This window comes from Lepisosteus oculatus, unplaced genomic scaffold (genome assembly GCF_040954835.1).
Source record: "Lepisosteus oculatus isolate fLepOcu1 unplaced genomic scaffold, fLepOcu1.hap2 HAP2_SCAFFOLD_60, whole genome shotgun sequence".
Classification (NCBI taxonomy): Eukaryota; Metazoa; Chordata; class Actinopteri; order Semionotiformes; family Lepisosteidae; genus Lepisosteus; species Lepisosteus oculatus.
Genome location: NW_027168149.1, coordinates 294,073 through 402,505, shown reverse-complemented (window position 1 = coordinate 402,505; position 108,433 = coordinate 294,073). Strand labels below are relative to the sequence as shown.

Below are 108,433 nucleotides of genomic sequence, written 5' to 3'. Positions count from 1 at the left end.
AAGGATTGCAGATGCAAGCTAGGAACCCCCCTGGGTGTAATGTTAAACTGACCATTTGTCCAGAACATCGTAAACTGGCCAAATACCATGAACCCCCCTCTTTACCATCAGACCGAGTGACGTCAGAAACGGAGAAGAAAACACTATATAACCCAAAAGTTTGTAACAGTACGGGGAACAATACTTCGGTTTTGTTGTTTCTTGCGGGAAACAAGACTTCGGCTTTATTGTTCCTTGCATGCAATAAACTCATCTGTTTTACTTCATCTCGGGATCAAGAACCTTATTTCTTCTGTTACAACAAATTTGGCGTAGTCGGCGGATGCTCCAGAAGGCGCAGAACTTCCCATCGGCAGGAGAGATGGTCAGCGCGCACATAACTAAGAGGTAAGGACTCCTCTTTTATTTAAAAGTCCTGACTCTCTCTGACCGATTGGGAAATCTCTGCTCCCTGCGAGAATCGCCCGAGATGACGGAGTAAACGTGAGTTTCTGAATTCCTCTGGCCCGGGGAAGACACCGGTGTATGTAATGGGTTGTTTGCTGTAAGCCCAGAATTTGGTCTGGCAGGGGTTCCGCGGTATTGTGTACAGGCGTTCGAAGCTGGTATATGCCTTAATTGCGCGTGGAGTTTTTGAACGGGTTTTGGACCCTTACCGTGAAGTTCAGGACTGGTGTGGGCCTTAATTGCGCCCGGAGTTCTGAAGGTCAGAACTGGTTTGGGCCTTAATTGCGCCCGGAGTTCTGAGGCTCAGGATCGGTGTGGGCCTTAATTGCGCCCGGAGTTCTGTGGCTCGGGATCGGTGTGGGCCTTAATTGCGCCCGGGGTTCTGGAGTGGTGCATTAAATGCACGTATAATCCAGGATTGGTGTGGGCCTTAATTGCGCCCGGGGTCCTGAGATTAGCTACGCCTTGATTGTGCACAGATTGGCGTGGCGTGGTTTTTTTGTTTTAAAGGAAACAGGAGTAGAAGAGATATATATATATATGTATGTATGTTTTTGGTGTTTTCCTTGTTTGTGAAATACATATACACACGCACGACACTAACATAAACACACCTCATAATAAAAGAGCAAAGCATTAAGTAGCAGGATTTAAAGGACGTTGAGACCCGAGAATCGCCCTGATTGAGCTCAGTGCGTAAGTCCACCCCGGGGCAAAAGCAGCGATGCTGGCGTTCTGGGGATGGTGAATTACTGATCAAGAAAGGGGGTTTTCGAGGTCTCGTTTCTTACCTGTGAACAGTGCGGTGTAAGCCCTCTCTAAAGTCTCGGAGAGGCATTTAGATCTGGAGGTAACAGACGCCCTTAGCTGAATGAGTGCAGTAATGCACAGGTTTTTCCAAGTGAAAACATCCCCCTACTGAATGAGCTGTTACCTCACACACGACAAAAGTAAATCTTAAAGAAACCAAACGTGTGCTAATTGGGTGTTTGAGAAAGTGGTGGAAGTATCTGATTACATATCGGAAAAGTGTAAATTGACTGAAAGGGAAGAGAAATATAGGAAGAAGCTGAGTCTGTCAGAAGGAGTTTGGGGCGAAGATGCCTGTAAAAAAGCGTATGAACATTGGAACAAAAACAAAGATTTAGCTGCAGCCCTGGTGATCGGCCGACACCTGAGGTGGCAGATTAGCATGAAGGAGAAATCAGAATGGGATAAAAAAGAGAAGGAGTTCACAGAAAAAATAAAAGCGTTAAATGAGAGGAAAGATAATTTATTTGCGGCAAAAGAGGTACTAGAAAAAAAGCTAAAAGAGGGAGTACAGGAGAATGAGAAACTAAAGAAGGAATTAACTCCTGGTCACGCTGCACTGGTTAATGTGCTACAGCCGGCGACTAAGTTATATCCTGCTCTCCCACAGGGGAACAAACAGGCAGGAAACGAAAATAATTGGGATCAATTCCCACAGTGGCCATATGGAGATGGGGGGTCGGATTGGGATAACACTTGGTATGAGTGTGATAAAGACGGATCAGAGTCTCCCCTGTTAGAGGGAGGGCGCCCGTAGGTCTGTACTCTCACTCGAAGTAGGAAAGGACTTGATGTAGCAGGGGCTGGCGCCGTTGATGACAGCGCCACTCTAGCTCCGTCTCGCACCCCGCCGAGGGGGTCCGTTCTCGCACCTACCTTCCCTGAATCCCCAATACGATCAAATCCAAAACCGGAGGATATTGACCGGTGGGCTAGAGAAGTACCGCACACAAAATTAGGGATGCAGCGAACCTGGAGTGCGCTTCAGGAATTAAAAGATACTTATGGTATCTCCCCCCTGACTGCCGCTATGATCCTCAGAAGGACAGGGGAAAAGCGTGTCGGAGAACTTAAACAATTGTGTGAGGATAACGGCAGGGGAGGGCGATGGGAATGGGTTTGGCGATGGCTTAAACAAAATTATCCACCAAAGACAGATTGGAAAAAGATATCTGCGCGTCAGCAAAAAGAAAGCGAGGATGTGGCTGACTTCACTGACCGCTTCGTCACACTCTGGCTGGAATGCTCAGGACTAAGTGACGAAGATGATGTGAATAGCGACGCCTCTGCTGTGATTAAACAAATTTATTTGGGCGGTCTTAAGCCTGATATAGCCAAAGCCCTTCAGTTAAAAGAGCCCGAAATAGGGCAAGATACGACTAAACAATTTGAGGAAATAGTTAAAATGGCACGGCAAATCGAGAGAAATATGTATGCTAAGGTGCGGGCAATACAAACAGGGTGGACACCCCCCATACTGAAGGGTGGAGCTGGCCCTGACACCCGACTAAATCCAAAAGGCGAAATTACAACTCGGTGCCATTATTGTAAAAATTTCGGACATTGGCAAAAGAATTGCAAAAAGCGATTAGCCAGTGAGGGCAGGATTGGAAGATACCGAGATCCCCCTTTCAATCCCTCAAATCGAGAGGGGCAAAAAAACCTGTTGTCACAATTACAGGATTTGAGCGAAGCAGACAAACGCGCTATCAGGGAGCTTTTAAACTAGGACTCCCCCTAGTGGCCTCCCTACGCCTATCTCAGGAACTGAGTGAAAAAGAGCTCAAATTACAATGCACGATTAATGGGATTCAAATGTCACTTTTATGGGACACTGGGGCTCAATTATCGTGTTTATCTGAACAGTCAGCCAAACGGTGTGGTGTCATGTTCACAGGGAGGGAGCTGGAGGCCACTGGTGTAGGGGGTAATCGAATAACACTCAGAGAAACTCAAAAACTCAAGATTAGACTAGGAGATGGGGAGGTAACATTTAATGCTGTCATGTGGGTAGGATCTACCCCAGATCTGTTGGGATGGGATGCTCTGAAATACCTACAAGGGGTTACATTAACCATACATGAGGAGAGGGTGGAGGTAAACATCTGGTCCCTCCAAAAAGACGAACTAAAAGGGCATTCAATTTGGACTATGGATAAGGACGAATGCGGGCTTCTGGATATGGAACCCGCCACATTTACTGGGAAATCCCCGCCATACACAAAGCCATATAAAATCAACAAAGAGGCGGAGGAAGGGGTTCGACCAGTAATACAAAAACTATTGACTCAAGGCATTGTACGAAAAACACACAGTACAAGCAACAGTCCAATATGGCCCGTAAAGAAAGCCAGCGGAGCATGGCGATTCACAGTTGATTACTCAAAAGCTAATCAACACATCAACCGTCTCACCCCCTTGGTAGCAGACCCCTCTGCTATTTTTCAACTACTGACCCCTGAGCACCAGGTGTTTTCAGTAATTGACATGGCTAATGGGTTCTGGTCTGTTCCTCTACACCCAGAGTTACAAGATTGGTTCGCTTTTGTTGTAGATGGAGAACAATATACTTGGACCAGGTTACCACAGGGGTTTCATAACAGCCCCACCGTGTATCACATGGCACTTCGGAGGCATCTCCGGGAGCTGCCTCAAGTGTCCTCCGTCGTTATCCAATATGTGGATGATATTTTAATCGCGTCTCCTGACGAGGAAACCCACAAGAAGGACCTCCAAATTATTCTCAACCAACTGGTTAAAAAAGGACACAAGGCTAGTTATAGCAAAGCACAGTTATGCCTAGACACCGTAATTTACTTGGGACAAAAGATTAGTCAGGGAAAAAGGGAATTGACAGAAGATCGGGCCTAGGCAATCCGAACACACCCTAGTCCCAATACGGTGAGAGAGCTCCGATCATCTCTGTGCAATTTCAATAGAAATTGGGTTGATGCTTTTTCTGAAAGGGCCAAACCACTTACAGACCTATTAAAGGGGGGAGGGAGGTCCCTTGATCCTATTGCTTGGAGTCCTGAAGCTGAACATGCTTTTAATGATTTAAAACAAGCTCTGTTACAGGCTCCTGCATTGGGGTTTCCTCAGACAGATCAACCATTCTACCTCTACGTAAGTGAAAAGAATGGATTTTGGACAGCTGTACTAACACAGGAACATGGGGGTAGGTACCGCCCGGTAGGGTATTACTCTGGATCCTTGGACGAGGTAGCCAGGGGCTGGGGTCCATGTCTACGAGCCGTTCAGGCCGTCTGTCTAGCAGTACAGGCAGTCAATAACATAGTACTAGATCAACAACTGATTGTTCGATGCCCACATGCGGTACACACCCTCATGTCCCTGAATCGGGTCAGTCAGGTTAATGCGATACGATGGAGCAAGTGGCAGGTCTTGTTAGAGGCTCCAAATATTACCATTGAACGTGAAGGAGCTCTAAATCCAGCCACATTGTTACCTGACCCATCAGAAGCCTACATGTTAGAACACAGCTGTGATGTTTGGGCAATGGGAGAAGATGAGGGCATCAAAATAGCCGAGCAACCACTAAGGAATGAAGACCTCATCCTCTTCACTGATGGAACTTAATTCACAAATTCTAGTGGGGAGAGGAAAGCGGGTTGGGCTGTGACTACAGAACATGATATCCAATGTGGGGGAAGATTTGAGGTACCCACGTCAGCACAGTGAGCTGAACTGAAAGCTTTGGTGGAAGCCTGTAAATTAGCAAAAGGCAAGACCACCATAATATACACAGACTCACGATACGCATTTGGAGTATGCCATGACTTTGGAAGGTTATGGAGTAATAGGGATTTTTTAACCTCTGCTGGCACTCCGGTAAAGAATGCAGATCTGGTGTCTGAGCTGCTTGCGGCTCTCCAACTCCCAAAGCAGGTAGCTGTAGTCAAATGTAAGGGCCACAGCAGAGAGGACACTCCCGAGGCCAGGGGCAATAAGCTGGCAGACTGGACAGCACATCAAGCTGCCCTGGGGCAATGGGAGGAGTGGGCTATAGAAAAACCTCTTCAGATTATTTCAGTTTGCACAGTGAACATACAGGCACTCCGGACGGAACAGCTCAGCGAGCTCCAGGCCCAGGCCCTAAGGATTGAGAAATGGACCTGGATGGAACGCAATGTGGGGCTGCAGAAGGATGGGACCTGGAGGTGCCAGCGTACAGGCAGACCCGCCTGTCCCAAGCAACTAATGCCCTACCTGGCACAGCAAATACACTCCACAGGGCACCCAGGTGTTAGCCAAATGACTCGACACTTTGCTCAGAGCTGGGTGGGCACAGGCGTTGTACCACAGGCGTGAAACCCTTCGCAGCTGATGTGGTACAACGCTGTGGCGAGTGCCAAAAAGCCTCTGGAGCACCGCCGGTTCGGGCTCCTAATCTTCGACGTCCTGCACCCGAGGGGCCCTTTAGACACTGGCAAATAGACTATTGTTCACTGCCACCCTGTAAAGGGAAAACAGGTCTCCTAGTGATGGTGGACCAGTTTTCTAGATGGGTGGAGGCTGTCCCTGTCAAACGAGAGACTGCGCAGACAACTGCCAAATATCTCGTGACAGAAGTAATTCCCCGATGGGGACTCCCGTGTCGCATAGACTCAGACCAGGGCACACATTTTACTGGAAAAGTGTGTCAGGTGGTGGCAGACCTACTAGGGATCAAATGGGACCTGCATTGCCCTCATCACCCGCAGTCCTCCGGCATGGTGGAACGGGTGAACCGGACTTTGAAAGCTAAATTGACAAAGTACCACCTGGGAGGGATCCCCTGGGTGGATGCATTGCCCGCCGTACTGTGCAGCATCCGGGCTGGGACAAATCGAATAGTGGGGCTGAGCCCGTTTGAGGTGATCACGGGGCGTCCCATGAGACTGAGTGACTCTCCAGGACATGACAGAGTAGGCTTGAGTATACTAACTGATTCTCTGTTACAGTATTGCAAGTTGCTGACAGAGGCCACCCAAGGAGCCCGCGAGCAGGTCCTGGAGGCGTGGGGACCACCACCTGAAGGAGGGCACGACCTCATCCCAGGAGAGTGGGTGTGGATCAGGAAATTTCCTTCACAGGTTCTCCAGCCCAGGTGGGACGGACCCTACCAGATCCTGTTGACAACTGAGTCTGCGGTTCGAGTGGAAGGAAAAGATCGCTGGATCCACGCGTCACACTGCCGACGAGCCTCATCCCCATTTACAGACTCAGAATGAAATCATTTCTGTCAATAACGATAATTGTTGCTGTAGGACTATGTTCCGCAGGGATTAATGATCATCTCTCCCACAAAGGAGAACATGGAATTAATTCCTTTTTAGGCGTCTCCTATCTGACAGCTAAGAAAACCAACCAAAGTGCCTGCTGGGTGTGTGCCGCATTACCCAAATATGTACAGGAAGGACTTCCTATGGGGGCCATTCCTTGGCGTCTCGAGGAAGTCATAGGCATGATCATTTGGAGGGATAATTTAGGAGATTTTATATGACAAACTATGGGGGTTGCCATAACACGACTTTAACCTGCACAACATTACAATATCTACAGGAGCGAGGCTTAGAGCCCACGAGTTTCACAGGCTCTTACGCTCCTAAATATAACAGAAGCCATACACCACCATACCTGACTCTAAATAAGGAACGTGAGGGAAACATATGTTTTCAGCACACTAATGGTCTGCACTTGGTTGGATGGAGTCGTTGCAACCTTACCATCGCTGCAAATATATCCACCTCTACCTTCCAAATTCCAGGATGGGATCGGCACACCCCACAATTTGGTATAAGCTTCTTATTTTCAGAGGCATGGGGAGCGCCAAACGGAACATATTTCAGTTGTGGAAAACGAGCCTACCCATGGTTGCCAGCCCAGTGGTCTGGCTCATGTTATTTAGGATATGTGGTTCCTCATATCCGTGTTCAAACCCACAGCCCCTTCGGACCTAACCACAGACCACAAAGAAAATTGGCTGATTGGAAATATTATTTAGGTATAATATTTCCACAAGCCGGCATGAACTTTCTGAGTCGAGAGTTAATTCAAATGGCCTCGACTTTAGAAGAATTAGCAAATTCTATCTCATCTAGTCTGAAGGCTGTTAATGATGAGATGGTAGCCCTCAGAACGACTGCATAATTTCTAGAAGTGGGGGACTCACTCGCGCTCTCCCCTGATGTGCTTGGTCCAAAATCAGATACGGGAGGGTTAGGACACCACGAGCTGCGTGGCTGCGGAAGGATCCCGGTTCGACAGGAGTGGACGCCGCTGCTGGTTCTCGCTGGCTTTTAGTTAGGGGTCCGGAGAAGCATCTCAAGCTAGTTCCACTACTCCTTCCGGACGTTCATTCCCTTTTCAAAGTCAGTCGTTTTGCTGTAGTCTGCGTTCTTTAGGCTGATTATCGAGGTTAGCCTTTATTTGGTCATGGGGGGCCTCGGTACTGTATGCTGAGTCTAAAGACAGTTTCACCCGTTTTCTGATTGCTCGGTTCTGTACCAGTGCAGACATGTCAAACAGTGAATGGCTGTACCTCTATTGTATCCGTGCTCAATGAATGAAATCGGTAACAAATGAATATATGTCTAGTTATACGAAAAACGAGTGGTTTATCGACTCATCTTCATTTGCAGATTTAGAGGCAGCTTCGATATTCGTTTTACAGACGGGTTTTTTTTTTTGAATATGGGTCACACACATGCCACAGCAACAAAACATCTCTAGAGATGAGGCTATAGATCACCTTTCCATCCTGCAGGTTTTCCTCCCAAAGCCTACGGCACCAACGGCGACCCCTGCTGGCCGGGAGAGCAAAAGCTTACAGCACCTGGTATTCCCAGGCAGTCTCCCACCCAAGTACTAACCAGGCCCGACGCTGCTTAGCTTCCGAGATCAGACGAGATCGGGCGTGTTCAGGGTGGTGTGGCCGTAAGCGAAAGCCCTGGCGCCTGACTCGCTACTTGAAGCTGTGTGTGGCAGGGCTTCCGTGCCCCCCGAGCGGGACTGAAGGATCGTTCGTGTGCAACTCTTTGGAAAGGAGCTGCTTTCCAAATCGCATTGCGTGCCTGGATGTTGGCGAATGCGCTCCCTTGTGTTGGCTCGTCCCGCACTGGAGGAGGACAAACAATCTGCACGGAGGAGCACCAGGCAAGTCTTCACCAGACAAAAACCTCCAGTGCACAGCACTCTGGAAACATTTCGGGGCTTTCGCGTGTTTATTTCAGCACGTAAAGCGCACCGGTCCAACACGTCGGCCGGGCGCGCGGCGCCTCCGCCCTCTTGTGGCCTTGCGGCGTCAGAGCAAGAGGCTCCTTCTCGCTGCCCTTCCGCTGTGTTGCAGGGCCCCGAGAGGGAACCCGGAGCGCGCACTTTGTGGGGGGCGGGGGACCGCGTTCTCGCTCTGCCCCCGGTCTCTTGCGCGAGTACTAAATCTCACGGACAGGGGGGCCTCGTCATTGATTGTTACAGGTGAGACGGGGATTAGGAGGAGACCCCGACTGATGGGTAAAGGGGAGCACTAACACCAGAGGGACACCCCCGGCGTCTCTTTTTGAGAGACGCCCTGGGGTTTCCTAATGGCCAAGGAGGGTCGGGACCTCGGTTTGACCTCTGTTTGTGCAGCAGAGTGTCGCCATCAGGAGGCTGGGGCGTAAGAGAGCCACACAGCCCGCAGGGTGAGCGCTCCCTACTGGTCCCAGTCACACCTCTTGCAGGAGCAGCAGCAACCGGAGCTTTTCCGGGGTGGAATCTCCTATCCGGGTGCCGGACATGCTCACACCTGCTGGGCTGCCCCGGGGGTGAGCCCAGTCGAGAGTCGCAGGGCCAGATCTAGTCACCGGGGAGAAACGATACAAGTGAAGGATTGCTCGGCTCTCGGCACTTGAAAAGACCGACAAATGTCTCGTTCCCGCCGGAGCTGAATGTACCCGCATGTGTGGTGTCGTCTTCTTCCCCCGCCCCGCTGTGTTTGCTGTATTGTCTCTGAAGCCGGCCCCCCCGAGACGAGACGGGCTGTTCCTGTGCCCCAATTAACACTTTACAGGTGCCATTCCCCGGCATTGTGGCCATTGTCGGTGCTCACACGCGATAAGATAAGGCGGAGGAGAGCGGGGCATGCCCAGCGGCAGACATTCAAGGAGGGGGTAGGGCGAGGTGAGGTGAGGTGCGACACGCCGGAGCCCCGATGCAGCTAATGCGGAGCACTTGTTGGACTGGCATCGAAAGGACGTGTGCGCACGGAGCGAGCTTTCCCTGCGGCGGAGCGCGGGAACTTTCTCCCCCCCTCCCGCTGCAGGAGTTGTGTGCACTGCAGCGGTGCCGAGAGAAAAGCACAGAAGGCAGCAGGCTCTGGAGAGCAGGTAAGAGACGGAGCCTTGTGGGCAGGCGAGCAGGCCCGTTTTTTGGAAATTGCTGAAAAGGTTTGTTCGGTGTGTGGCAGGCGCACGTCGCGAGCTTGCGTGGCGATCTGCCGGTCTGGAGTTATGCAAATGAGGCCGAATTGCATCCCGGGACATGCTGCGAATGCGCAACGGCGACTGCAGATGTGTAGGAAACGGCGCGCTCGTTTTCTCGTTTTGCCCACACTTTTGAGTGTTAGTGTGGCGTGTGAGTGTGTGAAAGAGTGGGCCCAGCAGGAGGCGGTGGCGTGCGGGGCGAGGAGGTGGCCTAGGCTGCGCGATTTGTGCTGTGGGTGCGGGCCGCTTGCAGGGGCCTGTTTAACTCATACTTACCTGGCAGGGGAGATACCTTGATCAAGAAGGAGGTTCACCCAGGGCGAGGCTCGGCCATTGCACTCCGGCTGTGCTGACCCCTGCGAATTCCCCAAATGTGGGAATCTCGACTGCATAATTTCTGGTAGTGGGGGACTGCGTTCGCGCTCTCCCCTGATGTGCTTGGTCCAAAATCAGATACGGGAGGGTTAGGACACCACGAGCTGCGTGGCTGCGGAAGGATCCCGGTTCGACAGGAGTGGACGCCGCTGCTGGTTCTCGCTGGCTTTTAGTTAGGGGTCCGGAGAAGCATCTCAAGCTAGTTCCACTACTCCTTCCGGACGTTCATTCCCTTTTCAAAGTCAGTCGTTTTGCTGTAGTCTGCGTTCTTTAGGCTGATTATCGAGGTTAGCCTTTATTTGGTCATGGGGGGCCTCGGTACTGTATGCTGAGTCTAAAGACAGTTTCACCCGTTTTCTGATTGCTCGGTTCTGTACCAGTGCAGACATGTCAAACAGTGAATGGCTGTACCTCTACTGTATCCATGCTCAATGAATGAAATCGGTAACAAATGAATATATGTCTAGTTATACGAAAAACGAGTGGTTTATCGACTCATCTTCATTTGCAGATTTAGAGGCAGCTTCGATATTCGTTTTACAGACGGGTTTTTTTTTTTGAATATGGGTCACACACATGCCACAGCAACAAAACATCTCTAGAGATGAGGCTATAGATCACCTTTCCATCCTGCAGGTTTTCCTCCCAAAGCCTACGGCACCAACGGCGACCCCTGCTGGCCGGGAGAGCAAAAGCTTACAGCACCTGGTATTCCCAGGCTGTCTCCCATCCAAGTACTAACCAGGCCCGACGCTGCTGTAGGGAAAACCGGTTCAGGGACGCCAAATATGTAATCATAGTGGCTCTCTGAAGGCACCAGTTCTGTAGGGTTTGGGCATTTACTGAGACAATTATTAATTGTAGCAGTAAATCACAAAGTTGATTCTTTTGATGGCTTTAGAATCCAACCATGCGACATAACTCAAACAACGCGCACACACAGGTACTAATACACGAGGATACATTTATTAATACATAGAATATGCATGTAAACCTAACAGATCTTATCGAGAGGGTTATCAGAATACAAAAGGTATATATTCAATCAGTTACAAAGTGTTACACATATCAAGAGGACATACGTTCAGTATATCATTCATTTAGACCGTTTCGTAAAGTGAACTTGGTTACAACTTCTACATTAGATACTCAAAACAAGTACATAACTCTTAGGAATTAAATTGATATCAACTGGTTGGGATAACAATTGAATTCTCGAGCTGTAATGCATTGAAGTTGAATACTCATCCAATCTTTGGGGATTCAGATCTCCTGCGGGCACAAAGAAACAGTCTAAATGAATGATATACTGAACGTATGTCCTCTTGATATGTGTAACACTTTGTAACTGATTGAATATATACCTTTTGTATTCTGATAACCCTCTCGATAAGATCTGTTAGGTTTACATGCATATTCTATGTATTAATAAATGTATCCTCGTGTATTAGTACCTGTGTGTGCGCGTTGTTTGAGTTATGTCGCATGGTTGGATTCTAAAGCCATCAAAAGAATCAACTTTGTGATTTACTGCTACAATTAATAATTGTCTCAGTAAATGCCCAAACCCTACAGAACTGGTGCCTTCAGAGAGCCACTATGATTACATATTTGGCGTCCCTGAACCGGTTTTCCCTACATTATTTGGCGTCCCTGGCACGGGCGTGGCAAGACTGAAATGAGTCAACCAAGCGGAATAATTCAATATAAAACGCCGCGGGTTTCATACACGACAATACAGTGTGCTGAAAGCCGAAAGAAAAAAAGTTCCCCTTGCTCTTTAAGCAGTGCTTGATTGTTTTCTGATCTTTTGCGATCTACCGGGTTGATTGCATACTTGATCTTGTGGTTTTCTGTGGTAAAACTGTGATTTCGTACATAAAAGTAATACTCTTTAAGTTTAACGATGGTTGCTAAAAGGTCTGAATTCGAGTCGCTATTAAGCACTCTCTCTAGCAGCGACAGGTCTGACCACGATCTCTTCCATATCTCCGTCAGCGGAGAAGCTAGGATAAATCTCCATTCTCTGAGAGAGCTAGCGAAGGACATAGAGAGATTTGACCCGGCAGTGTCAGAGAATAATATCGAGAGTTATATTCAGGACCTCAGGTATAACCTGCAGTACCTGCCAAACGCCACAGAACAGGAGAAAGTGTTTCTGGTCAGGAAAACTACCAGCAGAGCTGTACATGAGTGGATGGCTAGGCAGATGAAAGAAGTCTGTAATGACTTTGAGCAGCTATGTCAAGCACTTATCGAAGAATACAGTGCGTTTATTGACCCGACTGCTGCGATAGCCGCCGCTCTTAACATTAAGCACGAGAGAGCAGAGTCCCCTCGCGAATATTACGAGAGACTTAGACGAACTTATTTTGCAGGGCGAAATGATGAGGGTTGCGAAGAGAACACACATTTCAAGGGTTTATTCATTGCGAATCTCCACCCGTCAGTCAGAAAGATGATCTTAATGCATACAGATGCACAGACCATGAAAATGACTGATATTAAGAGATTCGTGCAGAAAGCCTGGGAGTATGATGTCCAAAGTCACTCTGAGCAAAAAGCTGTTAAAGCGACTGTGTTCGCCGTCAGAGCCAGCAGGGTTAATTCCCTCCTGCTCGAAGGAGCACAGGCTCCTGAGCTGGCTAAGCCCTGTTCCAAAGCTGGCACACAGGACCGCACCCAGCGTCCTAAGTGCCATGAGAACACCGGGGGAGGGAAAGGGCTAGAAAAAGCTGAACAAAAGGATTCAGTAGCCGCCCGCCTGGCCAGGCTTGAACAAGCTTTATTAGGACAGGGACAACCGCTCCCCAAGGCTGCCGGAAGCGTGAATGAGCTGATACTCTCCACTGGAGGAGGCGGAGACCCGCCCCCTCTCCCTCCCTCAGTCTATCTGATTGAGCGGAAGGGTTCCTGCCTGGATGAGGTCAGCCACTCCCAAGTGAGTGCTGACTCCACCCCTGAAGTCACAGAGCAGGCAGTAAAACACAGAGGAAAAGCAGGAAGCTTTTACCTCAAGGCTGCCATGGGAGATGTCTTACACAGTGAGACACTGATTGACACTGAGGTTGAGAGGTGTTTGATGTCACACGGCAAGCTCAAACGGGTAGAAAAAGAAAAGGGCATGCGACTCAGAGAGGAACCTTTGGTGGATCACCAGAAAGGCAAGGTGTGGAAACAGGTCAAGGCTCCTAAGCCTTCTGTACAGAAGGAAAGGGGGGCCAAGAGGCAGACTGTGCTCACACAGTGCCCACCGAACACAGAAGCCCATGCGGAGATTCCTTCTGTTCCCTCTGGACAAGAAATAAAAATATTTTCTTGTTCCCCGAATATACAGGGAAGTCGTGCCCCAGCCAAGGTCCCAACAGCCTCCATGCCACAGGAGCGGTGCTCCGAGCAGCCGCCTGATCCACCAGGTAAAGCACACACCTTTTACATCCCTAAAGAGGAGCTGATCTCCCCACCTGGCGATGAAAAGGAGCTTTCCCTGTGCACCCTGGCACCCAAGAGGGGTCAGGACCACCACCCCGCAGTGGTGGAAGGGATCCAGATGGCAGGAGAGCAGGTTGGTGATGTAGCCCTCGCCCTTAGCCCTGAGAGGTCCTCTATTAGTGAGGATCTGCTTGAGCAGCTGTCACAGGGCCACCGCCAGGTGCCCCTGGTGCAACATTCACAGGTTAGACAGGAGGTCCAGCTGGACGCTGAGACTACTGCGCTGTGGACACACCTGATCCCAGATGCTGATTCCCTCTGCTGTGACCCAGGGAACCTGCAGTCAGGTAACATTATTTCTCACAACTACCAGGTAGTGAGTGAGACTGACCTGATTGTTCCTGCCTCAACGGCAGGGTTGCCTACACACCCAGTCCCCCAGAAGGGACAGGGAATGAAAGCCGAGCCGGTTTTCTCACAGCCACCAGCTCAGTCTGTCAGTCTGAGTCTGACCAACAGTGGTTCAGCCAGACTGGAGCTGGATTGTCAAGCCACCCACCTGCCAGTGCAGAACATCGCAAAGAGGGGTGTCAGAATCCCCGCCTGCACTGACATGGGCCTGGTGAGTGATAGTAAGTTCAAAGACAGTGAACTAGCTATCCCACTGCTGGGGCAGCTCCCTGAACCCCTAGCGAGGGAAGGGGGGAGCGAGCAGGTGTCCTACACCTACCCCCAGCGAACGATTGTAAACATGCCGATAGAGGGATTCCTCAATCAGGAGGTGTGCAGGGTGGACCTGAACAGTGAGAATAGGGTAACAATCCCAGATCACTCAGGTGCTCCAGATGACCACTCAGCCGAGGGTCAGGCATGCTCCACCGCTGCACCGCCCCCTGCAGGGTTCCTAGAGCACAGGCATGAACAAATCGAAAAAGCAAATGCCCTGGAAAAGGAGGAGCAGCATCAGCAGCTGCGTCAGATCTCCACAGATTTCCAGGATGTTGGTGCCCAAGATGCCACATGGCATACTGAGAAAGACACCATGTACACGCTGCGCCAGCTTAGAAAGGCAACAGTCACTCAGAAGGAGATGACTGGGATCAGCCACCCGAAAAGACTTTTGGGAGGACTGATTGCTGCCGCCACTGTTGCACGTTTGCTATTTCTGGTAGGTTTGTGTGCTACTGGCACTCTCACCCCGACTGCCCCAAGAAGGCAGGTGTCAGAAATGCCAGAGGGTAGTGACAGACTGTATCAACAGCAGCAAAAGTTGGAAAGCTTAGGGGAAACCCTACAGGCAACTTCCTATGCAACAGGGTTAAACCTTATTCCCCAACCAGTGGACATGATTGTTGGTGTTATACAGTGGGTTTATGCTTGTGTGCAACAGGCCAGAATGTTGACACAAGACCTGTTAAGGGAGCTTAGTGCCACTGTAGCCAGTCTAGCCATGGCACAATTCCCAACCCACTTGATTCCACTCTTCTCAGTAGAGGAGTATGTGACATTAACCCCATTGCTCATAGCTCACCCAGAAGGCAATCCAAGATTGAATTCGGTTCCAAATCTTGAGATGGGTATGGCTACCAAAGCTATCCATTGGCTGTGTCTAAATGATTCACCAATGAAGGGTGTAAAGCTACTAATGAGCAGAGGGAGGTTAATGAACCCCACGAAGAGCAGGTGGGAAGTAAATGGCTGGTCAGCACACCACATTTAACTGACACCATGACTTGTGACAGGCATGATACAGCTACCGCAATGCAGCTACCTAATCAAACAGTTTTCCTGCAAGTTCCCGAGGAGGCCATAGTGCTCTTGAACTTAACACTGTACTGTCTAGAACCAGACAACATAAGACCAAACTTGAGGTCATGGATGCCTTCAGGTGCCACACTATTGAATTGGATAGAAATCCAAGAAACAGTAAGCCCTGAAGAGGTACAGGTAGTTAGTTTGCTTTAATGGAACAAACCTCCAAACCACCCTAGCAGATACCCAACACAGGTGTTGTGGTTTATCGGGGGGGGCTGGGAACAGGAACTGTTGTTATTGTAACACTACTGCCAGGTAGCTGGATCATGACTGACAGTGTACTCTGAATGATGTACTCTCACATCAAGATGTACTCTGGGTAGCACGAATGAGTCAACGGTAGCATGTCAAAAGAAAGGAAGTGACTTCTCCCCAAATATCTACTACAGAGGTATCAGATATTGACAGTGAACTTCCTGATGTGTAATTCCTAGACTTAGATAATGTCTCCTACCGTGTTTATACATACTCCAGATGTTATTCATCCTGTTTGTATCCAATGCTGGTTCCGGTATGAATTCTCGAGGAGTAATGTGGACATTTAAGGTTAATGTTCTAATGGCAAGGGACATCACTTAACTCTGTTTTGTTTTGAAGGCAACAATGCCTCGGGACCTCGTGACCTTCAAAAAGGGGGGATATGTAGCGGCGAGGTTTATTAATAAGGCAGAATTAAGGGTTTCTGAGCTTCCCAAATGAGGCCCCATTTCTCTGTTCATCTCTGTGGTGCAGCCACAGAGAAACCATTCATGCAAGATGTTTTCTTTTGATAAGGACAGCTCCCAAAGGGGGATGCACTTAGCTAAGCCTGGCTATCATGATCAATGGTCATCCATTGGTGCCTATCTGTCTAGGGAGTGCGAGTTGGACATCTGGACTGCATTACTAAGTGTCAGGACTAAGTGACTCATATCTCACCCTGATCAACCAATCAGGGACTGGTAGGGCCGAGTAACCCACGTGGGACTCTGATGCCCATGGAACTTTCAGCCAATCAATGAGCTGAAGTTCCTCCAGGTAAAAACAGGCAACACAGAGAGCCTGAGAGATTCAGATTCAGATTCAGATTCAGATTCAGAAGGGAAGATTCAACAAGATTCAGTAAGATTCTAAAGGGAATTCAAAGGAGAATTCCAGGGCAGGACGGCCCAGGAGCAGAAGGCTCCCAAGGGCAGGACATTCTCGCAGCGCGCCTCCTGACCATCCTGAGACTCAGCCCGGACAACCACGGAACGGCCAGTGTGTCCGAGTGCCAGAACTTTCCTTTGTTCTAAGAGTCTAGAGCGGAGGTTGCCAGAGAGTAACCAGCAGCAGGCCTCATGAACAGGTCGGAACTGTGGAAAGCTGAATCACTATTCAGAACTAGCTCTTCATCAGGAACGAACTGGTCCTCTTCCTGACTTGCTGGGACCCACAATCATCTTTTCTCCTGTGCACAAACTTTGCTAGTTAAAGCCAACAATGAGCAACAGCAGCGCACCGTCGCAAGCCGCACAGCACAGCCTGGCACGGAGCCAGAGAGCGCGGATTGGACAGCAACAGCCTGCAACTGTTTCTTTGTGCCCGCAGGAGATCTGAATCCCCAAAGATTGGATGAGTATTCAACTTCAATGCATTACAGCTCGAGAATTCAATTGTTATCCAAACCAGTTGATATCAATTTAATTCCTAAGAGTTATGTACTTGTTTTGAGTATCTAATGTAGAAGTTGTAACCAAGTTCACTTTACGAAACGGTCTTAATGAATGATATACTGAACGTATGTCCTCTTGATATGTGTAACACTTTGTAACTGATTGAATATATATCTTTTGTATTCTGATAACCCTCTCGATAAGATCTGTTAGTTTTTCATGCATATTCTATGTATTAATAAATGTATCCTCGTGTATTAGTACCTGTGTGTGCGCGTTGTTTGAGTTATGTCGCATGGTTGGATTCTAAAGCCATCAAAAGAATCAACTTTGTGATTTACTGCTACAATTAATAATTGTCTCAGTAAATGCCCAAACCTTACAGAACTGGTGCCTTCAGAGAGCCACTTTTCTTACATATTTGGCGTCCCTGAACCGGCTTAATCTACATTATTTGGCGTCCCTGAACCAGTTTTATCTACACTGCTTAGCTTCCGAGATCAGACGAGATCGGGCGTGTTCAGGGTGGTGTGGCCATAAGCGAAAGCCCCGGCGCCTGACTCGCTACTTGAAGCTGTGTGTGGCGGGGGTTCCGTGCCCCCCGAGCGGGACTGAAGGATCGTTCGTGTGCCACTCTTTGGAAAGGAGCTGCTTTCCAAATCGCATTGCGTGCCTGGATGTTGGCGAATGCGCTCCCTTGTGTTGGCACGTCCCGCACTGGAGGAGGACAAACAATCTGCACGGAGGAGCACCAGGCAAGTCTTCACCAGACAAAAACCTCCAGTGCACAGCACTCTGGAAACATTTCGGGGCTTTCGCGTGTTTATTTCAGCACGTAAAGCGCACCGGTCCAACACGTCGGCCGGGCGCGCGGCGCCTCCACCCTTTTGTGGCCTTGCGGCGTCAGAGCAAGAGGCTCCTTCTCGCTGCCCTTCCGCTGTGTTGCAGGGCCCCGAGAGGGAACCCGGAGCGCGCACTTTGTGGGGGGCGGGGGACCGCGTTCGCGCTCTGCCCCCGGTCTCTTGCGCGAGTACTAAATCTCACGGACAGGGGGGCCTCGTCATTGATTGTTACAGGTGAGACGGGGATTAGGAGGAGACCCCGACTGATGGGTAAAGGGGAGCACTAACACCAGAGGGACACCCCCGGCGTCTCTTTTTGAGAGACGCCCTGGGGTAGTCTAATGGCCAAGGAGGGTCGGGACCTCGGTTTGACGCCTCCCCCGAAGGACGGCGCCTGTTTGTGCAGCAGAGTGTCGCCATCAGGAGGCTGGGGCGTAAGAGAGCCACACAGCCCGCAGGGTGAGCGCTCCCTACTGGTCCCAGTCACACCTCTTGCAGGAGCAGCAGCAACCGGAGCTTTTCCGGGGTGGAATCTCCCATCCGGGTGCCGGCCAGGCTCACACCTGCTGGGCTGCCCCGGGGGTGAGCCCAGTCGAGAGTCGCAGGGCCAGATCTAGTCACCGGGGAGAAACGATACAAGTGAAGGATTGCTCGGCTCTCGGCACTTGAAAAGACCGACAAATGTCTCGTTCCCGCCGGAGCTGAATGTACCCGCATGTGTGGTGTCGTCTTCTTCCCCCGCCCCGCTGTGTTTGCTGTATTGTCTCTGAAGCCAGCCCCCCCGAGACGAGACGGGCTGTTCCTGTGCCCCAATTAACACTTTACAGGTGCCATTCCCCGGCATTGTGGCCATTGTCGGTGCTCACACGCGATAAGATAAGGCGGAGGAGAGCGGGGCATGCCCAGCGGCAGACATTCAAGGAGGGGGCAGTGCGAGGTGAGGTGAGGTGCGACACGCCGGAGCCCCGACGCAGCTAATGCGGAGCACTTGTTGGACTGGCATCGAAAGGACGTGTGCGCACGGAGCGAGCCTTCCCTGCGGCGGAGCGTGGGAACTTTCTCCCCCCCTCCCGCTGCAGGAGTTGTGTGCACTGCAGCGGTGCCGAGAGAAAAGCACAGAAGGCAGCAGGCTCTGGAGAGCAGGTAAGAGACGGAGCCTTGTGGGCAGGCGAGCAGGCCCGTTTTTTGGAAATTGCTGAAAAGGTTTGTTCGGTGTGTGGCAGGCGCACGTCGCGAGCTTGCGTGGCGATCTGCCGGTCTGGAGTTATGCAAATGAGGCCGAATTGCATCCCGGGACATGCTGCGAATGCGCAACGGCGACTGCAGATGTGTAGGAAACGGCGCGCTCGTTTTCTCGTTTTGCCCACACTTTTGAGTGTTAGTGTGGCGTGTGAGTGTGTGAAAGAGTGGGCCCAGCAGGAGGCGGTGGCGTGCGGGGCGAGGAGGTGGCCTAGGCTGCGCGATTTGTGCTGTGGGTGCGGGCCGCTTGCAGGGGCCTGTTTAACTCATACTTACCTGGCAGGGGAGATACCTTGATCAGCCTGTAGGTGGAGTAGTTGGATTGTTTTTCTTTTGTTGGAAGCAGTGTTCGATTTGCGGTTTTTGAAATGGCAACCTTTGGATCCCGTAAGAATGCTGTACGTTTTGAGCTCTTGGATGACCTCTTCATGGATCGTATGCAGTTCAGCAGAAAAGTGTTACAGAAGGAACTTGGCTTTGAACCTCGGCACTTGGATTTCATCTTCGCTCTCCCAGGTCAGAAAGCATTTGAGGTTGTATTTGCTACCTATCCTCTGTTTGAACAATGCGTGGATGTGTTTGAGGCAAAAAGAGGCAAAGTTCCTGCACTTGAGAAGATCAACTTGCAGCCTCTGACACAGAGAGAGAGGAAAACGGTGCATGTTGTTATGTTCTCGGAACTGGCAAAGACGGAGGACATTCACACCTGGCTTAACCAGTACTGCACCGTCCACCATGGAACTGAGGTTAGAGATGTTGATGGTATAAAAACAGGAGCAAGGAAATTCGAGGTTCGCTTGCTACCGGACAGCGTAAATGGAGGCTTAAGGCACCTGCCCTCTACAATCCGGCTGGGCGCCTGCAATGGCTATGTGTTTTATGTGGGACAACCAAAGGTGTGTCGGCGCTGTGGTGCTGTGGGACACCTGGCATCGTCCTGCACTGTGAAATGCTGCAAGACCTGTGGCAAACAGGGACATTTAGCCTCTGACTGTTCAATGCTGCCAAAGTGCAATTTATGTGGCTCGGAAGGACACGTTTTTAAGAACTGCCCTCACGCCTACGCCAATAAACTCAAAATGAGAAAGGATGAGGCAGTGCTTGTTTCAGCCAAACCAGCCCGAAAATCCAAAGCAAACAACAAGTCAAACAAAGAACCCTTGTTGGACAAAGACTCTCAGCCTCCAGCCAGGATCAGTCCCGCTGTGGCTCCGGGGCTGGTGGAAGAGAAATCCACTACGCCCCCACAACCGCAGACTGCACCAGACAAGCACGAGGGTTTGAAAACCCCCGAGAACAGCGAGGACCCCTCCCCCACTCCTGCTCCTCAGAACGAGGGCCAGTGTGGGGCCCCCCGGTGGAGCGGGTCCAGCGAGGATACCCAGGATTCAGCGGAGCTGCTTTTCTCAGACTCTGCAAGTGCTACAGATGCCCTCCTCTCCTCCATCCAGTCCATCACGGAGGATCTGCAGCAGCTGGTGGGTGAGGGGGAAGAGGAGACTGGTGCATCGGCTGCACCCCTTTCCCCTCAGTGCTCCCAGGAGCTGGACTTGAGGAAAAGAAAAAATGACTCTGTTTTCTCCCCGAGCGAGGAGGAAGGAGAGCATGGCGATGGGGACAGCTGGAACCTCTCCACCCCTCCCTCTACCCCCTTCCTTGAAATGGACTCTGTGAACGCTTTTACTGCTGCCACCCTGATGAAGGCTCATTCAGAGGATGGCTGGCAGGAAATTGGTAAGAAGAAAAAGAAAAAGAAAAAGGTAACAGGTGAGACCGAAGAGAAATGTGTTTTGTAAAGACTGGTTCCACTTTCTTATGTAATATGGCTCTTAACATAATTTCTCTTAACACAAGAGGTATCAATGACAGAGTTAAATGCCAGTCTGTCTTTGATTACCTCCAGCAGAGAGAGGGAGATGTGTTGATGTTGCAGGAGTGTGCTTTAGCCTATCAAGAGAGGTATAAAAGTTTTGAAGATAGGTGGGATAAAGGGCCTTCTGTTTGGTCAGGGGACAATAACAACAGAGCCTCTGGCGTGGCCATTCTTTTCAAAGGATGGGCATTCAAATTGAAAAGTATTCAGAGGGTCATAGATGGCAGGTTGCTGTGTGTGGATGTGGAATGGGGGACCGTTAACCTGCGGCTAATCAATGTGTATTGCCCTACTGACGTAGGAGGAAGGGTGGAGCTACTCAAGGCACTCTCCCCCCTATTGTTATGCAGCACAGACGTGATAGTGGGAGGGGATTTTAATTGTATCTTAGAGCACACAGACAGGCAGTCTAGCTCGCCGATAAAATTGGATTCCAGCTCACTGGCCCTGCAAAACTTAGTTCAAGACTTTAAACTCTCAGACACATATAGATGTATATATCCCACAACAGCAGGATATACATGGTCAGGGAGGAATAGCAGCTCCAGAATTGACTATTGCTTTGTCTCAGAGAGAGTGAAAGTTGTTGGGGTCACTCTTCAGCCTGTCTTCTTCTCAGATCATCAGGCTTTAGGGTGTAGAGTGGAACTCCAGGGCGGGACTGTCTTTGGCCCAGGCCTCTGGAAACTCAACACAAAGCTGCTAGAGAACGAGGGGGTAGTATCCCGCTACAAGGAGAAACTATCACAGTGGCTGTCCTTGCAGTGTCTGTACGGGTCAGTAGGAGAGTGGTGGGAGGAGGTGAAGGTGAGGACAAAGGCCTTTTTCATGGCTGAGGGAAGGAAGGCTGCTGCCAGACGGAGAGGAGTGCTAGCCAGGAAACAGAGGCAGCTGCAGCGTCTCTACACGATGCTGCACAGTGGCTTCGATGTGCTCGAGGATATCGCCCTTTTAAAAAAGGACATCCGGAGCATAGCCGAAGAAAGTAGTCGAGGAGTGCTGTTAAGAAGCAGAGTGCAGTTCTTGGAAGAAAATGAGAAGTGTACTCGCTTCTTTTTCAGGAAAGTGGTAGGCTCCAAGACTGTCATGGAAAGTGTAGTTGATGAGGAGGGACGAGAGAGAACAGAGCCGAGTGCTATCCTCTCCTGCACCGAGGCCTTCTACTCAAGACTGTACAGCTCTACAGAGGTAAAGGATGAAGATATTCATTTTTTTACCTCAAAGCTAGAAAACATTTTGAGTGAAGAAGATAGGGAAGTACTTGAGAGGGATTTGACAGTAGAAGAGCTGAGACAGGCTATGGAGAGCTTACAGAAGGGGAAAACTCCGGGTGCTGACGGGCTCCCTAAAGAATTTTATTGCACCTTTTGGGATCTGCTTCAGGATCCGCTACTGCTCCTATTCGAGGAAAGCTACAAGACAGAATTGCTGCCTGACTCCTTAAGAGAAGGCACTATCTCTCTCTTGTTTAAGAAAGGAGCAAAAAATGACATAAAGAACTGGAGACCCCTCAGCCTGTTAGGCGTGGACACTAAGATCCTGTCCAAAGCCCTTTTCCTGCGCCTACAAAATGTAGTGGCCTCACTGGTAGGGAAAGAACAGACTTGTGGGATAGCAGGACGCCTGATGAGCGACAACCTGGCCTTGTTGAGGGATGTCTGTCTGTACTCTGAGGATCGCTCCCTCCCTCTGTGCATTTTAGGTGTAGACCTAGAAAAGGCCTTTGACCGCCTAAACCGGCAGTACTTAACATCGGTACTTGAGCACATGAAGTTTGGCCCCATCATGAGAAAGTGGATTAACCTGCTGTACACAGGTAGCAACAGCAGAGTCATGGTTAATGGCAATAGATCACGCACCTTTGAAGTCTGTTCAGGGGTGAGGCAGGGCTGCCCATTATCCCCCTTGTTATTCGTTTTGGCTATGGAGCCCTTAGCCTGTGCCTTGCGCCAGGATCAGGCCATTAATGGGATACCAGTGCCTGGAAGTGGGGGAGGAGAGGTAAAGACATCTCTATACATGGATGACGTCACCCTGCTCCTCTCTGACAATGCCTCAATTAGCAGAGCTCTGCAGTGCTGTGATCGGTTCTCTTTGGCTTCCTCCGCAAAAATTAACACATCTAAGAGTGAGATTTTTTATCAGAACTGGAGGGAGCCAAAAGAAGGACATGATCTCAGGCTGCAAGAGAAGAGAATTAAGGTCCTGGGGGTGTATTTTGGAGAAGAGATGGGAACAGTAAATTGGCAGAACAAATTGCCAATCTTAAACAAAAAACTGATGCAATGGAAGGACCGAGACCTCACCATGACAGGGAAGGTGCTGGTCATCAAAGCCGAGCTCTTGCCTGTCTTGAATTTTCTGGCTTCTACCTTCCCAATCCCACACCGTGTTGCGGCGGTGCTGAGGAGATTGATGTTTCAATTTCTATGGGGTGGGAAGCAGGAAAGACTCAGAAGGGAAATAATGTACAGGCCGCTACCCTCAGGGGGGAAGTCTGTCCCAGATATTGCTACGAAGCTGCTGTGCATTTTCCTGGCCTCTGTGCTGAGAGGCTTTGCAACAGCACCTGCAGCGCGTACCTGGACTTATTTTTCCAGGCTCTGGGTAGGTAGGGAGGTGTTCAGAGTGTGGGGTGTCAGACCCAAGCTGGACGTCCCACTCTCTGACACATGCCCTGCAATTTATGGGACAGTTAAAAGTTTTCTAAGATCTCACCCAATTGGCCATATTCCCCTCCGAGATGTCAGCGTCCAAAAACTGGAAGATTTCGTAGCACCCCAGAACAATAGGCAGACCCCTGTGGGCATTTTAACATCAGCCCAAACAAGGAAGGTGTGGAAACACACATCCTCTAAATTTCTGTGCAACATTCACAGAGATTTAGCCTGGAGTGTCGTCCACCAGTGCTTACCGGTACGAACTTTCTTGTACCGTAGGGGCCTCACCCCCAGCCCTCGCTGCGTTAGGGTGGGCTGCGGCGAGGAGGAGACTGTGACCCATCTCCTGTGGTCCTGCTTTTTTGCTAAGGCCTTCTGGGCACAGTTTGAAGATTGGCTGCAGGCTCTCTCGCCCCAATTTACCCTGACCGCTGCTTTCATCATATACGGCATCTCTCCTGTCAAACTTCCTCCTGACGTGTTTGACAGGATCTGGGCCGTGGTGAACAGTGGGAAAGACGCCCTGTGGAGAGTGAGGAACATGGGGCTGTTCAAAGGCATCGAGGTCCCAGTCAAGGCAGCAGGTAGCCTGGCCCTGTTCATCACCCGAGAGAACTATTACCTCAGAGATCTGTGGAGAGAAGGGAGGGAGGAAGCAGAAAATCTGTGGGAAATAGAGAGCATAGGTCAATATCTCAAGAAACTGTGAAAAACATTATCATGTTTAAATAAAGAATGTGATTTGCACCAGAAAAAAAGAAAATTGTTGCTATGTAACTGTTACCGTGTCAAAATGTAATGAGATGTGATCATATATACTGTTTTAAGTATGTATATTAATGTAAAGCTTTCTGATTTGTGATTTCCTGTAATTTTTTGTGAAAAGAAAATAAAGTTCTTAAAAATCGAATCGAAATCGGTTCACCCAGGGCGAGGCTCGGCCATTGCACTCCGGCTGTGCTGACCCCTGCGAATTCCCCAAATGTGGGAATCTCGACTGCATAATTTCTGGTAGTGGGGGACTGCGTTCGCGCTCTCCCCTGATGTGCTTGGTCCAAAATCAGATACGGGAGGGTTAGGACACCACGAGCTGCGTGGCTGCGGAAGGATCCCGGTTCGACAGGAGTGGACGCCGCTGCTGGTTCTCGCTGGCTTTTAGTTAGGGGTCCGGAGAAGCATCTCAAGCTAGTTCCACTACTCCTTCCGGACGTTCATTCCCTTTTCAAAGTCAGTCGTTTTGCTGTAGTCTGCGTTCTTTAGGCTGATTTTCGAGGTTAGCCTTTATTTGGTCATGGGGGGCCTCGGTACTGTATGCTGAGTCTAAAGACAGTTTCACCCGTTTTCTGATTGCTCGGTTCTGTACCAGTGCAGACATGTCAAACAGTGAATGGCTGTACCTCTACTGTATCCGTGCTCAATGAATGAAATCGGTAACAAATGAATATATGTCTAGTTATACGAAAAACGAGTGGTTTATCGACTCATCTTCATTTGCAGATTTAGAGGCAGCTTCGATATTCGTTTTACAGACGGGTTTTTTTTTTTGAATATGGGTCACACACATGCCACAGCAACAAAACATCTCTAGAGATGAGGCTATAGATCACCTTTCCATCCTGCAGGTTTTCCTCCCAAAGCCTACGGCACCAACGGCGACCCCTGCTGGCCGGGAGAGCAAAAGCTTACAGCACCTGGTATTCCCAGGCAGTCTCCCATCCAAGTACTAACCAGGCCTGACGCTGCTTAGCTTCCGAGATCAGACGAGATCGGGCATGTTCAGGGTGGTGTGGCCGTAAGCGAAAGCCCTGGCGCCTGACTCGCTACTTGAAGCTGTGTGTGGCGGGGGTTCCGTGCCCCCTGAGCGGGACTGAAGGATCGTTCGTGTGCAACTCTTTGGAAAGGAGCTGCTTTCCAAATCGCATTGCGTGCCTGGATGTTGGCGAATGCGCTCCCTTGTGTTGACTCGTCCCGCACTGGAGGAGGACAAACAATCTGCACGGAGGAGCACCAGGCAAGTCTTCACCAGACAAAAACCTCCAGTGCACAGCACTCTGGAAACATTTCAGGGCTTTCGCGTGTTTATTTCAGCACGTAAAGCGCACCGGTCCAACACGTCGGCCGGGCGTGCGGCGCCTCCGCCCTCTTGTGGCCTTGCGGCATCAGAGCAAGAGGCTCCTTCTCGCTGCCCTTCCGCTGTGTTGCAGGGCCCCGAGAGGGAACCCGGAGCGCGCACTTTGTGGGGGGCGGGGGACCGCGTTCGCGCTCTGCCCCCGGTCTCTTGCGCGAGTACTAAATCTCACGGACAGGGGGGCCTCGTCATTGATTGTTACAGGTGAGACGGGGATTAGGAGGAGACCCCGACTGATGGGTAAAGGGGAGCACTAACACCAGAGGGACACCCCCGGCGTCTCTTTTTGAGAGACGCCCTGGGGTTTCCTAATGGCCAAGGAGGGTTGGGACCTCGGTTTGACGCCTCCCCCGAAGGACGGCGCCTGTTTGTGCAGCAGAGTGTCGCCATCAGGAGGCTGGGGCGTAAGAGAGCCACACAGCCCGCAGGGTGAGCGCTCCCTACTGGTCCCAGTCACACCTCTTGCAGGAGCAGCAGCAACCGGAGCTTTTCCGGGGTGGAATCTCCCATCCGGGTGCCGGCCAGGCTCACACCTGCTGGGGTGCCCCGGGGGTGAGCCCAGTCGAGAGTCGCAGGGCCAGATCTAGTCACCGGGGAGAAACGATACAAGTGAAGGATTGCTCGGCTCTCGGCACTTGAAAAGACCGACAAATGTCTCGTTCCCGCCGGAGCTGAATGTACCCGCATGTGTGGTGTCGTCTTCTTCCCCCGCCCCGCTGTGTTTGCTGTATTGTCTCTGAAGCCGGCCCCCCCGAGACGAGACGGGCTGTTCCTGTGCCCCAATTAACACTTTACAGGTGCCATTCCCCGGCATTGTGGCCATTGTCGGTGCTCACACGCGATAAGATAAGGCGGAGGAGAGCGGGGCATGCCCAGCGGCAGACATTCAAGGAGGGGGCAGTGCGAGGTGAGGTGAGGCCCCGACGCAGCTAATGCGGAGCACTTGTTGGACTGGCATCGAAAGGACGTGTGCGCACGGAGCGAGCCTTCCCTGCGGCGGAGCGCGGGAACTTTCTCCCCCCCTCCCGCTGCAGGAGTTGTGTGCGCTGCAGCGGTGCCGAGAGAAAAGCACAGAAGGCAGCAGGCTCTGGAGAGCAGGTAAGAGACGGAGCCTTGTGGGCAGGCGAGCAGGCCCGTTTTTTGGAAATTGCTGAAAAGGTTTGTTCGGTGTGTGGCAGGCGCACGTCGCGAGCTTGCGTGGCGATCTGCCGGTCTGGAGTTATGCAAATGAGGCCGAATTGCATCCCGGGACATGCTGCGAATGCACAACGGCGACTGCAGATGTGTAGGAAACGGCGCACTCGTTTTCTCGTTTTGCCCACACTTTTGAGTGTTAGTGTGGCGTGTAAGTGTGCGAAAGAGTGGGCCCAGCAGGAGGCGGTGGCGTGCGGGGCGAGGAGGTGGCCTAGGCTGCGCGATTTGTGCTGTGGGTGCGGGCCGCTTGCAGGGGCCTGTTTAACTCATACTTACCTGGCAGGGGAGATACCTTGATCAGCCTGTAGGTGGAGTAGTTGGATTGTTTTTCTTTTGTTGGAAGCAGTGTTCGATTTGCGGTTTTTGAAATGGCAACCTTTGGATCACGTAAGAATGCTGTACGTTTTGAGCTCTTGGATGACCTCTTCATGGATCGTATGCAGTTCAGCAGAAAAGTGTTACAGAAGGAACTTGGCTTTGAACCTCGGCACTTGGATTTCATCTTCGCTCTCCCAGGTCAGAAAGCATTTGAGGTTGTATTTGCTACCTATCCTCTGTTTGAACAATGCGTGGATGTGTTTGAGGCAAAAAGAGGCAAAGTTCCTGCACTTGAGAAGATCAACTTGCAGCCTCTGACACAGAGAGAGAGGAAAACGGTGCATGTTGTTATGTTCTCGGAACTGGCAAAGACGGAGGACATTCACACCTGGCTTAACCAGTACTGCACCGTCCACCATGGAACTGAGGTTAGAGATGTTGATGGTATAAAAACAGGAGCAAGGAAATTCGAGGTTCGCTTGCTACCGCACAGCGTAAATGGAGGCTTAAGGCACCTGCCCTCTACAATCCGGCTGGGCGCCTGCAATGGCTATGTGTTTTATGTGGGACAACCAAAGGTGTGTCGGCGCTGTGGTGCTGTGGGACACCTGGCATCGTCCTGCACTGTGAAATGCTGCAAGACCTGTGGCAAACAGGGACATTTAGCCTCTGACTGTTCAATGCTGCCAAAGTGCAATTTATGTGGCTCGGAAGGACACGTTTTTAAGAACTGCCCTCACGCCTACGCCAATAAACTCAAAATGAGAAAGGATGAGGCAGTGCTTGTTTCAGCCAAACCGGCCCGAAAATCCAAAGCAAACAACAAGTCAAACAAAGAACCCTTGTTGGACAAAGACTCTCAGCCTCCAGCCAGGATCAGTCCTGCTGTGGCTCCGGGGCTGGTGGAAGAGAAATCCACTACGCCCCCACAACCGCAGACTGCACCAGACAAGCACGAGGGTTTGAAAACCCCCGAGAACAGCGAGGACCCCTCCCCCACTCCTGCTCCTCAGAACGAGGGCCAGTGTGGGGCCCCCCGGTGGAGCGGGTCCAGCGAGGATACCCAGGATTCAGCGGAGCTGCTTTTCTCAGACTCTGCAAGTGCTACAGATGCCCTCCTCTCCTCCATCCAGTCCATCACGGAGGATCTGCAGCAGCTGGTGGGTGAGGGGGAAGAGGAGACTGGTGCATCGGCTGCACCCCTTTCCCCTCAGTGCTCCCAGGAGCTGGACTTGAGGAAAAGAAAAAATGACTCTGTTTTCTCCCCGAGCGAGGAGGAAGGAGAGCATGGCGATGGGGACAGCTGGAACCTCTCCACCCCTCCCTCTACCCCCTTCCTTGAAATGGACTCTGTGAACGCTTTTACTGCTGCCACCCTGATGAAGGCTCATTCAGAGGATGGCTGGCAGGAAATTGGTAAGAAGAAAAAGAAAAAGAAAAAGGTAACAGGTGAGACCGAAGAGAAATGTGTTTTGTAAAGACTGGTTCCACTTTCTTATGTAATATGGCTCTTAACATAATTTCTCTTAACACAAGAGGTATCAATGACAGAGTTAAATGCCAGTCTGTCTTTGATTACCTCCAGCAGAGAGAGGGAGATGTGTTGATGTTGCAGGAGTGTGCTTTAGCCTATCAAGAGAGGTATAAAAGTTTTGAAGATAGGTGGGATAAAGGGCCTTCTGTTTGGTCAGGGGACAATAACAACAGAGCCTCTGGCGTGGCCATTCTTTTCAAAGGATGGGCATTCAAATTGAAAAGTATTCAGAGGGTCATAGATGGCAGGTTGCTGTGTGTGGATGTGGAATGGGGGACCGTTAACCTGCGGCTAATCAATGTGTATTGCCCTACTGACGTAGGAGGAAGGGTGGAGCTACTCAAGGCACTCTCCCCCCTATTGTTATGCAGCACAGACGTGATAGTGGGAGGGGATTTTAATTGTATCTTAGAGCACACAGACAGGCAGTCTAGCTCGCCGATAAAATTGGATTCCAGCTCACTGGCCCTGCAAAACTTAGTTCAAGACTTTAAACTCTCAGACACATATAGATGTATATATCCCACAACAGCAGGATATACATGGTCAGGGAGGAATAGCAGCTCCAGAATTGACTATTGCTTTGCCTCAGAGAGAGTGAAAGTTGTTGGGGTCACTCTTCAGCCTGTCTTCTTCTCAGATCATCAGGCTTTAGGGTGTAGAGTGGAACTCCAGGGCGGGACTGTCTTTGGCCCAGGCCTCTGGAAACTCAACACTAAGCTGCTAGAGAACGAGGGGGTAGTATCCCGCTACAAGGAGAAACTATCACAGTGGCTGTCCTTGCAGTGTCTGTACGGGTCAGTAGGAGAGTGGTGGGAGGAGGTGAAGGTGAGGACAAAGGCCTTTTTCATGGCTGAGGGAAGGAAGGCTGCTGCCAGACGGAGAGGAGTGCTAGCCAGGAAACAGAGGCAGCTGCAGCGTCTCTACACGATGCTGCACAGTGGCTTCGATGTGCTCGAGGATATCGCCCTTTTAAAAAAGGACATCTGGAGCATAGCCAAAGAAAGTAGTCGAGGAGTGCTGTTAAGAAGCAGAGTGCAGTTCTTGGAAGAAAATGAGAAGTGTACTCGCTTCTTTTTCAGGAAAGTGGTAGGCTCCAAGACTGTCATGGAAAGTGTAGTTGATGAGGAGGGACGAGAGAGAACAGAGCCGAGTGCTATCCTCTCCTGCACCGAGGCCTTCTACTCAAGACTGTACAGCTCTACAGAGGTAAAGGATGAAGATATTCATTTTTTTACCTCAAAGCTAGAAAACATTTTGAGTGAAGAAGATAGGGAAGTACTTGAGAGGGATTTGACAGTAGAAGAGCTGAGACAGGCTATGGAGAGCTTACAGAAGGGGAAAACTCCGGGTGCTGACGGGCTCCCTAAAGAATTTTATTGCACCTTTTGGGATCTGCTTCAGGATCCGCTACTGCTCCTATTCGAGGAAAGCTACAAGACAGAATTGCTGCCTGACTCCTTAAGAGAAGGCACTATCTCTCTCTTGTTTAAGAAAGGAGCAAAAAATGACATAAAGAACTGGAGACCCCTCAGCCTGTTAGGCGTGGACACTAAGATCCTGTCCAAAGCCCTTTTCCTGCGCCTACAAAATGTAGTGGCCTCACTGGTAGGGAAAGAACAGACTTGTGGGATAGCAGGACGCCTGATGAGCGACAACCTGGCCTTGTTGAGGGATGTCTGTCTGTACTCTGAGGATCGCTCCCTCCCTCTGTGCATTTTAGGTGTAGACCTAGAAAAGGCCTTTGACCGCCTAAACCGGCAGTACTTAACATCGGTACTTGAGCACATGAAGTTTGGCCCCATCATGAGAAAGTGGATTAACCTGCTGTACACAGGTAGCAACAGCAGAGTCATGGTTAATGGCAATAGATCACGCACCTTTGAAGTCTGTTCAGGGGTGAGGCAGGGCTGCCCATTATCCCCCTTGTTATTCGTTTTGGCTATGGAGCCCTTAGCCTGTGCCTTGCGCCAGGATCAGGCCATTAATGGGATACCAGTGCCTGGAAGTGGGGGAGGAGAGGTAAAGACATCTCTATACATGGATGACGTCACCCTGCTCCTCTCTGACAATGCCTCAATTAGCAGAGCTCTGCAGTGCTGTGATCGGTTCTCTTTGGCTTCCTCCGCAAAAATTAACACATCTAAGAGTGAGATTTTTTATCAGAACTGGAGGGAGCCAAAAGAAGGACATGATCTCAGGCTGCAAGAGAAGAGAATTAAGGTCCTGGGGGTGTATTTTGGAGAAGAGATGGGAACAGTAAATTGGCAGAACAAATTGCCAATCTTAAACAAAAAACTGATGCAATGGAAGGACCGAGACCTCACCATGACAGGGAAGGTGCTGGTCATCAAAGCCGAGCTCTTGCCTGTCTTGAATTTTCTGGCTTCTACCTTCCCAATCCCACACCGTGTTGCGGCGGTGCTGAGGAGATTGATGTTTCAATTTCTATGGGGTGGGAAGCAGGAAAGACTCAGAAGGGAAATAATGTACAGGCCGCTACCCTCAGGGGGGAAGTCTGTCCCAGATATTGCTACGAAGCTGCTGTGCATTTTCCTGGCCTCTGTGCTGAGAGGCTTTGCAACAGCACCTGCAGCGCGTACCTGGACTTATTTTTCCAGGCTCTGGGTAGGTAGGGAGGTGTTCAGAGTGTGGGGTGTCAGACCCAAGCTGGACGTCCCACTCTCTGACACATGCCCTGCAATTTATGGGACAGTTAAAAGTTTTCTAAGATCTCACCCAATTGGCCATATTCCCCTCCGAGATGTCAGCGTCCAAAAACTGGAAGATTTCGTAGCACCCCAGAACAATAGGCAGACCCCTGTGGGCATTTTAACATCAGCCCAAACAAGGAAGGTGTGGAAACACACATCCTCTAAATTTCTGTGCAACATTCACAGAGATTTAGCCTGGAGTGTCGTCCACCAGTGCTTACCGGTACGAACTTTCTTGTACCGTAGGGGCCTCACCCCCAGCCCTCGCTGCGTTAGGGTGGGCTGCGGCGAGGAGGAGACTGTGACCCATCTCCTGTGGTCCTGCTTTTTTGCTAAGGCCTTCTGGGCACAGTTTGAAGATTGGTTGCAGGCTCTCTCGCCCCAATTTACCCTGACCGCTGCTTTCATCATATACGGCATCTCTCCTGTCAAACTTCCCCCTGACGTGTTTGACAGGATCTGGGCCGTGGTGAACAGTGGGAAAGACGCCCTGTGGAGAGTGAGGAACATGGGGCTGTTCAAAGGCATCGAGGTCCCAGTCAAGGCAGCAGGTAGCCTGGCCCTGTTCATCACCCGAGAGAACTATTACCTCAGAGATCTGTGGAGAGAAGGGAGGGAGGAAGCAGAAAATCTGTGGGAAATAGAGAGCATTGGACAGTATCTCAAGAAACTGTGAAAAACATTATCATGTTTAAATAAAGAATGTGATTTGCACCAGAAAAAAAGAAAATTGTTGCTATGTAACTGTTACCGTGTCAAAATGTAATGAGATGTGATCATATATACTGTTTTAAGTATGTATATTAATGTAAAGCTTTCTGATTTGTGATTTCCTGTATTTTTTTGTGAAAAGAAAATAAAGTTCTTAAAAATCGAAATCGAAATCGGTTCACCCAGGGCGAGGCTCGGCCATTGCACTCCGGCTGTGCTGACCCCTGCGAATTCCCCAAATGTGGGAATCTCAACTGCATAATTTCTGGTAGTGGGGGACTGCGTTCGCGCTCTCCCCTGATGTGCTTGGTCCAAAATCAGATACGGGAGGGTTAGGACACCACGAGCTGCGTGGCTGCGGAAGGATCCTGGTTCGACAGGAGTGGACGCCGCTGCTGGTTCTCGCTGGCTTTTAGTTAGGGGTCCGGAGAAGCATCTCAAGCTAGTTCCACTACTCCTTCCGGACGTTCATTCCCTTTTCAAAGTCAGTCGTTTTGCTGTAGTCTGCGTTCTTTAGGCTGATTATCGAGGTTAGCCTTTATTTGGTCATGGGGGGCCTCGGTACTGTATGCTGAGTCTAAAGACAGTTTCACCCGTTTTCTGATTGCTCGGTTCTGTACCAGTGCAGACATGTCAAACAGTGAATGGCTCTACCTCTATTGTATCCGTGCTCAATGAATGAAATCGGTAACAAATGAATATATGTCTAGTTATACGAAAAACGAGTGGTTTATCGACTCATCTTCATTTGCAGATTTAGAGGCAGCTTCGATATTCGTTTTACAGACGGGTTTTTTTTTTTTGAATATGGGTCACACACATGCCACAGCAACAAAACATCTCTAGAGATGAGGCTATAGATCACCTTTCCATCCTGCAGGTTTTCCTCCCAAAGCCTACGGCACCAACGGCGACCCCTGCTGGCTGGGAGAGCAAAAGCTTACAGCACCTGGTATTCCCAGGCAGTCTCCCATCCAAGTACTAACCAGGCCCGACGCTGCTTAGTTTCCGAGATCAGACGAGATCGGGCGTGTTCAGGGTGGTGTGGCCGTAAGCGAAAGCCCTGGCGCCTGACTCGCTACTTGAAGCTGTGTGTGGCGGGGGTTCCGTGCCCCCCGAGCGGGACTGAAGGATCGTTCGTGTGCAACTCTTTGGAAAGGAGCTGCTTTCCAAATCGCATTGCGTGCCTGGATGTTGGCGAATGCGCTCCCTTGTGTTGGCTCGTCCCGCACTGGAGGAGGACAAACAATCTGCACGGAGGAGCACCAGGCAAGTCTTCACCAGACAAAAACCTCCAGTGCACAGCACTCTGGAAACATTTCGGGGCTTTCGCGTGTTTATTTCAGCACGTAAAGCGCACCGGTCCAACACGTCGGCCGGGCGCGCGGCGCCTCCGCCCTCTTGTGGCCTTGTGGCGTCAGAGCAAGAGGCTCCTTCTCGCTGCCCTTCCGCTGTGTTGCAGGGCCCCGAGAGGGAACCCGGAGCGCGCACTTTGTGGGGGGCGGGGGACCGCGTTCGCGCTCTGCCCCCGGTCTCTTGCGCGAGTACTAAATCTCACGGACAGGGGGGCCTCGTCATTGATTGTTACAGGTGAAACGGGGATTAGGAGGAGACCCCGACTGATGTGTAAAGGGGAGCACTAACACCAGAGGGACACCCCCGGCGTCTCTTTTTGAGAGACGCCCTGGGGTTTCCTAATGGCCAAGGAGGGTCGGGACCTCGGTTTGACGCCTCCCCCGAAGGACGGCGCCTGTTTGTGCAGCAGAGTGTCGCCATCAGGAGGCTGGGGCGTAAGAGAGCCACACAGCCCGCAGGGTGAGCGCTCCCTACTGGTCCCAGTCACACCTCTTGCAGGAGCAGCAGCAACCGGAGCTTTTCCGGGGTGGAATCTCCCATCCGGGTGCCGGCCAGGCTCACACCTGCTGGGCTGCCCCGGGGGTGAGCCCAGTCGAGAGTCGCAGGGCCAGATCTAGTCACCGGGGAGAAACGATACAAGTGAAGGATTGCTCGGCTCTCGGCACTTGAAAAGACCGACAAATGTCTCGTTCCCGCCGGAGCTGAATGTACCCGCATGTGTGGTGTCGTCTTCTTCCCCCGCCCCGCTGTGTTTGCTGTATTGTCTCTGAAGCCGGCCCCCCCGAGACGAGACGGGCTGTTCCTGTGCCCCAATTAACACTTTACAGGTGCCATTCCCCGGCATTGTGGCCATTGTCGGTGCTCACACGCGATAAGATAAGGCGGAGGAGAGCGGGGCATGCCCAGCGGCAGACATTCAAGGAGGGGGCAGTGCGAGGTGAGGTGAGGTGCGACACGCCGGAGCCCCGACGCAGCTAATGCGGAGCACTTGTTGGACTGGCATCGAAAGGACGTGTGCGCACGGAGCGAGCCTTCCCTGCGGCTTAGCGCGGGAACTTTCTCCCCCCCTCCCGCTGCAGGAGTTGTGTGCGCTGCAGCGGTGCCGAGAGAAAAGCACAGAAGGCAGCAGGCTCTGGAGAGCAGGTAAGAGACGGAGCCTTGTGGGCAGGCGAGCAGGCCCGTTTTTTGGAAATTGCTGAAAAGGTTTGTTCGGTGTGTGGCAGGCGCACGTCGCGAGCTTGCGTGGCGATCTGCCGGTCTGGAGTTATGCAAATGAGGCCGAATTGCATCCCGGGACATGCTGCGAATGCGCAACGGCGACTGCAGATGTGTAGGAAACGGCGCGCTCGTTTTCTCGTTTTGCCCACACTTTTGAGTGTTAGTGTGGCGTGTGAGTGTGTGAAAGAGTGGGCCCAGCAGGAGGCGGTGGCGTGCGGGGCGAGGAGGTGGCCTAGGCTGCACGATTTGTGCTGTGGGTGCGGGCCGCTTGCAGGGGCCTGTTTAACTCATACTTACCTGGCAGGGGAGATACCTTGATCAAGAAGGAGGTTCACCCAGGGCGAGGCTCGGCCATTGCACTCCGGCTGTGTTGACCCCTGCGAATTCCCCAAATGTGGGAATCTCGACTGCATAATTTCTAAAAGTGGGGGACTGCGTTCGCGCTCTCCCCTGATGTGCTTGGTCCAAAATCAGATACGGGAGGGTTAGGACACCACGAGCTGCGTGGCTGCGGAAGGATCCCGGTTCGACAGGAGTGGACGCCGCTGCTGGTTCTCGCTGGCTTTTAGTTAGGGGTCCGGAGAAGCATCTCAAGCTAGTTCCACTACTCCTTCCGGACGTTCATTCCCTTTTCAAAGTCAGTCGTTTTGCTGTAGTCTGCGTTCTTTAGGCTGATTATCGAGGTTAGCCTTTATTTGGTCATGGGGGGCCTCGGTACTGTATGCTGAGTCTAAAGACAGTTTCACCCGTTTTCTGATTGCTCGGTTCTGTACCAGTGCAGACATGTCAAACAGTGAATGGCTGTACCTCTACTGTATCCGTGCTCAATGAATGAAATCGGTAAGAAATGAATATATGTCTAGTTATACAAAAAACGAGTGGTTTATCGACTCATCTTCATTTGCAGATTTAGAGGCAGCTTCGATATTCGTTTTACAGACGGGTTTTTTTTTTGAATATGGGTCACACACATGCCACAGCAACAAAACATCTCTAGAGATGAGGCTATAGATCACCTTTCCATCCTGCAGGTCTTCCTCCCAAAGCCTACGGCACCAACGGCGACCCCTGCTGGCCGGGAGAGCAAAAGCTTACAGCACCTGGTATTCCCAGGCAGTCTCCCATCCAAGTACTAACCAGGCCCGACGCTGCTTAGCTTCCGAGATCAGAAGAGATCGGGCGTGTTCAGGGTGGTGTGGCCGTAAGCGAAAGCCCCAGCGCCTGACTCGCTACTTGAAGCTGTGTGTGGCGGGGGTTCCGTGCCCCCCGAGCGGGACTGAAGGATCGTTCGTGTGCCACTCTTTGGAAAGGAGCTGCTTTCCAAATCGCATTGCGTGCCTGGATGTTGGCGAATGCGCTCCCTTGTGTTGGCTCGTCCCGCACTGGAGGAGGACAAACAATCTGCACGGAGGAGCACCAGGCAAGTCTTCAGTGCACAGCACTCTGGAAACATTTCGGGGCTGTCGCGTGTTTATTTCAGCACGTAAAGCGCACCGGTCCAACACTTCGGCCGGGCGCGCGGCGCCTCCGCCCTCTTGCTGCCCCTGCAGCTGCTTCACTTTTCCCTTTAGTTGCCATCGATTTTTTTGTAGTGCTATACATATACGATTGAGGTATCTTAGAGTTCTCCTTCGAAGACCCAGCACTCTCTTTTCTTTTCCCAGTGTTACTCATATCGGACTTTTTAAACCTAAAAAAAAATCGTTTTTTTTTCTTTCAATTATAACTGAAGTTTAAACAACTAGTGTTAAGTCCTTATTTTTCTGTAGTCAAAAAAAGCAAAAATTAACATTCAGGTCATGAAAAACTCAAAAAAACTCCCCAACCACTAAACTTTACCTCCCACCTGAGCGCCATCTTGAACGCCCCTACCACCAGAGAATGCTCACGATTTCGGAAGCTGTCTCCGGGACGTGCTGATTCCACACATCCTGAATAAATCATGTTATTGTTATTTGCTGTAGCTAGACGTTCAAATGAGTTTCATGGCCAGATGGACTGTTTCCTCCAGCGGTATAATATTGCAGTGAGACAGCACGATGCCTGCAAGACTATGTCACGCTAAACGCCACAGATTGTGTTTGTCCGTTCGTGTCAGTCGTCCCGCAGCCACGGGAAGTGGGACACAAACATGCTGCAATGCTTTCAAGACGTTAGGATTTGTTTGTGCAACATCCAAGAGGAGTACTTGTGGCTTGAATGTGAACTGTACGTGCCCGCCCCCTTTCCTCTGTAGTGCATGAGTTCCTCCCGGCATGCCCTTCGTCATTGTTCTGTCATCTTGTATTTAAAGGGTTGTATTTCTGCTGCTGAAAATAAGCAACGGTTTTCTCACAACGCCCTTTGTTCCCAACGGAGCCCTTGTCTGCCATGAAATTCTTCAAAACCTCAAGCTAGAAGAAGAAGAAGACGACAAATATGAAGCGTTATAGCAACGACATGCCATGACACGATCGATAACGATTTCCATAGGATCCCCGCGGTTGCCTGGCAACCGTCAGCTTTGCGCAGTGGCAGTATCGTAGCCTGTGAGGGTTAGCCGAGGCGTGATTATTGCTAGTTGAAAACTTTTCCCAATACCCCGCTTCCGCCGGTTTGCAATACAATCGGCGAAAGCAATTTTTGACAGTCTCGTCAGAGACTGAGCAAGGTGTTTAAAGACAGATTTGGTCACGGTGATATCATGGTAGAATGCTCTTCTTCCAGAAGAGCATTCTTCTTCCAGACTCTGTGATCTGCTCACCTGGAAAGGTCTGCTATACTACTACAAGAGAGAAGTAGAGTCTGGAAGAAGGGACAATTTTATGATGCTTTGGAAGATAATGTTTTTTTTTCTTATACTGAAAATGAAAGGTAGTTGTTTCTATATGGACTCAGTCTTTGGAATTTGTATATTTATATATTTCAGTGAACCCTCAGCCATTCCTTCTGTATTGTAATTCAATTTCTCTTTTAAAATTCCTTCCCCACTTCTAGGACCTGCAGTTGCTGAACTCCACAATGGCTTCTATTGGAAAGTCTGTGACTGAGACCAAGTAAGTGTTCACTTTTTTATGAAACCATTATTTATTTAGGAGCAATGAGCAATTCTTATATAAATGCAATAAAATCATTATGCTCAAACTATGAGAGAGAAAATTAAGGATAATTTAAGAAATCAGTCTTGTTTCTATACACAGATGGTATTATTTATTTTCAAAGGAAACCCGCGCGGATTCCCCTGGTGTGCAAGATGTACCTGAATACTCTTGATCAGCTTCCTGCTCACTTGAAGAGGGCGTGTATGAAGCACGCCACGGCAGAAAAGATCAGGATGGCCTCTCAACAGGCGAGGGAGGACATGATGAATCACCTGAAGAACGGGGTCATCGTGGATTACCACAGAATAGAGATCGTGTCTGGTGAGGCAAACAGGATAGTGGTTGTAAGACTGCTAGAGTCCTTGGGCCTTTTTGTACATGGGAAGCCTGAAGACACATTGGCAAGGTGAGATATTTTTAATCTGTAAGGCTTCTGTAGTTTCTTTTTGAAATCATTGTTACAACATATTATGTAAAAGCATGTTGAAAAGAATCTACCTGCATTCCAGCGGCCCTGAGCAAGAGGCCGCTGTCCAGGAGGAAGAGATGCCAGAGGCTGCTCTAGAAACTGAAACAGAAGCGGATAAGGAAGGGGAAGATGTGAGCTCTGAAGAACTCTATCAGCAGTAAGACTTTTTTATTTTTCAGATGTATCTATTTTTTACTAAAATTCTAATTTGTCTTATAGGTATAAAATGTTTAAACCGGTGTTTTATATCCTTACAGGCCCTGAGTAGTTAAAAAGTATCAGCAGGCCGGAAGAGAGTGGCCCAAGCTGGACTCTATAGAAAGCACTCCCTGGATGCTCCTCTCCTGATTGGATTCAAACAGTACCTTATCAAGGATCTGGGAGTGGCAAATTATTCTCAGGAGGTATTTATTTTTTAAAGGCATTTAAAATTAAGCAATGGTATCTTCATTGTAAATGTTTTTATTTCTTAGCTTAAAATTCACCCATGTGAAATGATGTCAGCCATAAACATCATGACTCTATATTTCCTACCTGAATCTATTCTACTTAAATTATTACATTATACACAATTTGAGTTCATTTTAAAAAGTAAAAGGTAATGAAAGGAATGCATTTTCATAAGAAAGATAATACCGACATGCATGTGATAATCTTCCTTATATCATGTAGTGCATCATTTGGACACTTTGTGGGCTTCAAATACAAAGAAAATCATGTTCTATGGTACAAGATAAATACAAAACTTAAGCTTCTTTATAAAGCATAAGCAATCATTTATTACATCGCTTCTTGAATTAAATCTTTTGACAAGAGGTGAGACTTCTGTTACATTTAAACCCATGTTTAGCTGTGTTTTTTAGATTTAACTGAACCAATTTCTGTGTGTGATAATGTCCTTGAATTCTGACAACATCACACTAAATTACATGATATAAAACAGCTAATGTTTCTAGAGATAAAGTTTCTGAGATGCTTCTAATTACTTTTTATTACCAGGGACAGTTTAATTCACCTTGTACAGTACTGTAAGACCAAGATACTTTTTTTAAAAGTTATTTAACATTTTATAGAACTTTGTCTACTATGGCAACATGATGTGCTTGGTGAAACTTGGAAAAATACTGCTTGGCCACTTATCTTAAGATAAAGATAGGATAAAGGTTTATCTTTTGCACCTACCTGACCCCCAGGGAAGGCCAATGCTTTCTAAGTTGATGGTTCCCTACAGTAGACTGTACTTTAATTTCAAAGGTAATGTATATTGACCCAAATCAGTTTTGGAATCCAATCTACTGACGAGATGGAGCACATCCTTTTTTCAGGATTTTAGCATCATACGTTTGGTATATTTAGTCCCTAATGATGAAAGAAATGATCATAGAACATTTGGACACTTTGTGGGCTTGAAATACAAAGCAAATCATGTTCTATGGTACAAGATAAATACAAAACTTAAGCTTTTATTTTAATTAGATTTGTTTATAAAGCATAAGCAATCATTTATTACATTAATATATGTGAAAATAACATTTTAGCATTATACGTTTAGTATATTTAGTCCCTAATGCTGAAAGAAATGATCATAGAACATGACATCTAACCTTACCTGCGGTGTTTTTAATCCCTATTGCTCAATGCACGGTGAAAGCATTCCATACATGTGTCTGACAATGAGGAATGGGCCCCTGAGACAGTCATTTGCCTGTTTCACAAATGATCGTATTTTACTAGAGATTCTGTTTGGGATTCAGATGTGCATTCGGACAGCAATCCCTTTCAAGAAATGATACGTTCTGGATGAGGTCAAAGGTGCTGGAACACTGTATCTAGGATGTGTTTGCAGAGACTGTGTGTCTCCTGCTTCAACGCAGTGATAAACAGATGTGCTCCTTTAATTTATTGGTACATGCCCAGGGCAGTAAGCAGTCTGAGGATTTATTTCCAGATGGCATACAGCAGTGAAGCAGTGAAGTAGTGCAAAACACTGGATCATTATATTATTAGAATCTATTCTACTTAAATTATTACATTATACTCAATTTGAGTTCATTTTAAAAAGTAAAAGGTAATGAAAGGAATGCATTTTCATAAGAAAGATAATACCGATATGCATGTGATAATCTTCCTTATATCATGTAGTGCGTCATTTGGACACTTTGTGGGCTTGAAATACAAAGAAAATCACGTTCTATGGTACAAGATAAATACAAAACTTAAGCTTTTATTTGAATTAGATTTGTTTATAAAGCATAAGCAATCATTTATTACATTAATATATGTGAAAATAACATTTTAGCATCATATGTTTAGTATATTTAGTCCCTAATGCCGAAAGAAATGATCATTTGTTTAACAGGGTCTGTCTCAAAGGATGCAGTACTCCTGAAGGGTCTCAAACCCTACATTTCGGATGCCTAGCTGTATCCCTCACATGTGGCACCTCAGAATGACTTCTAACCTTATCTGTGGTGTATTCAGTCCCTATTGCTCAATGCACGGTGTACATACTGCATACATGTGTCTTGAGAACGAGGAATGGGCCCCTGAGACAGTCATTTGCCTGTTTCACAAACAGGGACCTGGACCTAGACCTGGCCCGTACAGGGCTAAAACCCGCGACCTTGGCGTTATTAGCACCACGCTCTAACCAACTGAGCTAACCGGCCTCACGACAGTGCTCCTCTCTGTGCTGCAAAAAATCAAACTCAGGGAATTTCTTTTGTCCTCCTTTGAATAGAAAGCCGTGTAATTCAGTGTACGGGCTTTCTCGTGCAGTTTCATGGTTCTTGTAACCCAAATCCTACACTGGCCTGAAGTGCCCCCCCATTTCACAGCATTTTTCAGCTGATTTAAAATGTACCTAAAGGAGAAGCATTATTGAAGACCATCAATTACCAAGAGCTTTTGTCAAAGGTTTTGGTGGTCATTTTGAATGACCACAGAGCGCTGTGACCTCGGTTTTACATCTCATCCAAAAGACAGCGCCCTTTTACAACACAGCATCTCCGTCACTATACTGGGGCATTGGGACCCGCACAGACCTCAGGGTGAGCGCCCCCCCGCCGGCACCATTAACACCGCTTCCAGCTGGAAGCTTTGTTTTTCCCTGTAGCTCATCCTCATCCAGGTACTGACCTGGCTCACACCTGCTTAGCTTCAGTGGGTTTTCAGTTGCGAGTTGCAAGGGGATGCAAGTGATGGAGCCGCTCGCTGCAAAAGCCACTGCATTGGCCGGGAATCGAACCCGAGCCTCCCGCGTAGCAGGCGAGAATTCTACCACTGAACCACCAATGCTCAGTGCCTGGGCCTTCAAAAAAGACGCTTTTTTGGTGCTCTGTGCAAAACGCGTCGACATATGCTTCCAGCTGCAAAATGCCATTTGCGGACGCTGAAGAACTTATTTCCAAGGCAGCGGGTACAAGCGATTGGGCGTTTTAAAACCACCAGGAACAGCAAAGAGGCGCGCTTCTTTGCTTGTGCCGAAACACACCGACTGAAGGCAGACAACGTAGTCGGCAGGATTGGAACCTGTGCGGGGAGACCCCAATGGATTTCTAGTCCATCGCCTTAACCACTCAGCCACGACTACAGCAAGCCCCACCGCAGCTGCGTTCTTGCTACAATCTTACCTGGATCGCGAGGCGCCGGCGGAAGCCTATTTCAAAGTCGTTCTCCGTTTCAAAAAAACATTTCCAAAATACAAGCCTTGCAGACAGACACGCCTCAGAGGACTTAAGGGTGGCTTCATGTCGGAATGATAAAGTCTCCCCGTCCGGACATGAAAATGCCACTTTGTTACACACAAAAAAAGAATCAACAACAGAGAAATGCCCACAAGCATTTGAAAAGCCGCACCACGTCGCACTTGAAATAGCTCTTACATTAGTGGTAGATGCAGGAATCGCCTTTTTATTTACGCTCTTACCAACGCGATGGAAAGCAAAACAAAGCAAAGCAGAGCAAAACAAAACAAACAAACGAAAACCCTCACGTCCTGCACTTGCATATAACGCCGTTACGTTACGTGCCCAAGCGGTATTGTACGTCATCCTAGCACTGCATCCCGGGTCGTACGATATATGGGAACGAGCACACGCCATGAATCGTCTCGAATCACTCCCTACAGCTGTAAGGCGCCTTGAAGCGTGCACCCCCAACATTCTTCTTTGCGCATCTGTGAAAGGTAAACTCTTGAGCAAACTCTGAACCAGCTCTAAGGAAACTAATCCGATTAGACGTTACTTTGACTCATCCTTTAAGGGACCCTTGTTAATTGGAGAAATCAATGATTTCGAATGAATTCTGTATGCGTTAAAAGACAGCTATACACAGAAAACATACAGGATACTGCTCATGATGTTTCCCGAGCCGAAACACAGTGCGTTTTTCCAAGCCATTTGACAAAGCCCGCCCACTGAAAACTGCAGCAGATCGTGTAAAGGCGTTCAACTTTGTAACTACTGCACGCACAGGAAGCAGAATAAATTCTTCTTTTCAAACTGTCAAAGGTTTGCTGCAGGACATCGCACAATCTCTTTTGAACGGGGACAAACGATTTCTTATGGGGCGCAGTAAGTACAGACGTTTATAAAGCTCCACTCATGCCGACGATGCAGCATGAAGAAGCGCAACCTAACGTTTGACAGACAAAAGCCGGGCGCCGCTACGAGCAATATGAAATCAAACTGACAGCACACGGCGTTTCGCGCTGACTCAAAAGTGATCTCGACAGACGATGTTCTCTGCATAACGCTGAAAGAGCGTTTCTGTTGAGACGTAACCCATTGGGCAAAAGACGTATAATATACGTCTATTAAACGCATATCTTAGACGTCTAAATGTGGTCTACAATTCGTCTAGAATGAAATTCTAATATACGTCTAAAGTTAAACGTCAATTATACGTCTATATTTAGACGTTCATTATACATAAATGGTTGGAGTTCTATTATACGGATAAATTTAGAGGACTATTATACATATATGGTTGGAGTTCCGGATAACTTTAGAGGTCTATTATACGTATATGGTTAGAGGTCTATTATACGTATAACTTTAGAGGTCTATTATACGTATATGGTTAGAGGTCTATTATACGGATAACATTAGAGGTCTATTATACGTATATGGGTAGAGGTCTATTATACATCAAAGATAGATTTTATAGGTGTAGAAACAAGTAAAACAAGCCAATGATTAGGTTTAGAAATGTATTCTGAAAATACACATTCACACCTGAAACATATGTATTTCAAATTATACATTGTATACAATCAATCAACAATCAACATATGGGCAATAATCATAAAAACACAACTAGTCTTAAACTTCAGCTACAAATTCTGGTAACATGGCAATATACAGTATAGTAATGACAAACACAAAACTAATTACATTAACACACTAACTCAAAACCACATTTTGATTCAAATATACATTTTAAAATGTACAACTTCTATATTTCCAAGAAAAAAATATTACATAAAATATAAAATATTACAATGGAAGTTAAGACGATTTTTGTCCACTATTTGCAAACCCTGTCTAATTGTCCTAACAGTTAGAACCAAAAACCTATTATTTTCAGAGTCCAGATCTCTTGGCCCCCTGCCTTGCATATGCATTCTTCAAGTAACACATTGCGTGCTCCTTTATTTCTTTTTCTGTTGATGTAGGGTGGGACTTCAGCACCGCAGCTAGGAGAAAATTATATAATATTACTTCCCAAATAAATGATGATTAATATCTTCTTTAGTATAATCTAAAAAATGAACGGTTTACTAAGCTCAAAGCTGAAATAAATGTATAAAATTTGGCTTGCATCATAGCAGTTGAGCAATAAAGTCTGTCCTAATTAAAGAGTACCCAAAGTTTGAAAGTACAACATAGAATAAGAATAAGAGAAACGGCAAAACGATTTTGTGTCATCTTCCCCATTCACACTATTTTATGTGCCATTTTTTTTGCTAATTCACATACTATTTTAATCAAAATAATATTAAGAAAGATCTGTATGTATTCAGATAGTATTATTATTGTTCATACTTACTCGTCAAAAGAGGATTGCTGAGATATTTTCGGATATACTTCTACGTTTGAAAAACGTGTCCAAAATGGTGACCAACGAATACTAGCAATGCATTGTGGTATATAACCGGAAAATATGATGGGTTCGATATTTTCTCAACGTATGCGTTTATTAATGTTGTCGATATTATGGTTGAAATTTAACATTGATAATACATCGCTGCTATGAGCTGATGTGCAATTTTAACGCATGCAAATATTAAGGATCGGTCACTGTTGTATGGTATTATATATAATGACATTATGGAATAGGATGGGGACAGGCCTGGCATCAAGGGGGGAGGGGGGAATGTCGCCCCTTCAGTTTTGGGCAAAAAGATTTACCTAACTTAATTTGCACCCTAAAAAAATAGTTGTACTTTGTCAATGGTCAGACAACACTAAATGACACGAACAGTCACTCAGTCTGTTTGATGGGCAGGAGGGCTATCCGTCCAGGAACTGCACATATTATTGAGTGTCAACATTACGATCCTGTTTGCTCAGGTGGACCGATTCCTTGCAGTAGTTTATCATTATACTTAAAATCGTTATATAACTAGGACTAGTTATAGCAGTCTGTGCTTTCTGTTGGTTTTACAACATTTTTTTCTTAACGATTCAGAACGTCCATGTAGCTGCAAAAATGAACGCTTATGGTACTTTTCGCTCCAGGCAATACAAACGTTGAGAGTGACGAAAAATGTGAAACTGAACTTCATCGCAAATACCAGATTGCTAGTCGTTATCTTCTATCATGAAGCACTAATCAATGGCATAGCTGCGAGATTTCATTTGGGTAGCTGCACCGTACAGCTCCGTTTCAACCGAAATATCACTCCCCCCTCAGAATTTCAGACGCCCCCCTACAGATTTTTCCTCGGGCACCGCGCACTGATGGGGGACTTTTGTCAAGAAAATAAAAATAGAAACTCTATAGGCACTCAAACATTTTACTGTTTTTTTTCAGGCAGGTGGCAAGACCCCCTCAGCAAAACCCTTGTATGCCAAGCTGTGGGCATTGATTCGTCGAATATACGTATATTTACGGCGAAATTACGGCTATACGTATATATACGTCGCCTCGACGTATAATCAACGTCGAATTGCAACCGTAAAATCGACGACATGAATAAACGCATATATAACGTCGAAAAAACATCTAACACAGTGCCTGAGGCTTTTTACTGTATGTATCGTGTGTGCCGCAACTAGGAGTATACGGCACTCTGCACAGTGTACGAAGTAAATTATTTTCGCAGTAATTAATTTATTATATTTACTATATTTATTATACACGTGTAAATTAATTGCTGCGAAAATAATTTACTTCGTACACTGTGCAGAGTGCCGTATACTCCTAGTTGCGGCACACGCGATACATACAGTAAAAAGCCTCAGGCACTGTGTTAGATGTGTTTTCGACGTTATATATGTGTTTGTTAATGTCGTCAATTTTACGGTTGCAATTCGACGTTGATTATACTTCGAGGCGACGTATATATACGTATAGCCGTAATTTCACCGTAAATATACGTATATTCGACGAATCAATGCCCACTGGGAACAAGCTCGCTTCTTTCTACCATGATGTCACCATGACCAAATCTGTCTTTAAACACCTTGCTCAGTCTCTAACGAGACTGTCAAAAATTGCTTTCGCCGATTGTACTGCAAACCGGCGGAAGCGGGGTATTGGGAAAAGTTTTCAACTAGCAATAATCCCGCCTCGGCTAAACTTCACAGGCTACGATGCTGCCACTGCGCAAAGCTGACGGTTGCCAGGCAACCGTGGGGATCCTATGGAAAACGTTATCAATCGTCTCATGGCATGTCGTTGCTGTAACGCTTCATATTTGTCGTCTTCTTCTAGCTTGAGGTTTTGAAGAATTTCATGACAGACAAGGGCTCCGTTGGGAACAAAGAAACCCGTTGATTCTTTTCAGTAGCAGAAATACAACCCTTTAAATACAAGATGACAGAACAATGACGAAGGGCATGCCGGGAGGAACTCATGCACTACAGAGGAAAGGGGGCGGGCACGTACAGTTCACATTCAAGCCACAAGTACTCTTCTCGGATGTTGCACAAACAAATCCTAACGTCTTGAAAGCATTGCGGCATGTTTGTGTCCCACTTCCCGTGGCTGCAGGATGACTGACATGAATGGACAAACACAATCTGTGGCGTTTAGCGTGACATAGTCTTGCAGGCATCGTGCTGTCTCACTGCAATACTATACCGCTGGAGGAAACAGTCCATCTGGCCATGAAACTCATTTGAACGTCTAGCTACAGCAACTAACAATATCATGATTTATTCAGGATGTGTGGAATCAGCACGTCCCGGAGACAGCTTCCGAAATCGTGAGCATTCTCTGGTGGTAGGGGCGTTCAAGATGGCGCTCAGGTGGGAGGTAAAGTTTAGTGGTTGAGGATTTTTTTTGAGTTTTTCATGACCTGAATGTTAATTTTTGCTTTTTTTGACTACAGAAAAATAAGGACTTAACACTAGTTGTTTAAACTTCAGTTATAATTGAAAGAAAAAAAAACGATTTTTTTTAGGTTTAAGAATTTCGATATGAGTAACACTGGGAAAACAAAAGAGAGTGCTGGGTCTTCGAAGGAGAAGTCTAAGAAACCTCAATCGTATATGTATAGCACTACAAGAAAATTGATGGCAACTAAAGGGAAAAGTGAAGCAGCTGGAGGGGACGTGGAAAGAGTGCTGGAGATGCGCTCGTACGCGAGCGTTCGCAGCCCAAGTGAGACTCAGCTGCCAGAGGAAGAGCCGGAGTCCCTGCCCAGCACACCTGTGAAAACCCCGGCAGCCAAGAGAGGAAGGGGCGACCTGACGCTGGAGGAGCTCCAGACCAACATCTTCAACATGATGGCACAGAGCATGGGTGAGCTGAAGGAAATGATTTGATCTAATACAGTCGAAATCGAAAGTCTTAAAAAGTCCATGGACTGTGTGTTTAAAGAGGTTGAAGACTTAAAGAGTGAAGTAAAAGTTCTTAAACAAGTAAATACCAAACAAGAAAAGCATATTAAAGAACTTGAATTGAAAGTGAACGATGTAGATAGATACCGTCGATGATGGAATTTAAAATTATTTGGAGTTAAAGAGGAACGTGATAAGGACCTTGTTGCAACAGTGAAGGGTATCTGTAAAAGGACCCTGCCGGACCAGGAGGACGTAATATCGGCCATTGACTTTGTTCACAGGCTCGGGAGAGCGAACATGTCTGGGCAAGTGCGCCCCAGATCGATTATAATACAGTTCACCAAGAGGACGGCGAGGGACATGCTGTGGCGAGCGGCGAGGGGGAATGAGTATTTGAATGGGAACAAACTGAGGTTTGCAGAGGACCTGTCTGCCGCGGACAGGAGCACCAGGAACCAGCTGTGGCCCCAGGTTGAAGCTGCCAGAAGAGAGGGGAGGAGAGCCTACTTTGTGGGAGCTAGGGCCTTTGTGGACGGGAAGGAGATTTGCTCCCAGTGACTGCTCAGTTAATGATTATGTTTGGTTATATTTGTTATACCAGTATATACTAGTGTTTCTTTAGTGTTAGTTTGGAATGGTGTAGTTAAGTGTTAAGGACTGTTATAGTTCTGGTTCTTTGAAAAACTCAATAGTTTAGACAGTCTTAGAGTTAGTTATTTGCTTTTGTGTATGTCTTTTTCATGAATGCCAGAGGTACTCGAAATGTTGTTAAAAGAAAAACTGTGTGCTGAGTTTTATTTTTTACAGGAAACGCATGCATGTTGAAACTAAAGTTTATAAATAATTGAGAAATATTAAAGCAAGGAAAATATGATACGTGTAAAATATACAATTTGATCACATAATTACTTAATTACCTCTGGTAGTTAAATGCTTTTTTCTGCTGCGTTTTTTTTCTCTTGTACATGACTCTGATCCTCTTGTTGTATTTGTATTTGTAAATTCTATGTTTAATAAAAAAAAAATTAAAAAAAGCATTCTCTGGTGGTGTCCTGCAGGCTTCCTGTGGGTGTGCGTTGGTGGTATAGTGGTGAGCATAGCTGCCTTCCAAGCAGTTGACCCGGGTTTGATTCCCGGCCAACGCAGTGGCGAATGTTTTCAAATGCTGTCATGAGCCTTGGATTGTGACTAGCAAAGCGAAGCCTTTTGAAAGAGCTAAAGCACTGAAAAACGGAATTGAGGGAGAATCTTACAGGGGATTCTGAGCGGTGTCTGCATACACGCAGTCCGATACGGGTGCTGAAAGCTTGAGCTACTCTCAATGTCATGCTGGCTTTCCCCGGAGTAAATCTGTAACATTGAAAGAATGCTTCTGGCAGGTTCAAAAAGGGACCCTTGTTAATTGGAGAAATCAATGATTTCGAATGAATTTTGTATGCGTTAAAAGACAGCTATACACAGAAAACATGCAGGACACTGCTCATGATGTTTCCCGAGCCGAAACACAGTGCGTTTTTTCAAGCCATCTGACAAAGCCCGCCCACTGAAAACTGCAGCAGATCGTGTAAAGACGTTCAACTTTGTAACTACTGCACGCACAGGAAGCAGAATAAATTCCTCTTTTCAAACTGTCAAAGGTTTGCTTTACGAACGCCGCAGGACATCGCACAATCTCTTTTGAACAGGGACAAACGATTTCTTATGGGGCGCAGTAAGTACTGTTACTGTCACTGCTCGATACCGACGTTGGCCTACTATACCATGTTCAGCCACTGCTAGAAAATGTACGGCTCTAGCACCGGAGCAAACAACAGGAGGGCCGATGTCGAACAGGCACACATGTCAGACATGGAGAGCGATGAGAATGGGATTCGAACCCATGCCTGCAGAGCACAATGGATTAGCAATCCATCACCTTAACCACTCAGCCACCTTGTCGACGCAACTGGGCTGTCCGGACATGGGTTGGCGCGCTCCAGATGATCTTTTTCTTTTTTTCCCCACGTACTCGAGGGTCATTTTCCTGTTCCACATGTGATTTCAACATTTTCCTTGGGAGATGTCAAGCCAGCAAGCCACTGCTGTGGTTCAGTGGCCAGTGTGGAGTTCAGTGGCCCTGTTGTACACAGAAAGCACATTGAGCTCCTTGGACATGAAAAGTTCCAGATAAAAGCCATTTGTCATCCTTTCTCTTGGTGTCGATGTTGCTATTGTATGTAAAGGTGGCAACTTGCTCAGCGAGCAGGCGGCGCACACACCGAATGCAGATGTGTCTGAGTGGTGTGTCCAAGTGGCTGCAAAAGGACAACACTCCTGGGGCGCCGTGGCTTAGTTGGTTAAAGCGCCTGTCTAGTAAACAGGAGATCCCCGCCTACGGCTAGACTTAAATAAATGCAAGTATTCATTCCCTGTCTTTAACGCGACTTGTTTTTCTTAAAATGGATGCAACTTGCAAAACATGAAATACAAGCCTTGCTAATCAGCGCTAGCGGCTGGCAAAAAAAAGGAGTCAGCTATTTTTTTTTTCTTTAACCTTAACCCTGCTAACGGAGAAGAGTTAAACGACCGAGTCTATGCAGCTTAAACGGTGCGCAAGTCGGGTTCTTAGCTGAAAGGGTGGTAAATCACGCTCACCCCAGTCCTTAATCTTTTAAAGAGGATACAAAATTGAACCTAGTCGCCACATCACATACATCCTGTTAAATGATAAAAAGGTAACATCTATCCTCGCTCCAGAGTAAATCTCACGTTGAGGGCATCTTTTTTTTCACTTTACCGTGAGTCGGGCTCGGCTGCACAGAGGAGAGAGCAGAGCAATGAGGTCACAGGGACAGGGGAGTCACACGCTGGCGGTTTGAATACGCGGAAGATCACTGAGGGATCCACAGTATGTGGACCCTCCGTTCTGCCATCAGTCCACACTCCGGACTCTGAATCCTGCCATCCGAGTTAAGATCTCTGCGGAACCTGAGGCGCAGTTCCTTCTTAAAACGTAATCTGGTGAGCATTTCTAGAATCGCACTTGTATAGATGCAGCCTTTAATGTGTTGCTAGGTTAAAATTGATGACTTCTTGTATTTCAGTAGGCAACTGCCCTCTTGATTTTGGATTTAATTTCTTTATTACAGGGGCGCTTTTATGAAGACAGAGTCATGTTCAGGTACTTTGCTTGATGGAGGAAGCTCATTTCGGACTCTGTGATCTGCTCACCTGGAAAGGTCTGCTGTACTACTACAAGAGAGAAGTAGGGTCTGGAAGAAGGGACAATTTTATGATGCTTTGGAAGATAGTTTTTTTTTTCTTATACTGAAAATGAAAAGTAGTTGTTTCTATATGGACTCAGTCTTTGGAATTTGTATATTTATACATTTCAGTGAACCCTCAGCCATTCCTTCTGTATTGTAATTCAATTTCTCTTTTAAAATTCCTTCCCCACTTCTAGGACCTGCAGTTGCTGAACTCCACAATGGCTTCTATTGGAAAGTCTGTGACTGAGACCATTATTTATTTAGGAGCAATGAGCAATTCTTATATAAATGCAATAAAATCATTATGCTCAAACTATGAGAGAGAATTTTAAGGATAATTTAAGAAATCAGTCTTAGCTTGTTTCTATACACAGATGGTATTATTTATTTTCAAAGGAAACACGCGAGGATTCCCCTGGTGTGCAAGATGTGCCTGAATACTTTTGATCAGCTTCCTGCTCACTTCAAGAGGGCGTGTATGAAGCACGCCATGGCAGAAGAGATCAGGTGGCCTCTCAACAGGCGAGGGAGGACATGATGAATCACCTGAAGAACGGGGTCATCGTGGATTACCACAGAATAGAGATCAAAGGACACTTTGTGGGCTTGAAATACAAAGAAAATCATGTTCTATGGGACAAGATAAATACAAAACTTAAGCTTTTATTTTAATTAGATTTATTTATAAAGCATAAGCAATCATTTATTACATTAATATATGTGAAAATAACATTTTAGTATCATACGTTTAGTATATTTAGTCCCTAATGCTGAAAGAAATGATCATAGAACATGACATCTAACCTTACCTGCTGTGTTTTTAATCCCTATTGCTCAATGCACGGTGAAAGCATTGCATTCATATGTCTGACAATGAGGAATGGGCCCCTGAGACAGTCATTTGCCTGTTTCACAAATGATCGTATTTTACTAGAGATTCTGTTTGGGATTCAGATGTGCATTCGGACAGCAATCCCTTTCAAGAAATGATACGTTCTGGATGAGGTCAAAGGTGCTGGAACACTGTATTTAGGATGTGTTTGCAGAGACTGTTGTCTCCTGCTTCAACGCAGTGAGAAATAGATGTGCTCCTGTAATTCATTGGTACATGCCCAGGGCAGTAAGCAGTCTGAGGATTTATTTCCAGACGGCATAGAGCAGTGAAGCAGTGAAGTAGTGCAACACACTGGATCATTATATTATTAGAATCTATTCTACTTAAATTATTACATTATACACAATTTGAGTTCATTTTAAAAAGTAAAAGGTAATGAAAGGAATGCATTTTCGTAAGAAAGATAATACCGATATGCATGTGATAATCTTCCTTATATCATGTAGTGCGTCATTTGGACACTTTGTGGGATTGAAATACAAAGAAAATCATGTTCTATGGTACAAGATAAATACAAAACTTAAGCTTTTATTTTAATTAGATTTGTTTATAAAGCATAAGCAATCATTTATTATATTAATATATGTATCGGCGAGGCTTATTAATAAGGCAGAATTAAGTGTTCTGAGCCTTCCCAAATGAGGCCCCATTTCTCTGTTCATCTCTGTGGTGCAGCCACAGAGAGACTATTCATGCAGGGTGATTTAAGGTCCTAGGACAGCTCCCAAAGGGGGATGCACTTAGCTAAGCCTGGCTATCATGATCAATGGTCATCCATTGGCGCCTATCTGTCTAGGGAGTGCCAGTTGGACATCTGGACTGCATTACTAAGTGTCAGGACTAAGTGACTCATATCTCACCTTGATCAATCAATCAGGGACTGGTAGGGCCGAGTAACCCACGTGGGACTCTGATGCCCATGGAACTTTCAGCCAATCAATGAGCTGAAGTTCCTCCAGGTAAAAACAGGCAACACAGAGAGCCTGTGAGATTCAGTAAGATTCAGAAGGGAGGATTCAGAGGATTCTGTGGACAATTCTAAAGGGAATTCAAAGGAGAAATCCAGGGCAGGGCGGCCCAGGAGCAGAAGGCTCCCAAGGGCAGGACATTCTTGCAGCGCGCCTCCTGACCATCCTGAGACTCAGCCCGGACAACCACGGAACGGCCAGTGTGTCCGAGTGCCAGAACTTTCCTTTGTTCTAAGAGTCTAGAGCGGAGGTTGCCAGAGAATAACCAGAGGATCCACCCGAGGTTAGCACCAGCAGCAGGCCTCGTGAACAGGTCGGAACTGTGGACAGCTGAATCACTATTCAGAACTAGCTCTTCATCAGAAACGAACCGGTCCTCTTCCTGACTTGCTGGGACCCACAGTCATCTTTTCTCCTGTGCACAAACTTTGCTAGTTAAAGCCCACAGTGAGCATCAGCAGCGCAGCGTCGCAAGCCGCACAGCACAGCCTGGCACGGAGCCAGAGAGCGCGGATTGGACAGCAACAGCCTGCAACTGTTTCTTTGTGCCCGCAGGAAGATCTGAATCCCCAAAGATTGGATGAGTATTCAACTTCAATGCATTACAGCTCGAGAATTCAATTGTTATCCCAACCAGTTGATATCAATTTAATTCCTAAGAGTTATGTACTTGTTTGAGTATCTAATGTAGAAGTTATAACCAAGTTCATTAACGAAACGGTCTTAATGAATGATATACTGAACGTATGTCCTCTTGATATGTGTAACACTTCGTAACTGACTGAATATATATCTTTTGTATTCTGATAACCCTCTCGATAAGATCTGTTAGGTTTACATGCATATTTTATGTATTAATAAATGTATCCTCGTGTATTAGTACCTGTGTGTGCGTGTTGTTTGAGTTATGTCACATGGTTGGATTCTAAAGCCATCAAAAGAATCAACTTTGTGATTTACTGCTACAATTAATAATTGTCTCAGTAAATGCCCAAACCCTACAGAACTGGTGCCTTCAGAGAGCCACTACATTTAATTTTGCTATGGCAACATTACATATTTGGCGTCCCTGAGCCGGTTTTCTTACATGTGAAAATAACATTTTAGCATCATATTATTACATACAGGTCTCTAGCTTCAACACAGTGATATATATATATACTCAGTGATTTATTGGTACATGCCCAGGTCAATAATCAGAATGAGGATTTATTTCCAGACGGGCTACAGGTAGTGTTGTGAAATACTTCAACACACTGGATCGCAGATTTAGACCCCCTGCACTCTTACTCCTTAAAAACCAAAGAAATGAAGATATGTAGCAATCACATTGCAACAGGGCTGACAGTGACTTAATGCTTATACTAGTGGACTTCTGGTACCTTTAGGGTACGGTGTTCCCTGAAGGGCTCTCAAACCCCGCATTTCAGATGCCTAGCTGTTTCGCTGATGTGTTGCACCTCAGAATCACTTTTAAACCTTACCTCTGGTATCTTTAATCCCTATTGCTCAACGCATGGTGAAAGTATTGCATAAATGTGTCTGAAAATGAGCAATGGGCACCTGAGAGACTCATTTGCCTGTTTCACAAATGATCATATTTGACTAGAGATTCTGTTTGGGATTCAGTTGTGCATTCTGACAGCAATCGCTTTCAAAAAACGATACATTCTGGATGAGGTCAAGGTGCAGGAACACTGTATTTAGGATGTGTTTGCACTTATTCTGTGTCTCTAGCTTCAACACAGCGATATATGTATATGCTCACTGATTTTTTGGTACATGCCCAGGGCAATAATCATTATGAGGATTTATTTCCTGATGTGCTAGGGGTAGTGTTGTGAAATACTTCAACACACTGGATCGCAGGTTTAAACCGCCTGCACTCTTACTCCTTAAAAACCAACAAATGCAGATATGTAGCAATCATATTGTAGCTGACACTCATTTGCCTGTTTCACAAATGATCATATTTTACTAGAGATTCTGTTTGGGATCCGGATGTGCATTCTGACAGCAATCTCCTTATCGCGGCTTTGCCCTTATTGCCTCTTTGGACAATATCTCCATCTTGTGGTCGTTATTGGTAATGTCTAGACAACATCTCCATCTTGTGGTCGTTGTTGGTAATGTCTTCTTATGCCCTTTTTTATTTTAATTCTCTATTAGTTGATTCAAGAATCTCTACAATGGAGATGAAAACATCAGTTTTAGAGCAGACAATATGACTATTTATAGTCCAATTAGAAACTTATTACCCTGTTTTTAACAAAATAACAAATTAAAATTGATTAAAACTAAGTTTGGAACACCAGGGAACATAACAAATGATTTTTAGGAAAACCATGAGGTTCTCTGTGTCCAATGCCTGCAAGGGGAGAAAGCTAGAATCCTTTGATTTTTTCAAAATTTGAAAATAAACATCATATAACAACAGCTTTCATTCCTAGGAGTGAAAAATAACCATTTTTGAAGACATAGTAGTTTCTAAAACACTACAATAAAGTTAAAAACATCAGTTTTATATTACATTATTTTTAGTGAAATTAGTCATTTTTTGCACTATTTTTAATAAAATATCTAATTAAAAGTGATTAAAATTAAGTTTGGAACAACAAGGAACACAAAAAAAAAGATTTTTAGGAAAACCATGAGGTCCTCTGTGCCCGATGCCTGCAAGGGGAGAAAGCTAGAATCCTAAAAAAAAGTTATCAATTCTAGAGCCTAAGAGGAAAACAAGACAAATGTATATCTCCAAATAATTTTATGTGCTTCAGAAGAGCCCAGGAAAGTTTTTTGCATACATGAAACCACGCCCGTTTGCACATAAGCAGACATGGTTGCACACACGACTGCATGAAAGCACACGTGCATGCGAAGTCATCCTGTTGAGCATTTGAAAAGCCGCACCACGCCGCACTTGAAATAGCTCTTACATTAGTGGTAGACGCAGGAATCGCCTTTTTATTTACGCTCTTACCAACGCGATGGAAAGCAAAACAAAGCAAAGCAGAGCAAAACAAAACGAACAAACGAAAACCCTCACGTCCCGCACTTGCATGTAACGCCGTTACGTGCCCAAGCGGTATTGTACGTCATCCTAGCACTGCACCCCGGGGCATAAGGTATATGGGAACGAGCACACGCCACGAATCGTCTCGAATCACTCCCTACAGCTGTAAGACGCCTTGAAGCGTGCACCCCCAACATTCTTCTTTGCGCATCTGTGAAAGGTAAACTCTTGAGCAAACTCTGAACCAGCTCTAAGGAAACTAATCTGATTAGACGTTACTTTGACTCATCTTTTTACTCTCAGTGCTGGATTGCTCAAACTCCAGCTAGGGTCAGGTTTAACATTCCCACGCTACTTAGACACTTTGTTTACGCTCAGTGCTGGATTTTGGGAACTTCAGGACGAGTGGGAATTTTCTCCTATCTGTCAATTCTGTTTTGTTTTGGAGACTCTTGGCTGCCTATATTGTACAGTGCAGCGTGAAGGAAACATTTTCCAAAACTGTGTCAGCTCAAAAGTTGTAAGAAAACCTCTCCAGCTGCTTTACCTCTCTTCATTTTTGTCATTTAATGTGACAATCGATGTATAACTGGAGCCTCACATATGCAAATGGTGAGGCTCCAGTTCGACACCACTTTACAGTATATGACAAAAGCATGGCAGACTGTGCCGGACCAGCTGGTAACTTCCGCTTATTTTGACCATATTAAACATTGGAAATCTTCCCACTTGCATTTGTGACACTTGATTTTGGCTCCACCTAAGACACTCTTAAATCTTCAAACACTTTTCTCTTCTCCCGCAACACTCTTGTCTGTCGGCACTGTGTGGCAGCGTTGCAGGACAACCCATCTCACCACGGAAAGGAACCTAACAGCTTTGGTAAGAGAGGAGAAAAGGACATGGCCCGTACGGGGCTCGAACCCGCGACCTTGGCGTTATTAGCACCACGCTCTAACCAACTGAGCTAACCGGCCTCGTGACAGTGCCCCTCTCTGTGCTGCAAAAAATCGAACTCAGGGAATTTCTTTTGTCCTCCTTTGAATAGAAAGCCGTGTAATTCAGTGTACGGGCTTTCACATGCAGTTTCATGGTTTCACAGCATTATTCAGCTGATTTTAAATGTACCTAAAGGAGAAACATTATTGAAGACCATCAATTACCAAGAGCTTTTGTCAAAGGTTTTGGTGGTCATTTTTAATGACCACAGAGCACTATGACCTCGGTTTTACATCTCATCCAAAAGACAGCGCCCTTTTACAACACAGCTTCTCCATCACTATATTGGGAGATTGGGACCCGCACAGACCTCAGGGTGAGCGCCTCCCCGCTGGCCCCATTAACACCACTTCCAGCTGGAAGCTTTGTTTTTCCCTGTAGCTCACCCTCATCCAGGTACTGACCTGGCTCACACCTGCTTAGCTTCAGTGGGTTTTCAGTTGCGAGTTGCAAAAGTTGGGATGCAAGTGATGGAGCCGTTCGCTGCAAAAGCCACTGCATTGGCCAGGAATCGAAACCAAGCCTCCTGCGTGGCAGGCGAGAGTTCTAACAATGAACCACCAATGCTCAATGCCTGTACCTTCAAAAAAGACGCTTTTTTGGTGCTGTGTGCAAAAAGCGTCGACATCTACTTCCAGCTGCAAAATGCCATCCGCGGACGCTGTGAATTTATTTATTTAGACACCGCTCAGAATCCCCTGTAAGATTCTCCTTCAATTCCGTTTTGCAGTGCTTTAGCTCTTTCAAAAGGCTTCGCTTTGCTAGTCACAATCCAAGGCTTGTGACAGCATTTGAAAACACTTGCCACTGCGTTGGCCGGGAATCAAACACGGGTCAACTGCTTGGAAGGTAGCTATGCTCACCACTATACCACCAACACATGCCCGGGGGAGCCCTCCAGGACACCACCAGAGAATGCTCACGATTTCAGAAGCTGTCTCCGGGACGTGCTGATTCCACACATCCTGAATAAATCATGTTATTGTTAGTTGCTGTAGCTAGACGTTCAAATGAGTTTCATGGCCAGATGGACTGTTTCCTCAAGTGGTATAGTATTGCAGTAAGACAGCACGATGCCTGCAAGACTATGTCACGCTAAACGCCACAGATTGTGTTTGTCCGTTCGTGTCAGTCGTCCTGCAGCCACGGGAAGTGGGACACAAACATGCTGCAATGCTTTCAAGACATTAGGATTTGTTTGTGCAACATCCGAGAAGAGTACTTGTGGCTTGAATGTGACTGAGCAAGGTGTTTAAAGACAGAGACTGAAAACTGTTAAAGGATGAGTCAAAGTAACGTCTAATCGGATTAGTTTCCTTAGAGCTGGTTCAGAGTTTGCTCAAGAGTTTACCTTTCACAGATGCGCAAAGAAGAATGTTGGGGGTGCACGCTTCAAGGCGCCTTACAGCTGTAGGGAGTGATTTCAGACGATTCGTGGCGTGTGCTCATTCCCATATACCGTACGCCCCGGGGTGCAGTGCTAGGATGACGTACAATACCGCTTGGGCACGTAACGGCGTTATATGCAAGTGCGGGACGTGAGGGTTTTGCGTTTGTTCGTTTTGTTTTGCTCTGCTTTGCTTTGTTTTGCTTTCCATCGCGTTGGTAAGAGCATAAATAAAAAGGCGATTCCTGTGTCGACCACTAATGTAAGAGCTATTTCACGTGCGCCGTGGTGCGGCTTTTCAAATGCTTAACAGGATGATTTTGCATGCACGCGTGCTTTCATGCAGTCGTGTGTGCAACCATGTCTGCTTACGTGCAAACGGGCGTGGTTTCATGTATGCAAAAAACTTTCCTGGGCTCTTCTGAAGCACATAAAATTATTTGGAGATATACATTTGTCTTATTTTCCTCTTAGGCTCTAGAATTGATAACTTTTTTTTCATTTTTGGCATTTTTCATCATTTTCCAGAAAGTGGTTGCAAGCCCGATATCATGCGAAGAAACTTCAGGATTCGGGGATCAGTCAATGGATTTTCTTCAAAGTTGGATTTTTGCACTCTGTGGACCAAGAGATGTTGTTCTATAATGTTTTTTTTTCAAATTTAAAAATATCATTTTTTCATGGAGCTTTGAATGTGATGGATTCACCCTCCTTTAGCTAGGACAGAGCTCCAGGAGCCTGGGTAGGATTCTAGCTTTCTCCCCTTGCAGGCACCTGGCACAGAAGACAATATTTTTTTCCTTAAAATCTTTTTTTTTGTGTTCCTTGTTGTTCCAAACTTAATTTTAATCACTTTTAATTAGAGATTTTATTAAAAATAGTGCAATAAATGACTAATTTCACAAAAATTAATGTAATATAAAACGGATGTTTTCAACTTTATTGTAGTGTTTTAGAAACTAATATGTCTTCAAAAATGGTTGTTTTTCACTCCTATGAATGAAAACTGTTGTTACAGTGCCTTGCGAAAGTATTCGGCCCCCTTGAACTTTTCAACCTTTTGCCACTTTTCAGGCTTCAAACATAAAGATATAATTTTTTTATTTTATGTGAAGAATCACCAACAAGTGGGACACAATTGTGAAGTGGAACGAAATCTATTGGATTTTTGAAACTTTTTTAACTAATACAAAAATGAAAAGTGGGGCGTGCAAAATTATTCGGCCCCCTTGCGTTAATACTTTGTAGAGCCACCTTTTGCTGCGATTACAGCTGCAAGTCGCTTGGGGTATGTCTCTATCAGTTTTGCACATCGAGAGACTGAAATTCTTGCCCATTCTTCCTTGCAAAACAGCTCGAGCTCAGTGAGGTTGGATGGAGAGCGTTTGTGAACAGCAGTTTTCAGCTCTTTCCACAGATTCTCGATTGGATTCAGGTCTGGACTTTGACTTGGCCATTCAAACACCTGGATACGTTTATTTGTGAACCATTCCTTTGTAGATTTTGCTGTATGTTTGGGATCATTGTCTTGTTGGAAGATAAATCTCCATCCCAGTTTCAGGTCTTTTGCAGACTCCAACAGGTTTTCATCCAGAATGGTCCTGTATTTGGCTGCATCCATCTTCCCCTCAATTTTAACCATCTTCCCTGTCCCTGCTGAAGAAAAGCAGGCCCAAACCATGATGCTGCCACCACCATGTTTGACAGTGGGGATGGTGTGTTGAGGGTGATGAGCTGTGTTGCTTTTACGCCAAACATATCGTTTTGCATTGTGGGCAAAAAGTTCGATTTTGGTTTCATCTGACCAGAGCACCTTCTTCCACATGTTTGGGGTGTCTCCCAGGTGGCTTGTGGCAAACTTTAGACGAGACTTTTTATGGATATCTTTGAGAAATGGCTTTCTTCTTGCCACTCTTCCATAAAGGCCAGATTTGTGCAGTGTAAGACTGATTGTTGTCCTATGGACAGACTCTCCCACCTCAGCTGTAGTTCTCTGCAGTTCATCCAGAGTGATCATGGGCCTCTTGGCTGCATCTCTGATCAGTCTTCTCCTTGTCTGAGCTGAAAGTTTAGAGGGACGGCCAGGTCTTGGTAGATTTGCAGTGGTCTGATACTCCTTCCATTTCAAGATGATCGCTTGCACAGTGCTCCTTGGGATGTTTGAAGCTTGGGAAATCTTTTTGTATCCAAATCCGGCTTTAAACTTCTCCACAACAGTATTACAGACCTGCCTGGTGTGTTCCTTGGTCTTCATGATGCTCTCTGCGCTTTCAACAGAACCTTGAGACTATCACAGAGCAGGTGCATTTATACAGAGACTTGATTACACACAGGTGGATTCTATTTATCACCATCAGTCATTTAGGACAACTTTGGATCATTCAGAGATCCTCGCTGAACTTCTGGAGTGAGTTTGCTGCACTGAAAGTAAAGGGGCCGAATAATTTTGCACGCCCCACTTTTCATTTTTTTATTAGTTAAAAAAGTTTCAAATATCCAATAGATTTCGTTCCACTTCACAATTGTGTCCCACTTGTTGGTGATTCTTCACATAAAATAAAAAATTTATATCTTTATGTTTGAAGCCTGAAATGTGGCAAAAGGTTGAAAAGTTCAAGGGGGCCGAATACTTTCGCAAGGCACTGTATATGATGTTTTTTTTTTCAAATTATAAATGATCATTTTTTCATGGAGCTTTGAAGGGGATGGATTCACCCTCCTTTAGCCAGGACAGAGCTCCAGGAGCCTGGGTAGGATTCTAGCTTTCTCCCCTTGCAGGCACCTGGCACAGAAGACATCATTTTTTTCCTTAAAATCTTTTTTTTTTGTGTTCCTTGTTGCTCCAAACTTAATTCTATTCACTTTTAATTAGAGATTATATTAAAAATAGTGCAATAAATGACTAATTTCACTAAAAATACTAAAAGTAATATAAAACGGATGTTTTTAACTTTATTGTAGTGTTTTAGAAACTAATATGTCTTCAAAAATGGTTATTTTTCACTCCTAGGAATGAAAGCTGTTGTTATATGATGTTTATTTTCAAATTTTGAAAAAGCAAAGGATTCTAGCTTTCTCCCCTTGCAGGCATCGGACACAGAGAACCTCATGGTTTTCCTAAAAATCATTTTTTATGTTCCCTGGTGTTCCAAACTTAGTTTTAATCAATTTTAATTTGTTATGTTACAAACAGGGTAATAAAGTCTTAATTGGACTATAACTAATGTCATATTGTCTGCTACAAAACTGATATTTTCAGCTCTATTGTAGAGATTCTAGAATCAACTAATAAAGAATTGCAATAAAAAAAGGGCATAAGAAGACATTACCAACAACGACCACATGATGGAGATATTGTCTAGACATTACCAACAACGACCACAAGATGGAGATATTGTCTAGACATTACCAACAACGACCACAAGATGGAGATATTTTCCAAAGAGGCAAGAGGGGCAAAGCTGCGATAAGGTAAAATCATTTTTTGAAAGAGATTGTTAGAATGCACATCCGTATCCCAAACAGAATCTCTAGTAAAATATGATCGTTTGTGAAACAGGCAAATGAGTGTCAGCTACAATATGATTGCTACATATCTGCATTTGTTGGTATTTAAGGAGTAAGAGTGCAGGTTTAAACCTGCGATCCAGTGTGTTGAAGAATTTCACAACACTACCTCTAGCACATATGGAAATAAATCCTCATAATGATTATTGCCCTGGGCATGTACCAAAAAATCAGTGAGCATATATATATATCACTGGGTTGAAGCTAGAAACACAGAATAACTGCAAACACATCCTAAATACATTGTTCCAGCACCTTTGACCTCATCCAGAACGTATCATTTCTTGAAAGGGATTGCTGTCCGAATGCACATCTGAATCCCAAACTGAATCTCTAGTAAAATACGATCATTTGTGAAACAGGCAAATGACTGTCTCAGGGGCCCATTTCTCATTGTCAGACACATGTATGCAATGCTTTCACTGTGCATTGAGCAATAGGGATCAAAAACACCGCAGGTAAGGTTAGAAGTCATGTTCTATGATCATTTCTTTCAGCATTAGGGACTAAATATACTAAACGTATGATGCTAAAATGTTATTTTTACATATATTAATGTAATAAATGATTGCTTATGCTTTATAAACAAATCTAATTATAATAAAAGCTTAAGTTTTGTATTTATCTTGTACCATAGAACATGATTTTCTTTGTATTTCAAGCCCACAAAGTGTCCAAATGATGCACCTTTGACCTCATCCAGAACGTATCATTTCTTGAAAGGGATTGCTGTCCGAATGCACATCTGAATCCCAAACAGAATCTCTAGTAAAATACGATCATTTGTGAAACAGGCAAATGACTGTCTCAGGGGCCCATTTCTCATTGTCAGACACATGTATGCAATGCTTTCACTGTGCATTGAGCAATAGGGATCAAAAACAGAATGGAAACAGACATGGAAACCAACGAGGATGGGATTTGAACCCATGCGTGCAAAGCACAATGGATTAGCAATCCATCGCCTTAACCACTCGGCCACCTCGTTAACAAAACTGGGCTGTCCCAACTGGGTTGGCGCGCTCCAGATGATCTTTTTCTTTTTTTTCCCTCGTACTCGAGGGTCATTTTCCTGTTCCACATGCGATTTCAACATTTTCCTTGGGAGATGTCAAGCCAGCAAGCCACTGCTGTGGTTCAGTGGCCAGCGTGGAGTTCAGTGGCCCTGTTGTACACAGAAAGCACATTGAGCTCCTTGGACATGAAAAGTTCCAGATAAAAGCCATTTGTCATCCTTTCTCTTGGTGTCGATGTTGCTATTGTATGTAAAGGTGGCAACTTGCTCAGCGAGCAGGCGGAGCACACACCGAATGCAGATGTGTCTGAGTGGTGTGTCCAAGTGGCTGCAAAAGGACAGCACTCACGGGGCGCTGTGGCTTAGTTGGTTAAAGCGCCTGTCTAGTAAACAGAAGGCCCTAGGTCTGAATCCCAGTGGATAACCGCCTACGGCTAGATTTAATTAAATGCAAGTATTCATTTCCTGTCTTTAACACGACTTGTTTTTCTTAAAATGGATGCAACTTGCAAAACATGAAATACAAACCTTGCTAATCAGCGCTAGCAGCTGGCAAAAAAAAAGAAGTCAGCAATGTTTTTTTTCTTTAACCTTAACCCTGCTAATGGAGAAGAGTTAAACGACCGAGTCTATGCAGCTTAAACGGTGCGCACGTTGGGTTCTTAGCTGAAAGGGTGGTAAATCACGCTCACCCCAGTCCTTAATCTTTTAAAGAGGATACAAAATTGAACCTAGTCGCCACATCACATACATCCTGTTCAATGATAAAAAGGTAACATCTATCCTCGCTCCAGAGTAAATCTCACGTTGAGGGCATATTTTTTTTCACTTTACCGTGAATCGGGCTCGGCTGCACAGAGGAGAGAGCAGAGCAATGAGGTCACGGGGACAGGGGAGTCACACGCTGGCTGTTTGAACACGCGGAAGATCACTGAGGGATCCACAGTATATGGACCCTCCGTGCGCAATCAGTCCGCACTCCGGACTCTGAATCCTGCCATCCGAATTAAGATCTCGGCAGAACCTGAAGCGCAGTTCCTTCTTAAAACGTAATCTGGTGAGCATTTCTAGAATCGTACTTGTATAGATGCAGCCTTTAATGTGTTGCTAGGTTAAAATTGATGACTTCTTGTATTTCAGTAGGCAACTGCCCTCTTGATTTTGGATTTAATTTCTTTATTACAGTGGCGCTTTTATGAAGCCAAGGGACCAGGGAGCTGCCCCAGTACTGGGATGGCCAGTTCGAAATCATAGAAACTATTGTCAATTCCAGTCCCATGTCAGTGCGAGCAGGGATTTTGACATCTTGTTTTGCTATGTTCTGCACCAACAGGCAGGTGGCTCGGCCATTCCGTTCCAGTCTGGGGGTACAACAGACTGCTAGGTTCAGTCTGATAAACTGAGCTGATGGTTGGAAGAAAACCATCTCAGCGTCCATTCTCTGTCCCTTCTTTAGGACAAGGCGTACCGGAAACCCTGCTGTTGACGCAGGAACGATCAGGTCCGATTCGTTTACTACCTGGCAGGCCTGAGGAATCGTCTGACCTGACCGAATGTTCTCGGGGTCACCGCTTAGAGAGTGGGCATCTGGGTCCACCCGTTTCCACAGCACACTGTTTACTGTGTCCAGCTGGGCGCCCAGTCGAACCAATAGGTCTGCACCAATGCAGACCGAATGGGTCAGCTGAGGTGCTACCTGGAAGTAGTGAGCAAACTTCCTTTTTCCGATGGAGATGGAAGCTACACAGCTTCCTTTGCTCCAAATGGACCTATGAGGTGGGGGTGCCCACCACAGAACCTGTGACTGCGTCACCAGGGTCACCTGACAGCTTCGCGACAGGTCCTCGAACAGACCTTCACTGATTATGGACTTCTCAGAGCTGAGGCTAAGAATTACATCATCAACCTGCACTTCTGCCACCTGGACCCCCTCCCACCACCATGGGGTGGTAGTCCTGGACCCCCTGAGGTACCAGGGTGCACAGAAAGGACTCCCATTCATTACCGGACAGGGAGATCCACTCTTCTTCAGGGATGAAAAGGGGGTGTGCTTTACCTGGCGGGTCAAGCAGCTGCTCGGAGCACTGCTCCTGTAGTTGGGAGACCGTGGGAGTGCTGGCCTGGGCAGGACTTCCCTGTAGTTTTGGAAAGCAAGAAGAGACATTTATTCTCGTCCAGAGGAACCAGGAGGAACCTCCAACTCAGCTATAGTGTTCAGTGGGCACTGTGTGATCACAGCATAACCACTGAATCCCCCTTTTTGCTGTGCAACAGGCTTAGGGTTTTTGACCTGAGCCCACAATTTTCCACGCTGGCAGTACACCAGAGGCTCCAGCCTGTCAAGCAGGTCTTGGCCAATGAGTAGTGGCTCTGTTTTTAACCTAGAGATGTAAACAGGATGCACCACGTTCATTGGCCCGAACCTAAGTGCCACCCACACTCGGTGTGTGATCCTGGCATGATCCTGGGTATAGCTGGAAATATCTATCTTACACGGTTCTACCTTAAGTCTGATGCCTTTTCCTTTCGCTACTCGTTTGAGCTCGCTGAGTAGATCGGCTGACATCAAACTAATTTCAGCCCCAGTGTCAATCAGTGCTTCTCTATCTAAGACGTTTTCAAGAGAAACCTTGATATAAATACGCCTTGCTTTGCCTTTCTGGCTGAGATTCCCTAAGAATTGTTGGAAGCCTGCCTTTTCTTTGACTTCAGGGGCGGGGTCAGCGCCCAACTCAGAGTCACAGCCTTCTTCCAGGCAGGAACCCTCCCACCCAATCAGATAGACTGAGGGAGGGGCTTGGGACGGATCCCCGCCTCCTCCAGTGAGAAGGGGCGTGGTCCCCCTAAGCTCATTCACACTTCCGGCATTCGGTGCGGAAGGTTTACCCTGTCCTGATCTCTCAGGCAGGGCTTGTTCAAGCCTGGCCAGGCGGGCTGCAGTCGACTCCCTTCGTCCAGTCTTATGATAGGCTCTGCCTGAGCCCTTGCCTTCCCCGTAGCGCTCACGGCGGCTCTGACGCTTAGGGCGGTCCTGCCAGCCTATTTTGCGCCGGGGCTTAGCGAGCTCAGGAACCTCAGCTGCCTCGAGCTGAGGCGAGTCGTCAACCCTGCTGGCTTTAGTGGCGAACACGGCCGTTTTAGCAGGTTTTCGCTCTGAGGAAGCAGAGACTTCAGCTCCCCAGGCTTTTTGAGCCAACCTTCTAATGTCAGCCATTTTCATCGCTTTTGCATCAGTGTGCATCACAATCATTTTCCTGACTGAGGGATGCAGATTAGCAATGAATAAACCTTTGAAATTCACGTTCTCTTCGCAACCCTCTTCATTCCGCCCTGCAAAATAAGTGCGCCTAAGCCTCTGATAATAATCGCGAGGGGCTTCAGCTTTTTCGTGCTTAATATGGTGCGCTGTGGCCACGGCAGCTATGGGATCGATAAAAGCCGAAAATTCTCCGATCATTGCCTGACACAGCTCCTCAAAGCTATTACAGACCTCCGGTCCTTGTCTAGACATCCACTCGTGGACCGCTCGGCTGGTAGTTTTCCTTACTTACATAGCCTTTTCCTGTTCGGACGCTTCGGGCATAAACTGCAAAGTATATCTCAGCTCATCGATGTAGGTCTCCACATTCTTCCCTGACACTGACGGGTCAAACCTTTCTACATCTTTGGCTAACTGCCTCAGGGAGTGGAGGTTAATTTTTACGGTTTCTCCGCGGGCAGGGAGACGGCCGTGATCAGGAGCAGGGGGTCTATGCCTGAATTGACTCGCCCTTGCGTTTCGCGCAGGACTCGGCGATCTCCCCCCATGCCGATCCGACCACAGACCCTGGCCGGGAGAAACCTCCTCCCGGCGCGCTGGGTGAGCGCTCCGGGCTGCTAGGTGGGCTGGCATGCAAGTGGGATCTAGTCTATTTTGCTTCCAGTACGGCAGCATCTGACTCCTTTTGCCTTTCCTGGCTGAGCTCATTTAAACTCTCAATTTCTTTTTCTTTTTCTTTCAAGCTCGCTTCCAGGTCTCTCCTAGCTACCTCAGCCGCAGTTTCTCTAGCAGACAAGTCATCTAATTTACCTAAAACTTCCCTGAGTCAGTCTTCACTTTCCTCATTTTTCACTCTCTTTTCTCTGATTATATCCAACAACTCAACTCGCTCCGCCTTATATCTTTCTAGCGTTCCCTGAAGCTTTTGAAACTTTGTCAGCTCGGACAAAGACAGTTCCAGCTGTTTAGCTAGATTTAAGGTGAAACAGAAAAAGAAATTGAGGACCAGAACTGCGTTCACAAACCCTCCTATGTTAAGCTGGTTCGCTACCTTAGCTACTAAATCTACTTGCAGCTTCTCAATATCATCAAAGTTCAACTTTTCGATACCACTCCAGTAACCAGGATTGTCGTCGCTAGAAATAGTACTTATAAGCGACTCCACTTCAGACATTTTAGCAGCCATTGTCATTACGTCAGAGAAACTTTAAGAGTATTACTTTTTTTTTCTTTTTCCAAAATACAGTATGGAATCTAGACACCCGAGCAGATGGATTTCCAATCAGCACACGTTACACTAAACGCTAGAAAACAGGGGGATTTCTTTACACAGTTATCAGCACACCCGGTATTCGCTTATAGAAGCCGCGGTGCTGTGCTGAACTTGAACTCACAGCAACATCAGTTATTCTGTGCGACTGATTCTCATTTCATTCTAAACTCGCCCACCCAGGGACGCCATTAAATGTAATGGATTGATGGGTTTACTGAGACAATTATTAATTGTAGCAGTAATCACGAGGTTGTTCGTTGGGGCTTTTAGAAAATCAATCGTCAGAACAACTAACAACGCACACACAGGGGTTCAATACACTAGATACATTTATTAATATAAATTGTGCACCAAACATATACTAGTCTGCCTGGATACGAGTGGCAGACCTTACTGTGAGGGTTATCAATATACAAGGTATATAATCCCGAAGAGATGCAAACACAAAGAGATACACAACAGAGAATATATGTCAATATATATCGTTCGGTTACCAAATCGCTAATCAGTGTTATTACCCACTGTTACTCTAAACTCGGAAGTAAATACATTACTCATGAATTAAATTGATAACAACTTGTGTTGAGGTACAATTGAATTCTCGAGACGCAATGTAGAACATGGGGTTTACTTATCCACTGTGTATGGATTTGGAATTTCCCGGCACGAACATCAAACCAGCTGACAGGCTCTGTTGCAGCCTCTGTTCCAGCGGTTGTCCAATGGGCGTTGTCCCGGCATCCTCTGGCTACCGGCCAACCAGTCAAGGTGCAGCTCGGAGTAGGACGGGCGGAGGAATCTGACTGCGGCGCGCAGGGCAGTCGTTGCTCTGAGGGGATCTACCAGCAGTCCGGCTGGCTGGTAGAAAGTCTCTATGCACAGAGTGTGACCGCGAGTCCTCACCAGTCACTCTTGTGCCTGGGAAGAAGCTGGTTCGTTCCCGGTCCAGCACTGCTTCTGAATAAGCTATTCAGGTTGTCGACGAGGGACCAGCCGTAGGGTCCAACTGTCCAACACAAACACAATCTGTAGCGTTTAGCGTGACATAGTCTTGCAGGCATCGTGCTGTCTCACTGCAATACTATACCGCTGGAGGAAACAGTCCATCTGGCCATGAAACTAATTTGAATGTCTAGCTACAGCAACTAACAATATCATGATTTATTCAGGATTTGTGGAATCAACACGTCCCGGAGACAGCTTCCGAAATCGTGAGCATTCTCTGGTGGTGTCCTGCAGGGCTTTTGCGGGTGTGCGTTGGTGGTATAGTGGTGAGCATAGCTGCCTTCCAAGCAGTTGACCCGGGTTTGATTCCCGGCCAACGCAGTGGCGATTGGTTTTAAATGCTGTCATGAGCCTTGGATTGTGACTAGCAAAGCGAAGCCATTTTGAAAGAGCTAAAGCACTGCAAAACGGAATTGAAGGAGAATCTTACAGGGGATTCTGAGCGGTGTCTGCATACACGCAGTCCGATACGGGTGCTGAAAGCTTGAGCTACTCTCAATGTCATGCTGCCTTTCCCCGGAGTAAATCTGTTACATTGAAAGAATGCTTCTGGTAGGTTCAAAAAGGGACCCTTGTTAATTGGAGAAATCAATGATTTCGAATGAATTCTGTATGCGTTAAAAGACAGCTATACACAGAAAACATGCAGGACACTGCTCATGATGTCTCAGTGCGTTTTTCCAAGCCATCTGACAAAGCCCGCCCACTGAAAACTGCAGCACATCGTGTAAAGACGTTCAACTTTGTAACTACTGCACGCACAGGAAGCAGAATAAATTCCTCTTTTCAAACTGTCAAAGGTTTGCTTTGCGAACGCTGCAGGACATCGCACAATCTCTTTTGAATGGGGACAAACCATTTCTTATGGGGCGCAGTAAGTACAGACGTTTAAAAAGCTCCACTCATGCCGACGATGCAGCATGAAGAAGCGCAACCTAACGTTTGACAGACAAAAGCCAGGCGCCGCTACAAGCAATATGAAATCAAACTGACAGCACACGGCGTTTCGCGCTGACTCAAAAGTGATCTCGACAGACGCTGTTCTCTGCATAACGCTGAAAGAGCTAAAGAGCGTTTCTGTTGAGACGTAACAAGCTCGTTTCTTTCTATCATGATGTCACCATGACCAAATCTGTCTTTAAACACCTTGCTCAGTCTCTGACGAGACTGTCAAAAATTGCTTTCGCCGATTGTATTGCAAACCGGCGGAAGCGGGGTATTGGGAAAAGTTTTCAACTAGCAATAATCGCGCCTCGGCTAAACCTCACAGGCTACGATACTGCCACTGCGCAAAGCTGACGGTTGCCAGGCAACCGCGGGGATCCTATGGAAATCGTTATCGATCGTCTCATGGCATGTCGTTGCGGTAACCCTTCATATTTGTCGTCTTCTTCTTCTTCTAGCTTGAGGTTTTGAAGAATTTCATGACAGACAAGGGCTCCGTTGGGAACAAAAGGCGTTGTGAGAAAACCGTTGCTTATTTTCAGCAGCAGAAATACAACCCTTTAAATACAAGATGACAGAACAATGACGAAGGGCATGCCGGGAGGAACTCATGCACTACAGAGGAAAGGGGGCGGGCACGTACAGTTCACATTCAAGCCACAAGTACTCTTCTCGGATGTTACACAAACAAATCCTAACGTCTTGAAAGCATTGCAGCATGTTTGTGTCCCACTTCCCGTGGCTGCAGGACGACTGACACGAACGGACAAACACAATCTGTGGCGTTTAGCGTGACATAGTCTTGCAGGCATCGTGCTGTCTCACTGCAATACTATACCGCTGGAGGAAACAGTCCATCTGGCCATGAAACTCATTTGAACGTCTAGCTACAGCAACTAACAATATCATGATTTATTCAGGATGTGTGGAATCAGCACGTCCCGGAGACAGCTTCCGAAATCGTGAGCATTCTCTGGTGGTAGGGGCGTTCAAGATGGCGCTCAGGTGGGAGGTAAACTTTAGTGGTTGGGGAGTTTTTTTTTGAGTTTTTCATGACCTGAATGTTAATTTTTGCTTTTTTTGACTACAGAAAAATAAGGACTTAACACTAGTTGTTTAAACTTCAGTTATAATTGAAAGAAAAAAAAAACGATTTTTTTTTAGGTTTAAAAAGTCCGATATGAGTAACACTGGGAAAAGAAAAGAGAGTGCTGGGTCTTCGAAGGAGAACTGTAAGATACCTCAATCGTATATGTATAGCACTACAAAAAAATCGATGGCAACTAAAGGGAAAAGTGAAGCAGCTGCAGGGGCAGCAAGAGGGCGGAGGCGCCGCGCGCCCGGCCGACGTGTTGGACCGGTGCGCTTTACGTGCTGAAATAAACACGCGACAGCCCCGAAATGTTTCCAGAGTGCTGTGCACTGAAGACTTGCCTGGTGCTCCTCCGTGCAGATTGTTTGTCCTCCTCCAGTGCGGGACGAGCCAACACAAGGGAGCGCATTCGCCAACATCCAGGCACGCAATGCGATTTGGAAAGCAGCTCCTTTCCAAAGAGTTGCACACGAACGATCCTTCAGTCCCGCTCGGGGGGCACGGAGCCCCCGCCACACACAGCTTCAAGTAGCGAGTCAGGCGCCAGGGCTTTCGCTTACGGCCACACCACCCTGAACACACCTGATCTCGTTTGATCTCGGAAGCTAAGCAGGGTTGGGCCTGGTTAGTACTTGGATGGGAGACCGCCTGGGAATACCAGGTGCTGTAAGCTTTTGCTCTCCCGGCCAGCAGGGGTCGCCGTTGGTGCCGTAGGCTTTGGGAGGAAAACCTGCAGGATGGAAAGGTGATCTATAGCCTCATCTCTAGAGATGTTTTGTTGCTGTGGCATGTGTGTGACCCATATTCAAAAAAAAAACCCGTCTGTTAAACGAATATCGAAGCTGCCTCTAAATCTGCAAATGAAGATGAGTCGATAAACCACTCGTTTTTCGTATAACTAGACATATATTCATTTGTTACCGATTTCATTCATTGAGCACGGATACAATAGAGGTACAGCCATTCACTGTTTGACATGTCTGCACTGGTACAGAACTGAGCAATCAGAAAACGGGTGAAACTGTCTTTAGACTCAGCATACAGTACCGAGGCCCCCCATGACCAAATAAAGGCTAACCTCGATAATCAGCCTAAAGAACGCAAACTACAGCAAAACGACTGACTTTGAAAAGGGAATGAACGTCCGGAAGGAGTAGTGGAACTAGCTTGAGATGCTTCTCCGGACCCCTAACTAAAAGCCAGCGAGAACCAGCAGCGGCGTCCACTCCTGTCGAACCGGGATCCTTCCGCAGCCACGCAGCTCGTGGTGTCCTAACGCAGTCCCCCACTACCAGAAATTATGCAGTCGAGATTCCCACATTTGGGGAATTCGCAGGGGTCAGCACAGCCGGAGTGCAATGGCCGAGCCTCGCCCTGGGTGAACCGATTTCGATTTTTAAGAACTTTATTTTCTTTTCACAATAAAATACAGGACATCACAAATCAGAAAGCTTTACATTAATATACATACTTAAAACAGTATATATGATCACATCTCATTACATTTTGACACGGTAACAGTTACATAGTAACAATTTCTTTTTTCTGGTACAAATCACATTCTTTACTTAAACATGATAATGTTTTTCACAGTCTCTTGAGATATTGACCTATGCTCTCTATTTCCCACAGATTTTCTGCTTCCTCCCTCCCTTCTCTCCACAGATCTCTGAGGTAATAGTTCTCTCGGGTGATGAACAGGGCCAGGCTACCTGCTGCCTTGACTGGGACCTCGATGCCTTTGAACAGCCCCATGTTCCTCAGTCTCCACAGGGCGTCTTTCCCACTGTTCACCACGGCCCAGATCCTGTCAAACACGTCAGGAGGAAGTTTGACAGGAGAGATGCCGTATATGACGAAAGCAGCGGTCAGGGTAAATTGGGGCGAGAGAGCCTGCAACCAATCTTCAAACTGTGCCCAGAAGGCCTTAGCAAAAAAACAGGACCACAGGAGATGGGTCACAGTCTCCTCCTCACCGCAGCCCACCCTAACGCAGCGAGGGCTGGGGGTGAGGCCCCTACGGTACAAGAAAGTTCGTACCGGTAAGCACTGGTGGACGACACTCCAGGCTAAATCTCTGTGAATGTTGCACAGAAACTTAGAGGATGTGTGTTTCCACACCTTCCTTGTTTGGGCTGATGTTAAAATGCCCACAGGGGTCTGCCTATTATTCTGGGGTGCAACGAAATCTTCCAGTTTTTGGACGCTGACATCTCGGAGGGGAATATGGCCAATTGGGTGAGATCTTAGAATACTTTTAACTGTCCCATAAATTGCAGGGCATGTGTCAGAGAGTGGGACATCCAGCTTGGGTCTGACACCCCACACTCTGAACACCTCCCTACCTACCCAGAGCCTGGAAAAATAAGTCCAGGTACGCGCTGCAGGTGCTGTTGCAAAGCCTCTCAGCACAGAGGCCAGGAAAATGCACAGCAGCTTCGTAGCAATATCTGGGACAGACTTCCCCCCTGAGGGTAGCGGCCTGTACATTATTTCCCTTCTGAGTCTTTCCTGCTTTCCACCCCATAGAAATTGAAACATCAATCTCCTCAGCACCGCCGCAACACGGTGTGGGATTGGGAAGGTAGAAGCCAGAAAAATCAAGACAGGCAAGAGCTCGGCTTTGATGACCAGCAGCTTCCCTGTCATGGTGAGGTCTCGGTCCTTCCATTGTATCAGTTTTTTGTTTAAGATTGGCAATTTGTTCTGCCAATTTACTGTTCCCATCTCTTCTCCAAAATACACCCCCAGGACCTTAATTCTCTTCTCTTGCAGCCTGAGATCATGTCCTTCTTTTGGCTCCCTCCAGTTCTGATAAAAAATCTCACTCTTAGATTTGTTAATTTTTGCAGAGGAAGCCAAGGAGAAACGATCACAGCACTGCAGAGCTCTGCTAATTGAGGCATTGTCAGAGAGGAGCAGGGTGACGTCATCCATGTATAGAGATGTCTTTACCTCTCCTCCCCCACTTCCAGGCACTGGTATCCCATTAATGGCCTGATCCTGGCGCAAGGCACAGGCTAAGGGCTCCATAGCCAAAACGAATAACAAGGGGGATAATGGGCAGCCCTGCCTCACCCCTGAACAGACTTCAAAGGGGCGTGATCTATTGCCATTAACCATTACTCTGCTGTTGCTACCTGTGTACAGCAGGTTAATCCACTTTCTCATGATGGGGCCAAACTTCATGTGCTCAAGTACCGATGTTAAGTACTGCCGGTTTAGGCGGTCAAAGGCCTTTTCTAGGTCTACACCTAAAATGCACAGAGGGAGGGAGCGATCCTCAGAGTACAGACAGACATCCCTCAACAAGGCCAGGTTGTCGCTCATCAGGCGTCCTGCTATCCCACAAGTCTGTTCTTTCCCTACCAGTGAGGCCACTACATTTTGTAGGCGCAGGAAAAGGGCTTTGGACAGGATCTTAGTGTCCACGCCTAACAGGCTGAGGGGTCTCCAGTTCTTTATGTCATTCTTTGCTCCTTTCTTAAACAAGAGAGAGATAGTGCCTTCTCTTAAGGAGTCAGGCAGCAATTCTGTCTTATAGCTTTCCTCGAATAGGAGCAGTAGCGGATCCTGAAGCAGATCCCAAAAGGTGCAATAAAATTCTTTAGGGAGCCCGTCAGCACCCGGAGTTTTCCCCTTCTGTAAGCTCTCCATAGCCTGTCTCAGCTCTTCTACTGTCAAATCCCTCTCAAGTACTTCCCTATCTTCTTCACTCAAAACGTTTTCTAGCTTTGAGGTAAAAAAATGAATTTCTTCATCCTTTACCTCTGTAGAGCTGTACAGTCTTGAGTAGAAGGCCTCGGTGCAGGAGAGGATAGCACTCGGCTCTGTTCTCTCTTGTCCCTCCTCATCAACTACACTTTCCATGACAGACTTGGAGCCTACCACTTTCCTGAAAAAGAGGCGAGTACACTTCTCATTTTCTTCCAAGAACTGCACTCTGCTTCTTAACAGCACTCCTCGACTACTTTCTTCGGCTGTGCTCCGGATGTCCTTTTTTAAAAGGGTGATATCCTCGAGCACATCGAAGCCACTGTGCAGCATCGTGTAGAGACGCTGCAGCTGCCTCTGTTTCCTGGCTAGCACTCCTCTCCGTCTGGCAGCAGCCTTCCTTCCCTCAGCCATGAAAAAGACCTTTGTCCTCATCTTCACCTCCTCCCACCACTCTCCTACTGACCCGTACAGACACTGCAAGGACAGCCACTGTGATAGTTTCTCCTTGTAGCGGGATACTACCCCCTCGTTCTCTAGCAGCTTTGTGTTGAGTTTCCAGAGACCTGGGCCAAAGACAGTCCTGCCCTGGAGTTCCACTCTACACCCTAAAGCCTGATGATCTGAGAAGAAGACAGGCTGAAGAGTGACCCCAACAACTTTCACTCTCTCTGAGACAAAGCAAGAGTCAATTCTGGAGCTGCTATTCCTCCCTGACCATGTATATCCTGCTGTTGTGGGATATATACATCTATATGTGTCTGAGAGTTTAAAGTCTTGAACTAAGTTTTGCAGGGCCAGTGAGCTGGAATCCAATTTTATCGGAGAGCTAGACTGCCTGTCTGTGTGCTCTAAGATACAATTAAAATCCCCTCCCACTATCACGTCTGTGCTACTTAACAATAGGGGAGAGAGTGCCTTGAGTAGCTCCACCCTTCCTCCCACGTCAGTAGGACAATACACATTGATTAGCCGCAGGTTAACGGTCCCCCATTCCACATCCACACACAGCAACCTGCCATCTATGACCCTCTGAATACTTTTCAATTTGAAAGCCCATCCTTTGAAAAGAATGGCCACGCCAGAGGCTCTGTTGTTATTGTCCCCTGACCAAACAGAAGGCCCTTTATCCCACCTATCTTCAAAGCTTTTATACCTCTCTTGATAGGCTAAAGCACACTCCTGCAACATCAACACATCTCCCTCTCTCTGCTGGAGGTAATCAAAGACAGACTGGCATTTCACTCTGTCATTGATACCTCTGGTGTTAAGAGAAATTATGTTTAGAGCCATATTACATAAGAAAGTGGAACCAGTCTTTACAAAACACATTTCTCTTCGGTCTCACCTGTTACCTTCTTCTTTTTCTTTTTCTTCTTACCAATTTCCTGCCAGCCATCCTCTGAATGAGCCTTCATCAGGGTGGCAGCAGTAAAAGCATTCACGGAGTCCATTTCAAGGAAGGGGGTAGAGGGAGGGGTGGAGGGGTTCCAGCTGTCCCCATCGCCATGCTCTCCTTCCTCCTCGCTCGGGGAGAAAACAGAGTCATTTTTCCTTTTCCTCAAGTCCAGCTCCTGGGAGCACTGAGGGGAAAGGGGTGCAGCCGATGCACCAGTCTCCTCTTCCCCCTCACCCACCAGCTGTTGCAGATCCTCCGTGACGGACTGGATGGAGGAGAGGAGGGCATCTGTAGCACTTGCAGAGTCTGAGAAAAGCAGCTCCGCTGAATCCTGGGTATCGTCGCTGGACCCGCTCCACCGGTGGGGGCCCCACACTGGCCCTCGTTCTGAGGAGCAGGAGTGGGGGAGGGGTCCTCGCTGTTCTCGGGGGTTTTCAAACCCTCGTGCTTGTCTGGTGCAGTCTGCGGTTGTGGGAGCGTAGTGGATTTCTCTTCCACCGGCCCCGGAGCCACAGCAGGACTGATCCTGGCTGGAGGCTGAGACTCTTTGTCCAACAAGGGTTCTTTGTTTGACTTGTTGTTTGCTTTGGCTTTTTGGGCCGGTTTGGCTGAAACAAGCACTGCCTCATCCTTTCTCATTTTGAATTTATTGGCGTAGGCGTGAGGGCAGTTCTTAAAAACGTGTCCTTCCGAGCCACATAAATTGCACTTTGGCAGCATTGAACAGTCAGAGGCTAAATGTCCCTGTTTGCCACAGGTCTTGCAGCATTTCACAGTGCAGGACGATGCCAGGTGTCCCACAGCACCACAGCGCCGACACACCTTTGGTTGTCCCACATAAAAAACATAGCCATTGCAGGCGCCCAGCCGGATTGTAGAGGGCAGGTGCCTTAAGCCTCCATTTACATTGTCCGGTAGCAAGCGAACCTCAAATTTTCTTGCTCCTGTTTTTATACCGTCAACATCTCTAACCTCAGTTCCATGGTGGACGGTGCAGTACTGCTTAAGCCAGGTGTGAATGTCCTCCGTCTTTGCCATTTCCGAGAACATAACAACATGCACCGTTTTCCTCTCTCTCTGTGTCAGAGGCTGCAAGTTGATCTTCTCAAGGGCAGGAACTTTCCCTCTTTTTGCCTCAAACACATCCACACATTGTTCAAACAGAGAATAGGTAGCAAAAACAACCTCAAATGCTTTCTGACCTGGGAGAGCGAAGATGAAATCCAAGTGCCGAGGTTCAAAGCCAAGTTCCTTCTGTAACACTTTTCTGCTGAACTGCATACGATCCATGAAGAGGTCATCCAAAAGCTCAAAACGTACAGCATTCTTGCGGGATCCAAAGGTTGCCATCTCAAACTGCAAAACAAACACTGCTTCCACAAAACAAGAAAACAATCCAACTACTCCAACTACAGGCTGATCAAGGTATCTCCCCTGCCAGGTAAGCCGAGAGCTGCAGGCGATGAGCCCGGAGCTGAACGGGCCCCACTGGCTCGTTTGTAAGGCCAGGTGCATTGCCAACCACGACCGGCAGGGCAGAGGCCTTGAAGGCGGCCTGGGCTCCTGCAGCTGTCCAGCCACGCACTCTGGTTTCTCTTCATCTCGTACAAATCTTTTGCCTTTTACTAAAGATTTCCATGGAGAGGAGCATGAATGAGTTCCATACAATTTTTGTGCTTCCCTGCCTTCGGGTGGGGCGCAGCTGGGCTGGTCAAAGAGAGAAAACAAAACCGCTCACAATCGCTCTTACAATGCAGTAAGTAGCACAGGCTACTTAAACACATGAATGCAAAACAGCATTTTTCAGCTGATTCAAAATGTACCTAAAGGAGAAGCATTATTGAAGACCATCAATTACCAAGAGCTTTTGTCAAAGGTTTTGGTGGTCATTTTGAATGACCACAGAGCGCTGTGACCTCGTTTTTACATCTCATCCAAAAGACAGCGCCATTTTACAACACAGCATCTCCGTCACTATACTGGGGCATTGGGACCCGCACAGACCTCAGGGTGAGCGCCCCCACCGCCGGCACCATTAACACCGCTTCCAGCTGGAAGCTTTGTTTTTCCCTGTAGCTCACCCTCATCCGGGTACTGACCTGGCTCACACCTGCTTAGCTTCAGTGGGTTTTCAGTTGCGAGTTGCAAGGGGATGCAAGTGATGGAGCCGCTCGCTGCAAAAGCCACTGCATTGGCCGGGAATCGAACCCGAGCCTCCCGCGTGGCAGGCGAGAATTCTACCACTGAACCACCAATGCTCAGTGCCTGGGCCTTCAAAAAAGACGCTTTTTTGGTGCTCTGTGCAAAACGCATCGACATCTGCTTCCAGCTGCAAAATGCCATTCGCGGACGCTGAAGAACTTATTTCCAAGGCAGCGGGTACAAGCGATTGGGCGTTTTAAAACCACCAGGAACAGCAAAGAGGCGCGCTTCTTTGCTTGTGCCGAAACACACCGACTGGAGGCGGACAACGTAGTCGGCAGGATTGGAACCTGCGCGGGGAGACCCCAATGGATTTCTAGTCCATCGCCTTAACCACTCGGCCACGACTACAGCAAGCCCCACCGCCGCTGCGTTCTTGCTACAATCTTACCTGGATCGCGAGGCGCCAGCGGAAGCCTATTTCAAAGTCGTTCTCCGTTTCAAAAAAACATTTCCAAAATACAAGCCTTGCAGACAGACACGCCTCAGAGGATTTAAGGGTGGCTTCATGTCGGAATGATAAAGTCTCCCCGTCCGGACATGAAAATGCCACTTTGTTACACACAAAAAAAGAATCAACAACAGAGAAATGCCCACAAGCATTTGAAAAGCCGCACCACGTCGCACTTGAAATAGCTCTTATATTAGTGGTAGACGCAGGAATAGCCTTTTTATTTACGCTCTTACCAACGCGATGGAAAGCAAAACAAAGCAAAGCAGAGCAAAACAAAACAAACAAACGAAAACCCTCACGTCCTGCACTTGCATATAACGCCGTTACGTGCCCAAGCGGTATTGTACGTCATCCTAGCACTGCACCCCGGGTCGTACGGTATATAGGAATGAGCACACGCCACGAATCGTCTCGAATCACTCCCTACAGCTGTAAGGCGCCTTGAAGCGTGCACCCCCAACATTCTTCTTTGCGCATCTGTGAAAGGTCAACTCTTGAGCAAACTCTGAACCAGCTCTAAGGAAACTAATCCGATTAGACGTTACTTTGACTCATCTTTTTACGCTCAGTGCTGGATTGCTCAAACTCCAGCTAGGGTTAGGGTTAGCATTCCCACGCTACTTAGACACTTTGTTTACGCTCAGTGCTGGATTTTGGGAACTTCAGGACGAGTGGGAATTTTCTCCTATCTGTCCATTCTGTTTTGTTTTGGAGACTCTTGGCTGCCTATGTTGTTCAGTGCAGCGTGAAGGAAACATTTTCCAAAACTGTGTCAGCTCAAAAGTTGTAAGAAAACCTCTCCAGCTGCTTTAACTCTCTTCATTTTTGTCATTTAATGTGACACTCGATGTATAACTGGAGCCTCACATATGCAAATGGTGAGGCTCCAGTTCGACACCCAGTTCGACACCACTTTACAGTATATGACAAAAGCATGGCAGACTGTGCCGGACCAGCTGGTAACTTCCGCTTATTTTGACCATATTAAACATTGGAATTCTTCCCACTTGCATTTGTGACACTTGATTTTGGCTCCACCTAAGACACTCTTAAATCTTCAAACACTTTTCTCTTCTCCCGCAACACACTTGTCTGTCGGCACTATGTGGCAGCGTTGCATGACAACCCATCTCACCACGGAAAGGAACCTAACAGCTTTGGTAAGAGAGTAGAATTACCTGAAGAACTGCTTTCCATGGAAGCAGGACCAAGCGATGTAGCATTTTTATAGTACCAGGAAAGGAGAAGCGGCACTTCGCCTTTGCCGCATAGGCACAAGGTGACGTGCAGCAGACGCCGTAGTCGGCAGGATTCGAACCTGAGCGGGGAGTCCCCAATGGATTTCAAGTCCATCGCCTTAACTACTCGGCCACGACTACAGCGAGCTCGCCGCCGCCCCATTCCTCCTATAATCTAACACGGAGTGCGAGGTGGCTGCGGAAACTTTTTTAAAGTCGCTCTACATTAAAAAAAAAATACCTTTCACAAGATACATGCCGGCAGACAGACACGCCTCAGAGGGTTTAAGGGTTTAAGACGTTCAAATGATAAAGTCTCCCCGTCCGGATGTCAAAATGCAACTTTGGCAGACAGAAAAAACATCAACAAACCACAAATGTGGACAAGGATTTTACAAGCTGCACCACACTACACTTTCAAAAACATTTACATTCGTGTTAGATGCAGGAATTGTCTTTGTTTTGCGTGCTTACGAACGCCATAGAAAACGAAACAAAACAAAAGCCCTCAGCTCCTGCACTTGATTATAATGCCGTTACGTGTCGAAGCAGGAATTTACGTCATCTTACCACTACAACATGGGGAATAGAGGGAAATGAACACACGCTACGAATCGTCTCAATCACTCCCTAGAGTCGTAAGGCACATTGAAGGGTGCACCCCCATCATTAATCGTTGGGCCTCTGTAAAAGGAAAGCTGTTGAGCAGTCTTTGAAACAGCTCGGATGAAACACTTGATTGCTTCCATGTGCATCTGGAGCCCACTTCTTATTTTCACTTCACGCCGCCCAAAGCATTTCTAAAACAGGAGATTTGCGTTTGGGAATGCGCCCTGCCCTACAAATAAAACAGGTCTACGGGTCTGAAACCTGCTCCACGGAAAACAGTTCTGTTGCGCTTTTGATCCAAGGGAGATTCTCTGTTCTTACTTTTTGATGACATAACACCCAAAGGGGCTTCTTTGGAGCTGGATTCCAACCAGCATCCTAAAGTTTCTTGGCGGTATCCTTTACAGTCCTCTGTTCGGTCGACAAGGAACAGAAGGGGGCAGCTTTCCTCACACATACAGTGCAATGTACTGTAGTGTTCCCCTTCATTGAATTCGCAGTTCTGCATCAGACCTCAAACTCGTTTCCTTAGCTTGGATTTAAGCCACGAAGCAGGCTTCTACTGTATAAACGTCTAGAGGAATCACAAACTATTTGAGAGGCCATCATCCCATTGGGAACTGACAAAGTCTATCCCTAAACACCTAGCGCAGTCTCTCGAGAGACTGTCAAAAATCGCTTTCTCCGTTTGTGCTGCAAGTAAGTGAAAACGCGGTCTCAACCCAAAGCCACTTGGCAGCAGCGGCACGTAAATACTGTTACTGCCACTGCTCGATACCAACGTTAGCCTACTATACCATGTTCAGCCACCGCTAGAAAATGTAAGGCTCTAGTACTGGAGCAAACAAAAGGAGGGCCAACGTCGAACAGGCACCCGTGTCAGACATAGAGAGCGACGAGGATGGGATTCAAACCAATGCATGCAGAGCACAATGAATTAGTAGTCCATTGCCTTAACCACTCGGCCAACTCGTCAACGAAACTGGGCTGTCCAGACATGGGTTGGCGCGCTCCAGATGATCTTTTTCTTTTTTTTCCCTCGTACTCGAGGGTCATTTTCCTGTTCCACATGCGATTTCAACATTTTCCTTGGGAGATGTCAAGCCAGCAAGCCACTGCTGTGGTTCAGTGGCCAGTGTGGAGTTCAGTGGCCCTGTTGTACACAGAAAGCACATTGAGCTCCTTGGACTTGAAAAGTTCCAGATAAAAGCCATTTGTCATCCTTTCTCTTGGTGTCGATGTTGCTATTGTATAAAGGTTGTAGTAGTTCAGGTGGGTAGCTGCGTCAGCATGCGTAGGCTGCAAAGGAACAAGTAATAGGTTTATTCCATGCTGAAAAAAAGAAGAAAGAGAACACAACGGCCGAAACGTTGTGTTCTCTTTCTTCTTTTTTTCAGCATGGAATAAACCTATTACTTGTTCCATTGTATAAAGGTGGCAACTTGCTCAGCGAGCAGGCGGAGCACACACCGAATGCAGATGTGTCTGAGTGGTGTGTCCAAGTGGCTGCAAAAGGACAACTATCCCGGGGCACCGTGGCTTAGTTGGTTAAAGCGCTTGTCTCTTAAACAGGAGATCCTGAGTCCGAATCCCAGTGGTGCCTTCTTTGTTCTGTCTTCTTGAACAGAACTGGTCCTTACAGACAACCGCCTACGGCTAGACTTAATTAAATGCAAGTATTCATTTCCTGTCTTTAACGCGACTTGTTTTTCTTAAAATGGATGCAACTTGCAAAACATGAAATACAAACATTGCTAATCAGCGCTAGCGGCTGGCAAAAAAAAAGAAGTCAGCAATGTTTTTTTTCTTTAACCTTAACCCTGCTAATGGAGAAGAGTTAAACGACCGAGTCTATGCAGATTAAACGGTGCTCATGTCGGGTTCTTAGCTGAAAGGGTGGTAAATCACGCTCACCCCAGTCCTTAATCTTTTAAAAGGATACAAAATTGAACCTAGTCGCCACATCACATACATCCTGTTCAACGATAAAAAGGTGACATCTATCCTCGATCCAGAGTAAATCCCACATTGAGGGCATATTGTTTTCCACTTTACCATGAGTCGGGCTCAGCTGCACAGAGGCGAGAGCAGAGCAATGAGGTCACGGGGACAGGGGAGTCACACGCTGGCGGTTTGAACACGCGGAAGAAAACTGAGGGATCCACAGTATGTGGACCCTCCGTGCGCCATCAGTCCGCACTCCGGACTCTGAATCCTACCATCCAAGTTAAGATCTCGGCGGAACCTGAGGCGCAGTTCCTTCTTAAAACGTAATCTGGTGAGCATTTCTAGAATCGTACTTGTATAGATGCAGCCTTTAATGTGTTGCTAGGTTAAAATTGATGACTTCTTGAACTTCAGTAGGCAACTTCCCTCTTGATTTCGGATTTAATTTCTTTATTACAGGGGCGCTTTTATGAACACAGAGTCATGTTCAGGTACTTTGCTTGATGGAGGAAGCATATTTCGGACTCTGTGATCTGCTCACCTGGAAAGGTCTGCTGTACTACTACAAGAGAGAAGTAGAGTCTGGGAGAATGGACAATTTTATGATGCTTTGGAAGATAATGTTTTTTTTTTCTTTGAAATCGAAATGAATCAGAATATCAGTGCAAAAGACAAACTCTTGGTTTGGTTTAAAGAGATATGGTTTTAACACAGACAAAATGTAGAAAACAGGTGTTTCTCACTTTTGGAAAAGAATGGACCGGGGGTAATATTTTACTAGTTGCAGTGCTGATCTCACTGGGTTACAGTCCTGCAGTGTCACACCAGGGCCAGTGGCGCAATGGATAACGTGTCTGACTACGGATCAGGAGATTGCAGGTTCGACTCCTGCCTGGCTCGGGTCGTTTTTAAACGCATCGGGCTACTCCCTAAGTAGTCTGTGCTACTTACTGCATTGTAATCGTACCCAGTAAGAGATTTCCTTCATGTAAATGAACTGCACCTGACAGCTTTAGAAAAACACCTGGGCTCAGTACGGTGCTGAGAGCTCAGCGTTGCTGTTCTAATTAGCACGCACTGCATCGGCTATGAGCCCGAACCTTTCAATTATTCCGATCAGTAAGTCAACACGTAGTCCACATGAACGGTAGAAATATTCTCTTGTCTGTCTCTTGTTTGTATAGAACTGAATGTCCCTGACAATGTACTGTTAGTTTTAATTGAAGAACGGCATTTGTGTTCAAATATACCAGACAAGTTTATGTAACTGCTCATGCGACACTCAGTTGTAATTAGTCAAGAAATAAAGTCGAACAACAGCTGCGGGTTTGATTCTGAACGTATCAGATTGCAGCGCCTTTTACTTCCATTGACAAATGATAGAGATTTGAAGAGAGATCCTTCAGACCAGCAAGCAAACCCACGGCTATTTCGGTTTTCTATCTAGGCAACGTTGGTGTCTGCAATAGCATACATGAAAGCGTGATGCAATTTCTGTGGCTACATTTGTTGCACGTCATGCACAGTAAGAGTGTTTCTAACACCAAATAAAAACTCAACAAATAGCGATCACGCCTTCTCCTCAGTTAACCCACTGAAACCCTTGCTGTTAACAGTTCTTTACTGCGTGCTTTAAGAGCACCTACACATCGTGTCGGTTCTTACAGCTTTATTCATTAGGTTTTCAAAGGCATAAGTAGAGCACCAGAGGTGCGAACGCAAAATGTGTGGTTATCTGAAGAATTGCTTTCCATGGCAGCGGGGCCAAGCGATTTAGCGTTTTTATAGTACCAGGAAAGGAGAAGCGGCACTCCGCCTCTGCTGCGCAGGCACAAGGCGACGTGCGGCAGACGCCGGAGTCGGCAGGTTTCGAACCTGCGCGGGGAAGCCCCAACGCATTTCGAGCCCATCGCCTTAACCACTCGAGCACGACAAATGCGAGCTCCCCGCCGCCGCATTCCTCCTATAATCAAACACGGACTGCGAGGTGGCTGCGGAAACCTTTTTAAAGTTGCTCTCCGTTAAAAAAAATACCTTTCACAAGATTCGTGCCGGCAGACAGACACGCCTCAGAGGGTTTAAGGCTGGCTTCACGTTCAAATGATAAAGTCCCCCAGTCCGGATGTCAAAATGCAACTTTGGCAGACAGAAAAAACATCAACGAACCAAAAATGTGGACAAGGATTTTACAAGCTGCACCACACTGCACTTTCAAAAGCATTTACATTCGTGTTAGACGCAGGAATTGCCTTTGATTTGCGCGCTTACGAACGCCATGGAAAACGAAACAAAACTAAAGCCCTCAGCTCCTGCACTTGATTATAATCCCGTTACGTGTCGAAGCAGGAATTTAAGTCATCCTACCACTGCAACACGGGGAATAGAGGGAAATGAGCACAAGCTACGAATTGTCTCTAATCAGTCCCTACAGTTGTAAGACGCCTGGAAGCGTGCACCCCCATCATGAATCTTTGCGCATCTGTGCAAGGTAAACTCTGGAGCAGTCTCTGAAACGGCTCAAAGGAAACACGTGATTGATTCCATGTGCATCTGGGGTTCATTTCTTATTTACATTTAATTCAAGGGAAAGGCTTGGGTCAGTTTCAGAAGGCCTCCAACAGCGAGATTCAAGCGCCCCACCTTCAGCCCAATCTGCGCCGCCAGAACGCCAACGGCTCCTCTGGTCTCCGGGGTGCGGTTGTGACCCCGTAACCTAAAGTGTTGGTGGCAGACAAATGGAGACTAACAGGTGATGTCCTAGGACATGACTACATTGTGACACTCGGTGGGGATGGTGACCATTGCTTGGAAAAGAGTGCGAGGCCCCTTTAGAAAAACATTTTGTTAACAGGCATTCTGCCTCAGCCTAAACACCTATAGCTTGCAAAGCGCATGCTATTAGACAGGCACCTCTGCAAAACCTTAAGAGTCTCTTAAACTAGTGATAGTAAGGTGTTCCCAATGGGCAATGTTCGGCTTTCAAATCATCTCTCCGTGGAAGCGCCGAGATGCAGCTGTTTAAGGCTTAGAAGCAGCTGACTGTTTTACTACCTAGCTGATCACTGTCAGTCAGGGAGCTTAGAGGTGAAAAGCCTGTCTGAGAGACAATTCGCCGTCGATCAGTTCAATATGTTCCGTACAAGCTCGGCGCACCTGAGATCATCTTGGTAGCCGTGTAGCTCATATGAGTGAAAGCGTGTGTGTCAGGACTCTTACTTGGCCATCCCAACATACGGAATTTCTTCTGTTTCAGCCACTCTGTTGTTGATGTACTCCTTTGTTTTTGTCATGTTGCAAGACCCAGCGTCTTTTGAGTTTTAGATCACAGGCAGACACCCTGACATTCTGCTGTAGAATTTCCTGATACATCTCGGAATTCATCGGTCCCTCGATGATTGCAAGCCGTACAGCCTCCGCCATGCTTCCCAGGTGGGATGAGGTTTTGGAGTTGGTATGCGGTGTTTTGTTATCTCCAAACATAACGCTGTGCACATTTACCAACAAGTTCAACTTTTGTCACGTCTGTCCACAGAACATTGTTCCAGGAGTTGCTGTGGAACATCCATGTGGTCTTTAGCAAACTTGAGAGGGGCAGTGGTGGTTTTTTTTGGGGGGAGAGCAGTGGTTTCCTCCATGGTGACCTCACATGATCACCACTCCTGTTCAGATTTCTTCTTATGGTGGACTCATGAACACAGACGTAAGACAAAGTAAACCACCTGTTTGCTAGATCCCATCCCCACTCAGCTAGTCAAAGATTCCCTCGAAGGACTGGCAGGACCTATAATTAGTATGATGAATGCATCGCTTGCGTCAGGCGTCGTACATGATCAATTTAAGGTAGTGGTTCTTAGACCGCTCCTTAAGAAGTCAAATTTGGATCCACAAGTTCTTAACAACTACAGGCCTGTCTCAAAGGTCCCATTTCAATCTAAAAGTCTTGAAAGAATAGTTGTTGCCCAACATCAAATGGATTCAAATAATATACTTGAGAAATTTCAGTCTGGTTTCTGAAACTGCATTAACAAGAGTCGTAAATTATATTCTCTTAGCTACTGATGCGGGGAATGCAACAGTGCTAGGTTGCAACAGTGCTAGGAATGCAAACTTTAGGTTGCGCTTCTTCATGCTGCATCATTGGCATGAGTGGAGCTTTTTAAACGTCTGTACTTACTGCGCCCCATAAGAAATCGTTTGTCCCTGTTCAAAAGAGATTGTGCGATGTCCTGCAGCGTTCGCAAAGCAAACCTTTGACAGTTTGAATAGAGGAATTTATTCTGCTTCCTGTGCGTGCAGTAGTTACAAACTTGAACGTCTTTACACGATCTCCTGCAGTTTTCAGTGGGCAGGCTTGGTCAGATGGCTTGGAAAAACGCACTGTGTTTCGGCTCGGGAAACATCATGAGCAGTGTCCTGCATGTTTTCTGTGTATAGCTGTCTTTTAACGCATACAGAATTCATTCGAAATCATTGATTTCTCCAATTAACAAGGATCCCTTAAATGATGAGTCAAAGTAACATCTAATCGAATTAGTTTCCTTAGAGCTGGTTCAGAGTTTGCTCAAGAGTTTACCTTTCACAGATGAGCAAAGAAGAATGTTGGGGGTGCACGCTTCAAGGCACCTTACAGCTGTAGGGAGTGATTCGAGACGATTCGTGGCGTGTGCTCGTTCCCATATACCATACGCACCGGCGTGCAGTGCTAGGATGACGTACAATACCGCTTGGGGACGTAACGGCGTTATATGCAAGTGCGGGACGTGAGGGTTTTCGTTTGTTCGTTTTGTTTTGCTCTGCTTTGCTTTGTTTTGCTTTCCATCGCGTTGGTAAGAGCGTAAATAAAAAGGCGATTCCTGCGTCTACCACTAATGTAAGAGCTATTTCAAGTGCGACGTGGTGCGGCTTTTCAAATGCTTGTGGGCATTTCTCTGTTGTTGATTCTTTTTTTGTGTGTAACAAAGTGGCATTTTCATGTCCGGACGGGGAGACTTTATCATTCCGACATGAAGCCACCCTTAAGTCCTCTGAGGTGTGTCTGTCTGCAAGGCTTGTATTTTGGAAATGTTTTTTTGAAACGGAGAACGACTTTGAAATAGGCTTCCGCCGGCGCCTCGCGATCCAGGTAAGATTGTAGCAAGAACGCAGCGGCTGTGGGGCTTGCTGTAGTCGTGGCCGAGTGGTTAAGGCGATGGACTAGAAATCCATTGGGGTCTCCCCGCGCAGGTTCGAATCCTGCCGACTACGTTGTCCGCCTCCAGTTGGTGTGTTCCGGCGCAAGCAAAGAAGCGCGCCTCTTTGTTGTTCCTGGTGGTTTTAAAACGCCCAATCGCTTGTACCCGCTGCCTTGAAATAAATTCTTCAGCATCCGCGAATGGCATTTTGCAGCTGGAAGCATATGTCGACGCTTTTTGCACAGAGCACCAAAAAAGCGTCTTTTTTGAAGGCCCAGACACTGAGCATTGGTGTTTCAGTGGTAGAATTCTTGCCTGCCACGCGGGAGGCTTGGGTTTGATTCCCGGCCAATGCAGTGGCTTTTGCAGCGAGCGGCTCCATCACTTGCATCCCCTTGCAACTCGCAACTGAAAACCCACTGAAGCTAAGCAGGTGTGAGCCAGGTCAGTACCCGGATGAGGGTAAGCTACAGGGAAAAACAAAGCTTCCAGCTGGAAGCGGTGTTAATGGTGCCGGCGGGGGGGCGCTCACCCTGAGGTCTGTGCGGGTCCCAATGTCCCAGCATAGTGACGGAGACGCTGTGTTGTAAAAGGGCGCTGTCTTTCGGATGAGATGTAAAACCGAGGTCATAGTGCTCTGTGGTCATTAAAAATGACCACCAAAAGCTCTTGGTAATTGATGGTCTTCAATAATGCTTCTCCTTTAGGTACATTTTAAATCAGCTGAAAAATGCTGTGAAATGGGGGGACACTTCAGGCCAGTGTAGGATTTGGGTTACAAGAACCATGAAACTGCACGAGAAAGCCCGTACACTGAATTACACGGCTTTCTATTCAAAGGAGGGCAAAAGAAATTCCCTGAGTTCGATTTTTTGCAGCACAGAGAGGACCACCGTTGTGAGGCCAGTTAGCTCAGTTGGTTAGAGCGTGGTGCTAATAACGCCAAGGTCATGGGTTCAATCCCCGTACGGGCTATGTTCTTTTCTCCTCTCTTACCAAAGCTGTTAGGTTCCTTTCTGTGGTGAGATGGGTTGTCATGCAATGCTGCCACATAGTGCCGACAGACAAGAGTGTTGCGGGAGAAGAGAAAAGTGTTTGAAGATTTAAGAGTGTCTTAGGTGGAGTCAAAATCAAGTGTCACAAATGCAAGTGGGAGGATTTCCAATGTTTAATATGGTAAAAATAAGCAGAAGTTATCTGCCGGTCATGGCACAGTCTGCCATGCTTTTGTCAGATACTGTAAAGTGGTGTCGAACTGGAGCCTCACCATTTGCATATGTGAGGCTCCAGTTATACATCGAGTGTCACATTAAATGACAAAAATGAAGAGAGTTAAAGCAGCTGGAGAGGTTTTCTTACAACTTTTGAGCTGACACAGTTTTGGAAAATGTTTCCTTCACGCTGCACTGTACAACATAGGCAGCCAAGAGTCTCCAAAACAAAACAGAATTGACAGATAGGAGAAAATTCCCACTCGTCCTGAAGTTCCCAAAATCCAGCACTGAGCGTAAACAAAGTGTCGAAGTAGCGTGGGAATGCTAACCCTAACCCTAGCTGGAGTTTGAGCAATCCAGCACTGAGCGTAAAAAGATGAGTCAAAGTAACGTCTAATCGGATTAGTTTCCTTAGAGCTGGTTCAGAGTTTGCTCAAGAGTTTACCCAGTGGGCATTGATTCGTCGAATATACGTATATTCACGGCGAAAATACGGCTATACGTATATATACGTCGCCTCGACGTATAATCAACGTCGAATTGCAACCGTAAAATCGACGACATTAATAAACGCATATATAACGTCGAAAACACATCTAACACAGTGCCTGAGGCTTTTTACTGTATGTATCGTGTGTGCCGCAACTAGGAGTATACGGCACTCTGCACAGTGTACGAAGTAAATTATTTTCGCAGTAATTAATTTACACGTGTATAATAAATATAGTAAATATAATAAATTAATTACTGCGAAAATAATTTTCTTCGTAAATCCTGCAATCCAGATGATTGGGGTATTGGTGCATGGCTACAGTCTGTGCTAGGAACATGGAGAGGGTCTCTGGTTCAATACATATTTGTGGGTCTGGTATTATTCGTTATGATCATATCGTTAATATCCTGTTTGAAAAACATGTGGACTAAAGCTGCTGCTTCTGTGCTAATTGTACGCCCTGAAGGGATCATGAAGGTCAAAAAATGATTTCATGGGAAAGGTTCTCTTATCTAGTGGCAGAACCTGATGGGTAGAACAATATAGCTTTAAGGGGGGTTACCCTTGGGAGTGATTCCCCTAGATGCAAATGATTATTGTGGTTTGTTTGTTCATAATAAGATGTTTTGCAGGAACGGAACAAAGAGAAATTTTACAACTTCAGCTAGAATTGTTCTACAAAACGTCACAGCTGAGGCAGGGGAACAATGTGTAGATTTTTCTAAGAGTTATTACCCAGTTGTTGACCAATCTGTTGACCAATGTTGACCAAAAAAGCCTAGGATTATGCTGGGCTCCAGCCCACAGGGATTTACCTGTGCTGTAAGAACTAATGAGTGAATAAGGAGACTGGATTCTGGTGAAAGACTTCAGGAAAAAGAAATGGTGTTCACTCAGGTGGAGGGGGCTGTACCAGGTGCTGCTGACCACTGCCACTGCTGTGAAGGTCACAGAAATGGTGCCCTGGATTCATGCTTCCCACTGTAAAAAGGTCACAAACGAACTGAACAAAGCGCAGGAGTGATGTCTCCACAAGGACAGATGGGGATAACCTGCTTGGGACTGATGTGCACAGCCTTTTTCCTTTTTATGTAGAAGCCTGTCACCACCCCAAAAGAGGAAGAATCTAAACACGAAGCCTCTTTGTATACAAACTGGCTGAATGAAACTGATAATGAGGGGGATATGAGTAATTTGTGGTATAAATTTATAAATCATACTGTAAAGTTAAAGAAATTTAATGCATCTTGTTATATATGTGCTTTAATGCCTCATTCTACAGCCTCACCCATGCGACTTTTTATGAAATGTACTCTTTTATTAATATCATGTTAGAAGGCTTAGACGCTATCAAACAAGAATTAAGGGGAGTTAGATTAATGGCACTTCAGAACAGGTTCGTGCTGGACCTTCAAAATGCAGCATCTGGAGGAGTCTATGCTTTAGTAGGAGACTCCTGTTGTACATATATTCCAGCTAATGACTATGATTACGGAAATCTTACACTCGCTATTCAGCATTTAAAAGAACTAAAAGACAAGGTGAATAAAGAGAGAGGCATAAAAGATACACCGGCTTTTCTCTCCTGGTTAGAATCACTGTTTGGGCCAGGGGGAATGTTTTTCTTTTAAGTTACTAACACCGATTATAGGGGCTGTGATACTTGTCTTCCTGTTTTTATGTTGCTGTATGACATGTATTATTCCAATGCTTCGAAATATGGAAATATGGTACCTAGGGGGATAAACTGTTCATCCTTCCAGTCTGGAGAATTGGCAGCTGTCTGACGTCAGTAAGTGATCCTTAAAAAATTAATAGTTCCATGACAGTGTGCATCACCAGAAAATCAATTTCAATGCATTAAAACTCTTGTTATCCTTCTGATCATTGAAGTGTCATTGCCCCAGCACTGTATACTCTTACTTTTGACGCCTGTCTGAAGTTGGATCCATTTCTAAGAATGGTGACTCACATATCCTCATGCTCAACTTTGGCTCAACCACACAAACTATGAAGTTAATCATCTGCTTTTGCTCCAAGATTTATGTTACTAGGCTCTCTCCTGGGGATCCTCGTGTTCAAACTTTGCCCTTATTGTGGATGATCCATGACAGAATTCAGGGAATTCAGAATTCTGATACCTCAGCTCAGATTCTGACTGGGCAGACTGTCATTGCCTGGTGTGAATGTGTGCATATCTGTTTTTGTGCATGTTCTGTGGCCTGTTGTACAGTACATCACAAATGAAAGGGAAATGGAAAACTAAAATAAGACTCAAGTGTTTTATCTTTCATTAACAGTGTTTCATTAGTATCTGTGCTAGATCCTGTCATCCACTGCTTACCACGACAGGCTCTAGCACAGGATAGCAGCTAATACATTTAACAATCTCACTGCACAATGTTGTATATTCAAGGGCTGATCTTCTGTACTTTTTCTTTCACTTTTCATTTCCTAGAAACTCAGTCCTGCCAGGAATAATCTGAGAACAAAATCAATCTGAGTGAAAATCTAAGCAGAGGAAGATTGTTTTACAGAGTTAACAAGGTCTAATTCAAGGTCATCAGCACTAACAACATTCTCTCTGGAGACAGGCGATAAGAAAATTGAAAGTGTGTATTGTTACATAACAGCAGAGACTATGAGTTATGCTATCATGAGAGTGGTGATGGATTTTTTTCATTGCTTAGTTTTGCAGGTTCTGTACATTTGAACATTCAAAGTGACTAAAGTAAAGGAGTTTTCCCTTTTTACCACATAATTCCCAAAGATCAACACTAATAGAAAGCCTAATTCCAGCCAAGATTCAATTACTGTCTCTCAGGCATCCCAGCAGTGGATTTCATGACTTCAGACAGCCATCTTTATCAGTGGAGAACTCAATGCTCTGAGGTTTACTGGCAGAGTCTCACACTGGGTAATATGTTGGTAAATAATGTCCTATGGAATTCTACTATTGATAAATTCTACTATGGAACTGCGATGTGTCCTGAAAAAATCTTCTATGATAGTGGTACAGTCCATCACACCCCACCTACAGCCTTTAAAAGAGAAAAAAATATTCTGATATTATGGTGGAAAAAGAGCCCTGGAATCTTTGTAGAAGGACCAAAGACGGAAAGAACGGGCAGTGTAACCATGGCGAAGAGAAGGGAAATATTGGAGAGAGCTTTTTTCATACACTTTTTATCATTGTTTTTCCAGCCCAACAATGATCAACAAATATGGGCAGGCGTCCTGTGCCAAATCCAATCTACCTTTCTTCCAAGCATACAGGAATGTCAGTGAATTAAATATTGACATATGAAAATACCCAAAAATATGCAATCACACATATGCAGTTTGAGCAAACATAAGACAATACCCAAGTACCACAAACTACCAGGCATCATTAGCAGTTCAGGTGGGGAGCTGTGTCAGCATGCGTAGGCTGCAAAGGAACAAGTAATAGGTCTATTCCATGCTTAAAAGAGAAGAAAGAAAACACAACATTTCAGCCGTGGAGCCCTCACACCTGAAGAAGGCTCCACGGCCGAAACGTTGTGTTTTCTTTCTTCTCTTTTCATCTAGTGTCATTAGCCAGTTCCTGTCAAAATAAAATAGAAATGGATAACATTCTAGAGAGAGTTTGAAATACCAAGGTACAATTTAAACCATATTTCTTCCACTACAACCACAATATTTTGGAGAGATCGCTGAGCTTAACTGTTCTGGCATGCCCGTTAGCCTCCGTCCTGCTTCAGCAATGAATGCAACGGGGCACATTCTGAGGGAGATGCGGTCAATCAGGTTGCAGGAAAACCACGCTATGCTTTTTTTTGAGATCCTGAAAAGGACAGAGGGGCCATGTATATGTGTGCAGCTGGATATGTAATTGCAGGTGGCGTAGCAAATTCTGCTGAAGCCCCACTGCCTGGTGTGGACGGTAGCTGTGCATGTTGCAGCAGAATTGTGCATGTGAGATCAAGGGGGCATGTCATGTGTTTGAGCACTTCACTCCCTTCCGGAATCACGTGATTCCCTGAGTCCAAAAAATTTGTAAGTTCTTTGGATGACCTGTGGACCGATCTTTCACGATGAAGAATTCCTTAAGAAGAATAGATCTCGGCCAACCATCCCAATGCCTCCATCTCAAAACAGCAACCTCCCACTGCCCTTAGTCTGCAAGGCAGTCCTTTCAAGTGCGATGATGACGCCGGGACCTTCGTTGCCTATTGTACGAGCTGAACTTTTGTGCTCATCAATTCAACGCTCTTTCCATCAACTCATCTTGTCTTTTGACGCTTCGTGTTTTGTGCTCCTTTGACTATCGGCATATCGGGTGACTGCAAACACTGAAGTTCTTGCTTACGGAGTGTGGAATAGTGTTTTCAAGTGATCGCTGTTCTGTCATGTTGACGCCGAGTGAATCTTTCTTTGGCAACATGGGCAGGCTGACAGCAGCGCGAGCGAAAGTAATGGCAAATTTCTTGACTTATTTCTGAATGTGAATGTTCTTTAGAAAAGGGATGCGGCGTTGCTTCTCCCCCGTGTAAAGGTCACGCATTCCAGACGTGGTTATGAGCGAACAGTTGCCGCAAGTGTTTGAAAAGAGCAAGAGAGGAAGCAGCCCTGCCCCGTGTGAGGATCAAACTCAGGACCTTCAGATGATGAGACTGACGCGCTACCAACTACGCCAACGAGGCCAGCTGCAGTACACAGCCGGAAAGTTTGCCTCATGGATTTCAGTCGCCCGTTCCCTAATCTTTAGACGCCCTCTGCTGGATGTTGCATTTGCCTTTTGATCTCACCGATACTTTTTTGGTCTGTTTCTGTTGCGAGTCTGTTTTTCAGATCTCACCTAGCACAAGTCTCTCTGGCTGAAGTGGCCTCTCTGCTTCAGCATCGTGCCCTCACTCAGCCATTAAAAACGTCACTCGGACTTCTGACATGCTGACATGAAATGTCAAGAGAGAGTGGCGGAGACGCTTAAGGCAGAGAGAAGATGAAGAGGGGGCGTGGCTGCGAAATGATTGACAGCTGCATGACGCTCTCCATGCAAGGCGTGACCACAGGCTAAAGGACACCTTTCGGCACATCAAGCTCTAAGCACACACCTGGAGGACGTGGGAAATGATCCCGCTACCTCTCGCATGCAAAGCGAGCGCTGTACCATGCAAGCTAACCCCCCTCGCTGGGGCTCATGCCTCGGTGTCGCCTAGTGCCGCTTGTTCCCCTCTTACCGGGTGCAGTTCACTGCCCTTCGTCTGCAAGGCAGTCGTGTAATTGCGGCTTTCTTGACTTATTGATGAAGGTCTGACTGGACGAGCGAATGACGCCTCTCCCCCGTCCTCAAGCTCGCTGACAGAATAAAATGGAAAGTGCTGCCGTGGCTCATTGGTTTAGGGGTATGATTCTCACTTAGGGTGTGGGAGGTCCTGGGTTCAACTTGCGAATGAGCCCTTGTGTGTTCTTTTTGTCCTCGTCCACAAGACTGGGAACTGATATCCACATCACCTTGCAGCATCTGCTTATGGCAAACGATGGAATGTGACTAATGACTGAACGAGCCTGGTGAATACTCATCACGTGGCACAATGAGAGCGTGCAGTCAGCTGTCCAAGGCAGCAACCTCATTGCTCGTTCAAAAGAACACGTACTGAAAACTCATCACCACTATGTCGTAAATGAGCACCGCGATCGCTTGTTGTCATGCGTCCTTACTTGGGAAATGCAGAAGCAAAAACTGCCCTCTCTCAGTCACCGAAACGTGTGCGGCTCGCCTTGCACTCTCTGCGCCTCGCATATTTATGGAGCTGTCTGCTCTTCTTTCTGTTGAAGTACGCAAGTTACGTGGCGTACTGCAGACTATGATGTGCTCAATGACAGCTTTCAAGATTTGAAAACTATGAGCTTGATGGCTCAAGTCGAACGAATGTGGTTGTTACGCAATTGATGATCAAACGCACGTATTCTAACGATTCGTGAGAGTATGTTCTAAAGGTCCCTGGCTCGATCCCGGGTTTCGGCATTTTGTTTCATCGCGCCCTTTGTTCCTATCTCCAGCGCCCTCTGCCTAAAGTGACGCGTCCCTTTCTCAGCCCGAAACGCAAGCGAGACACCAGCAGCAGTCCCTACAGGTTTCCGTAGTGTAGCGGCTATCACGTTCGCCTAACACGCGAAAGGTCCCCGGTTCGAGACTGGGTGCAAACAGCCTCTTCTTGCACGCTCCTGCACTTCACAGAGGTCTTGAACCACCAGTCATTTGTTCCCAATGTATTTCCGGTGCCTTCATGCACTCTTGTACCAAACGCACGTTCCTTCTGTACCTGGAGCCGATCATTTGCAATTGGGCTATCCCTACAGACCAAGACGAGCTCTGTCGGCTCAAAAGCAGCGCAACACCTGCGAGAACAACAGAAAGATTAGTACCCAGCGGGGGCCTCTTAGTGAGCCCAAGATCTAATCAAGAATCGACTCCAGAAACAGGGCTTGGCGCATTGTTCCATACTCCGACCACTCTTGGTGTAAACAGGTCCCTCCTGGTCTCTGCATGAAATGCACTTTCCTGCGTTTGCTTTGGTGTAACTGGCTTCCCATGCATGGGCGAATGTGAAGAAGATCCTTAGTAAGTCATTGAAGAAACCCGAGAAGAGGTCGGAGTGGCCTCTGTCGTTCATCAACGATCCAGTCAGGCAGTACTCCTCTGTAAAGCGCTGTTCGTTCACATCGATTGGCTTTTTTTTGCCTTCATTCATGCAAGTAGTAAAAGCAGACGCCCCTATTCTGCCGTGACCCGGATTTGAACCAGGGTTGTTGTGGCCACAACGCAAAGTACTGACCACTATACGATCACGGCGAGTTACCGATACACACGTGGCAGGGCGGAAAAGGCTGTGCTCTCTTCGTGTGACATGATTCGGGAAAGTCCTGACGTTGCATTTCAACTGAGCCCCAGTATACATCGACCCTTCGGCACTCTGAGTGACAACTCTCTTGCGTGTTTTCTCATATTTATGTAGTTTGCTTGCATGATGCCCGGAACAGCAGGGTTGTGCACTCCCATATGGTCTAGCGGTTAGGATTCCTGGTTTTCACCCAGGCGGCCCGGGTTCGACTCCCGGTATGGGAACGTGTCAATTTTGCCTCCTGCTTTCCAAAAGATCAGCACTGTGTACGAAGGAGCCACATTAAAACTACTCAACGTGCAAAACGTGCGAGAAGAGGGGGCGCTTGTTTCCAGCCGAAACTTCTCGCGTGTGAGACGAGCTGACCATCGCTGCAGGAGGTGGGAGGGTCACTCTGGTAGACAGGGCTGACCTTCGGCAATAGGATTTATACTCTCCAAGATGATATTTGCACTTTCTGGAGAGGCGATTTTCTCCACTTCAGTAGCCCGATTTCGTCGATTGCGTGGAGAGGGCTGTAGAATGTGGCGCCGTCTTTCCTGCTCCGTCCATGACAGGCGTGCTGGTCTCTGGAGAGAGAGCACGGTCCATCAGCGCACCCCAATAAAGGCACTGGAAGCAGCTGAATCGCATTGGCGAAGCTCAGCGCTGGGCCGCTGGGCACATCTGACCACAGTTTCCGTAGTGTAGTGGTTATCACGTTCGCCTCACACGCGAAAGGTCCCCGGATCGAAACCGGGCGGAAACAGACCAGACTTCTTCTGTCGCCACGCACAAAAGGGGATTGGGGATTCACCTAGCGCTGTGATCGAACAGACCCACTCACCTCTTAGTGTGACGGGATCTGCACAGTGCATGTCGCAGCGCATCCTGCTTTCACTTCAATGCGCGTCCTGATGTACCCCGGTCTCCCGCGTGACAGGTGGGGACAGGTGACAGGTCCACGTGACAGGTCCTATACTAACGAGGAAGACATCACTCTCTCCGACCCCCGGCATCGTGTCCCGACCCACCGTGCTGGAAGCCGACTCGTGCTGTGATTCCTTTACGGAGCAGAAATGACAACCGAGGAGCCGAGAAATCATTTCAGCATTTCGCGTCTGAACGGAAAACACAAACGACCAACTCGGAATGATTTGCCTTTGACGCTTATCAAAGCGTTCTTTGTGCATCGAACAGACCCACTCACCTCTTAGTGTGGCGGGATCTGCACAGTGCATGTCGCAGCGCTCCCTGCTTTCACTTCAATGTGTTTCCTGATGTCGAGTCTTGTGCCGTGCGGAGGCTCTGAAAGCGAGAGCAATGAAAAGGTGCACGACGCTGTGTTAGAAAACAGAGAAGTGAAAGGCAGTCCTTTCTCTAAGGAGGTAAAAGAAAAGCTACTCCCCGTCGGGGAATCGAACCCCGATCTCCCGCGTGACAGGCGGGGATACTTGCCACTATACTAACGAGGAAGACATCACACGCTCCGACCCCCGGCATCGTGTCCCGACCCAGCGTGCTGGAAGGCGACGCGTGCTGTGATTCCTTTACGGAGCAGAAATGACAACCGAGGAGCCGAGAGATCATTTCAGCATTTCGCGTCTGAACGGAAAACACAAACGACCAACTCGGAATGACTTGCCTTTGACGCTTATATACCTCTTAGTGTGGCGGGATCTGCACAGTGCATGTCGCAGCGCTCCCTGCTTTCACTTCAATGTGCTTCCTGATGTCGAGTCGTGTGCCGTGCGGAGGCTCTGAAAGCGAGAACAATGAAAAGGTGCACGACACTGTGAAATAAATATTAATAAACGCATATATAACGTCGAAAACACATCTAACACTAGGAGTATACGGCACTCTGCACAGTGTACGAAGTAAATTATTTTCGCAGTAATTAATTATATTTACTATATTTATTATACACGTGTAAATTAATTACTGCGAAAATAATTTACTTCGTACACTGTGCAGAGTGCCGTATACTCCTAGTGTTAGATGTGTTTTCGACGTTATATATGCAGTTATTAATGTCGTCGATTTTACTGTTGCAATTCGACGTTGATTATACGTCGAGGCGACGTATATATACGTATAGCCGTATTTTCGCCGTGAATATACGTATATTCGACGAATCAATGCCCACAGCTTGGCATACAAGGGTTTTGCTGAGGGGTCTTGCCACCTGCCTGAAAAAAAACAGTAAAATGTTTGAGTGCCTATAGAGTTTCTATTTCTATTTTCTTGAGAAAAGTTGATACCATTTCCTGGAAACCCCGTCCCCCATCAGTGCGCGGTGCCCGGGGAAAAATCTGTAGGGGGGCGTCTGAAATTCTGAGCGGGGGTGATATTTCGGTTGAAACGGAGCTGTACGGTGCAGCTACCCAAATGAAATCTCGCAGCTATGCCATTGATTAGTGCGTCATGATAGAAGATATCGACTAGCAATCTGGTATTTGCGATGAAGTTCAGTTTCACATTTTTCGTCACTCTCACTGGAGAGTATTGCCTGGAGCGAAAAGTACCATAAGCGTTCATTTTTGCAGCTACATGGACGTTCTGAATCGTTAAGAAAAAATGTTGTAAAACCAACAGAAAGCACAGACTGCTATAACTAGTCCTAGTTATATAGCGATTTTAAGTATAATGATAAACTACTGCAAGGAATCGGTCCACCTGAGCAAACAGGATCGTAATGTTGACACTCAATAACGACACTGATATGTGCAGTTCCTGGACGGATAGCCCTCCTGCCCATCAAACAGACTGAGTGACTGTTCGTGTCATTTAGTGTTGTCTGACCATTGACAAAGTACAACTATTTTTTTAGGGCGCAAATTAAGTTAGGTAAATCTTTTTGCCCAAAACTGAAGGGGCAACATTCCCCCCTCCCCCCGTGATGCCAGGCCTGTCCCCATCCTATTCCATAATGTCATTATATATAATACCATACAACAGTGACCGATCCTTACTAACTACATGCGTTAAAATTGCACATCAGCTCATAGCAGGGGGCACATAGCCGCGACGTATTATCAATGTTATATTTCAACCATAATATTGTAACGCAACGGGGGCTCAGGCGGGCGCCCTTGCCGCATCTGGTCGGCCCCATCCCGACTGGAGGCTCGAACCCGGGACTTCCGCGTCTCTCTGCAGCGACCTAGCCCCGTGAGCTAAAGAGAGATAGCTCACGGGGCTAGGTCGCTGCAGAGAGATGCGGAAGTCCCGGGTTCGAGCCTCCAGTCGGGATGGGGCCGACCAGATGCGGCAAGGGCGCCCGCCTGAGCCCCCATTGCGTTACATTGGTGTCAGAAGCGGGGCGGGATAGCCCTTCGCCGGGGACGGCGATTTAAGCGGGGAAGAGTGTAACGCTTACGGCCAACAAGCAGTGTGTGTAAGAGCCGGCGTACCAGAGCGGGTGACGTCACCGCCCTTCCCTGTGATAGCAGGACCACAGCTACTGGGCTGTGGAGAGATCTCTCTTTAGCTCACGGGGCTAGGTCGCTGGAGAGAGACGCGGAAGTCCCGGGTTCGAGCCTCCAGTCGGGATGGGGCCGACCAGATGCGGCAAGGGCGCCCGCCTGAGCCCCCATTGCGTTACATTGGTGTCAGAAGCGGGGCGGGATAGCCCTTCGCCGGGGACGGCGATTTAAGCGGGGGAGAGTGTAACGCTTACGGCCAACAAGCAGTGTGTGTAAGAGCCGGCGTACCAGAGCGGGTGACGTCACCGCCCTTCCCTGTGATAGCAGGACCACAGCTACTGGGCTGTGGAGAGATCTCTCTTTAGCTCACGGGGCTAGGTCGCTGGAGAGAGACGCGGAAGTCCCGGGTTCGAGCCTCCAGTCGGGATGGGGCAGACCAGATGCGGCAAGGGCGCCCGCCTGAGCCCCCGTTGCGTTACAATATCGACAACATTAATAAACGCATACGTTGAGAAAATATCGAACCCAGCATATTTTCCGGTTATATACCACAATGCATTGCTAGTATTCGTTGGTCACCATTTTGGACACGTTTTTCAAACGTAGAAGTATATCCACAAATATCTCAGCAATCCTCTTTTGACGAGTAAGTATGAACAATAATAATACTATCTGAATACATACAGATCTTTCTTATTATTATTTTGATTAAAATAGTACGTGAATAAGCAAAAAATGGCACATAAAATAGTGTGAATGGGGAAAATGACACAAAATCGTTTTGCCATTTCTCTATTCTTATTCTATGTTGTACTTTCAAACTTTGGGTACTCTTTAATTAGGACAGACTTTATTGCTCAACTGCTATGATGCAAGCCAAATTTTATACATTTATTTCAGTTTTGAGCTTAGTAAACCGTTCACTTTTTAGATTATACTAAAGAAGATATTAATCATCATTTATTTGGGAAGTAATATTATATAATTTTCTCCTAGCTGCGGTGCTGAAGTCCCACCCTACATCAACAGAAAAAGAAATAAAGGAGCATGCAATGTGTTACTTGAAGAATGCATATGAAAGACAGGGGGCCAGGAGATCTGGACACTGAAAATAATAGGTTTTTGGTTCTAACTGTTAGAACAATTAGACAGGGTTTGCAAATAGTGGAAAAAAATCATCTTAACTTCCATTGTAATATTTTTTTTTCTTGGAAATATAGAAGTTGTAAATTTTAAAATGTATATTTGAATCAAAATGTGGTTTTGAGTTAGTGTGTTAATGTAATTAGTTTTGTGTTTGTCATTACTATACTGTATATTGCCATGTTACCAGAATTTGTAGCTGAAGTTTAAGACTAGTTGTGTTTTTTATGATTATTGCCCATATGTTGATTGTTGATTGATTGTATACAATGTATAATTTGAAATACATATGTTTCAGGTGTGAATGTGTATTTTCAGAATACATTTCTAAATCTAATCATTGGCTTGGTTTACTTGTTTCTACACCTATAAAATCTATCTTTGATGTATAATAGACCTCTACCCATATACGTATAATAGACCTCTAAAGTTATGCGTATAATAGACCTCTAACCATATACGTATAATAGACCTCTAAAGTTATCCGTATAATAGACCTCTGCATCTCCTCCAGCTTCCTCCTTAGAAGTAAGGGCTGGATGGTATTGAAGGCACTGGAGAAGTCGAAAAACATGATCCTTACAGTGTTGCCAGCCCTGTCCAGGTGTGAGTAGGCCCTTTGCAGCATGTAGATGATCGCATCCTCCACACCAACACTGGGCTGGTAGGCAAACTGTAGGGTGTCCAGTGATGAGCTGACCAGGGGTCTCAGGTGGGATAGGACCAGCCTCTCCAGTGTCTTCATGATGTGAGAAGTCAGTGCAACTGGTCTGTAGTCGTTGAGGACAGAGGGGCGCCCTTTCTTTGGTACCGGGACCAGGCATGATGTCTTCCAGAGCACCGGGACTCTCTCCAAGCGCAGGCTCAGGTTGAACAGTCGCTGGAGCACTCCGCTCAGCTGATCAGCACAGGCCCTCAGAACTCTGGGACAGATGTTATCTGGTCCTGTGGCCTTACCCTCGTGCAGCCTCTTCAGCTCCTTCTTCACCTGGTCAGCTGTGATGGTCAGCCTGGCCCGGGGGATGATGCTCATAGTGCTTTCAGTGCTGGAGGTGTTAATGGCGGAGGTGTTGGAGAGTGGCAGCTGTGGGGGATGGGTGGGTGAGCAGCCGTTGGGGGTTGAGGCTGTAGGCGGCCATGGTTGTGGGGGGATGGAGGAGGTGTTGGGCAGTTGCAGCTGTGAAGGGTTAGGGAGCGTGTGGCTGTGGGGGGATGGGTGTTGCACCACAGAGGACCCAGAATCAAACCTGTTAAAGAACTGGTTCAACTCGTTGGCCATCTCCAGGTTCCCTTCTGTTGCAACCCCAGCCTGTTTGAAGCCAGTGATCTCTCTCATGCTGCTCCATACATCTCTCACCCTATTCCTTTGCAGCTTGTTCTCTACCTTCCTCCTGTAGGCGTCCTTGCTCTCTCTTAACTTCTGCTTTAGCTCCCTCTGTACACGCTTGACCTCTTCCTTATCTCCCCTCCTAAAGGCTCTCTTCTTGTCATTCAGAAGAGCCTTCAGGTCGCTGGTGATCCAGGGTTTGTTATTTGAAAAGCAGTGTACGTCTTTGGTGGGGATGGTGTTGTCTACGCAGAAGTTAATATAGTCAGTGACACAGTCCACCATGCTGTCTATGTCGTCCCCATGTGGTTCGCACAGCACATCCCAGTTGGTGGCCTCCAAAGCACCACGTAGATCCTCCATAGCCTCCTGAGACCATCTCCTCACAGTCCTCATGGTCACAGGTTGGCGCTGGACAATAGGCTTGTATTGTGGTGTAAGAAAGACAAGGTTGTGATCTGATCTGCCAAGGGGGGGAAGGGCTGTGGAACTATATGCATCCTTAGCATTGGCATATAATAAGTCCAGTGTTTTGTTTTCCCTGGTCGGGCACTTAACAAACTGGTGGAAAGTAGGCAGAGTGGTGGAAATAGATACGTAGTTAAAGTCCCCTGAAATAGCTATAAAAGCGCTTGGGTGCTTTGTTTGTAGCCTGGCTGTGACTGTGTTTATGACGTCACACGCTACCTCTGCATTTGCCGTAGGTGGAATGTAAACAACAACAAAGATGGCGCATGTAAACTCCCGCGGCAGATAGTACGGACGCAGTCCTACGGCTACCAGTTCGATGTCCGGGTTACAGACGCGCTCCTTAACATGAATATGTCCAGGATTACACCATCTGTTGTTTACAAGCACCGCGAGCCCCCCTCCTTTCCTCTTACCGCTCTCGGTGTTTCTGTCCGCCCGCACCGTCTGAAAGCCGCCGATGGTAACGTTCGAGTCCGGAATAAGTTCCTGCAGCCACGTCTCGGTGAAACACATGATACTGCATTCACGATACTCCCTCTGGCTTCTCACCAATGCTCCCAGTTCGTCCATCTTGTTCACTAAGGACCATCCATCCATGGTCCTTAGTGAACAAGATGGACGAACCATCCATGGTTCACTAAGGACCATCTTCAATACCATCCAGCCCTTACTTCTAAGGAGGAAGCTGGAGGAGATGCAAGTCGATGCCTCCATGACCTCGTGGATCACTGACTACCTGACGGGCAGACCACAGTCTGTGAGACTTCAGAACTGTGTGTCTGAACTGGTAGTGAGTAACACAGGGGCACCTCAAGGGACAGTTCTTTCTCCATTCCTCTTCACCCTCTATACTTCGGACTTTAAGTACAACTCAAAGTCATGCCACCTGCAAAAGTTCTCAGATGACTCCGCAATTGTGGGATGTATCAAGGGTGAGCAGGAGGAGGAGTACAGAGGACTGGTCAGCAGCTTTGTGGAGTGGTGTGGGGTGAACCACTTGGAACTGAATGTTACAAAGACAAAGGAACTGGTGGTGGATTTCAGGAGGAAAAAGGTCAAACCTACTCCTGTCTACATCCATGGGAGTGGCGTGGAGATGGTGGACTCGTACAAGTACCTGGGAGTGCACATCGACGATAGACTGGAATGGTCTAAGAACATCGAGGCCATCTATAAGAAAGGACAGAGCCGACTTTACTTCTTGAGGAGGCTCAGGTCCTTCAATGTGTGTAGTAAGATGCTACACATGTTTTATCAGTCGGTGGTAGCGAGTGCCATTTTCTACGCAGTGGTGTGCTGGGGCTCTGGGATTAGAGCAGTAGATTCCAAAAGGCTGAACAAGCTCATCAGGAGAGCAAGCTCTGTCATTGGGTCTGACCTGGACCCCTTGGAGGTAGTGGCTGAGAGGAGAATGATGTCCAAACTAGAGGCCATCATGGACAACTTCTCCCATCCCCTCTATGACAGGCTTGCAGGAATGAAGAGCACGTTCAGCAATAGACTGATTCATCCACGGTGCGACAGGGAACGCTACAGGAGGTCATTCTTGCCGTCTGCCATAAGACTGTACAACGCATCCACCTTGCGTCTTGGCAGAGGCAACAGCGACAGTGACCTGTTTCTGGACTAAACACATATACACATCTACTGCTACATCTGTTCTCTTTCTTTTCTTTTTCTTTTTCCCGTTTACAACCACTTTTGTGCAATATATGCCAGGGACCTGTGCAATACATTTATATTTATATTTATATCTATGGTTACATCTATATTTATATTCATACGTGTGATACGATTTTCTGTGTACTGTTCTGTTCTAGTTTGTTCTTGTGTGTCCGGACTGTGAGTAACTCTTGTATTGTATTGTATGTATTGTACTATTATTATATAATTCGTTACACTGTGGCTGTGTTGTGTGTGTTAAGCTGCTGTTGCACTGCAATTTCCCTCACGGGATCAATAAAGTATCTATCTATCTATCTATCTATCTATCTATCTATCTATCTATCTATCTATCTATCTATCTATCTATCTATCTATCTATCTCTAACCATTTACGTATAACAGACCTCTAACCATATACGTATAATAGACCTCTAAAGTTATACGTATAATAGACCTCTAACCATATACGTATAATAGACCTCTAAAGTTATACGTATAATAGACCTCTAACCATATACGTATAATAGTCCTCTAAAGTTATCCGTATAATAGACCTCTAAAGTTATCCGGAACTCCAACCATATATGTATAATAGTCCTCTAAATTTATCCGTATAATAGAACTCCAACCATTTATGTATAATGAACGTCTAAACATAGACGTATAATTGACGTATAACTTTAGACGTATATTAGAATTTCATTCTAGACGAATTGTAGACCACATTTAGACGTATAAGGTATGCGTTTAATAGACGTTTATTATACGTCTTTTGCCCACTGGGTGGGCTCCAGATGCACATGGAAGCAATCAAGTGTTTCATCCGAGCTGTTTCAAAGACTGCCCAAGAGCTTTCCTTTCACAGAGGCGCAACGATTAATGATGGGGGTGCACCCTTCAATGCGCCTTACGACTCTAGGGAGTGATTGAGACGATTCGTAGCGTGTGCTCATTTCTCTCTATTCCCCGTGTTGCAGTGGTAGGATGACGTAAATTACTGCTTCGACACGTAACGCCATTATAATCACGTGCAGGAGCTGAGGGCTTTAGTTTTGTTTCGTTTTCCATGGCGTTCGTAAGCGCGCAAATCAAAGGCAAGTCCTGCGTCTAACACGAACGTAAATGCTTTTGAAAGTGCAGTGTGGTGCAGCTTGTAAAATCCTTGTCCACATTTGTGGTTTGTTGATGTTTGTTCTGTCTGCCAAAGTTGCATTTTGACATCCGGACGGGGGGACTTTATCATTTGAACGTGAAGCCAGCCTTAAACCCTCTGAGGTGTGTCTGTCTGCCGGCACGTATCTTGTGAAAGGTATTTTTTTTTAACGGAGAGCAACTTTAAAAAGGTATCCGCAGCCACCTCGCAGTCCGTGTTTGATTATAGGAGGAATGCGGCGGCGGCGGGCTCGCTTTTGTCGTGGTCGAGTGGTTAAGGCGATGGGCTCGAAATGCGTTGGGGACTCCCTGCGCAGGTTCGGAATTTGCCGACTCCAGCGTCTGCCGCACGTCGCCTTGTGCCTGAGTGGCAAAGTCAAAGTGCAGCTTCTCCTTTCCTGGTACTATAAAAACGCTAAATTGCTTGGCCCCGCTGCCATGGAAAGCAATTCTTCAGATAACCACACATTTTGCGTTCGCACCTCTGGTGCTCTACTTATGCCTTTGAAAACCTAATGAATAAAGCTGTAAGAACCGACACGATGTGTAGGTGCTCTTACAGCACGCAGTAAAGAACTGTTAACAGCAAGGGTTTCAGTGGGTTAACTGAGGAGAAGGCGTGATCGCTAATTGTTGACTTTTTATTTGGTGTTAGAAACACTCTTACTGTGCATGACGTGCAACAAATGTAGCCACAGAAATTGCATCACGCTTTCATGTATGCTATTGCAAACACCAACGTTGCCTAGATAGAAAACCGAAATAGCCGTGGGTTTGCTTGCTGGTCTGAAGGATCTCTCTTCGAATCTCTATCATTTGTCAATGGAAGTAAAAGGCGCTGCAATCTGATACGTTCAGAATCAAACCCGCAGCTGTTGTTCGACTTTATTTCTTGACTAATTACAACTGAGTGTCGCATGAGCAGTTACATAAACTTGTCTGGTATATTTGAACACAAATGCCGTTCTTCAATTAAAACTAACAGTACATTGTCAGGGACATTCAGTTCTACACAAACAAGAGACAGACAAGAGAATATTTCTACCGTTCATGTGGACTACGTGTTGACTTACTGATCGGAATAATTGAAAGGTTCGGGCTCATAGCCGATGCAGTGCGTGCTAATTAGAACAGCAACGCTGAGCTCTCAGCACCGTACTGAGCCCAGGTGTTTTTCTAAAGCTGTCAGGTGCAGTTCATTTACATGAAGGAAATCTCTTACTGGGTACGATTACAATGCAGTAAGTAGCACAGACTACGTAGGGAGTTGCCCGATGCGTTTAAAAACGACCCGAGCCAGGTAGGCGTCGAACCTGCAATCTCCTGATCCGTAGTCAGACGCGTTATCCATTGCGCCACTGGCCCTGGTGTGACACTGCAGGACTGTAACCCAGTGAGATCAGCACTGCAACTAGTAAAATATTACCCCCGGTCCATTTTTTTCCAAAAGTGAGAAACACCTGTTTTCTACATTTTGTCTGTTTTAAAACCATATCTCTTTAAACCAAACCACGAGTTTGTCTTTTGCACTGATATTCTGATTCATTTCGATTTCAAAGAAAAAAAAAACATTATCTTCCAAAGCATCATAAAATTGTCGATTCTTCCAGACTCTACTTCTCTCTTGTAGTAGTACAGCAGACCTTTCCAGGTGAGCAGATCACAGAGTCCGAAATATGCTTCCTCCATCAAGCAAAGTACCTGAACATGACTCTGTCTTCATAAAAGCGCCCCTGTAATAAAGAAATTAAATCCGAAATCAAGAGGGCAGTTGCCTACTGAAGTTCAAGAAGTCATCAATTTTAACCTAGCAACACATTAAAGGCTGCATCTATACAAGTACGATTCTAGAAAATGCTCACCAGATTACGTTTTAAGAAGGAACTGCGCCTCAGGTTCCGCCGAGATCTTAAGTGGGATGGCAGGATTCAGAGTCTGGAGTGTGGACTGATGGCGCACGGAGGGTCCACATACTGTGGATCCCTCAGTTTTCTTCCGCGTGTTTAAACCGCCAGCGTGTGACTCCCCTGTCCCCGTGACCTCATTGCTCTGCTCTCGCCTCTGTGCAGCTGAGCCCGACTCATGGTAAAGTGGAAAAAAATATGCCCTCAACGTGGGATTTACTCTGGATCGAGGATAGATGTCACCTTTTTATCGTTGAACAGGATGTATGTGATGTGGCGACTAGGTTCAATTTTGTATCCTTTTAAAAGATTAAGGACTGGGGTGAGCGTGATTTACCACCCTTTCAGCTAAGAACCCGACATGAGCACCGTTTAAGCTGCATAGACTCGGTCGTTTAACTCTTCTCCATTAGCAGGGTTAAGGTTAAAGAAAAAAAACATTGCTGACTTCTTTTTTTTTGCCAGCCACTAGCGCTGATTAGCAATGTTTGTATTTCATGTTTTGCAAGTTCCATCCATTTTAAGAAAAACAAGTCGTGTTAAAGACAGGAAATGAATACTTGCATTTAATTAAGTCTAGCTGTAGGCGGTTGTCTGTAAGGACCAGTTCTGTTCGAGAAGACAGAACAAAGAAGGCACCACTGGGATTCGGACTCAGGATCTCCTGTTTAAGAGACAAGCGCTTTAGCCAACTAAGCCACGGCGCCCCGGGGGGGTTGTCCTTTTGCAGCCACTTGGACACACCACTCAGACACATCTGCATTCGGTGTGTGTTCCGCCTGCTCGCTGAGCAAGTTGCCACCTTTACATACAATAGCAACATCGACACCAAGAGAAAGGATGACAAATGGCTTTTATCTGGAACTTTTCATGTCCAAGGAGCTCAATGTGCTTTCTGTGTACAACAGGGCCACTGAACTCCACACTGGCCACTGAAGCACAGCAGTGGCTTGCTGGCTTGACATCTCCCAAGGAAAATGTTGAAATCGCATGTGGAACAGGAAAAGGACCCTCGAGTACGAGGGAAAAAAAAGAAAAAGCTCATCTGGAGCGCGCCAACCCATGTCTGGACAGCCCAGTTTCATCGATGAGGTGGCCGAGTGGTTAAGGCGATGGACTGCTAATCCATTGTGCTCTGCACGCATGGGTTCAAATCCCATCCTCATCGCGCTCTACGTTTGATGTTGGCCCTCCTTTTGTTTGCTCCAGTACTAGAGCCTTACATTTTCTAGCGGTGGCTGAACATGGTATAGTAGGCTAACGTTGGTATCGAGCAGTGGCAGTAACAGTATTTACGTGCCGCTGCTGCCAAGTGGCTCTGGGTTGAGACCGCGTTTTCACTTACTTGCAGCACAAACGGAGAAAGCGATTTTTGACAGTCTCTCGAGAGACTGTGCTAGGTGTTTAGGGATAGACTTTGTCAGTTCCCCCTGGGATGATGGCCTCTCAAATAGTTTGTGATTCCTCTAGACGTTTATACAGTAGAAGCCTGCTTCGTGGCTTAAATCCAAGCTAAGGAAATGAGTTTGAGGTCTGATGCAGAACTGCGAATTCAATGAAGGGGAACACTACAGTACATTGCACTGTATGTGTGAGGAAAGCTGCCCCCTTCTGTTCCTTGTCGACCGAACAGAGGACTGTAAAGGATACCGCCAAGAAACTTTAGGATGCTGGTTGGAATCCAGCTCCAAAGAAGCCCCTTTGGGTGTTATGTCATCAAAAAGTAAGAACAGAGAATCTCCCTTTGATCAAAAGCGCAACAGAACTGTTTTCCATGGAGCAGGTTTCAGACCCGTAGACCTGTTTTATTTGTAGGGCAGGGCGCATTCCCAAACGCGAATCTCCTGTTTTAGAAATGCTTTGGGCGGCGTGAAGTGAAAATAAGAAGTGGGCTCCAGATGCACATGGAAGCAATCAAGTGTTTCATCCGAGCTGTTTCAAAGACTGCTCAACAGCTTTCCTTTTACAGAGGCCCAACGATTAATGATGGGGGTGCACCCTTCAATGTGCCTTACGACTCTAGGGAGTGATTGAGACGATT

The 108,433-nt window shown here is 46.9% G+C and overlaps 26 non-coding genes and 1 pseudogene across 26 annotated transcripts; 14 read left to right on the top strand and 13 right to left on the bottom strand.

Moving 5' to 3' along the window:
- Nucleotides 1-8,083: 8,083 nt before the first annotated feature.
- On the bottom strand, nucleotides 8,084-8,202 carry LOC138231464 (5S ribosomal RNA). Its single transcript, XR_011186715.1, has one exon. It is a non-coding gene; the product is annotated as a 5S ribosomal RNA (ribosomal RNA).
- Nucleotides 8,203-9,990: 1,788 nt separating this feature from the next.
- LOC138231540 (U1 spliceosomal RNA) lies at nucleotides 9,991-10,154 on the top strand. The gene has a single exon (XR_011186787.1). It is a non-coding gene; the product is annotated as a U1 spliceosomal RNA (small nuclear RNA).
- Nucleotides 10,155-24,494: 14,340 nt separating this feature from the next.
- On the top strand, nucleotides 24,495-24,635 carry LOC138231385 (U1 spliceosomal RNA; annotated as a pseudogene).
- Nucleotides 24,636-25,271: 636 nt separating this feature from the next.
- On the bottom strand, nucleotides 25,272-25,390 carry LOC138231531 (5S ribosomal RNA). Its single transcript, XR_011186779.1, has one exon. It is a non-coding gene; the product is annotated as a 5S ribosomal RNA (ribosomal RNA).
- Nucleotides 25,391-32,333: 6,943 nt separating this feature from the next.
- Nucleotides 32,334-32,491, top strand: LOC138231397 (U1 spliceosomal RNA). The gene has a single exon (XR_011186651.1). It is a non-coding gene; the product is annotated as a U1 spliceosomal RNA (small nuclear RNA).
- Nucleotides 32,492-33,128: 637 nt separating this feature from the next.
- LOC138231525 (5S ribosomal RNA) lies at nucleotides 33,129-33,247 on the bottom strand. The gene has a single exon (XR_011186773.1). It is a non-coding gene; the product is annotated as a 5S ribosomal RNA (ribosomal RNA).
- A 1,807-nt stretch (nucleotides 33,248-35,054) lies between these two features.
- LOC138231550 (U1 spliceosomal RNA) lies at nucleotides 35,055-35,218 on the top strand. Its single transcript, XR_011186797.1, has one exon. It is a non-coding gene; the product is annotated as a U1 spliceosomal RNA (small nuclear RNA).
- A 635-nt stretch (nucleotides 35,219-35,853) lies between these two features.
- Nucleotides 35,854-35,972, bottom strand: LOC138231486 (5S ribosomal RNA). The gene has a single exon (XR_011186737.1). It is a non-coding gene; the product is annotated as a 5S ribosomal RNA (ribosomal RNA).
- A 1,292-nt stretch (nucleotides 35,973-37,264) lies between these two features.
- LOC138231427 (U4 spliceosomal RNA) lies at nucleotides 37,265-37,406 on the top strand. Its single transcript, XR_011186679.1, has one exon. It is a non-coding gene; the product is annotated as a U4 spliceosomal RNA (small nuclear RNA).
- Nucleotides 37,407-46,013: 8,607 nt separating this feature from the next.
- Nucleotides 46,014-46,155, bottom strand: LOC138231452 (U4 spliceosomal RNA). The gene has a single exon (XR_011186703.1). It is a non-coding gene; the product is annotated as a U4 spliceosomal RNA (small nuclear RNA).
- Nucleotides 46,156-48,401: 2,246 nt separating this feature from the next.
- Nucleotides 48,402-48,473, top strand: trnag-ucc (transfer RNA glycine (anticodon UCC)). Its single transcript has one exon. It is a non-coding gene; the product is annotated as a tRNA-Gly (tRNA).
- Nucleotides 48,474-56,355: 7,882 nt separating this feature from the next.
- Nucleotides 56,356-56,429, bottom strand: trnai-aau (transfer RNA isoleucine (anticodon AAU)). The gene has a single exon. It is a non-coding gene; the product is annotated as a tRNA-Ile (tRNA).
- Nucleotides 56,430-62,311: 5,882 nt separating this feature from the next.
- On the bottom strand, nucleotides 62,312-62,393 carry trnas-gcu (transfer RNA serine (anticodon GCU)). The gene has a single exon. It is a non-coding gene; the product is annotated as a tRNA-Ser (tRNA).
- A 5,813-nt stretch (nucleotides 62,394-68,206) lies between these two features.
- Nucleotides 68,207-68,278, top strand: trnag-ucc (transfer RNA glycine (anticodon UCC)). The gene has a single exon. It is a non-coding gene; the product is annotated as a tRNA-Gly (tRNA).
- An 834-nt stretch (nucleotides 68,279-69,112) lies between these two features.
- Nucleotides 69,113-69,254, bottom strand: LOC138231407 (U4 spliceosomal RNA). The gene has a single exon (XR_011186659.1). It is a non-coding gene; the product is annotated as a U4 spliceosomal RNA (small nuclear RNA).
- A 1,295-nt stretch (nucleotides 69,255-70,549) lies between these two features.
- Nucleotides 70,550-70,668, top strand: LOC138231381 (5S ribosomal RNA). Its single transcript, XR_011186640.1, has one exon. It is a non-coding gene; the product is annotated as a 5S ribosomal RNA (ribosomal RNA).
- Nucleotides 70,669-76,689: 6,021 nt separating this feature from the next.
- Nucleotides 76,690-76,806, top strand: LOC138231484 (U5 spliceosomal RNA). The gene has a single exon (XR_011186735.1). It is a non-coding gene; the product is annotated as a U5 spliceosomal RNA (small nuclear RNA).
- Nucleotides 76,807-77,295: 489 nt separating this feature from the next.
- trnag-gcc (transfer RNA glycine (anticodon GCC)) lies at nucleotides 77,296-77,366 on the bottom strand. Its single transcript has one exon. It is a non-coding gene; the product is annotated as a tRNA-Gly (tRNA).
- Nucleotides 77,367-77,579: 213 nt separating this feature from the next.
- trnas-aga (transfer RNA serine (anticodon AGA)) lies at nucleotides 77,580-77,661 on the bottom strand. The gene has a single exon. It is a non-coding gene; the product is annotated as a tRNA-Ser (tRNA).
- Nucleotides 77,662-79,061: 1,400 nt separating this feature from the next.
- trnas-uga (transfer RNA serine (anticodon UGA)) lies at nucleotides 79,062-79,143 on the bottom strand. Its single transcript has one exon. It is a non-coding gene; the product is annotated as a tRNA-Ser (tRNA).
- A 3,242-nt stretch (nucleotides 79,144-82,385) lies between these two features.
- trnar-acg (transfer RNA arginine (anticodon ACG)) lies at nucleotides 82,386-82,458 on the top strand. The gene has a single exon. It is a non-coding gene; the product is annotated as a tRNA-Arg (tRNA).
- A 4,262-nt stretch (nucleotides 82,459-86,720) lies between these two features.
- Nucleotides 86,721-86,802, top strand: trnas-aga (transfer RNA serine (anticodon AGA)). The gene has a single exon. It is a non-coding gene; the product is annotated as a tRNA-Ser (tRNA).
- Nucleotides 86,803-93,048: 6,246 nt separating this feature from the next.
- On the bottom strand, nucleotides 93,049-93,121 carry trnam-cau (transfer RNA methionine (anticodon CAU)). Its single transcript has one exon. It is a non-coding gene; the product is annotated as a tRNA-Met (tRNA).
- Nucleotides 93,122-95,475: 2,354 nt separating this feature from the next.
- Nucleotides 95,476-95,547, top strand: trnae-uuc (transfer RNA glutamic acid (anticodon UUC)). Its single transcript has one exon. It is a non-coding gene; the product is annotated as a tRNA-Glu (tRNA).
- Nucleotides 95,548-95,998: 451 nt separating this feature from the next.
- trnav-cac (transfer RNA valine (anticodon CAC)) lies at nucleotides 95,999-96,071 on the top strand. Its single transcript has one exon. It is a non-coding gene; the product is annotated as a tRNA-Val (tRNA).
- A 634-nt stretch (nucleotides 96,072-96,705) lies between these two features.
- On the bottom strand, nucleotides 96,706-96,777 carry trnad-guc (transfer RNA aspartic acid (anticodon GUC)). Its single transcript has one exon. It is a non-coding gene; the product is annotated as a tRNA-Asp (tRNA).
- Nucleotides 96,778-107,478: 10,701 nt separating this feature from the next.
- Nucleotides 107,479-107,560, top strand: trnas-gcu (transfer RNA serine (anticodon GCU)). The gene has a single exon. It is a non-coding gene; the product is annotated as a tRNA-Ser (tRNA).
- The last annotated feature ends 873 nt before the right edge of the window (nucleotides 107,561-108,433 follow it).